At 30.8% G+C, this 142682-nt stretch overlaps 18 protein-coding genes and 1 long non-coding RNA gene across 21 annotated transcripts; 7 read left to right on the top strand and 12 right to left on the bottom strand.

The window, feature by feature from the left end:
- Positions 1 to 4304: 4304 nt before the first annotated feature.
- Positions 4305 to 6235, bottom strand: LOC101248656 (cypmaclein-like). The gene is made up of 3 exons (XM_010316347.4): positions 5967 to 6235; positions 5810 to 5864; positions 4305 to 4812 (listed from the first exon to the last, which is right to left on the bottom strand). The coding sequence occupies exons 1-3, from the start codon at positions 6066 to 6068 to the stop codon at positions 4631 to 4633; spliced, it is 339 nt and encodes a 112-aa protein (XP_010314649.1). The 5' UTR covers positions 6069 to 6235; the 3' UTR covers positions 4305 to 4630.
- A 1668-nt stretch (positions 6236 to 7903) lies between these two features.
- LOC138340726 (uncharacterized) lies at positions 7904 to 9480 on the top strand. Its single transcript, XR_011213475.1, has 3 exons — positions 7904 to 8026; positions 8905 to 8967; positions 9367 to 9480. It is a non-coding gene; the product is annotated as an uncharacterized lncRNA (long non-coding RNA).
- Positions 9481 to 10737: 1257 nt separating this feature from the next.
- On the bottom strand, positions 10738 to 13625 carry LOC101248956 (tubulin beta-3 chain-like). Its single transcript, XM_004252752.5, has 3 exons — positions 12916 to 13625; positions 11823 to 12092; positions 10738 to 11580 (listed from the first exon to the last, which is right to left on the bottom strand). Exons 1-3 carry the CDS (start codon positions 13319 to 13321, stop codon positions 10901 to 10903), a joined length of 1356 nt encoding a protein of 451 aa, XP_004252800.1. The 5' UTR covers positions 13322 to 13625; the 3' UTR covers positions 10738 to 10900.
- A 568-nt stretch (positions 13626 to 14193) lies between these two features.
- On the bottom strand, positions 14194 to 22334 carry LOC101261399 (uncharacterized). The gene is made up of 2 exons (XM_004252788.5): positions 22022 to 22334; positions 14194 to 17525 (listed from the first exon to the last, which is right to left on the bottom strand). The coding sequence occupies exon 2, from the start codon at positions 17407 to 17409 to the stop codon at positions 14398 to 14400; it is 3012 nt and encodes a 1003-aa protein (XP_004252836.1). The 5' UTR covers positions 17410 to 17525; positions 22022 to 22334; the 3' UTR covers positions 14194 to 14397.
- Positions 22335 to 28101: 5767 nt separating this feature from the next.
- Positions 28102 to 32678, bottom strand: LOC101249535 (synaptotagmin-1). The gene is made up of 13 exons (XM_004252754.5): positions 32543 to 32678; positions 32292 to 32415; positions 31743 to 31841; positions 31589 to 31639; positions 31398 to 31521; positions 30991 to 31109; positions 30769 to 30870; positions 30560 to 30634; positions 30275 to 30351; positions 29936 to 30182; positions 29494 to 29844; positions 28921 to 29052; positions 28102 to 28329 (listed from the first exon to the last, which is right to left on the bottom strand). Exons 2-13 carry the CDS (start codon positions 32400 to 32402, stop codon positions 28198 to 28200), a joined length of 1620 nt encoding a protein of 539 aa, XP_004252802.2. The 5' UTR covers positions 32403 to 32415; positions 32543 to 32678; the 3' UTR covers positions 28102 to 28197.
- Positions 32679 to 33792: 1114 nt separating this feature from the next.
- On the bottom strand, positions 33793 to 46220 carry LOC101249253 (vacuolar protein sorting-associated protein 35B). The gene is made up of 22 exons (XM_004252753.5): positions 45980 to 46220; positions 45775 to 45871; positions 44811 to 44934; positions 43635 to 43820; positions 43264 to 43351; positions 43013 to 43069; positions 42827 to 42916; positions 42599 to 42721; positions 40945 to 41019; positions 40799 to 40858; positions 40441 to 40557; positions 39880 to 40119; positions 39733 to 39798; positions 39463 to 39552; positions 38337 to 38426; positions 37672 to 37761; positions 37161 to 37229; positions 35240 to 35320; positions 35036 to 35143; positions 34849 to 34952; positions 34563 to 34676; positions 33793 to 34478 (listed from the first exon to the last, which is right to left on the bottom strand). Exons 1-22 carry the CDS (start codon positions 46073 to 46075, stop codon positions 34268 to 34270), a joined length of 2376 nt encoding a protein of 791 aa, XP_004252801.1. The 5' UTR covers positions 46076 to 46220; the 3' UTR covers positions 33793 to 34267.
- A 3123-nt stretch (positions 46221 to 49343) lies between these two features.
- On the top strand, positions 49344 to 53432 carry LOC101249804 (GDSL esterase/lipase EXL3-like). Its single transcript, XM_004252755.5, has 5 exons — positions 49344 to 49697; positions 50281 to 50411; positions 51249 to 51482; positions 52117 to 52375; positions 52942 to 53432. Exons 1-5 carry the CDS (start codon positions 49433 to 49435, stop codon positions 53133 to 53135), a joined length of 1083 nt encoding a protein of 360 aa, XP_004252803.3. The 5' UTR covers positions 49344 to 49432; the 3' UTR covers positions 53136 to 53432.
- Positions 53433 to 53599: 167 nt separating this feature from the next.
- On the bottom strand, positions 53600 to 55146 carry LOC101261698 (peroxidase 64-like). Its single transcript, XM_004252789.5, has 4 exons — positions 54685 to 55146; positions 54413 to 54601; positions 54173 to 54335; positions 53600 to 54084 (listed from the first exon to the last, which is right to left on the bottom strand). Exons 1-4 carry the CDS (start codon positions 54988 to 54990, stop codon positions 53687 to 53689), a joined length of 1056 nt encoding a protein of 351 aa, XP_004252837.4. The 5' UTR covers positions 54991 to 55146; the 3' UTR covers positions 53600 to 53686.
- Positions 55147 to 56190: 1044 nt separating this feature from the next.
- On the bottom strand, positions 56191 to 57673 carry LOC101261998 (peroxidase 64-like). The gene is made up of 4 exons (XM_004252790.5): positions 57366 to 57673; positions 57094 to 57282; positions 56846 to 57008; positions 56191 to 56757 (listed from the first exon to the last, which is right to left on the bottom strand). Exons 1-4 carry the CDS (start codon positions 57573 to 57575, stop codon positions 56360 to 56362), a joined length of 960 nt encoding a protein of 319 aa, XP_004252838.3. The 5' UTR covers positions 57576 to 57673; the 3' UTR covers positions 56191 to 56359.
- Positions 57674 to 59177: 1504 nt separating this feature from the next.
- EXPA8 (expansin) lies at positions 59178 to 61516 on the bottom strand. Its single transcript, NM_001247430.1, is given in 3 exon segments — positions 59178 to 59775; positions 60421 to 60742; positions 61334 to 61516. Coding segments are annotated over 3 exon segments (774 nt in total). The 5' UTR covers positions 61479 to 61516; the 3' UTR covers positions 59178 to 59468.
- A 5330-nt stretch (positions 61517 to 66846) lies between these two features.
- On the bottom strand, positions 66847 to 71149 carry LOC101258393 (monooxygenase 2). The gene is made up of 6 exons (XM_004245047.5): positions 70997 to 71149; positions 70521 to 70667; positions 69878 to 69946; positions 69424 to 69589; positions 68378 to 68609; positions 66847 to 67792 (listed from the first exon to the last, which is right to left on the bottom strand). Exons 1-6 carry the CDS (start codon positions 71068 to 71070, stop codon positions 67248 to 67250), a joined length of 1233 nt encoding a protein of 410 aa, XP_004245095.2. The 5' UTR covers positions 71071 to 71149; the 3' UTR covers positions 66847 to 67247.
- An 8748-nt stretch (positions 71150 to 79897) lies between these two features.
- On the bottom strand, positions 79898 to 82607 carry LOC101265345 (uncharacterized). The gene is made up of 4 exons (XM_004241909.3): positions 82170 to 82607; positions 81306 to 81408; positions 80446 to 80607; positions 79898 to 80345 (listed from the first exon to the last, which is right to left on the bottom strand). The coding sequence occupies exons 1-4, from the start codon at positions 82565 to 82567 to the stop codon at positions 80178 to 80180; spliced, it is 831 nt and encodes a 276-aa protein (XP_004241957.2). The 5' UTR covers positions 82568 to 82607; the 3' UTR covers positions 79898 to 80177.
- Positions 82608 to 83788: 1181 nt separating this feature from the next.
- LOC101254074 (uncharacterized) lies at positions 83789 to 85490 on the bottom strand. Its single transcript, XM_004253089.5, has 4 exons — positions 85020 to 85490; positions 84840 to 84942; positions 84266 to 84427; positions 83789 to 84168 (listed from the first exon to the last, which is right to left on the bottom strand). Exons 1-4 carry the CDS (start codon positions 85298 to 85300, stop codon positions 84040 to 84042), a joined length of 675 nt encoding a protein of 224 aa, XP_004253137.2. The 5' UTR covers positions 85301 to 85490; the 3' UTR covers positions 83789 to 84039.
- Positions 85491 to 102677: 17187 nt separating this feature from the next.
- On the top strand, positions 102678 to 103406 carry LOC101250676 (uncharacterized protein At1g76070-like). Its single transcript, XM_004253159.3, has one exon. The coding sequence runs from the start codon at positions 102678 to 102680 to the stop codon at positions 103404 to 103406; it is 729 nt and encodes a 242-aa protein (XP_004253207.1).
- Positions 103407 to 107038: 3632 nt separating this feature from the next.
- Positions 107039 to 114991, top strand: LOC101250386 (uncharacterized). Its single transcript, XM_004253158.5, has 14 exons — positions 107039 to 107607; positions 109615 to 109726; positions 110416 to 110528; positions 110624 to 110746; positions 111019 to 111209; positions 111411 to 111486; positions 112569 to 112655; positions 112748 to 112828; positions 113220 to 113252; positions 113512 to 113565; positions 113646 to 113687; positions 114066 to 114144; positions 114241 to 114311; positions 114676 to 114991. Exons 1-14 carry the CDS (start codon positions 107437 to 107439, stop codon positions 114763 to 114765), a joined length of 1323 nt encoding a protein of 440 aa, XP_004253206.2. The 5' UTR covers positions 107039 to 107436; the 3' UTR covers positions 114766 to 114991.
- Positions 114992 to 116460: 1469 nt separating this feature from the next.
- LOC101250101 (serine/threonine-protein kinase STY46) lies at positions 116461 to 121598 on the top strand. 3 transcript variants are annotated; one of them, XR_739079.4, is made up of 15 exons: positions 116461 to 117232; positions 117959 to 118073; positions 118325 to 118416; positions 118523 to 118639; positions 118745 to 118799; positions 119200 to 119310; positions 119401 to 119660; positions 119739 to 119846; positions 119952 to 120025; positions 120115 to 120290; positions 120368 to 120463; positions 120596 to 120676; positions 120850 to 120935; positions 121110 to 121244; positions 121327 to 121598. XR_739079.4 is itself a non-coding variant. In XM_010316543.4 (15 exons), the coding sequence occupies exons 1-15, from the start codon at positions 117039 to 117041 to the stop codon at positions 121369 to 121371; spliced, it is 1713 nt and encodes a 570-aa protein (XP_010314845.1). In that variant the 5' UTR covers positions 116468 to 117038; the 3' UTR covers positions 121372 to 121598. The 3 variants fall into 3 exon arrangements, 2 of the variants coding, with proteins under 2 accessions (XP_010314845.1, XP_025884318.1); XM_010316543.4 differs by having other exon boundaries at positions 116468 to 117232; positions 120882 to 120935; XM_026028533.2 differs by having other exon boundaries at positions 116776 to 117232; positions 117967 to 118073; positions 120882 to 120935.
- Positions 121599 to 122215: 617 nt separating this feature from the next.
- On the top strand, positions 122216 to 126017 carry LOC104645221 (mechanosensitive ion channel protein 6-like). The gene is made up of 5 exons (XM_010316542.4): positions 122216 to 123983; positions 124154 to 124277; positions 124613 to 124906; positions 124992 to 125194; positions 125513 to 126017. Exons 1-5 carry the CDS (start codon positions 122626 to 122628, stop codon positions 125796 to 125798), a joined length of 2265 nt encoding a protein of 754 aa, XP_010314844.2. The 5' UTR covers positions 122216 to 122625; the 3' UTR covers positions 125799 to 126017.
- Positions 126018 to 126918: 901 nt separating this feature from the next.
- Positions 126919 to 129392, top strand: LOC101253468 (glutathione S-transferase). Its single transcript, XM_004253087.5, has 3 exons — positions 126919 to 127160; positions 127289 to 127337; positions 128701 to 129392. Exons 1-3 carry the CDS (start codon positions 127008 to 127010, stop codon positions 129162 to 129164), a joined length of 666 nt encoding a protein of 221 aa, XP_004253135.1. The 5' UTR covers positions 126919 to 127007; the 3' UTR covers positions 129165 to 129392.
- A 4089-nt stretch (positions 129393 to 133481) lies between these two features.
- LOC101249807 (high mobility group B protein 9) lies at positions 133482 to 139323 on the bottom strand. The gene is made up of 5 exons (XM_004253156.4): positions 138883 to 139323; positions 136925 to 137003; positions 136642 to 136801; positions 134247 to 134620; positions 133482 to 133772 (listed from the first exon to the last, which is right to left on the bottom strand). Exons 1-5 carry the CDS (start codon positions 139029 to 139031, stop codon positions 133677 to 133679), a joined length of 858 nt encoding a protein of 285 aa, XP_004253204.1. The 5' UTR covers positions 139032 to 139323; the 3' UTR covers positions 133482 to 133676.
- Positions 139324 to 142682: the final 3359 nt, after the last annotated feature.

Consider the following 142682-nt stretch of genomic DNA (forward strand, 5'->3'; position numbering starts at 1 on the left):
CACGAAAATTGTCGAAATGAGGGATATGCTTTCTTCGCGGCTTGTTTGACCTTCCAAATGGGTCGGACAAGTCGTGATGGCCAACCATATGCATAGACAAGGTCTTGACGGACGTCCACGAAAAAATTGGGCATTTTTGACGTCGGAATCCGGATCACCCAAAAAATGGTGTGCTATAGCACACGAAAATCTTTGAAATGAGGGGTATGCTCGCTTCGGGGCTCGTTTGACCTTCCAAATTGGTCGTACAAGCCGTGATGGCCAACCACATGCATATACAAGGTCTTGACGGATGTCCACGGAAAAATTTGGCATTTTTGACGTCAGAATTCGGATCACCCAAAAAATGGTGTGCTATAGCACACGAAAATCGTCGAAATGAGGGGTATGCTCGCTTCGGGGATCGTTTGACCTTCCAAATGGGTCGGACAAGCCGTGATGGACAACCGTATGCATAGACAAGGTCTTGACGAACGTCCACGAAAACAATTTTCATTTTTGACGTCGGAATCCGGATCACCCAAAAAATGGTGTGCTATAGCACACGAAAATCATCGAAATGAGGGGTATGCTCGCTTCGGGGCACGTTTGACATTCCCAATGGGTCGGACAAGCCGTGATGGCCAACCGTATGCATAGACAAGGTCTTGACGGAATACCAGGAAAAAAATTTGCATTTTTGACGTCGGAATCCGGGTCACCCAAAAAATGGTGTGCTATAGCACACGAAAATCGTCAAAATGAGGGGTATGCTCGCTTCGGGGCTCGTTTGACCTTTCAAATGGGTCGGACAAGTCGTGATGGCCAACCGTATGCATAGACAAGGTCTTGACGGACGTCCACGAAAAAATTTGGTATGTTTGACATCGAAATCCGTATCATCCAAAAAATGGTGTGCTATAGCACACGAAAATCGTGGAAATGAGGGGTATGCTCGCTTCGGGGCTCGTTTGACCTTCCAAATGGGTCATACAAGCCGTGATGACCAACTGTATGTATAGACAAGGTCTTGACGGACGTCCACGAAAAATTTGGCATTTTTGACGTTGGAATCCGGATCACCCAAAAAATGGTGTGCTATAGCACACGAAAATCGTCGAAATGAGGGGTATGCTCGCTTCGGGGCTCGTTTGACCTTCTAAATGGGTCGGACAAGCCGTGATGGCAAACCGTATGCATAGACAAGGTCTTGACGGACGTCCACGAAAAAATTTGGCATTTTTGATGTCGGAATCCGGATCACCCAAAAAATGGTGTGCTATAGCACACGAAAATCATCAAAATGAGGGGTATGCTTTCTTCGGGGCTCGTTTGACCTTCCAAATGGGTAGGACAAGCCGTGATGGTCAACCGTATGCATAGAAAAGGTCTAGACGGACGTCCACGAAAAAATTGGGCATTTTTTACGTCGGAATCCGGATCACCCAAAAATGGTGTGCTATAGCACACGAAAATTATCGAAATGAGGGGTATGCTTGCTTCGGGGCTCGTTTGACCTTCCAAATGGGTCGGACAAGCCGTGATGGCCAACCGTATGCATAGACAACGTCTTGACGGACGTTCACGAAAAAATTTGGCATTTTTGACGTCGGAATCCAGATCACCCAAAAAATGGTGTGCTTATAGTATACGACAAATTGAGAAATTTGGACGATTTTGAAAAAGTAATTGCAAATTTGGAAATATGCATTAGTAATTGGTGTATATATACGTGAAGATTTTCCAACTAATTACAGAGGTCTTCATAATGTTTTTAGATTAAAAAAATTAGGATTCTCCAGGAGCCAGACTTATTGTCTAATACAGACGAAAAATGAGACATTTGGGCGATTTTTTAAAAAAGGGTTTATAATGCAGAAATGAGCGCAAAAAACTTGATACGAGTTTACGTGAAGGTTCCTCAACTCATTAAAGAGGTCCTCATAAATTTGATAGAGAAAAAAATTTAAGATGCTTAGCGGACCAGATCCATGGGCTAATACACACGAAAAATAGAAGAATTTAGGCGATTACTAAAAAATGACTTGTAAATGTGGAAATGAGCATCAAGAAATTTGTGTGAGTATACGTGAAGGTTCCCCAACTCATTATGGAGGTCCAAATAAATTTTTTGAGAATTTTTTTTAGGTTCTCCGAGCGCAAGATCTACGAACTAATATACAAGAAAAATTATAAAATGTGTATGATACTTAATAAAGGGCTTGTAAATGCGAAAAAGGGCGTGAAAAAATGGTGTAATTATACATGAAGGTTTCTATCTCATTACGAAGGTCCTTATCAGGTTCTTTAGGAATTTGTTTTGGATCCTATGGGCGCCAGATCCATGTGCATACACACGAAAAATCATAAAATTTGGTGATTCCTAAAAAGAGGCTTGTAAATATGAAAATATGAGTGAAAAGTGGTGTGAGTATATGTTAATATTCTCAAACTCATTACGCGGTTCTTCAAAATTGATTTTAAGAAAAAAATATTGGATGTTCCGTGTTAGATCCATGAGTTAATATACACGAAAAATTGAACGTTAAATATAGATACGTGAAGGTTTCCAACTCATTACGGAGATCCTCATAAAGTATTTTGAGAAAAACATTGGATGCTCTAGGCGCCAAATCCATGGGTTGTATATGAGCATTTGGACATAAAAAATGGTGCGAGTATACATGAAGGTTCCTCAACTCATTAAAGAGATACTCATAAAAAAATTTGAGAATTTTTTTTGGATTCTCCGGGCGCTAGCTCAATGAGCATTAATACACGAAAAAATCAGAAAATTTGGGTGGTTCCTAAAAATGACTTGTAAATGAGGAAACAAGCGTTAAAAATGGTGTAAGTATACATGAAAGTTTCCCAACTCATTACAAAGTTCTTCAAAAAGTTTTTCTCAAAAAACTTTTTGGAGACTATGGGCGCCAGATTCCTGACCTAATACACATAAAAAATCAGAGAATTTAGGTTATTCTTTAAAAACGACTTGAAAATGCGGAAATAGGTGTGAAAGAAAGAGTGTGAGTTAGGTGAAGGTTCATCAACTCACTACGAAGTTCCTCATAAATTTTTTTGAGAAACTTTTTTTGATGCTTCGAGCACCAGATCCATGGGCTAATACATATGAAAAATCAGAGATTTTTGGTGATTCCTAAAAAAGGGGCTTGTAAATGCGGAAATGGGAGTAAAAAAATAGTGGAATAGATGTGAAGGTTCCCAAACTCATTACGGAGGTCCTCATAGACTATTTTGAGTTAAAATTTTTGGTGTTCCAGGGGTCAGATCCACGAGCTAATACACATACAAAATCAGGAAAATTGGGTGATTGTTGAAAACGATTTGTAAATGCAAAAATTGTCATGACAAAAATAATTTCAGTATATGTGAAGGTTCCCCAACTCATTATGGAGGTTCTTATAAAGTTGTTGTTTTTTTGAGAATTTTTTATGGATTCTCCGGACACCTGATCAATGGCTAATACACACGAATAATAAAAGAATTTGGGTGATTCCTGCAAAAAAAACTTGTAAATGCGAAAATAGATGTGAAAAAAATAGTGTGAGTATATGTGAAGGTTCCTAACTCATTATGGAGGTCCTTAAGAGTTTTTTAAGAAATTTTTTTTGGGTATTCTGGGCGGTAGATTCATGGGCTAATATACAAGAAAAATCAAGAAATTTGGGCGATTCCTAAAAAAATAGCTTATAAATAGGGAAATGGACGTAGAAAAAATGGTGTGAGTATATGTGAATGTTCCCCAACTCATTACGGAGATCCTCATAAAGTTTTTTGAGAAAAAAATTGTGTGCCTTAGGCGCTAAATCCAAAGGCTAATAGATACAAAAAAATCAAAAAATTTAGGCAATTCTTAAAAAAAATAATTTGTATATGCGAAAATAAGCATTGAAAAAATGGTTTGATTATATGTGGAGTTTCCACAAATCATTAAGGAGGTCTTAATATATATTTTTTTGAGAATTTTTTTTGGATGTTTTGGGCGCCAGATCCATGGATTAATACACACGAAAAATTGAGACATTTGGGTGATTCTTAAAAAGGAATAGCAAATGCAAAAATGAGCGTGAAAAAAATGGTATGGTTATACGTTGAATGTTCGCAACACATTTCGGAGGTCCTCATAATTTTCTTTTTAATGCTTCGAGCGCTAAAATTAGTTTTTTCGTGTGTATTAGTTCATACATTTTCTCTCACAGAAAGCACGATAACACTTGACTACTTCTAAATAAAACATTTAACCTATGCATCTCTTCCTATCTGAAGTCATGAACTCAGTAAATTAAAATTAAGTCAAATCATGAAAAATATTGTGTCCTTTAACATAAAATTTATAACTTGAACTATTTATATCACAAAAAAGTTAAAAAGTAATAAGATATGTAACAACTTACAAAACTTGCCAAAGATATAGGGACTACACGAGTGACATTTATCATCTAGAACACGCGATCGCGCATATAGGTCGATACAAAAGAAATCGCAAATTTTCAAGCCGATAAAAAATTAAATAAAATATCTAAAAATCATCTAAAATTTATCGCGTTTTATTTTTGATCACTTCTTAAAAAGTTTTATGTTATACATATATTACTATGTATAAGTATATATATATATATATATATATTTAGGGACACTTGTGCTTGCCATGATGAGTGAGCATGTCACGGTAACAAGGGCAAAGATCTTGGTTCCCAGAGGTGCCTGGAGGCACACAATTACAACGAGTGCAACAAGTCCCACATGCTCTCAAACACATTTTATGTCTTGATGCTAGACTACATCTTGCCTCACATGCTGTTCCACACTCTTGAAAAAAATTACGAAGACGGATTTAGGATTTTGAGCTTCCGTTGGATCAAAAAAATTATAAAATTTTGACACGTCTAAATTACAAAAGAAGTATAAGTGATCGTTGTCAACTAAAGAATCTAACTTTCAGGCTAGGGTTCATTCCACGAGGAATATGGTTCAGACATAGACTAACTTACACTTATCTATATTTAGTCAAATAATTTCCGAGAAAAGTAACCGGAGTGGGTGGGGGGGGGGGGGGAGTTGAATAAAATAAGAGTTTGTTGGTTTGTATCACTAAGTAATTAACAAGTAAACATAATTTACAGTTTGAGATATCAATATGAGATAAAACTAGGGTATTCCTAATATTGAAATTTGAGAATGTGAGTTTTGATGTTATGATTAATTTTGAAACTTGAGGATATGTTTGGATATGTATTTTGACTTTGAATTTTGCGGATACAATGAAATTTCTACTAAAATTTGATTTGAAAAACTTGAAAATATTTGAAGATTAAATTTTTAAATAATCTGATTAAATTTAAATCAAACAAATATTTAAAAATAAATTTTCAAAATCTGATCTAAAATGTATGGTCAAATGTTAGCAATTTACGTTTGTGGAAATAGAGCAATATTTAAATTACTACTATATGTTTGTTTTTTTGGAGGAAAAATCAAGTTCAATACGTTGCACAAAAGATCTCTACTAAGAATTTCGAAAGTATCATGTATATAATCGATTCTAATACAAATATTAGTGATTCCTTTTAAGACATAAACAAAAATAACTTTATCGTTGCTCCTAAATTCCCGGACTAAAATTAATCCTAGCTTAAAGGGGGTTAAATTTAGCAATTAATTTCAAGTTCATTTGATACAAATATGAAAATTGAATAATTGACTATAGGTCATATATATCACACTTCCAAATTATAAATAAAAGTTGATGGTTTATAATATATATATATATATATATATATATATATATATATGATTAATTAATTACCTGATGTAGGGATGTAAGTAGGGTTGTTAGCACCCTCTGGTCCAGCCGTGTGCACCTAAATTAACCATTAAATCTTATTTAGTTACATATAACACTTATAGCTAATTTTTATTTTATTCCGATAATAAATTAAATATTCAAATTTAAAAAAATATACCGCTAAATTGTCACCGTCACCGTTGCCATTAGCTTCCACAGGACGAAAAACAAGTAGAGAAATCAAAACCATAGTAACAAGAAGAAATTTGGAGATGGCCATGGCTAACACACATTAAAATAAACTTTTATAATATATAGTTTTTGAAGATTATAAAATAAAGTTTATCATTCATGATTTTCATATAAATAGACTTAGAAAAGAGAGAAAATTAAAGTGAGTAACAGCTGTAAACAACTTGGAAATTAAAAATTAATATTATTTTTCTTATTATTTGACGTGCAAGTAAGTAATTAATCTAAATAAATTTCATTTATGACCAAAAATGAGCATTCTAATACAATTTTAAATTAATAAAATTACATTTAAATTTAGAATTCGGCTACATAACAAACAAAATAGGAAAAAAGACAAAAGTGGCTGTAATATATCTACAGTATATGATATGATAAAGTTTATCCAATATTTGTTTATTTCTTTTAAGAATATGGTAGAACAATTTTAAAATTTTATTTTTTTAATTCTCATAATTTTGTAATTTTAAGCTCCTCTTGAAACTTGAAATTTACATTTTTAAACTATGTCTGAGTATACATTTTATTTGAAAATATTTTAAAATTTTGTGAACGAAAGTTTTAAAATTCAAAAATTGGTGTGAGCCAATTTTTGAAAATATAAAAATATTTGAAGAATAGATTTTTTAAATCTGATCAAATTTTATGGTCAATAAATATTTAAAGATAACTTTTTTAATTTTAATTTAAAATGCATAATCAAACACTTGTTTAATTAGTTTCTCTAGTCATCTTCTCTTTTTCAATCATCTCACTATTGAGAATATTAAAAATATTTATCTGAATTTACTTGTCTTTTTATAAAATTAATTATTTTTACTCCATTTTACTTTAATATTAACTAGTCTTGAAATTAGTTTAGCTCGACTAAATCTCATTCTTAAATTAAAAAAGTAATATATTTATTAGAAGGAAATTACGTTAACTAATATGAAATGAAAAGAATATATAGAGAACAACTTCTTGTTGTGAAGTCTTATTTTAATTGAAGTTAATTAAAACTTCGTCGTCTCAACTCCTAAGTCCTAACAAATAACAAATGGATCACAATATGGGAATTTGATGTATTTCTTCGGTTTCATTTTACTTATTATATTTCGCTTTTTAAAAGTTAATTTGATTTATTTTAAAAGTTTAATTTAATTATATCAATTTGATATTTTAAATTAAAAATTTAGATATTCAGAAATTATATAAAAAAATAATAGACATAATACATAAATATATTCTTTAACTTGGCTTTGAATTACATTTATTTTCTTCAACTTTAGGTGTGCACAAATAGACACTTAAACTTGTATAAAGTTTAACAAATAGACACTCATGTCCTATGTGTCATTTTTGTGATATCCTTCGTATATTATGCTATGTAGGATTCATGTGTTTATTTATTTAAAAGCTGAATAGTTAATTGTCTGTTTGTGCATTATAAAAGTTGAAGGTCAAAGTGAAAATTTGAAGCCAAGTTTAAAGTCTAATATATATATATATATATATATGCCAAAATATAAATTGCAATTTTTTAAATATAAATATAATAAAAAATATATCAAAAATAAAGTAATATAATTTTCTATCAAATTGACACCACCTTATTTCCAAGAAAGTTTCATGACAATAAAACTTTAATATAGATTCGTCACGTTTCTATTTCAGAAAATTAAATAATATTTGGGAAAAAAACAAAATTAATATTTTCTTATCATTTTTTTAATAATAAAATATATACTCTTAAACTAAAAAGAAAAACCTCCCCGGCCTCCTAAGTTCTCCAATTCAAATTAGATAAGGAAACCTAAAAAATATTTTTTTATGTATATTTAAATATATTTGAATACTTTTTAAAAAATAAATAAAAAATCTGACTTCGAAAAAAAAATGATCCAAAATAGGATTATAGAATGTGCTTCATTCAATGAAGATGAAATCAATGTGGCCAATATTTTGTTGAATCTAAAAGACCAAATTGAAGAATCTGAAAGAAAGGTACTGAAAATTTATGAATTTTAAACTTTTCGATTCTTCGTTTATATGTTTATTATTATCGTCCTAGTTTATTTGACATCCTTTTGATTTCGATAAGCAAAATAATTTCATCCTAATTTACGTGGAATTAATATTTCAAAAGGTAATTAAACTTTGAGAGTTTATTCGATTAAAGTCATTGAATTTTATTTTGTATCAGTAAAATCAAACAATTTAAGACTTTATCTTTTAAAGTACTTGACTAAAGTTAGTATTAAAAAAAATCTTGCATGATAATAAATAAAAAGATTCAAAAGATTATTCAAATATTGAGAATTTTCCTAACAAAATCACTAAACTTTATTTTGTGACGATAAAATCACTTAACTTTTAACTCTTTATATAAAAACTTATTATTAAACTTGCGTCTGAGATGTAATAAACTTCACTAGATTGGGCTAAATTTGGACCAGTTAAAATATGTTAGATTAATAAAGTTACGATTTGTCATGTTAATTTTTTTCTTAATGATAAATAAACTTGAGTAATTTTATTAATACAAAGATTTTGAGTTAAGTAATTTAAATAATGAATATAGTTGAATGATTTTGAAAAATAAAATATTTAAATTGAGTGATTTTATTCGTATAACACAAACTATGTTTAATAACTTTACTTAGTAAATTTCTTATTGTTAAGTAATTTTTTGAGATATTAACTAAAATTATATGGCATGATTCCAATCCCTATATACTATAATTCATATATGTAAATATTTCGCGATAAAAACTTAAAATTTTCGTATTTGAGATTTTGAAATTCATACTTACGATATTAAATAAATTAGAACAAAGAATATACAACTTTTGTTTGCATTCTTGCCTCTCTTTTTTTTGCAGATAAGAGAAAAGTTGATGCGTAATATAGAGAAGTTGAGTTGATGTAGAGAATCCTTAAGACAGGTGAGTGAGTCAGTAAATTGTTTAATAAATAATATGTTTGTTTGTTTTCAAAATTATCGTATTTTTTGGAGTATAAGTTTGATTCGTGAAAATAGTCATTAATACTTGCATTAAGTATAAGATATGTCTACATCACCATCTTGGAGGTGCGGTCTTTCTTTTAAATCCTACTGACACGAAATACTTAGTTCATTGTGTTAATTTTTTTATCCTCTCTTTTATTGATTAAAAGATAGAAGACAACGATAATATTATCTATATGTGATTAATAAATCACATGTTCAAACGGTGAAAACAATCACTAATGCTTGTAATACAAACCCTATTAATACGCGATGCTTAGTTTATCGGACTAATCTTTTTTTTTTTTACTCCTTTTTCGTTTGTCTAAAACTACAGGAGGTGGAGATAGTACAAAGTTATAATAACAAGCAAAAAGCTTACAATGTTGAGTTAAAATCAATTAGAAAAGGTAAGTAATGAAATATTTCATATCATTATCGGTTAATCAGTGTTTGATCATGAAAATTATGATTTTGTATTTCAAATTCGGTAAACAATTTTATAACTTGATTTTCATCTCTCTTTTCACTTTTAAAGTTATATTTAATTACACTCAAACGTGAATATTTACTAAATTATTTTTCTTACAAAAAAATATAATCAATACAATTTTATTTTGCGTTACTAAATCAGTATACTAGCTAGTTACAGGGCCAACTTCCACAATTGGGCTTGATGAACCATATAAGCCCAATAGTAATGGGCCAACTTCCACAAGAACAGCCCATGTTTTCATCAACTAATGGATTGGGCTTTGTGAGGTATACAGGCCCAATAAGTGGTATGTCTCAAAGAAAGGCCCAATATGCAGAAGCTAGGAGAAAAAGGAGGATGAAAAGAATTGAAACTAAGAGATCATCTCGACTAATAGATAATTAGATTTGGTGTAATTCATTTTAATTTTTTTTTTAAAAAAAAATTCATGTAATATATTTTCTTATCTCATGATAAGGCGTGAGATTGACATCATTATCTCGTAAAAGGAGAAATATGATAGAATTATTTGATGAGGAATAACATATATAACCGAAATGTGGTTAGTAGAACTATAAATGAGTTTTTTTGGGGTAATGAAGTTTGGCTTATATATCCTTTGTCGTTAATACTTTGATTCAGAAATATTTTTCCAATCAATACTTTGGTCCAAAAATGTTTATTATGGATCAAAACTGCCCATTTCCAAAATAAATATATTATTCTTTTCTTTTGAAAATATATTTTTTTTCTAATTAAAATATTATTAAAAAACTCGATTCTTGTTTTTTTCTTTTAAAATTATTTTAACAAAATAAAAATGTAAGAGATAATTATTTTCTTCTTGATCTCATTTTATCAATTAAAATAAAATAACTTCATATACCGTTATAACTTCATATACCGTTTTAACAGATAGATATGTCATATATATATATAAGATTATAGTATATATAATGATAATTAAAATATTTCTTATTTTATCTTCTTTTGAATTGAGGTAGCATAAACATTTGCTAGAAAAGAATGTGTTAAAAAGATTTAAATAATATATTTATTTTGAAAATGAGCATTTTTGAATTTTGACTCATTAAATAACAATAAAGACATTTTTGGATTTGGACCAAAGTATTAACGGCAACTACATTTTTGAATCAAACTACACAGGACAATTCTATTCATTTCACGTATACAGACATTTTTTTTTAACCCTTTTCCCTTTACATATTCAAATCACTATCTAACATTTAATTTTCATTCACAAAAGAACAAATAAAACAGAGGGTTCATCCAAATAACAATAATAAATCTAAAAAAAAAAAAAACATAAGCATTTAACAAATCCACAAACAAAAAATAAACAAAGCAATATTCTGTGATACTAAAATTTGAGAAGTTATTGGCCTTCATAATGTTCTTCAACACCTTCATCAAAATCTTCCTCAACCTCAGCAGTAGCATCTTGATACTGTTGATATTCTGCAACCAAATCATTCATATTACTCTCAGCTTCAGTAAATTCCATTTCATCCATTCCTTCCCCAGTATACCAATGCAAAAACGCCTTTCGTCTATACATGGCCGTGAACTGCTCACTCACTCTCCTAAACATTTCTTGAATGGACGTCGAGTTCCCAATAAATGTAGATGCCATTTTTAGCCCAGTTGGTGGAATGTCACACACACTAGACTTCACATTGTTAGGGATCCACTCAACAAAGTACGACGAGTTCTTGTTTTGGACGTTGATCATCTGTTCATCGACTTCTTTAGTACTCATTTTTCCCCTAAACATAGCAGATGCTGTTAAGTAACGTCCATGACGAGGGTCAGCTGCACACATCATATTCTTAGCATCCCACATTTGTTGTGTAAGCTCTGGAACTGTGAGGGAACTGTATTGCTGTGATCCACGAGATGTCAGTGGTGCGAATCCCACCATGAAGAAATGAAGACGTGGGAACGGGATTAGATTCACAGCCAATTTTCTCAAGTCTGAGTTCAGCTGACCGGGAAATCGCAGACAACATGTAACACCACTCATTGTTGCAGATATCAAATGATTTAGGTCACCAACTGCAAACAAAAAGGATACTCCATTCGTATCAAACTATCAATTTATACAACGTTGCTTGACTAAACTCAATGTTTTTACATCAGGATTTAGAATTAGTAATTGCCCTTTTTATAATAAAGTTCGAGGTAGAAGGTTAAATGTAATAACACTCCGTTATTTTAGGAATGATGCGACACATTTGGAACGTTCTAAAATGAAAAGAGTATGATCGTATGAGTTAATATCAAAGAGAGAAACTTACAAGTTGGATTAGTGAGCTTTAGAGTCCTAAAACAGATGTCGTAGAGGGCTTCATTGTCGAGGACCATACATTCATCAGCGTTCTCTACTAATTGGTGCACAGAAAGTGTAGCATTGTATGGTTCGACAACAGTGTCTGAAACCTTTGGAGATGGAAAAACAGAGAAGGTGAGCATCATTCGATCTGGATACTCTTCCCTTATCTTTGAAATTAAGAGAGTTCCCATGCCGGAACCAGTCCCTCCTCCAAGTGAGTGACAAACCTGAAATCCTGGCTCATAAAACAAAAAACAAAGATTGTAAATAAATAAAATAAACTAAAACAGAGGTCCAATTTAAAATATAGATAAAATTCATTTATGTTCAAAAATTCAGAAAAGACTAAAGCATTTGTGAGAAATTCTCGTTCTACAAAGCTTAGGCGTTCGTATCTCCAAAAAATCATGGATCATTGTACGATTTTTTTTTTATATAACATTCTGATTTGTACTATAAGTTTTGAGAAAAGACACTAGGCAGTAAGATCCTTGATTAATTTCAACAGAACAAAAAACAAGGTGATCGAATCCAACTTTTCAATGTTAATTCAAATCATTTACTGAAAAAAGATGAAAGTACATCATATATCATAATCCCAGCTCTTCTTTTATACGTGTCTCACCACGAAGGTGCATTATAGATCAAATTATATATGAACTTGTCTATCCACAATTTCTCCATATGTTTTGTCCAAAATGCTTCTTATATTTCCATAAACTACATATCTTATCAAATACTATACATCTACAAATGTACATTAACAGAGACAAATACTACTTTATACGTTTGCATGCGTTCATTCAGGCATCATACGAACAAACTCCATCCATTAATCACAACACCAGAGCATATAGCTATCATTGTCGATTGAGGTGATTAACATCAAACAGTTCACACACACTTCAATTATTTCATTATTTATTTATCCATCAAAACTTTTACTTGAACACATGATTTCATCAAATACGAGAAGAATTGCAACTTATAACATTTTTCGCATAGTTTTAGAATATCTAAATTTTAGAAGCAAAATTGAATTATTTTTTTTTTCATACCTTGCATGCAGTCACAGTACTCAGCCTCTTTACGAACAACATCGAGAACAGAATCAATCAATTCAGCGCCTTCTGTATAATGTCCTTTTGCCCAATTATTTCCAGCACCAGATTGTCCAAAAACAAAATTATCAGGGCGAAAAATTTGTCCATAAGGACCAGATCTAATACTATCCATAGTACCAGGTTCGAGATCCATAAGAACAGCTCTAGGTACAAAACGACCAGCAGTAGCTTCATTGAAATACACATTAATCCGTTCAAGTTGTAGATCAGATGCACCTGCATTATCAGAATTGTAACGTCCCGTTGGATCTATGCCGTGTTCATCACAAATTACTTCCCAGAATTTTGAACCGATTTGGTTCCCGCATTGGCCTCCTTGAATGTGTAAGATTTCTCTCATTTTTTTTTCGTTTCCTTAGAATGGAAATGGGAAGAAAAAAAAATGTGAAGAAATAAAGAAGAAGAAGAGTGGTTATGAGGCGACGGAACAAAAATGCGGACGAATTGAAACCGCTTGCCTGATCGATAGGGGACAGAGCTCCACGTGGCCACCGTCAAAAACCTCGTTTGATTGAAAAATAAGTTATTCTAAATTATCGTAATTGGTAAGTAAATATCATTCGTCATATTTTTTTGGACATTGGTGTTTCTGCCGTTCAAAAACTAAAATATATATATGAAATCGACGGATAAGATCAGACGTGTGTCCCTATTTTGTCATTAGTTAGAGATCAATGCCCCAAAAATATGACGGAGAATATTTACATACCGTTTATGATAATATGAGGGTATATTTATCCTCTTTTTTCCATTCTATGAATGACAGAAGAATTAGACAATAATTATTGCATGGCTCGAACTCGTGGTCTATAGTTCTCACACTATGTCTCATTCAACATTTGAAGCAAAAGTAATTTTAGCTTATAATTTTGTTTATTCATCTTAGTAAGCATTATTATTATGCTTATGTGGTGGTGGTGTTTTTTTCAAATAGTTTTAAATTTTATGATGGTTATAAATTTTGTTTAAAAATTGATATCTGTTTTCCAAAAAAAATGTACGTCTAAACAAACATCTATGAGGCTGTTTCTCTCTTGACCACATGTCTGGATTCCGAGCCCTGGATATCTTTGAAAATGAAAATAGATGAAAGAGAGACATTCTTCTAAATTTCTTTGGGTGTAAATGAGAATTACAGTTACATGTAAGCTTGCTGAGTAAAGCAAAATACCTAAAAATGTGACCAGAAGGAACAAGTTAGAAGAAACATAGTGAACAAGTAAACTTTTGCACCTATTCTTAAAGTAATGTCAAGAATCATATTACATTCAGAAATTATGTCTTTATTCAACTATATTATGCTTCATCCCAGTTTAAATCAATATAAGACCCCCCCTCCTCCTACCTTTAATTTACCTACTGCTACAAGACACTGGCCGATAAATGATTTAACGACTGGGATAACAAATCGAAAGTTTACTTCCATGGTGGTGGATGATGTTTGAAAGGGGAAGATTCCCAGCCACCATCTGGTTCTTTGCGTTTCCCACCGATACTCAAACTGGTTGAGGGTTGCATGCCGATCCTGAACTGTTCATCCATCGTTCTAGCTTGTCCTTGATCAAAAAGCTGCCTCAGACCTCCGGTGTCTTTATTCCCACGATCAAGTACTAAGCCAGTGTCGAGATCCAGACCACTTCGTGATGGCCAAACTCCGTTGGGAACAGGTGCACTTCCCATGTTTAAAATGAATGATTGTTGGGAGAAAGAGGGTGGTATTGCTGAAGTAGATCCGCCAATTTGAGGTACAACAGGAGCCCCCCTGGAATCAACCAGGTAAGGAATATGACCACTGGGTCCATACATCGATGAGGAGAAAGCGGGAGGAACTGGAGCAATGCCACTGTAACCGAAAGCAGGAAGAGGGGTATATTGAAATGGAGATCCCATTCCTAAAACTCCTCCACCTCTTGCAACGTTATGCTCAACAGCGTTTTCTGCTACCCTACCATTTGGGAAAGGAGAAGACTGAGCAGCATAATCTTTACGGTTGACCTCAACCTTCACGCCCATGATGGACACAACAGTATCACCTGATTTTATTCCACCAGATGCATTAGAATTCTGAGGTGGTTTCTTGAAGTTGTTCAGATTTGAGAAATCATTGAGAAAAGAGGACTGGTCATTTAGATCAAAGTTCCTTAACGAAGGCTGCTTTGATGATGATGATGATGAAGGTGACTGGCTTGGATGACCATTCCTCAGAGACAAGAGTGATCCCTCCATTCGCCAATCAGATGGTGCTTCACCCTCTTCACTTGCACAGTTAAGATCCCACTCTAACATTTCCGATTTTCTTGGACTGGCTTCACGAGAAGATTTACCTAGAGGAAGAGCAGATGATAATGAAACTTTCTTTTCAGGGAAAAGGTCTGCAACCCTATCATCTCCACCTTCAGATACATTCAGATCAATATCATGGAAACATTGCATTTGCTTTGAGCTGCTGGCATTCCCGCCAGAGGAAACAGCCTTCTCACCTCCAGGGATCCGGCGAGGTGATGCAGGCCGAAAAGCACTTGTTGCAGCGGATCCTTTCCATCCAAGAGTTCCTTCAAACTGTAAGGGAGTAGCAGGTACTCCAGAGGCAGCTGCAGCCCTTGAAGCAGAAACAACAGATACAGAACTGGAGATCGGATTTCCTGGACTATCCATATCATCTGAACAAACCTCTAGATTCAGATCAAAAGTGCAGAGACCTTTGTCGACGTTGGTTTCAAGATCCAAAGTGGCATCAACAACCTGAGAAGATTCCACCTTCACAGTTCCATTGATTGGTCTAACTTCTGAGTTTGCAAGTGAAGCTTCAGTTGAAGGAGCCATCCCTCTTGATACTTCCTTGTTAGAGCACTCAATTCTTTTTTGGCTTTGTTTTGCACTAACAGAAACTGGGCTACCAGGCTCATGAATTTTACTCTCCTCTATTTTCTCAGAAGAACTGCAACTCTGAACTTCCCTCTCCACTTCTATTGCAACTTGTCTAGCTAATTCTAAAGGATCCATGATGCCATAGTCAAAATCAATATCACTTTTCTTGCCAAACACACCATTATCTCTACCTCCTTTTCCTGCTTCTTGAAATTCACTTTCATTTTCCATATCATCCTCACTGTTGTCACTAGTGTGTTTGTCCTCACTGTTGTCGCTAGTGTGTTTGTCAGCCTGACCAACAACAGAATCTATGGGATGTTCCAGATTATGCTTGTCGGAGTCCTGCAATACATCATTGTTGCACTTACTGTTTTCTTTAGCTTCAAGCACTATCTTACTGCTGCCATGATTATCAGGTTTACTATCATCCACCGGTGTCTTTCCCTTGGGAACAGCCACTGAGACATCACCAAAAGTAGAATTTCCGCTACAAATCTTTTCGTTGTAGACATCAGTTTGTTTTTGTAAATCTGATCCAGCAATAGCATCCAAAGCTTCTCTGATATCAGTAACTAAAGAAATAGTTCTGTCTTCCAATGATTTAGACACTGCGGAGTTGAATTTCTCAAAACCTCCAACTTCTTTAATGTGACTTGAGTGATTAATTGAATCTGAAACAGGAACATCTGCCTGTTCATCAACAGGACCAGGTCTCAATTCTATAGAAGTGGACGCATTTGACGTATCAATAGCATTGGTGGCACACTCTGCATGATGTGCCGGGTGTTCACCCTTGACACCTTCAGTAACCGAATTTGACAAAGAAGAGCCTGGAAACGCATCCTTCATGTGTGTATGCTCCAAATTTTGGTTGGATGTTGCGGTATCGCCAATCCTAGATTGATGGATATCAGACCTTGAAGACAGTGTCCTACTATTGCCAACATGTTCCTTGGTCTTTTCTTCTCCAGAACCTCCTTCCACAGACGACTGTTCAGACGGCCCATTTTCTCCAACAAGATTCGCAGTATCTCTTGTTTTATCATTAATAGATGCTTGTACTTTTTCAATACCCGCTGAAACCATACAGTCGTCTTTCCCGTTATTCCAACTATCAAGTAATGTTTTAGCTCTCTCTTGCACCTTAGAATTATTGTGGCCAAGGAGGCTCTTCACAGTCAGCCAGATTCCAGAAGATACAGACTTCTTATCATCTACATGCAGCCTCTCAACAGCTCGCAGTAAAAGATCTATCAAATGACTGATTGACTCATCTACAAAGTACTCACCTGTCTCATTTCCAAATCTTAGAGCATCCCGTAACCAACTCTGAATAAAGCTGAGTCCATCTAGCTGGATAAAGAGTTCAAGACACTCTTTATTCTCAGTTGCAGCTATTGTGCTTGCAACAGCAGACCACTGCTTTGTTATTTCACCAGCATTCTTGACATCACACTCTCTTTCCTTCTGCATTATGGAGAGTAGCTCCTGGACTCGAGAAGGAGTAGTGAGCCCATTACTCATCTCAGTCAAGGTAAAGAAGTCCTCGAGTTTCATAATGTAATAGTAACTCACAAATCAGGACTTCCGAGATGTAAAGTGATTCTTGTAATATCTACCCTTTCCATCATATCTGAAATAGATAAAGAAAAGGAATATCCAGCAACCTCCAGCTGCAAAAAAACATTGAAAATTGATCCAAAATATTAGTTCAATAGATCTAATAGACACGAAAATTTGTTAACTTGACCTTGTACTCGAGAACTGACTAGTTGTTTTAAACATAATTGGGAGATACCAAGGGAAGTTAATTCTAAACGCTACATCAATTTTGTCTTTATGAAACAAAAAAACATTCAAATAAAGCAAACAGAAGGCATGAATGGTCGAATGTTCACAAAGGCGCGCTTAAGCCCTAAAGCGATACACAAAACATGTTAACACTTCGCCTTGCTTTATGGGCACTTCAACGTTGTCATTAAGGCTCTAAGACATACTTTTCCTTGCCAATGAGAAAAATCCTAAAGATGTGATACTAAACAATTGGTAATTCTGTTTATCATTATTCTTTTTCAATTTCTTTGTCCATATACTTGTTATTCAAGCTTATGCTTATTAATGACTACACATACATAGTTTGTATTTGTTTCCTCGCACCTTTTTCCATTAAAGTCAATGTTTTATTTGCGTTTTGCGCTTAAAACCCCAAAGCAGCTTAGAGTTATTTTTACATTCTTCGCTTTTGATAACACTGCAATAGTCCTACAAGGCGGCAACACTAATTTATGCCTCAAGAGCTCCTAAGACACTGTTGTAAATAGTAAGTCCGACTATTTTATTTTATTCCCAACAATTACCATCGTATCAATTACATGAACCTTGGGCCTAACTACCAAAAAAAGAAAAACTATATCACGAAGTGATAGTTACCCAAGACAATATAAAGTGACAACAACTCATTCCCTCAATGCCAGGCCTCGCTATACAAAACAGGGAGAGGTGAGGATCCTCTTTATATGGTTTGAAGCAACCCTCACCTCATGAGCTTTCTTTTGGAATTAAGTAAGGACCAACGTCCATTCTTTTCTCATGTTATAAGAGCAGGTAAGATGTCCGGGGTTCAAATTTCACCACCACGCGAAAAAGCAAAAATTTATTTCCACATATTTGACCCATGAAAAAAGAATAAGGCTCACGTGTAAATAAGCATGCTAAGACATAGCATAATCCAATAATGTGTGACCTCTCTGATAATTTACACTTTCCAGATGAGGTGGCCACACACTCCGACAGATTGAAAAAAATATTTTTTCAGAAACTATACACCAATGATATGTGATCACCAACTAAAAAACATTATTACCTTGGTCCCTACTAAAAGTTTTTTTTTTTTTTGACACTGTTGATAAGAATTGGCTTCTCTATATATATATATTTATATACACAAGACGCACCGAAATTAGACCCAGTGAAATACCAAATAGGACCCCAGGAGGGCGAGGTTTACGCCAAATCTTATCCAACCTTGTGGAGGTAGATGTTGCTTCTGAAAGACCCTCGGCTTAAATATTGCATCCGCCCACTTGATACTATTATTATATTGTAAGCAACCAGCATGACAATATTTCTTTTAATGATTCGTTACTAATCCCCACATATTTAAGAAGTTAATTTTGGCATATGCTACACAAGTCTATACGAAACGCGAACTAACACAATAAAATTAAGAGGAAAACGACAGATTCATTAATATATGCCAAAAAGAACTTTAGTGTTAGTACGTGACATACATTGTGCTACTCCAACTCCCAATACAATATTCTTTCCCTTTACATTTATTACGATCTCTCCTCGTAAAAGTAGAACGAAAATTGAATCTAGTCAGTTTAAATTATTTAAAGTTAATGTTATTACTATCAGAGATGGATTCAAAATTTAAATTTTATTGTATCTGTAATAACCTCAAGATAATATTCAATGATAACGGGATTCACAATCCATTATTTATAGATACTTACTCAAGGTTCTAAACAAAAGTTACTGTGTTCACCTGAACCAGTAAATGAAATTCTAGATCTGTCCCTCGTTATTACCTTTTTATATAATATATATAATAGAATTGCTCTATATATGGAGATAGTTTTACTTTTCATATTATTTGATTTTACTCAAAGAAATGGTCTATGCATACTTCGCAACAATAAATATCAGAAAGTATTTATAAAAAAAGGTAGAATATTTAACAGCATTGAAGAGATTATGTGAATAGCTAAATTTTTGTATTGGCTCATGCCTTTTTAGGAAAATTGATTGGTTCATGCTCTAATAACCAGTGTTGTCAAAGGCGCACTTAAGCCCTGAAGCGAGACTAAAAACGTGTTGAGCGCTTCGCCTTGCTTTATGTATGCTTCAGTGAATCATCAAGGTTCTAAGACATACTTTCCCTTGCCAATGAGCCTCTGCTGAAGAGGTGACACTAAGCCATCGATATTTCGATTTATCATAAAAAAAATTCAATTTCATTGCACATATATTTGTTATTCATGTTTATAATTATTAGTCTTGGACTAAATATATATTTGTATTTTTCTCCCTTTTGTACCCTTTTTCATTACAGCTCATGCTTTATTTACATTGCGCTTAAAGCCCTAGTGAACTTTAGAGCTTTTCGCCTTTGATACACTGCTAATAACTCCAGTCCCAGATAATTGAAGAAACCAATTTTTTGTATGGTTAATGCTCTAATAACTTTTGTCCTGACTTAGCTTACCAAAACATAGTTTAGAGCATGAGCATGACAAGTAGAGTCACTTTTTCCTTTTCTTTTGGGTTGAACCTAGCATGAAAAAATGGATCTTTTCCTATAATATCCAACCAAGCTTATGTATTCCAAGTTCTGAATTGGGATGTATTTTTATTACTTGCTGGATCGGAGCACCTTCAAACTTACCACCACTACCTCAGACATCTTTCTATGACACCCTACCTGACATCACCATGAGTAAGACTCCCGATATAATAGTAAAAGAAATATGTGTACATAGATCGACTCATCAAGTTCCATTGAAATAGGATTTAAGCTATCAATTGATAAGACTGAATCGGATCGACTCAGCTGATATGATAGATGGGATGGTAGTTAGTGTTACATTTATCTAGGCCTTGTCTCCATTTCATTATCCTCCGCTTTCCTTGCATAGTTTGGAAGGCAAGAACAGAAGACAATGACATGAAAAAAAATATTTTGAGTTTATTTTTTTGGAAAATATATAATTATATTGACATTTGGGGAAACCCCATGTACAAAACGTATATACCAAAATAAAAGGACCTACACGAAATTGTGGTTGTCACAAAAGAGATTCAGTCTAGAAATAAAGTTTATTATTATATGTTTATGCGGGATGGAACACCCTTAATACTTTTGGCACTTATTATCAATAGTTGACATTTTTATCTTTGTGATTGTAACAATCAATTCAAGCAATAGAAAGAAACACAGTAGAGCACCCTAAGTGCAAAAGTATCCCCATGCTGCCCAACATTTGAATACATTTTCTCCACTGTCAATAGGTTCAGAAATTCGGTCTTCGCTAGAGAAATGTCTGTAGGAGTTAACACCTAAATTCAGGACTAACATGTAGGTATCCGTCAAGGCAGCCAGATCTTCAGCTTCTTCACAAACTTAATATTGCTAAAAATGCATAGAAGCAAATTTGAACCTCCTGCTGCTAAATTCAAAATGCTACTATTCGCCCCGCTACTTTTTGGCTAGTTAAGTCTGCAAAGAAGAACAGGCAAATATAGGATAGGTAATGGTATTCCTTCTTCCTTTTCTCTCTCACATCCTTCCGCTTTTTGTGCCTTGTCGAGAAGTTCAGAAGATTCAATAGCCATGTCCATAGAACTTTCACTTAACTATTTTTTTGTTTATAGCCGAGAAATTTTCACAGGCCAGTGCACACACTTCAAAGGTAATGGGTCCATTCCTCTACTTTTTTCCATTTAAACACTAGGCTTTTGTTTGTGGAAAGAATAGAACCCGTGATGTGCGTCTAACATGTGTCGTGTTCCTACCACTAGACAGTTATGCAAATTAAAGAAATACCAATTTACAATTTTGAATAGCTCGGCAATTGTAAAAGAATCTTGTGCATCCAACCCAAAACCTTAAGCAAAGGAGCGGAATAGCTCAAGACCTTTATAAGCCCATTGGAAACCTTACACAGTCCACGTGGGACGGACAACTATATAACTCAACAGCAATCACAACATTAGTATTATTACCAAAAACAGAGAAAAAACTAACACAAACAATAACAACACTTCAATCAAAACCACTCAGCTAAACAATATAAATCTTCACTATCCATTTCCCTCTATTTAAACCACTTCAATTCTGGAAAACAAACCTAAACCCTAAAACAGTCCAAGCTGAGCCAAACAAGATACAAAAACAAATCCCTCAAACCTCAAAAACAAACCAACCAACAAACAAAAACCACATAAACATTCATTCACCATAAGCCTAAAAATGCCTAAAAATTATATCTTTACACAAAAAAAAATCAAAATTACACAATAGATGCAATCAAGATAAACCCAATCAACCCAATACTCCAAAACAATTGTAGTAATCAAAAAAACTTCAAAAAGCAATAAACTTTACCTGAATACAGAAAAAAACCCTAACTTTGTCTCCAATTTGAAACTTCAAAAGCTCAATTTTTTTGCTTCGTTTTCGCTGTAGATTTCGAATTCCACAAATTGGGTATCAGTAATTTTAGCTTCTGGTTCACTATTTCTCTGAATTTTTTTTCAAAAATCCCTGGTTTGTCTCCCGTAAGAACACAGAAAACAAGAAAGGACTAAACTTTCTTCTTCAGCTGTCCTTTTCTTTTATTTTTTTGTTTCTATTTTTTAAGTGTACCCTCTTTTTCTCTCTCTTTATTTATCTTTCTTCTTTTAAAAAATAAAATAACATATTACTCCTTTGACGGATCGAGATTAAAATAAATTTATCTTTGATCATAAAATAAAATTTTCATATATCATCTAGATGTTTTGGATGATTAATTATTGTGAATTGTAACTTTTTCACGTAGTTTATAAATATATAAATTTTATTTTAAAAAATTAAAAATATGATGGGTGAATTTTCGATTAAACTTAAATTGGTTGACTTTGAAAAAATAATATTATTCGCATAAATTGGGACACATGGAGTAACATATTGTTATAGAAGTTAGAAAAGTCGTCATGTGCGGTGGATGATATTGCTACTTTCTTAATAAGATATTTCGTGTTCAAGCTTTAGATATAGAAAAATTCTTAACATGAAGCGCTACCTCCTAAATGAGGCTCAGATCCGCACGAATCCGAATTATAATGGCTTAATATAGTGAAAGCTTTTTTTTTGTTCGTAAATTTAATTTAGATATACAAGTTGTGATTTATCTATGATTATATCTGAATATACAATAAAGTGTTTTGTGAGAAACAAACTAAATATGCAATATTATAATGTACTATGCTACCAGCTTTATATACTGATAGCATTTTAAACTCGTGAGCAAATTTATTTAGACACTTGAATAGTGGTTTATCTCCAATTGAGTATCCGATGATAAAATAATTCTATAGATTGTAAATTGTTGACTCAATTTGGATCTCCTTGTTCAAATGACAGATTATATGTAGATAGTTAAATCTCTTAAATTATACGAATTAGTTTCGATTAGTCATCAAACCTCATACAAGTTTCAGTTGGGGATAATATATATAATTAAACAAGGTGACATATTTAAACGATTAATTTATTTATGTCATAGACAAGTGAAATTACATGTGCGTGGTTTCTCCAGAATTTGAATTGAAAGAGTTAAATAAAAATATTTATCATATGTTCATTTGCTCGGTTAGAACAAATCAGAATTAAAACATCTAAATGATATTTATTAAAAATTTAAGGAGCTGGATCGTTATATTAACACCTATATTATTTATTGAAAAAAGTTCTAAAGTTTCATTTAGTTTGTTTCATTATAGGTTTTTTGTATGCTTAATTTTTATTTACAACTATTAAAATTTTGGAATTTATATATTTATTATTTTTGGTAGTTAAACTAAGTGAACCTTGTCTATGAGTCTATAATATGTATACCTTGAGCATTTAGATGGAAGAAAATATTGTTAATGATGGTACTTTCATGTGGTTTACCTAAATTTAATGAAAAAGAAAGTCAATTTAGCATAATTTGTCAATAATTAGTCAAATTAATGATACTTGTAGAGAAAAAGATACCAAATAATCAAAACAATAATTGAATAATCTTTAATATAATCTCTAACACCAATAATATATTCAAATAAAATTATAAGTAAAATCTAAAAAAAAATATATGAATATCATTTTATTCTTATTTTATAAAAATAAAAATTATTTTTGATATATTTCTAAATATATACATAGTCAAAACTCAAAATAATGATGACACCTTTTGTCTACATTTCTAATTAGTGGACAAAACAAAAGTCATACTTTGCTATCCTTTGTGGACTAGTGCTTAATATATTAATATATAAAAATCATGTAAAAAGAATACATTATATTATAATTTTAATACGAATCAACAATGTGTAAATTACATTTATTTTATCAAATTTAATATACCATATTGCTATAATATAACAATTTATAGGTAATTATTACCTTATAAATAATTTGAGTATGTAACTATTTTTGTACATATATTTAATATATAAAACTTAATTTTTTCATTATAATATATGTACTTTGATACGCCCACAATAATAGTGCTACTGTTAATGGCACAAAAAATACAAGTTGTGTGCACGTATAATTAATGGATCAATTAATAATCTAAAAAAAGTACTATACTATTATTATTTTTTAATGGTGGCTAGTACTTATGTCTTAGCAAAATCTAGTATTTTAAATGTGGGAAATGAAATCATTATACTATATTATATAATTAACAAAACACATAATTAACCGACTATTGTTCTATCCATAAAAGATATATTTATTCTTTGATTTAAGAATATAAGATTTTAATTTTTATTATATTTTTTAAAATTTGTATCATGTCAAAAAATATAAATAAATTAAAATAGAGAAAATAATAAAATCTTGATCACTCGAACGGATAATTTTAGGATTGTTATTATACAAACCACACAATTAACCAACTAATGTTGTATCCATAAAAATAATTTGTCTATCTTTAGTTTAAGATTATAAGATTTAATTCTTATTTTTTAAAATTTGTATCAAGTCAAAATAATATAAATAAATTAAAACAGAGAAATTAATAGAACCTTGATTATTCAAATCAATGACTTTAGAGTCGTACAAAAAGAACTTCCAAGTGTAGAGGATTTTAATATTATGTCTCCGCATAAACTTGATGTGATCAAACCCTAAATAATTAAAAGAATTTGAATTATGATAAGGTTAAATTAATCATATGTGGTCCAAGTTTAAATATTGAAATGCCCATTTGCCTATCAAAGACTTGCATAAAAAATTCGATTGATGAAAAATATAATAACTTACTTAATTGAATAGAAAAACAAGTTTTATAAGTAATGTTTCAAGGTTATTGTGTAGATAATAAAATTCGTATGGAGAAAATAATAATCAAGAATGGAAAATTATGCAATAATCGTTTTAGTAAAGTGCGAGTGGTACAATCTCTATGGTTCCTCCGAATTCGCCTTTTTGAATATAATTCAAGGGCTCTTAAGCTTGTTCTTGAATTTTGTTCTTGTTCTTGGACTTTAGTTTTGGATTCAAAGGCCATTCAAAGACGCTTTTTCTGCCCAATTTTTTCTTGGACGTCCGTTAAGATGTTATCTATGGAACCATTTGGCTCTGACGATCAAAACGATCAATTTTCAAGTTCAAACGAGCCCCGAAGTAGGGTATATTCCATTTTATCAATTTTAGTGTACTATAATCATGTATTTTTGGTGATATGAAATTTCGACGTCCTTTAAGATGTTATCTATGGAGTTGGTTGGCCCTTACGGCAAAAGAACCATTTTGAAGGTCAAACGAGGCCCAGAGCTGGTGAATCACTCATTTTGTTGATTTTCGTGTGCTATAGTCTATGATCTTTTTTGGTGATTCAAAATTCCAATGTCTTTTTTTCGTAACATTTTTTGTTGGTGTCCTTTACGTCATTTACTATGGAGGCAGTTGTCCCTGACGACCCAAACGACTCATTTTGAACTTCAAAGGAGTCCCATAGTAGGTAAACCCCCCATTTTATCGATTTTCATGTGTTATTAGTCCATAAATTTTCAATGATCCAGAACTCTGACGTCTCTTTTGCCTAAATTTTTAGTGGACATCCTTTAAGACGTTACGTATGGAGCCAGTTGACTTTGACAGCCAAAACAATCCATTATCAAAGTCATGCTTCATACCCCTATTTTGCCGATTTTCATGTACTATAGTCCAAGTATTTTTGGTGATCCGAAATTTTGATGTCTTCTTTGCTCAAATATTTAGTGGACGTCCATTATGATGTTATCTTTAGAGTTAGTTTTGATGGCCAAAACAAACAATTTTGAAGGTCAAGGAGCATGTAAGCCCCTCATTTGTTAATTTTTGTATGCTATAGTCCACAATCTTGTTTGGTGATATAGAAATACAATTTTTTTGCCCAAGTTTTATATGGACGTCCGCTTAGACATTAGCTATGGAGCTAGTTGTCCCTGACGGTCAAAAAGACCCATTTTGAAGGTCAAACAGCCCCGAAGAAGGTAAACCCCCCATTTTATCGATTTTCATGTGCTAAAGTCCATGGATTTGGTGATCTGGAATACTATATTTTCCAAATTTTTCGCGGACGCCTGTTATGACGTTTGCTATGGAGCTAGATGGCTCTGACGGTCAAAATGACTCATTTTCAAGGTCAAACGAGCCCCGAAGCAGGTATACCCATTTTGCTGATTTTGGTGTGATATAGTGTATTGATTTTTGGTGAACCGTATTTCCAATGTATTATTTTTCCAAATATTTTATGGACGTCGTTTAGACGTTTTCTATAGAGTCAGTTGGCCCTTACGACCAAACCTGATGTTTATTAAGGTCAAATGAGTCACGAAGCAAGTGAACCCCTATTTTGCCAATTTTCACGTTTATAATCTATGAATTTTTCGTGATGTAGAGTTCTGATGTCCTTTTTGCCTAAATTTTTCGTGGACGTCCGTTAAGACTTTAGTTATGGAGCTAGTTGGCCTTGACGGTCAAAACGACCTATTTTCAAGGTCACATGAACCACAAAGAAGGTATACCCCATTTTACTAATTTTTGTATACTATAGTTCATGGATTTTTGGTAATTCAAAATTTTGACATCTTTTTTTGCCCAAAGTTTTTGTGGACGTTCCTTAAGACGTTATCTATAGAGCGAGTTGACTTTGATGGTCAAAACGGACCATTTTGAAGATCACCATGGCCAAAAAGGCTCATATTAAAGGTCAAACGAGCCCTAGAGCACGTATACCCCATTTTGCCGATTTTTATGTACTATAGTCCATGGATTTTTGGTGATCCTAAACTCTGACGTCGTTTTTGCCCAAAATTTTTGTGGAAGTGTGCTAGGACATTATCTATGAAATCAATTGGCGTTGATAGCCAAAACAGACCATTTTGAATGTCAAACGACTCCTGGAGCAGGTAAACCCCGTTTTTTGCCGATTTTCGTGTGCTATAGTCAATGATCTTTTTTGGTGAACTAGAATTTCGATGTCCTATATGCCTAATTTTTTTGTGGACGCCTGTTAAGATGTTATCTATGGAGACAATATGCCCTGACAGCCAAAACGATCCATTTTAAGGGTCAAACGAGCGCTGAAGCATGTGAACCCTCTTTTTTATCGATTTTCGTGTACTATAGTCCATGAATTTTTTGGTGATCCAGAATTATGACGTCTTTTTTACTCGAATTTTTCATGAACATCCATTAAGATGTAGCTATAGAGTCAGTTGGCCTTGATGGACAAACGACCCATTTTCAAGGTCAAACGAGCTCTAAAGAAGGTATACCCCACTTTTGCTGATTTTCATGTATTATTATCCATGTATTTTTTGTGATCCAAAATTTTGATGTGTTTTTTTGTCCAATTTTTTTTGGACATCTGTTAAGACGTTATCTATGAAGTCAGTTGTCCCTAGTGACCAAAACACACATTTTTGAAGGTCAAAACGAGCCCCAAAGAAGGTAAATCTCTCATTTTGCTGATTTTCGTGTGCTATAATCTACAATCTTTTTTGGTGATCCGGAATTTCGACATATGTTTTGCCAAAATTTTTTGTGGACGTCCGTTTACACATTAGCTATGAAGCCAGTTGGCCCTGAAGGCCAAAATGATCAATTTTCAAGGTCAAACGAGCCTCAAAATATGTATACCCTATTTTATCGATTTTTATGTACTATAGTCTATGAAATTTTTGGTGATCTAGAATTTCGACGTCTTTAATGCCTAAATATTTTATGGACGGCCTTTAAAATATTATCTATGGAGCCAAATAATATAAGTGTGTCTTTGAGATTTCAGATATAGATTGAGGGGGTACTTGTACATTTTCCTTACATGTTTGCCACAAGAATTTAACCAAAGTAAATTTCATGAATGAATAATGCAAGTAATATTTTGCTTTTCTGAAGAATTAAGCTAGAACACTTAAAATCTATGATTGTATACAAGAAAAATCTACAAATTAAACAAAAATTTTATTAGTGAATTTTCTTCTTAAAATCATCATTTACAAAAAAAACTAAGGATGTATTGTTTGGCAATATATATATCCTCAAGAAGCAGTTCTCCATTGTAACTCAATCTGAAGTCTACCATTTTTTGAGTCAATGAGATGATATCTCTCATTAATTCTCTTGTTATTAATAACATCAGCAAGGTATACATCCACATAACCCAAAGTTTCCTATAAAATAAAAAAGATAGATAAACATATGTTATAACATGTAAATAAAATAAATAGTTTAACTTTTTTGCACTGACAGTATAAAAATTAGCCGACTTGTTGCACTAAGTCAGAGGCGGTCGAATTTTTAGTTTATAGGTTTTGTATCACAATTCTTTTTACTTATTGGGTTTTGAATAAATTATTTAGACATATTCAATTAAAAAAAAAATTAACACATACAATATTTAAGTCAAAATTATTGGATTCTGTCAAATTCATAGCACGATGAAGCCACTAGCTTTTGCTAAGACCCTATATTTCTATTATGAAAGCTATTAGATATGTATAAATGTTTAATTGTGAACACATTAACTAAAACAAGCTATGAATTCGATAACAAATTCAAAACTCATAAATTTCAAATTCTGATTCCGTCTTTAATAGTGTTAGTTACGATTGCTATAAATTTGATGCATATGTTGCTTGGACTCTTCAAACATGTCACCGCACTGGATCTAATCATTAAAAATGCACTACTTTTAGAAGATCCAACATATACCGATAACATATTTGAAGAGTTTGAGTAACATAGTTGAGAGTTAAATGTACCTTGGGATGTCTTAGACCCATTCTTTTAGAAGTACTAACAACTTCTACATGAATCCTATCATTCACTGGTGGCTCCTCAAGCACAAACTGAAACTCTTCTTCCCACCTTGGATCTCTATTTTTCTTTACTACCTGTGGAAGGTTTAGGGGAAAATAAAAAATGGATTAAGGATTAATCAAAGAAAAAATCACATAAAACCAAGAATTATTAAAGAAATTATTCACTTTACGACATGAATAGTTAATTGAGAGACACAAAGTTGGTTAATTGCAATGCAATTAAGTGCTTATAAAAAACATTAAAGTTAGTAGAGCATTGGACACCCCGTGTATATAGCAGGAGCTTAGTGCATCTGACTGTCCTTTTTTATTTTTTTTTATTTTTTTTAGGTTACTTATAACTATGTTTCCTATTGTGCAGCAACAACGACATATTCAGTATAGTCTCACAAGTGGAGTCTGGGATGGGAGGGTTGTGTACGTAGACCTTACCTCTATCTTGGTAGGTAGAGAGACTGTTTCCGATAGACCCTCGACTCAAGAAATGTTTCCTATGTACATGGTAAAAAGTACCTTAGTTCTTTTCTCTTCTCCTCTGAAGAGCATACGAACGGATGGATTCGTGTGGTGCTTCCCTTCGAGATCTTGACCTTCATGTACAATAACTACAAGCAATCCTCCCCCATCGGGTGTTCCATCAGGAGCCTTCTCTACCGTGTTTGATTCATCAGCGCCATTTGCAAGCTCCTCGTCGTTGAAAGCTTTGTACATCACTTCAAGAACAAGCTGTCCTCTTGCCTTTTCGTTTTGAACATCGTCTGGTTTTAAGTTTTTTAGAAGTTCTAGTGTCAATTCTTTTGGTTCATCTGGAATAAGATCTTTCAATGGGACAATGTTCACTCCCATTTTTTCATGTGATCCCACCTAATACAAAAACAACACACACAAACTCTTCGTATTAAAGATATGATCAACAATACAGGATAACTTTGATCGATCAGGAGCAGTGTTGTACCTGGTCCCAGTCGTAAACAGAGAACTTCAAAACTTGAGTTTCTGGATCCTTAACCATGAAACTGAACTCCTCGTTCCATTCGGGGTTCAAGTTTTTGTGTTTTACTGTTGTTTTCTTTGTCGAAGGTTTTTCATTGACAATTTTTAGTTTAACATAAGGGTCTGAGAGCCCCAAAAGATCTGTCTTTTTAAGCTTCATAGCCTTCACAACCGTCACGTTAAGAATTCCAACTGGCCTCTTCATTGCTCTGTACTCGAGAGAACGAGATATAGTTTAGTTATTAAGAAATGATACAGAATTGATCGAACTTCCAAACAAGTTTATCGTAAAAGAACTTACTTTGTAGGATCTAATATTTGGACTTCAAGTGTTTTTGGCCATAGATACATACTCGCAACCTGATCTTTGATAATTTCCTGAAAATTTTAGAAAAGTTTAAGTGATTGAGGGTAAATCCCGCTCCTGTACAATAGCTCTCAAATCACGCAGGAGAGATAAACTGCATTTGGTAAGCCCTGTGTGACGAGCTAGACCTGGAAGGCCAATCCCATGTTGTTGCGGATTAGGGGTTTTTTGAACTTGAGACCTCGATTGTGGAAGATATAGAAGAATAAGGGAACATACTTGAACAAATCTGTATAGGCCGGGAATGGACATTGCATCTGCTCCGAGAAGTTTTAGTCCAAAATCAACATGAGGCTGCAAGTAGATTAGACCAGAGACGGATTCAAGATTTGAACTTGATAGGTTCAACTTTGTGCAAAAGTTCGAGGAACGAGAGTTGACTAGCCCTTTTAGTGATATTGAGTAAGTTTTGGTGAATGAACACTCACCTTCTCCATAAGAGAAATATATATCTTCGCGAAACATGGAAAGGTCGGAACCAGTGGCTTCAAGGTGATTCGAGGTGAAGCAAATATTTGCAAGTCAATCATCTGAAGACAATCTCGAATGTCAGCAGTGAAATGACAGAAAGTTTACTTCTAGAGAATCGGAGACTTTAACATCTCACCTTCTCTGTTGCTTCGCGTATTAGTTATGTTGGGAATAATTACCTGAACAGTGGCTTTCAACCCGAATGCCTTCACTGCAAGAGTGATGTTCGGATTAGCTGCCCACTTAATGACTGGTTCCATTATCAGCTCTTTCTCCTCGGTGATGTACACCTTCATTCCTGGCATAGTTCAACAGATTATTCATACGAAACATGTTATCTTTATGCACGGAAGAATAAGAAGTGTATAAAGTAAGACTCGAGATGATTGACACTAGATCTTAGTCTTAGATAGTCACATTCTTGATTTGATTCTAAGTTACATTGCTCGGATCCTCCAAAAAAAGGTATACAACAGAGTCGTAAAAACAAAGGGGCTGCAATATTTTTGAAGGATCCGAGCAATATAGAATCTAAAAGACCTTTTGACTGCACGCACAAATTAAGTTAAAGATCAAGAAAACGAACCTGGAAATGTAGGTGGCAGGGTGCCTAAGGTAAATGACAGAAAATCTACAGACTCAATTTTGTACTGCGGAATCTGCTCAGCTATGATGGGATCTACGATACCTTTTGCTGTTTTACAAATGGCCTGAAAAATCTCGAGTATCAGTAATTGAAAACGCGTAAACTGAATATCCAAGTAAATTAAATATTACCTTGTCTAAATAAGGCCACATAAGTTCAATCATTTTATTAAACCAATCAAGCTGCACACAAATACAGTTAGAACAAAAAAGTTGTTATGTAACAGTAAAGATCTTCATCTGAAGTTTTTCGCGTAAGTAGATATGATATGATATGATAACATACGCGTTCATAATCTGGATTTTTAACCCAAAGTGGTATCTCGGGGAGTAATCGTTGCAGACTTTCAGTATCTTGCTCTGCCAAGGGCCGAATATCAGGATGCTGAAACAGAGTAAAAGAACCAAATAAGATGATTTTTCGTCTAAAACATAAGGAGATTCAATATTTTACGTATACATAATAACAACAATTATAGTCTGCACAGTGCAATTTTTCGACACTATACATCCATCCCATATATATATATATATATAAAAGAACCAAACAAGATGATTTTTCGTCTTAAACATAGGAGATTCAGTATTTCACATATACATAATAACAACAATTATAGTCTGCACAGTGCAATTGTTCGAAACTATACATCCATACACATATATATATATATATAAAAGAACCAAATAAGATGATTTTTCGTCTAAAACATAGGACATTCAGTATTTGTTATAGTTTGCACAGTGCAATTTTTCGACACTATACATTCATTACATATACATATACATATATATATATACAGAGCGCGGAAATCTCAAGGAGAAAGAAGAAAATGACCTTAACATCAGTTGGTAAAACGTAAATGAATATGAAATAACCGATCACAAGTCCAATAACGATCCCCATTCCAAATCCGAAAAATCCCAATATACTGCTTATGAAACCCATCCTAACAAATTTTCTGCAACAAAAACAAATGAATGAAAGCAAAGGTCACGAGTTCGATCCATAACAAACAACCTCTTTCCAGACTAGACCCTTATAGTCTGACCCTTTAACAAATTACGAGAATGAAATTAAAATCTCACCAATAAAGATCAGAGAAACTGAGGTTGCAAATTTCTAAACATGAAAAATATTACTAACATTATTAGATTCAAAGCAATAAATTAGAAGAAAAAAATAAAATGGACCCATTGAAATGTCAGTGTAGATCACAGATGTAACGGTTTTTAGGAGGGAAAGAGAATTTATTGGTATTCCAAACATGTCGGTAACGCTTTAATTTTTAATTTAATTAATTCCTTATGGACTGAAAATAAAATAAAATAAATTCCATTTGAATAGATTTATGTTTTTTTTCAATAAATGGTGTTGCTATATTTGTCTTAAAAACAATGAATTATTGTGGGATTATGAGTACATGCATATAACTACTTTTTTTAAAAAAATAGATAAATTATTAACCGTAGTATCCATTCGACTTGCACATAACAGAACTTCAACAAAAGGAGAAGAAATTATTTAGTATATCATATATCATGGTTCAGATCCACTTCATCAATTACTAGACTACACACTCTTAGCGGCTCTACTTTTTAAAATGTAAATTTAGATAATTGATTAATTTTAAACAAAATTTAAAAAATAACATATAAATAGGTGTATCGATTTGCTTTTTTTTCTTAACCAAGTTGTAATTAATCAATTGCAAATGAATGTGCAAAAACTTTCACTGATATCACTCGACTATAAGACAAAACGGGTATTTGGCTTGATCTTTCTTCATTCGGCATTTTATGTTCAAAATAAATCATTGGCAATTCCAATGAACGTTGAAATAGCAGCCATGTTTTATCGTAATCGATCGAATTTCTCGAATATTCTTATTGGAGAGACAGGCTGGAATAAATGGCTCAAAATGATATATAATATATAGACTAAAAGCTTATTTGACGATGTTAAATATTCTTACAAAGAAAACCAAAAAGAAAAGCGTAATATATGACTAACTCCTTAAATTTGTCAGAGATATTTTATTTAGAACACTCAAACGACATATTTTATGTAATTAACTTAACAAGTCACTAGAATAATGAAAACACACGACACACAAAAAAAAAAAAAAGTTAGGTATCGAGGTGTTCAATTGGAAAAGGACCTATGTGTAAAAGTTCGGTGTGATCCACCAAAATTTGTGAATAATTTGTTCTAGAGTTGCAACACAATTTGCAAAACTTATTTAAATGAGATCAAAACTTAAATAGTGATAACCATTATATTAAAAAAAAAAAAAAAATTGCCCTAGGGCCTAGTCTCCACTACCAAACAACCAAAATAAAGAAATGAATATCCACTTGAAGATGGAAACAACAGAGAACACTGTGCTTGAACATATACACCAACATGGTAGGCCTTGTTTCAGCTCGAAAATATCTTTTAATGGCCAAAGAAAGAGAAACGAAGATGTTTCATCCATTTCGAAAATTATTAAATACACATTTCTTTTTATATACACTCCACAAACAACTGGCAATTCAGCAATGAGAATTCAAGTGAAACAGGACCAGAAATCACGCATTCTCCCTCCGTTAGGGTAAAGAATAAAAAGGAGAATTTTACATCGAATCACCTTGTAATAAGACTGTAGGAAATTGTAGTATTTATTGTTGATGGAATAATTGATGGGTAGCGGGCACTGCAGAAGACTCATTTGGTAGTTTTAGATCCAGGAAATCCTTCGCTTTCAGGGCTTACGACACAATGTATTCAGCATATCGAATTTGAAAGACACCACAAGAATTATAGAAGTATCACACCTTAATTGGACCGTATTTCTCACCCATTAGTCCTCCTTTTTGTTTCTGAAATTGAATGTAACGCAATGTGCTGGAGAAGAAAGCGTCTGAAGCTTTATCTGGGGTTGTGGTGTCACTCTGCATCTCAGTTTTAATCAACTCTATAAGGCTCTGAATTGCAGAAGATGTTATTTGAGGGTTCCCCTTCTCAAAAAAGTAAAGGTACCTGAGCCCAGAAACGGATTCAATATAATGCCAGAAATCTTGAACCCAAATTTTACTTAAAAACATTGATGTTTTGAATACTAACTTGTTAAGTATTTCAACAAAAAGCGTGACAGGTCCACTGCTACCCCTTGTAACATTTGCTTGTTGTTGTGCTGCATTAGCAATCCGCAACGAACGCTTTAGGCAAAGCAAGACCCTATCATAACCCAAAGACAGCAAATCATATATTTCAGGGTAAGAGAAATACATCAAAAACAAAATGCAAGATTTCAACTCTGAATGATGAAAGCTACGGGGAAGAAAAGTTCAAGCCTTCTTAGAAGATGCATCAATTGAAAATGAGAAATTTGAGGAATACTCTTGACAACCTTTCTCCATCTTTAATACCATCTTGATCGTCAACCCAAAATAGATGTGAACAAGCATAAACTGCTCTACATTGATCAGGTTTCTTTAGGAGTTTTGCTGAATACTATACATTAAAAAAGGTGTTCCCATTGTTAGAAAGCAAATAAAAAGATAGACAGATCAGAAGAGATCAGAGGTAGAAATTACCCCTGTGGCCTTATGAGTTAAGGTATCCCTGTTCTCAACACCAAACACAGTCATCTTTTGAAGAGTTCCGATTATCAAGTGTATTGCAGTCACTTGCGCTTTAGAATCCTAATACCAAATGCAAGAAGTTTAAGTAGAATGAGCAGATGAAAAGGTAAATGAAAGAAGAATATTCAAACACATTGCTTATAGGTGAGCAATTACCGCAACTTCTTCTTCATATAGTACAAAAGCTTGTGTAAAAAATTCATAAGCAATCGGTTCAAGTTCACAATCATTGGCTGCCTGAGGAACAAACGCAAGTTACAGCAATAAAGAAAAAACTAATGGATCGAGTAAATTTCTGTTGCTCACCTACTGATAGTGAAGAGACTTTCACACGACACAAATAAAAAGGATGCACTCGCACACATGAATAGATCACAGGCACTTCTGGAAGGCATATCTTACTGCATCGGAAGACAATTTCCTAGGGCATCCAAAAGATTTCATGCTATGTTTGGAAACTTGAGCCAGTGTTGTGAAAAGCGCGCTTAAAGCGCTTCAAAGCGAGGCAACCCTTGTGCGCTTTTCTATCTTGAGGCGAGGCGATCTGAAAAAAGCTCTCGCTTCAGATGATCTGAAGAAGCGAGAAGCGACCCTAAGGCAAAAGGGCAATAAAGCGCGCTTTTTATTAAAAAAAAAGCGACATTTAGGGTTTTTTTTAAAAAAAATAATCTGAAATATAACCTTCTCTCTCCTCACGACTCTTCTTTCACGACTCTTTCCCTTCTTTCTCTCCTCGCGACTCTTCTTTCACAATACATCTTTCTCTTCTGACGATCTTGATTGAGGCTGCCTCTCTCTTCAACCTCGACCGCGACTGCAGGTAACTTTTTGTTCATCTCTTTTTTAGCTAATGTTTATTAGTTCATCTCTATGAGTTTCTTTTCTCCTGAAATATACAATCTTCGCCTGTGCTTCATCTCTTCATCTCTCTAAGTTTCGACTCTCTAGTTTTTTCTTCTTCTTCTCTTCTTTTCTTCACCTCTGCTGCCTGCTCTGTTTCTAATTACTGACTGCTGCCTCCTCTGTTTTTTTTTTCAAATCTTTTTTTTTTTTTTGTGATCAGTCTAGCAGCCTTGTTGAAGAATAGGAGTTTGAATTTTTGTGATTTAATTATGTTTTTGATTTTTTGCTTTATATGTTATGACTTATGAGTATTTTTGCCTATGTAATTTCTTTCAATCTAAGACTATATTACCTCTATTTAGTTATTTAATATTTTTTTTATTTTTATACTAAATGTCGCTTTTTTTAAAAAAAAGCGCGCGCTTCGCTTCACGCTTCTCGCTTCTGTGAAGCAAGCCCTCGTCGCTTTTTTCCGCTTCTCGCTTCCCAAAACACTGACATGAGCTGATCCCGAGGGCATAAGTGAAGTTTTAAAAAGGACATAAGAGAGATATGAAAATAGGTCTATCCATCAACAACTTTAGTTCTAAATATACTCCTGAGCTTTTGGCCAAGATTGTCTTGATCTTTCAATCACCTCCAATCCTCCCAGTGAAGGAGTGAGGTTGTTGAGCCTAAAAGCTGATAATCATCTTAGGGCATAATTTAGGATTTTGTGGAGATATGTTTTGATAAGTAAAAGAATAGAATAGCTCCTTAATATGCCTAAGGAGATATTCCATTACATAGAATTAGCTATTTGTGTGTTGGATGTCTGAAAAATCTTGTTAATGTTGGACAGATACTAAAATTGGAAGAGTCTTTCATTTGAGTCTAAGCTCAGTCATTGAAGGCGAATTGAAAGGTTTATCTTTTAGATTTTCACAAACCTTCATTTCTGTTGGGTAAACTATTCATCTAGTTTGGTATCTGTTATTCGTTACACATATTTTCGACTTACAATAGTGAAATTCAGAGCACAACCTACCCATCTTTTAAGAATATATAGAGGCTGAGAGTTTGTAAAAGTTTGTGTTTTTTAATTGCTTTCTAATTTGTACTGGACATCAACAGTAAATCGATGGAATAAAAAAATCTACATTATTAGGAAATAGTTTACTAATTGGCTTCTTAAAGGGGGTTTTAACATAATGCACAGCATCTCCACGGAAAAAAAATAAATTTAACCGTTCACCTCTGCACACTGCAAGTACAACCGCAATGCCAATTCTGGCGATGGAACTGATGAAAGAGCCTCGATAGTCTGCAACATGATTAGCTCAATCAGCAAACAGAAGCACACAAGGGCTTATCTGATACTTAATAGACAAATGACAGGAATCAAATGGAGGTAATCATATCCTAATATCATGAATGAAACTGAACACACCACAAACCAGTGTGCTCAAAAGATCAAGAAAGTTAAACCCTGAAGATCACCAATATGGAGGAGTGAGTGAAGATGATACTACAAGTCTGCACTCATGACTTAATATATCTTCTCTCAGAAGACAAAAAGAAAAGAAAAAAGCACTCCAATAGTATCTCACCAGTACAGAGATCATCAAGGAGAGGACTTTTTGTTTCACATCTCATAACCATGGTGAGAAATAAAATCAACAAATCAAAATCAAAGGGTACAAAAGAATATCACACACTGATTTTAACGACAATTACAAGACACCATATCCAAAAGCTGATATTACCTCATTCAATAACTTAAAAATTTTCTTTGGTGTAGCTGGAACCTCTTCTCCCGCCACATCTCCATCCTGACCTTGTAATCTCCTAACCAACTTCCATTTGATTGAGAAAGTATTTCAGAATTATGAATCCTGAAATTTCAGGAGAGGTGGAAAGAAGAAAATAGCATGGTACAAATTTTACTTAAGCATTTGAAATATTAAACTATATGTGAAGTCTCCAGATTCCATTACAGGTATAAGGTTTGTAGAAAAAGCCATTATCTTTCATAAGGAATAAATAGACTAAAAGAACTTCAGAACTCACGGACTGGAGGGGAACGGGCCAATGATCAGTATCCTGCTTCAGTCATACATCTTGCACATTCTATAAAGTTCTTACAGATTCAATGTCTCCATCGAACTCCAATATGTAGAGAATTTTTTTTGAAAGTATGCTGTATGACAGGATGATAGAGAGAGAGAGAGAAGAGGATACTGGCCAATGGATACTAATTGCTATAGAGTTGTGTCAGAATGTCATGGGATTCTACTCATTACCTTTTTCCTTATAGAGTTAATGTCAAAAGGTCATGGGATTCTACTAAGTGCAACTAAGTAAAGACATCAGCATGATAAATAACAACCAAAAGGGGAGAGGGAGCGCATTAGTACTGAAAATAACAAACCTTCAGTGCAGAAAAGGATAGAGGAGGAACTGTAAAAGTTAGGCGCTTTGGACCTCCAGCCATTATATGCTTCCTAACAGTGCATATTATCTGATTTGCAACAACAAAGAGTTAAAAACATTATGGGCATAACTTTGGGGTATTCAAACTATACTTTTTTATTAAATCAATTTGTTGACCATTATTGGTGTTCGGTTATTATATGAGAAGATCACTTCAAGAATCGATAACCACGTAGTATTAGTATGATGAACTGACTGTTATCTAAGGAGCTGAGTAGAAGCACAATCAATAGTGCTAAGTATGAACCAACAAACTCTACTTGTGAACCTCAAGCAAATCCATGTTCTCCAAACTGTTTGTCCTTGATCCTACTATGTCGAGTATTCTATCTAATCAAGCTGGAACAAATCGAAGTACCCCACAGCACCAATAATTTCCATTGTCATATCCTTTCCGAACTCAAAACATATACCATGATAGCATTCTCTTATCAAACACCACTAGTCCAGTACCATAATCATGCCAGTCTGGTTTTTCGAATATTAAAAGAAGAAAAGAAATGTGAAAACTGTGTATTGTTATATACAATGGAAGATAGGCTTTTTTTTTTTAAAAAAAAGAAGAGTAAGTAGATTTTTAAAATGAAAGTTCATGGTGGAACTATCTTAATTACACCGATTCTTTTACCATTTGATGAAAGGTATAGCCCTTCTAACATTTCCTCTCAACTCAAGCTTCCATCAACCTTCAGCATGTTCCCATCCATCTAGAGTAAAAGGAATATTTTGTAGACAAATGAATAACATCAAGTGGCATATCGCAAAACACACTCTTCTTTCAATACTGACTGTTCAATTTCTTTATTGAAATCAAACAACATACAATTTTATTAGTGTTACTCTAATGGCGATAAAGGCAGCATTCAGATAGTATACCACAAGCAAATAACTCGGTTTATTAGATCATTTATAAAATTAAAAAAGAACTAAATGAAGCAATGATCGTAGTGTTGACTCCAAAAATAAATAAATGAAGCACCAATCTTTAAGAGGTCTGCAAGTGCAAATACCTAAAGGTGATCAATAATAATTTCTTATACAAACATCTCCAATAAATCAATTACCTTTAACATTTCCTCAGGCTCATCGTTGTACAGCACGTGTATAAGCCGAGCAACAGAATTCTGTTCCTCCTTGAAATCCTCCTCATCAAGCTTTTGGCCAAAACCACAACAAAAAGGAAAAGAAGTCATTCAACTGGTAGAAACTATCCGGAATCACATATTTGAGTACTGAATAAAAGTCAAAGAAAAAGGAAGTCATCAATAGTGCCAGAACATAATATAACAAATTCAGGAATTGAAGTAATCAAAATTAATAATTTATCTGTAAACCTCATCCGTAGCAGTTCCATCCAATTCCTTGATCAGCCCTTTTATCAATTCAAACAAAACCTCAACCTGGAAAATAATGTAAATCAATTGAAGGAAGAATTAAATTATTCGAACTAGTGATCAATCACAACAGATCACGGATTATACCTTGTCAGCAGTTGATACACAGGTATCATTCTTCATGATGCTCTCAATGATTATTGTTGCCATGATCTTGTTTGTTCCAGCATCAAGGTGATCCATGACACGTGGATAATTTGAAAGAGTTAGAACTGTTACAATGTCAGTGTATTTCTCCAAGGGTGCACTCAGGAGAGCGACAACTTGTTTTGTCGCTTTACTATCCTCAAGCTTGGATTTACCAGAAAGTTTCTTGACACATGCTCCCTACCAACAATCAGCAAAGCAAATCAAGAGAAATGTCATCGGATACATCTTCCCTCTTTAGCTAACGACTCTGCTGGGATTTGCTAGCCTGTTTAACACTCCTACCAACCACTAAGAATCCATGCTAATACAGAAATTGATCAAAGAAACAACCTGTCTTAGAATCCATGCCCACACAGAAATTGATCAAAGAGACAACTATCCTCTTACCAAAAACAGTGAACACAGTTTACGCATCAACTGGCTACATAGAGCTTATAGAATAAAGACAGCAATTTCTGTGTTACAACCTATTTCGTTACCAAATTGACAAGTACATACCAGTATCTGATCCACGTAGTCTAGTCGATCAGGATGAACACGGAGAGTGAAGGTCAGAAGAGATACATACAAAGAAATGGCTCCAACAACTGGCATATCAACTTGTGCTTCAATGACCTGCATATAAAGGAACCAATTGAATATTTAGAAGGCTAACATCAGGTGCTCTAAATCATAAATCCTGCTAAAAACTGAAGTTTGTTCATAAATAAGAGTCCAATTACAAGTTACAAACTAGATAATCCAAATATATGCCTGGAACAGTGTATTGCACTTTAAAAGTACATCCCCTAGAAACTCTAAGTACGCCACCTAGTAAATTTTGTTCTGGAATCAGACATAAAACATCAGGATTTACCTTCCCGATGGCACTGCTTAGCTTGGCAAATGCTTCAACTTGAAGAAAGTCAGGTAACACCTAAATAATCAAAACAATTACAGCTATATAGGATAAGAAATCAAGAAAATCTCAAGTCAGAAGCCATTAAACAGTTATTTACTTACTTCAGGACTTGAATCAGCATAGTTCGACAATCTCTCCATCAACCGTGACAGCACAGTCTTAACGTCAACAGCAGGCTAAATAAAGAAAATGAAAAAAAAGAGTATATTTTCAATTTTCTCATGGAACTTAATATAGTAACATAATGCCTCTATTCTGGATAGCTCTTCTCTTGTTTGGCAGATGGGATAACATGTTGAGCAAGGAGCAGATAGCATATAAGTATCCACATGCTTCTACAACATCAATCACCATAAGATTTGAACAAATTTTTTAAACTACAAGTTTAAGCTCCATACTTAAAGAACACTCCAAACGTAGTAGATCACAGAAACACTAATTGTACATCCACACATTCTCATCCAAGAAGAAAAAGTTAGGCGGGAAACTACAGCAATATGCCAACATAATACAGTTATTCCAGTTAATCTAGTGAATGGGAAACTTATCAAGTTCACTTAACACAGAGGAAAAGAAGCGGGAAAAAACCCTACTCTCTCCCTCCCCTTCCCCTGCCCTCTCAAGACAAATGAGAGCACCTGGAAAACATTAAATAAAAAAACAAGTTTGAGCCACTAGCATTCACCAGGTATATGATCTTATTCTTCTTCACAACAGGAAAAGATCTGGAAGGCAGTCGAATAGGCTGTCTATTTCTGTGTTTCTTTTTTCATTTCCTCTTTGTTTGGAAAAGGTAATACTTGTATCTATAAACAGCACAACGTTAGTGCTGGAATTTCCTTTAGTTAGATATGTTTTAGAAGGCAAAAGTATGGAAGAGGTCAGAGTTCCTGCTCAAGCTTGTTGGATGGTTAGAAAGGTTCTGGGGGCAAAAGAGATGTTGCATATATTCCATAATGAAGCTGCATGGAATAAAAGTATGAATAAAAGTATGATCAGACAAGCTTATAAACAAATACTTGGCAGTTACCCGAAGGTAGAATGGAGAAATCCTATTTGTTCTAACTCAGCAAGGCCAAAAGCAATCTTTACACTATGGCTGCAGGCTCAAAATAGGCTCCTCACAAAAGATAGAATACTGAAATGGAAAATGCAAGTGGAACCTGTAAGTGTTATGTGTAAGCAAGAAGAAGAAAAAAGAGATCATTTGTTTTATGATTGTATATTTGCTCGCACGCTGTGGAGGAGGCTACTGCAATGGATAAATCAAAATTCTACTAGTTGTGCTATTGTTAGTCAACAATGGATTATAGTAAAGTATAAAGGTAAAAAGCCCCAAGCACAAGCATTGATTTGTGCAGAGTATATATATGCACTATGGAGGGAGAGGATTTGAGAAGCAAGAACCACAATGGAGAATATAGCCAGAAGAATAGCATGTGTATGTTGTGTTGGAGCTAATATAGCAGTCAGACTTTTCTTAGATAAATGTAGTTTTTAGAATGTGTTACTGTTTTGTCATCTGTTTAGTGAGATAGCTAGTAGAGTGTTGCTGGCTTAGCTTTGTAATTACTATTTTGGTAATTAATAAAATTTCTAATTACCCAAAAAAAAAAAAGATATGTTTAAGATATACAGTTTACATTTGAGAAAAGGAGGATATGAAGATGGAAGGAAGAGGAGTAGACAAAGGACACGACAAACAAACTTATCCTGCCAAAGAAGTTGGGTACTCGTATGTTTTTTATTACTTACTTGGAGTTGCGGACAAGCACCCAATAAAGTCTCAAGTGTCTGCAAGTGGTACTCATCTGGAAAGACCTGAATTATGCAGTCCATCAAATAATATTGGGCAATCTCATCCTTACAATTGACAACCTGTGGAAACATTTAGCTGCATCTTCAGAGATGGGATAATTGCTACAAACAAATGAGAGTCTTATATTCCATATCCAGAAAAGGGTTTATCATGTTGATATTTACCTGCTCCAATACTCTGGGCAGAACCACATCCTTGTACATTTCAAGATCAACACCCTCTATCTGACTAAGAACGTGCAAATTCTTCCCGACCTAAAATATGACAGGTACAGCTGAATAACGTATTTCCGAACCAAGCCATAAGGCTCTTGCAAGAAGAATATAAATTATTTGAGCAATTGATATTACAAGATCGCGAAGCTCGCTCCTTTCTTTATCCAGCTTCTCTTTCAACCTGACAGGTTCCTGCAGACCATAAAGCGCGAAGAATGCCTCAACTCAGGATCACCAAAGCAAATGAATGTATCACAAGCACTATAACACCTGCATGGCCAAAACATGCCTTCATGACTCATTTTACCTTCCTGGCATGCAAATGCACAGATGCCATGCAAGTCCAAACTAAAAGCAAAGTAAAAGTTAAGAAGATCCTAACTTACATTATGCTGCATTCTAACCCAAAGCTTATTCATCTCTGTGAAGTTCTGCAGCACAAAATCTACAGCATCCATGACAGTATCACCTTCTCTGCATAAAGAACAGGGTGAAGCATCTCAGAAGATCATCACCCTAGTTCAAACTAGAAAACAAAAAGAAAATACTTAATTGGACAAAAGACGGGGATCTACAGATGGATACAACACATTGAGTCTCCCTGTATACTTAAACAGGAACATAAAAACATATAATGACTAATGTGCGTGCAGCTCTTTGTGTGTGTGTTTCAAGTAAGTGAATAAAAATGTTCTTATGCAGAACTATAAGTGCAACTTAATCATCATGTAATTCAAGTAGTAATCAATAGCTATACCCTTCATACTCAGAACCAAGGTCGGGCAATTTATCTCTGCTAATTTGAGCAAGATAACTCCTTAAGAAGAGCCCACGTGTAGGATGCTGAATACCACGACACATTTCAACAAGATCCTTGAGAATATCCTTAGCAGGAGCCTCTTTTGATTTTATGTAAACAGATCCTACTGTACATAGGAGATACCTGAAATATTACATGATAAACATCCATCAGACATCTGATTCTTCAGGAAAAGCAAGGGCTTACAAGAAAGAGAGATGACAATAATACACAGGAAACAAAGATCAAGGTCAAGATAAATCGTTCGACTCAAAAGACAGAAGTTTTGATAGAAGTTTACGATGCCCTAGACTGACCATGCAGAGTGCTTTCGAGAAAATTAAGACCTATCTTTTTTATTCGCCGGTTTTGGTACTTTTTTTTAATTAAGGTTCCTCTCGAGAGCATACTTTTCTGTCATCTATGCATGCAATAGACTCAGTTTTTGCTACTTACATGAAGGACACCCTCTTTCATGGGAACTAAAGGTACTTAAGAAAGTAGCCTCACAACTTCTCTTGGGAAAAATCTCTGGCTTCTCTGGTAAGCATTTCTCCTTTTTCTTTGTTTTTGAAGGTGAGTATAAAATATTTTTTATCTTAAAAAAAAAATCTATTGGAGCCTATCTCCTTTTTATTGAAGTTGACCATAGTGAGTAAAGCACCCATGGAGGCGGACGTGAACCCAACAACTTTACATAATTAAGTATTAAGAAATCCACTAAATGTCTATGAATATTTGATTAATGATTATTAACTTAAGGTCATTGAAGGAACCCATATAAACTTCCAATTCTGGATCCATCTCTGTGCACACAATATTCCTATCTGGCACTACCGTCATGCATAGTTGGAGGCTATCAACTCTATGAGAAACTGAAGATTCTCAATAATACTAAGTACACCAGCAAAAAGAAAAACACATGAAAGAAGACCAAATTTGAAGCTATCACATTAAATTTCAAGTGGAGCATAAAAATCATATTTGGATAACCAAATTTACTTCTTAACTACATTAACTAATTTGCTTGATTCTAAGATACTAGTAATTACTAAACAATATAAGTAGCCAATTAACACACAACGAAGCCTGACAACTGAGAATTTTAACACATGAACTTAATGTGAGACTTACAATCGAGGCAATATATTTCCAGCATGTTGAACAAGCTCATATAAGTCAATAACTGAACAACCATGTCTATCTTCTTCTCTGAAGAACATCTCCAGCTTCCTCAATTCATCAAATGCTCGCATATCTACCACAAAGAGCACAAAAACCTGAGAACAAACATGACATAACAAACAAAGACACTTCCTTTATTCCAAGATGTTTGGCCATCTTGCTTTCCGACATTTAAACTACGTAAAGTCGTAAACTAACCGACATTTTAGTTTTCTCGCCATCTTGATACAGCGAGAATTGCAACTTAGAGCGATTTTTCTTATAGTACCAAATATCAAAGTTTTTATTTATTTTCAACATAAATGAACTAATCCAAACCAATCTACCTCCGTAAGTTAGTCAAACTAACTTTCGTAAGTGAAAAGTGCTACTTATCGTACTTCTCAAGTAGTTTCTAGATATTTAAATTAAAACATTTTTTAAGAAAATCAATTAGCTTTGATCAATTTGGCTTCAAAAATCTATAATTTAATTTTTAAAAACTCAATTACTATAGTCCTATTTAGCTAAAAAGTTAGTAGATTTAACTCTCAATGAGCAAAACTCCAAAAAAAATAGAATGAAAGAGTACAAATCAATAAAATCAGCAACCAAAAAGAAGAATTAATATGATCTGATTTAGCTCGAAAGTTAGTCGAATTAACTTTCATATGTGAAAAGTGCAACTTATCGTACTTCTCGAGTAATTAGTCCTATTTAGCTAGAAAGTTAGTAAATTCGACTCTCCATAAGCAAAATTGTCACACAAATTACAGTGATAGAGTACAAATCAACAAATTAGTACAATACGAGTTAATATGATCTGATTTAGCTCAAAAGTTAGCCAAATTTATTTTTTCTCCAGCAAAAACTTTCTAACAAACTGGAAATAGAAAAATTTAATCAAAAAACATATGTTGACTAGAAAATTTACAAAGCTCGTAGTATTTGTGCGGCGAAAGTTTTGAAGTCCGAAGCTCAGACAGCAACAAAGCAGAATACTTCAACGCTTCTCTGAGATTATCCGAATCCTGAAAAATCAAATCAAAATCGATAATTATCAAATTTTATTGAGAAGTTTAGGGTTTTTGGATTCAAATTCAATGAAATTTGATTTTGAACAAGAACAAAATTGTTACCAATGCACGAGACATGTAAAATGCGTTGTGTTGAATAGCTGCGATTCCTTCTGCTAGCCATTTCTCTTCGTCTTCCATGCCTTCTGTTGCTAACATTTTTTTGCTTTTTTTTTCTCTGTTCTTCGTCTTCTTCTTCTTTGTTGTTGTTCGTCTTCAGTTTGGGTTACAAACGTGATTTTGATTACCTGACAACTCAGCGACCCGAATGGGTTTTACCCAAAACCCGTATCACTCCCCAAAAAAAATTGTCTTTTCGAATTATATAATTGTCAAAAATATATATGAACTAAGCTAGCGTTTGGTTATAGGTTTCTAAATATTCTTGACAAATATTATCTGAGTGAAATTTCACCATGTGTTTGGCTATAGTATTTGTGATATATATTTTCACTATTTTAGAAAAATATGATTTATACCCTAAATTTTAAAAATATTAAAACTAACGATAAGTTTGTATTACAAGTCAACTGAATATTTTGTTACAACAATAACAAATAGTATCATGACACTAGAGCAATGTGATAATTTGGAGTGAGTGCAACAAGCACCATTCCATACATCGTGAAGTATGACAAAGCACATGACTTTGTTATTCAGAGCCGATTGTTCATCATTTTCATCAATAATCATATCATTATTTAACATTCAGCGAATATTTCATCACTACTTTGGTGTTAACGTAAAATATTATGTAATACAACGCAAGCAACAATTGTAGATGGTGTTTTTGTAAAAAATAAAAGTTTGAAGTAAAATTTCAATTTTTAAAAGATCTCAAAAAATGAGATTTGACCCAAATACTAGAAAAACTAGTATTTGGGAAATTGGGATATTTGCTAAATAATAACAAAGTGTATAAAAAAAGACTATTTGTCAAATTTTTTCCCAAATATTATTCGAAAAATCTATGATCAAACGGGCCCTAAATATTGCGAACATCTCTTTCTTCATCTTCTTACCTATCATTTGTCTCAATCATGACATCTATATCTCCGACTCAAAAGAAGAGAGTTTAGAATTTGAAGGATATCAATGTATCAGTTAATAAAGTCGGTAAATAAAAAATTTAATGATCAAATAAGTCAAGAAGCATTTGTAGACAAGCGTTTGGTCTAGTTAGCATGTATGTGTGCTTCGCTAACCATTGAGTGACAGTTTAAGTAAAAAAGTGATACTCAAATAACTCAAATACGAAACTAAAAAATAAATAAATAATTTAGGCATATTTTCAACCCTTTTAATTTTGTTATTTTCCTATACAAGGCTCTCTTGATTTTTATGGGGACATGATAAAGGGGGGCTATTTATGTCCTTTTAGTAATTATTGAGATACTTTGGCCGTATATTAAAAAGTTTCTGAATAGTGCTAAAACTTAAATAGTGTTATTAAAATTGGCTATCCTTGCACTTTGTCCTTAAAGGTAAAGTCTCAAGTTCAATATTTTCAATTGAGCCCAACTTAAATTTGGACTGAAATAATCTCTATCATATTCGTGTCGAGATGATGTGAGTGTGAGATTTGTATCGGATATGGTCAATTGACTTTAGTTACTTCGATCAAGAATAACAGAGAAATTCGGAACAAATACAAAGATTTATATTATAAAAAGAAAAACTTAGGTGAAATGAAATACACTCGATAAAAATTTCTATACCAATTTTTTTTGCTTTTATCTACTTAATGAATTTTCCTCTTGTTCATTTTTTTCCTCCTCGATATTCAAATGTGTCATCTTTACGCATGGGTAATGATATCATTTCAATTTTAGCAGATGTTCTCGAAGGAACAAAATAAAACGCAAACGCCAAAAACTAAATCTATGCGCAGTGTAGTATTATGACTGCACAAAAATAAACATATAATTTTTAGATGATAGAATTATTTTTAGCTGAATCCTTGCGTCCATACCCCTACCACAAAATCTTAAAATTTAAATCACATCGGCCTCTAAATTTACATATGTATGAGACACTCGTATCCCAATCCGAGCAACTTAAATGAGCTAATAGATGATAGCTATTTAACAAATATTATTCTATATGTATGTACCATATTGGGTTGGATTATTTCAAATTAGTCCAAGCTTCTATAATGTTCAATTTTTCCAAAGAAATCAACCAAATGTCACACATTACTGGTGTGAATTAAACTCAAAGGTCTAAACTCTAAAAACAAACTCATCTAAGAATACCTTACAAGTTGTTCACCAAACCACTTCCATTTCAAGCTTTACATTTATGTATTAGGGTTTTCAGTCATGTTGGAGTCAGAATTTCACATTAAGTAAATTCAAAATATATATATATAAAAAAAAGTAAATACGTGAAAAAGTTACGTTAAGGTGATTCAATATCTATTACTCCTAAGTCTTATCTGTTAAAAAATAATTATGATATTATACATATAGTATAATAATAATTCAGATAAACCTCTCGCGCCCTCGATGCGATCTTGATTTTAAAATGAATCATTTATTTTTTAAGTGAAAAGATAAAATGGAGTATGATATGGTAGCCCACCAACCTAGAGCAATGTGCTGGTTCATTTGAAGCACAAGTCAAGACCATACCAACCTTACCAATTTCATGTACATTTTCCATGTTTACTCTATAGTCTCTAGATTATAATTAAGTAAACTCATCTCTTTAAATATTTTATCTATTCCTTTTTTCGGATTTAATTTATAATATATCGAGTAAATTCTAAACGCATATGAAAGTCATAATTTAAAAAAGAACGTAAACTAAAATGTAATTAATTTAGAAGGGGTATAGCACATGAAAGTTATAATTCATGGGACTAAAACATAAATTAAACATAGTTTAAATATAAAACTAATAGAAACGCGATGGTTTACGAAATTTTGATCTATATTATCTCAAAATTATATAAGAGGAAATTTATATTTATAGTAAACGTTTCTAAACTATAGTCACTAGAAAAATTTCATAAAATGTCCACCTACGACGCCATAGACAAAATGACATGACTTTGTTCGTAAATAAAAGTGTATTCTCCGTATAATTTAAATTTTTAAATGAAATGGATCATATAACTCAACATGATATATAAAGTAGACGTGAATTCAAATATCGTCACTTGTTATGTTTATAAATATGAATTGATTAATCATAATTTAAAAGTCTATATACAAACACATGTCATGTATCTACTGATTTGACGTAAACACCCTATACAAACATGTAACAAACCCTAAGAGTCAATCAACTTTTATATATAGTCATGAAACTGATAAACTTCAAATTCTAAATTCACAGGTACGATAATAAACTCAATTATTGATAATGCACTATTCTTTTTCATATCTATAAATATCATAAGCCCCCCTTACAAAGTACTCAAGTCAAATCTACCATTTGAAAGCTCAATTTGGACTTATAAAATATCAAATTTTCTCTTCTTCTTTATTTGAACACAAATTAAAAAAAAATATGTTGTATTTTTGTTCATCATTGCTATTTTCTTTACATTATATGATGTTTTTGTTTCTACTATGTGAAGGAAAGACGCAGTTGCTATCCAAAAACTCGACTATAAAAGCCGTTTTTGCGTTCGGAGATTCCATTGTTGATCAAGGAAATAATAACAATATTACAACCATAGTCAAGTGTAATTTCCCACCTTATGGGAAAGATTTTGTTGATGGAAAGGCAACAGGAAGATTTACCAATGCCAAAACGCCCGCGGACTTGATAGGTTCGTCTTTTCATGTCTACACTATAATTATTGAGTCGATTTTATCGTCTATTCAACTTTTACATTATTACACTAAAGTTATTAGAATTATTAGTCTTATAACATAATCACTCAAATTTGTAAAAGTATGGAGATTCAAAAGTCACTAAACTATTTTCTTTTATCATAGCGAGTTATTGAACTTTTTTTTTTTAATAAAAGGTTAGTCAACATTAACTTTACCTAATTAGTAAGATTCTTTAAAAAAAAAAAAATCGAGGAAGGAATTATAAGGTGGAAAATCAAAGGCTCGTTAATAAAATAAAAGTTCAGATAGTCAATCATCTGAGATTCAGATGTCTTTTTTTCTTAAACACAGATTTCATGTGATATCCAGCAAAAAATGAATGAGCAAAAAAAATAATTTAGTTAGTAATTTTGTTAAACCTTAATAAAATCAAACTTTTTCATTAAAAAGAAATTTGTGACATTATATTTTTAATAAAAATGGAAGTTTAAGTATACCTATGGTACTTTTTTTTTATTATATTTTAGTTTGGTTTATATTTTTGACTTGATTTTAATATTAAAAATTATATATTAGTGGAAGAATTGGAAATTAAAGAGTTAATGCCAGCTTATCGTGACCCTAATTTGCAAACTGAAGATCTCAAAACTGGAGTAAGTTTTGCCTCAGGAGCTTGTGGATATGATCCTCAAACGGCTTCGATCGTGGTACGTATTTCTTCATTTTTATATTTATGTTTTATTCATATATATATACGATTCAAAAAAATATTGAGACACAATAAAATCATTTAAAAACTAAAAGTTTAAGTGGTGTATACTTAAGAAAATATCAAAATAGTCCCTTATCTTTGGTGATAGGTTCAATAATAGTCCCTTAATTATTACCAAAACAGTTTTGGTCCTTTAAATTTATTTTTAAAAAAATGATCACTTTTTGTCTGGAAACACCAATTTATTTTATTTTATTTTGTTAAATACCCAGAAACTCACAAATAAAAATAAAAATATATTGCACTAGACTCTTGAAAGAGATTAAAGATATCATCTATTGTCACAATTCTGATTAAAATTCAATAATTAAAATTTGACAAATATTTTAAAAATACAACAAAAATTCATCTTTGATAAATTTAAAGGACCAAAACTAATTAATACTCCCTCCGTCCACTTTTATTTGTCATGTTACGCTTTTCGAAGTCAATCTGATTCTTTTAAAAAAATAAATATTCAAAAAACTATACGAAAAGTACTATAAATTACAATTTTTGGCATATCAATATGATGAAAATATACATCATAAAATATTAGTCAAAAGTTCTTATAATTTGACTCTAAAAGAGGAAACTACGACAATTAATTATAGACTCCGTTTAAAACTTATACTTTTTAGTATAATAATTTAGGTGATTACCTTTTCAACATATAAATCACTTTAATACAATCATATAAACTCATATAGTATAGTCAATCTAGTAAAGTTAAAATTTCATCATTAGTTTTTCTAATTATATTTTTTTTTATGATGAATTTATTTTTTTTCAGTCAGTAATACCACTATCTACACAATTAAATTATTTTGAAGAATATATTGGAAAGCTAAAGGGATTAGTTGGAGAAAAAGAAGCCAACAAGATACTAAACAACAGCCTATACTTAGTGGTAGCAGGCAGCAATGACCTTGCCAACACTTATTACACAATTGGATTTAGACAAAAACAATATGATATTGACTCATATACTGATTTTATGGTGGACAAAGCTGAACATTTTATCCAAGTATGTATATGAATATATCATTAATGTTTTACTTTATTATAATTTATAATACGCAGTTTTTAACGAGCTCTAAATTAACTGTTAATAAAGTATAGTGTACCTTTGAGCTATCTCAAGGCTTTTGGGGCTCTATGGTTTTGTCTCTTGGGCTTTAACTCAAAAATGACACCTATGAGCTATTGAATGACACGTTCTGTCCTTCAGATTGATTGGTCTTTAATTTTTATCCTTCAAATGAATGGGTTTTTAATGAGTTTTTTTCTTTTTAAGTAGGCATAACTTGAAGTCTATCTTTGAACATTACTACTCGTGGATATTATATACGAAAATATAAACTAATGTCCTGAAAATAAAAAATAAAAAATAGTGTTATGAGTTACAAGGAGAATAAATTAAAGATGGACATGGAATAGGGGCAAAAGAGTAAATAACCCTTAACTTTGGACACCCTTGATCGAAAAAAAAATAGCATATATACAAGTAAAATAATATAGAAAATGATTAAATAACATATTTTGGACACTCTTAACATAACAAACTGCTATTTCTGGATACCCTTTAAACAAATTTCTGGCTCCGGCTACTGATCAACATATTTTTATTTATTTATGCATCTTTTTTTAAAATTTTGAAGGAATTGTACAAGTTGGGAGCAAGAAAAATAGGTGTTTTTGGGATTCCACCAATTGGATGTTTGCCATTCCAAAGAACATTAAGTGGAGGTTTAAGTAGAGTATGTGTGGAGGAACATAATCAAGCTGCACAATTGGCCAACACTAAGATTTCACTTGCCATTAATGGTTCATTATCCAACAAGTTACCTCAATCCAAGTTGGTTTTCATTGACATCTATGATCCTATGCTTGATCTCATTCTCAACCCTAAAAAACATGGTAAACTTTAATATTTTGAGAAAAATGACAAATATTCCCAAACTATCGTAAATGGTATGCAGATACCCTCCATCACATTTTTGGGATATTGGTGACCTTGTCGTCCATAAACTAGAGCATATATGCCCTTCACTCTAACTAAACAGGGATATGTGGCGCAATCTCATCTGTCGATAAATGTCAGCTCGGTGGATAAGATTATAACACGTGTACATTCATTAGTATAAAGGGTATATATGCTCTAGTTTTTTGGACGGCAGGGGCACCAATGTCCCAACAGTATGACGGAGGGTATTCACATACCATTTACGATAGTTCAGGGGTATATCTGTCCTTTTTCCCTTTTTCAAATTCATAGTTTTAAGTTTTGAATCTACTAACATTCAAATTCTGGATCTACCTCTTACTGTGGAATGTGGATGTACTTTAGTATATAAAAGAGAAAACCTTACTTGTCTTCTAATTTTAAGTGTTGAAAGAAAAATGTTACTCATGTGTATTGTATCAAAGGTGCAAAATGTGATTCATTTTGTTTATATAATTTTCGGGTACGTTTGTGTTATCAGGATTTGAAGTGGTAGATAAAGGATGTTGTGGTACAGGAAACATAGAAGTGGTCATATTATGCAACAGATACATGAGTAGTACATGTGAAGACGATACGAAATATTTGTTCTTTGATAGTTATCATCCTACTGAAAGAGGCTACAGGATCCTTGTTGATCAAATGATCAAAAAGTATATCAATAGTTTCATATGAAACCTCCAAACAAGTGTGTGCATTTTCATCTATCCTTCATGATCACTGTCCTAATATCTGTTTACTTAATGTTCTGTTATACATAATGTGTTTGTATTCTACTCTGGAGATTTTATCTTTTCGTTTTTCATTTAGATACCTTAAAGGATTTTGTATTAGTGTGATTGAATCAAGTCGTAGTGTAAAGACTCTTTTTTTTTTTATACTTGTACAACATTCTCAAGTATCTTATCAGTAGCTAACGAGAAGCTAATGTGTACTAGTTGACACATGTTATTTGGTATCTATTTTTTGTCACTACGTTTTCTCAAGGAGGTTTCGTAGATAACTTTTGTTCACATTTTGTTTGTTATTGGTGTGCGACTAGTCCAAAGAACAGAACGGAGGTGGAGTCTGGAGATGACGAGAGTATCTGGTGCTATTTCTTTACCTATTAGTGTTTCTTAGTGTGAACTAAAGAAGAATTAGGAAACAAGATTAATATGTCTTTTGCTCAGAATAAAAAACAGACTTTAAACAATCAAGAAAATCAAACAAACTAAAGTTCTTCATCACCTAACAAATCTGCAGTCTAGTCTAACTTCTTGACCGTTACCGTTGATACTACTCATCTTGATCATAGAATTGGCAAACGCTTTAAAGAACTCGTCTTGAGAGTTAGCATACTTTGAAACTAGTCTTTTGGTTCTTGAATTTGTGAGTAGAGATTCATCTGAAGTGAAAAGGCTCTTGCCATTCATTAGTAGCTTGTAGTAGGCGTTGTCGAATAAAGTTGTTGTAGAATCCATTGTGGCGCCTGCATTTCTGACCTTGTTATGCGCGGGACAAACATTCTGTAGACTGGCTGCAAATGATGCTTGTAATGTTGGATCAACATTGTGACGTTTGTCGAATTTGTGGATTCTGTTTTGGAAGGAAGAACAATGAGAGAATCCAAGAGTATGTCCTCCTGTTATCAGAAACAAAACAAATAACAATTTTGAGTCGTTATATATAGAGGGTTGTGAATACGAGTAAAGAAGAATGGAGTTGCTTACCTGAAAGTGCAACCAAATCATCCAAAGAAAGGCCTCTTTGGGCAAAAGTTTGTTGCAGTTGAGACATGTTGAACGTTGGAGAAGGTAATTGTCGCGTTTCAGTGGCTTTGGAGATTCTTCCATCTTTTCGACCTTTTGGTACTTCCCAACTAGGACCTCCAGACTGAAACAAATATGTCCCAAAATATTAATTTCATGTTATGGTAACTAACATCATGTAATTCATTTTACAGAACTTACAAGAGCAACAGCATCACGAGCAGCGAGAGCAACAATATCAGCACAAGAGACAACTCCAGGGCACAAATCCTCGATTTGTTTCTTAACAACATCGATGACATAAAATGCGTGCAATGAGATGTTAGGAGGTCCATCTTTCTCTGCTTTGTTGTTTCTTGTTGAGTTCAGCAGCACAGAAGCATCACAACCCTTTCATTATACATAAAAACTCAGTTACTAAATAACTAGCTCGAGTCAAAAAAAAGTTTAGAAATCAAAGAATGGAAACTTACTCTAACGAAACAATCATGGAAATGCATCCTTAAAAGCGCGGCTGGAACTGTTTTATCATTCAACATAGCATTCTTGACAACTTTGGTGATCGTTGACTCTGCGTTAGGGCATGTTTGGTCGTAGTAATCGGAGCTTAGTGCCTTAACTTCAGTACAAAACAGTGCTAAAGCAAAGAGTAAAGCTATAAAACATGTTGGTAATGCCATCATAACTAATTCTGTTTGAAAAATTAGTCTATGTTTGTGTATGCTTAGTTTGAATTTAGAACTTTGTTGTGAGTCATTAGGATCACATACAATGTCCATTTAAAGGGAGCGGGCACAAAACTACACGAAGAGTTGTTACTGAAATTATTGGTTATGTTTGTTAGTAAGTTTGGTCAGCTAAAACCAATATATGCAATAACGAGTTATCGTTATCAGGTCAATGGAAGTGGAGGAAGAAGATTCACTTTTAGGTTTGAGTAGCAGATACAAAGTGCAGTTCTCTTTAAAAGGGGAATATTATTGTTGCCTTAGTGGATATGGTTGAATGAATAAAGTATAGTTTTGGTGTTTTAATATTACAGAAAACACTAATAACACCATGACCATGTTATGAGCCTATTTTGCAGGGCCATAAAACAGTGGATTCTGGCCAACAACCCTTGTCTCTCTGTTATCGGAAAAAATTACTCACCATCTCGTGTTTATACTAACTCAATGAACACACAACATGTTAGTTAGTACACTTTATCACTTTAGTCATTGAAAATTTATATGGTTTGATGAAAACAACGGATTCACATGAATTTGTACCCCGTGTTTAGTCATCTGGATCTATCATGAACGACAACCACTAGGCGAAATTACAAAAAGGATTGTTATTCAACATTAAGGTTCGGCCTTAATCATGTCACATCATTTCATAGGTATAATAAACATATCGGTAGTATTATTACTGGACTATGATAGTAGTTGTTAGAAAATCGTATTATTTTGTGCAGCATTGCATCATGTGTAGCAAAAACTAGAGGAATTTATTGTTTTCTTGGATAGACAGATTGCTACTTGTTCTTGCAAAGCTCGTAGACAACATACAGATAGTCGTTTCTTTGGCATCCGAGGTCATTTTAACTACTTTTTCTTGAGTAAAACTAACACCTATAATAGAAACTTCAACTCCAACTTTGATGTTCTTTTTGTACTGTAGTTCCAATTGAAATTTTAAGTTCTTGCATTTTCACCTCTCACTATGCTTTTCAGGAAGGCATCATCGATGATTGTGTTAATGGTCAGTTAAAACTGATTCTCATTTCTATAGATTTTCCACTGTTGTTCGACTAGAGGCCGTTATAAACCAACTTAATGAATACATAACATACGTCTTCATATATACTGTCATCACAAATCGTAGTTAATAATACATACTCTACCCTAAATTTATCTTCGAGTCATAGCATATTAGTATAGTTTGATGTAAACACCAGATGCCTTATATACGTCTGTGGTTTTGCCATACAAAAGTTTTTACACCACAAAATTCTTCTTCATTTAAGCCCAAACTTTTACTCACACTACATTCGAATTAATATAGTACATCAGCAATCAAGAAAATGAAACAAATTAAGGTTCACCAGTACAACAATTAAATGGCCTGAGCCTGAGAAATATGTCGTTTTAATAAGGTCATCGATCACCTAACGAATCTGCAGTCCAGTCTAACTTCTTGTCCATTACCACTGATACTACTCATCTTTATCATCGAATTAGCAAATGCTTTAAAGAATGCATCCTGAGAGCTAGCATACTTTGAAACTAGTCTTTTAGTCCTTGAATCTGTGAGTAGAGATTCATCTGAAGTGAAAAGGCTCTTGCCATTCATTAATAGCTTGTAGTAGGCGTTGTCGAATAAAGTTGTTGTAGAATCCATTGTGGCGCCTGCATTTCTGACCTTGTTGTGCGCTGGGCAAACGTTCTGTAGACTGGCTGCAAATGATGATTGTAATGTTGGATCAACATTGTGACGTTTGTCGAAATTATGGATTCTGTTTTGGAAGGAAGAACAATGAGAGAATCCAAGAGTATGTCCTCCTGTTATCAGAAACAAAACAAATAACAATTTTGAGTCGTTATATATCGAGGGTTGTGAATACGAGTAAAGAAGAAGCGTGTTGCTTACCTGAAAGTGCAACCAAATCATCCAAAGAAAGGCCTCTTTGGCCAAAGTTTTGTTGGAGCTGAGAAAAGTTGAACGTAGGAGAAGGTAGTTGTCGCGTTTCAATGGCTTTAGAGATTCTTCCATCTTTTCGACCTTTTGGAACATCCCAAGTAGGACCTCCAGACTAACACAACATGCACAAAAAAAGTATAACAATTTCACATTTGGTAATATCATGCTTGTGTTGTTCAATAGTGAGTAGAACTTACAAGAGCAACAGCATCACGAGCAGCGAGAGCAACAATATCAGCACAAGAGACAACTCCAGGACACAAATCCTCGATTTGTTTCTTAACAACATCGATGACATAAAATGCGTGCAATGAGATGTTAGGAGGTCCATCTTTCTCTGCTTTGTTGTTTCTTGTTGAGTTCAGCAGCACAGAAGCATCACAACCCTTTCATTATACATAAAAACTCAGTTACTAAATAACTAGCTCGAGTCAAAAAAAAGTTTAGAAATCAAAGAATGGAAACTTACTCTAACGAAACAATCATGGAAATGCATCCTTAAAAGCGCGGCTGGAACTGTTTTATCATTCAACATAGCATTCTTGACAACTTTGGTGATCGTTGACTCTGCGTTAGGGCATGTTTGGTCGTAGTAATCGGAGCTTAGTGCCTTAACTTCAGTACAAAACAGTGCTAAAACAAAGAGTAAAGCTATAAAACATGTTGGTAATGCCATCATAACTAATTCTGTTTGCCAAATTAGGCTATGTTTGTTTATGCTTAATTTGGATTTATGACTTTGTTATGAGTCATTAGGATCACATAGAATGTGTATTTAAAGGGAAGTTGTTACTAAAATTATTGATTATATTTGTTAGCAAGTTTGGTTAGCTAAAACCATATGGATTAGCTAATGTTTGCTGATTTTGGTTGCCATTTAGATACTATGGGGATGTTAACATGAGTGGAGTAGAAAGACGGTCATTTCATCATCCTTTATCGAAAAATTATATAATACATATATGACATAATAATAATGTGTATAGAGGTAAAACGACATTTTAGAGATATATACTAGAGTTTTGAACACCCTTAAGAAAATTCCTAATTTCGCCACTGAATGTTTGATTCGTAGATAAGTAATGTAAGGACTAGTATTCATTATAATGGAGAGATTACATTATAATGTAAGTAACAACAATGCATTAATTTATAATACAAGGATTAAACAATTTGTTCTGTTTACTTTAAGATTTACTTTGGCTATGTTAGTTGGATTTAATCCATATGTACTATTAATTACCATATGTTTTTCTTTTTTCGACTTTAAAATAAGAAAATCGTATATGTAAGCACCCTCCACCTCCATCCCTAATGTTGTGGATGCGAGTGACCAAGAGAGCAAAAAACTGACAGCTCCTAAAGAGGGGTAAAAACAAAAGGTCATTATATCGGAGTTAGTATATATCCTAATTAATCCGTTAAACCAAACGACCCCTTAGAGTTGACCCTCAAGTTTGTAACAACCCTAGGATAGAGGATGTGGTTGATCACCCTAAACAACAATATAATTGCCTAATTATTATTATTATACTAAAGAGAGTATATTATAAAAAATAATTGAGAATTTTAAGTTGTTAGTAGGTAGGAAAATTATGTATACATGTAGTAGTGGCTTTTGATTTAAGCTTCACTTTTAGTTTGACTAGCTAGTTGCTAAAAGTGCAGTTTATGAGGCAAAAAAAAATGACCAACTTTTTCACTAACTTTATATATAAAAAGGAATTTTATTGTTGCATTGGTGGTTATTGGGTTAGGTTTGAACTAATAAAGTATAGTTTGATTGATAAATTGACCATCTTATATAATACTAAAAGAAAAATCTAATATCACATAACCATGTATATATTTAGATCATATCGAAAGGCATAATATATAAATACTCAAACTTGGCATCAACTGATAAGTAAGAACGTTAACTTTGAGAGTACACATCATCTAGACATCTCAACTTTATTTGAATTGATAACTACAAACTCCAATTCGTCTCTGCTATATTTCATGGACACTGACGTTGACGTGATACATAAATTTTAAAAGTATCGCGATCGATAATCATTTTGTAAGTTGGATTGCTCAACTAACACAATAGAAACAAATTAAGGCGTTTAGATGTGCATATACTCAAATTAAAATCGAAATACTTATTAATTTACCAATTGAATTCAAGTTTGAGTGTGTGTTGGGGGGGGGGGGGGGGGTTTATACATACAAGATGTATAACAAGAAAATAGTCATATTACAAGGGTACAATATATAGAGCAAATTGAAATATATAATTGATGTAGCTTAAACAAACTTATCTTATTCATCCTTTCATATAGTAAAAAAATACAATTTTTTGAACTACCCCTACTTACACCAATAATTGATTATTTCTAATTTTTTCACTATCTTTATTTGGACTATAGTTCATTCATGTGCTTACTTAACCAACAACTCCTCAAAAATATACCTCAATAAGAATGATTCTTTTTTTGGGGAGGGCTACTTGATGTAAAAAGTAAGCATGCCGCTGCCCTATAAACTCAAGACCTCTGATTAAAAACGTATTCACCGAACATTTAACAAATCAGAATTGAGTTTTGCTTGAAAATGTTTGGCCAAATTTCCAACTAGATGGAACAATATTTAAGAATGTTTTTGTGACACCATCACTAGTAGTAACTTTGAATGATATTGATTGTCCATCAAGATATGCATTTGATTGCCAACTTGCTCCCCAATTTCTTGACATTGTTAGCCAATTTGTGTTTGAGCCTTTGATTTGAACTGATTCAACAGATCCTGCCCCTCCTACATTGCTTACCAACACTAGTTCAAAATAGTCTCTTCCATTTATTGTGAATCTAACTCCACCATGTTTCTTGCAAGGTACCCTAATCAACAAAAAAGGTATATAAAACATCAATTGCTCGAGATCGTATAAGGAGAAAACAACTTATTTCATAGATGGACGTGAGACCATTCTAACATACCCTTGGAGAATGTATCTGACTCTGACACCATGTAATGAAAATAGACTTCAAGCTTAATTTAATCTCAAAGTATAGCTACGAAGTATTGTCTAAGACCATATGAGAAAGATAACAATACTTCACTTAATCAATGTGTAATATTCTAACATAGCCTTAGTATATATTAGTTGTCCAAAATCATGATAAACAAGTTTGACAACAATTCAATTAATCAATATTGCTACATCCAATATAACATGGATGCCAATATCGTCAGAGGTGGAGCAAAAATTTTAAATTTTTGAGTTCTGAATTCTAGCACATGACAATCGACATCAATCAATCAACAAGAATCTCGATAAAAACAATTCACTCTATCAATATAGGAGAATTATGTAACACCCCTTAGAGGAAGGACAATATAACACAGAGGTTGATTCTAACTCTGATACCACCTTAGACACACTTAGTCTCGAAATTTAGTTTTTTAAGTGAAGAAATTGTCTAAGACCATACGAGGAGACAACAACTCATTCCCTACTCGAACAATGAAGAATGATGACTTACCTTTTGTATAAAACAGGAACAATGCCACCTTTGTAAATGCCAATTTTTTCCCAAGCTGGTTGAGCCATATCAAAATGTGGACGTGGAGGGTTGCACCATCCTCCATTGTTACTAGGAAGATTATAATTTGGTGGACAAAAATTTGTAGATGTAATTGTAACTGATACTCCCTTTTTGCACCATTGAGGATCTAATTTGTAATCACAAATTATTTTGTAACATTGACCACATGATCCTCCATCATTGAACAATGCTGTACTCAATGCTGCTGTTCTAGTACCATATCCTGTTGAATACAAATTACCATATCCACAAGCACCTCCTGTTTATTCCATGCCAAAAAAGAAAAAAACTCGGATCATTTGTCGTCTGTTTGGTCAAGCTTTTGAATAGTCAAAAGTGTCTACTTTTTAAAGTCGATAGGGTTGACCAAATTTGTAAGTGTTTATGTTTGTAAGTTGCGATGTTTGATCAAGCTTTAGAGAAGTTAAAAATGCGCCTTTTGTTTAAAAGCTGCGATGTTTGGTCAAAGTTTTTTAGAAGTCAAAAGTGCTTGCTTTTGAAAGTTTGTGACGTTTGATCAACCTTTTGAGAAGTAAAAAATACTTATGTTATGTTTGAAAGTAATTGCGAAGTTTGATCTGATAAGTCAAAAGTGCATATATTTGAAAGTTGCGATGTTTGGTCAAGCTTCTGACAAAAGTAAAAAAATGCTTATGTTTGAAAGTAATTGCGAAGTTTGATCAAGTTTTTGATAAGTCAAAAATGCTTATGTTTGAAAGAGTACTTTTTCGATAAACACTTTTATCAAAACGAATCATTAGTATGAAGTTCATAAATTTTGTCCCTTACATGATTAAATAATTAATTAGTACGTAATATTTAAATTTTAAATCTGTTTCTCGATACGTACCCATCGTGCCAGAAGCATCAGCTCCACCATAAAATGTGGCATGAGCACTTGTCCATCCAGAATCTGCTGAGAAACCATTTGCACTGGAGAAAAATGTACACAAACCAATTATAAATCCCAATGCTAAATTGACATTATTTGCCATTTTAATTTCTTAGTGGAAAATTAAGAAATTACTTTTTGAAACTTTGATGAATTCTACAATATTGACATAGCCAAGAAAAAGTAATGGATAGTTACTTAAATAGATGTACTATTTATTAAATACAACAACCACCCTACATGTGATCATTGCAACTAGGTGTGAAAATAATAATAATTAAAACTATATATTATAAAATTGAATTTATCGAAAACTCATTCAATTATTCTCACGTTCTATCACCTCATATACTTGTTAGGCCACATGGGAATGCATCAATTACCCATTTCAATTTGGACATTTGTCATATTTTTCTAATGTTTTTTCTTTCTTGGTTCTTTTGTGAAATTATGGTAACACGTTCTGAAGTCGTTTTGTGTGATCTATAAGGTATAAAGTATAATAAAATCTCCTAAATAAAATATATGACTATTTTATTCTGCATTTGGTTAGAGGTATTAGACCGTCGTACGGACCAACTCATGCCATCAATAAGAACTTAACGGACGCCCATAAAAGAAGTTGACCAAAAACGCACCAAAATACCACACATAAAATGATAAATTTGGTCATTCTCACAATGAGCCTCGTTACATGATATAACGATTATACTAATATCTTTAAGGGGTTCATCCAAACACCCTTCAATGGAAAACTATCAGTATTATTTTTATATGGTAAAAATAATTTTGTAAGTATAGTAAATGTCAAGTTCACTTCAGTTACTTCGTATGTCTATTTCTTCAGATTTTAAATCATCTTATCGAAAATTCTCGCTCCGCCATCTCCATCCTAAATGTTGTATTAACAAAGTAGGGAATATTTTTTTCTGTCAATATTGTGATGCTACCTCACATGGCTTTTGTTTGTGTCCATCATTGTGATCATCTGTAAATGCACATGTTGACACTTGTGAGAACTCTGTCATTTATATTTTTTTTTTTAATTTTAAAGTCTTATTTAAATAGAGTAACGTCAAATCTCTTTATAATAATCATATAATAATAATACGTTATGTAATAAAATATTATATACTTTTTATAACAGTATTCACTATAGTAATAATAAATATCAAAACAAATAACGTCGTTATTATATAAGTAGCATTCTCTCTAGTTAACAATCATTAATAACTCGAATAAGATTTGTTGCATAAGATCCATTTAATATTCTCTCTATTTTAATGAGAATGTTAGTATGTGTTAGTGTTATTTAGAGGGTCAAACAGTTTTTCAATTCAATTAAAAAAAAATTTAGTAGTTTTATATAATTTCTAAAATACAAGGTTTGTTAAATAATGATAAAAGAAATGAAATTTATCTCTAACTGAATTTTTTTAAAAATAAAATGGTTCAAAAAGTGAGTACTATTAGCTATATAAGGAGATAATTTGTCATCCTACTCATCAATGTGAAATTACTAATGATATAAGAAATAATGTAATTTTTTAGAGTTTATATTTATGTACCAATAATATAAAACGTCAAATACATAAACATATTTCTAAAGGTGTTAGGTTTTTTCTCAGGTACCTTAACTACGTCATTTTTACATTGATCATTGAACCACACATAATTTGTTTCTTTAAAACACTGTTGGTTGATTTTGATCTGCTTTTCTATTGTAAGTGCCTTCAATTGTGTTCGAATTGTAATAATTTTGATTAAATGAATGAAGACAAACCGTGTAAGTCTCATTTGTTTTCTAATGTGTTCAAATGACTTAAGTAAAATATAATTATTCTCGAATATTTTTACTATCAATTGGACTAATGAGTTGTGGAACAACATATGTATCCTCTATCAATATCCCTACGAATCTGGTTCCACATCAGATATCGATGTTTGTTTAAACGGAATAAATTATGGGGGTTGAATGATTCAATAGGAAAATGACGTAGTTGAGATACCTGAGAGAAAACCCCCCAACAAATTTAGGAATCTGCTTATGTATTTGACCAATATAAATATTATAGGGCTAAATCAAATCATTGAAGTTATATTTATTTACAAATACATATATAATTTAAATCTTATTTTTCATTATACGATATTTAAGAAACCACCTCTCGAGATACACAGAAAAATAGGTCAATTATTGAATCTTGCCAACCATTTTTTGTATTAATGTGACAAAGAGGAGTAATATTAAAAAAAAAAATTAAATAAAAAAAAATAATACTCGAGTCATGTATAAATACAAGAACATAGTTATCTGTACGAAAAAATATTAAAGAGTTACTCATCTCTTATAAATTATATAAGATTTTTAAAAATTATAAAGTCGAGGTCATTTTATTTTCCTAAAATTTTATAAAAAATTTACAAAAATTGTTATTTAATTTGAATATGCTAATTAATTTGGCTTCAATGTAATACTTCCTCCGTCCGATATTGTTTGTCGTGGTTTCTATTTTTATAGTCAAACTATAAAAATTTTGACTAACATTTGATTTTTATTTTTAGAGTCAAACTATAAAAACTTTCACTAACATTTTAAGATGTAATTTTTTCATCATATTAATATGCAAAAAATTGTGATTTATTGTAATTTTCATATAGTTTTAAAATATCTAATTTTTTTGTTTAAAATATCGAATTGATGTGATCTAATTTACCTTTAAAAATTAGTTAAATTAACTTTCGATATGCGCAACATGACAAACAATTTTGAACAGATAAAATATTTATGATGAAGTAATATACTTACACATAGTTTGAAGTTCAAATATTTGTGTTCAAAGTTCAAGTAAAAATGATTGAAGTATAGTTAAATTGATTTTCGATAAGCGCAACATGACAAATAATTTCGAAGAGAGAAAATATTTATGACCAAGTTATATACTTACGCATAGTTTGAAGTTAAAATATTTGTGTTTAAATTTCAAGTAAAAATGGTTGAAGTATGTACATAAATATTACAAGATGAGAAAGTACCATTAACTAATTGATGTCTCAATTTTTATTTTTTTTTAAGAATATTATAAAAACTTCAGTAATGAGCTTAGGAAATTAACTCTTACTTCCTCCCATGTGAGTTATGATAATATATATAATTATTGCTATATTATATTCTGTTACAATAATATATATGAATATTTCTAACTAGTATTTTATATAAATATTTCTAAAAGCTTTAGATACTTTGAATATGAAAAATGTATTTTTTGTTGTGGTGTTATATGTACGGTTCATAGTTGTTAAAAGATTGAAATAAATTATAATTTTTCCATATAATTATTTAACTTATTAAGTGTAGAGGGATCATCAAATATAATTAGAAGTTAATTTGATTATCTTCTTAATTTGGCTATCATTCTAAATAAATATATGTTAACTAAAACCTCAAGACACTAGAATTGAAACGAAAAAGAGTAATAATTGAGAAATTAACTTCTTACATATATCATATTATATTATAAGTGGGAAGCCTCCAAGTCAAAAGTTAAATTACCAAAATATCCTTATAATGTCATTATATTGATGAACAAAAATGTACACATTAATTATAAATAAATACTATTATTTTTTATTAAACAATATTCTTATATATTTATAGAAAAAATATAAATACACACTCTTAAAAGCTAGGTTTTTAATTTATTTAGTTTCTCGTCTTTTTTTCATTCTTCTTCCTATTATTTTGCTTTATATCTTATTTGTATAAATTTCAAAAAAGACCTATAACTTAAGAACTGCATGGTTAAAAATATATTTTAATAGCACCTTATTGAAGAATACTAAAAGTTTCTATCAAAACAAAACTGAACCGACAATTGATGGTTACAAACTTTATGGAAGAAGTGTGAAAGTTTCATGTAACTGCTACTATTTCTCATTTGGTTTATAAATGAATTTTTCCTCTACAAACTCATATTAAATGTGTGTTGGGTTTATAATTTTCATTACTTTTTCCATATTTCATCATTATTCATGTTTTCTTCTTATTACAATTGTAAAACCTATTTGATTGCAGAACAAGATTCACAAGAGCTTTCGCAATAATCTGGTAGGAAGAATAGAAGAATGTTACAATATCAAATACTAAATTGTTCAGATAATTCACAGAAACTTGAAAAGGTATAGTTTCCCCGCCTCAATTAGTCTGATATTTTTCATTTCTTGAATATTAAATCATATGAACTTTAATTAATATGTTAAAATTACAACTTATAATACTTCTTGTATAATTTTTCAAATATTTATATTTTAATTTTATAATATTGAGTTAAATTGATCCAATTTAGCTTTAATTGACTCTCAATTAGCCAAGACTGTCACAGAATATGGGATGTAAGTCAGTAAATCTCTCCATCTATCTATATATTAAAGACTATTATTTAGAACTGAAAAATATAGAATTTAAACAGACATTTTTACTACTATTTAAGAACTAGGTGATAACTATTGAAAAATGAAAGAAATTGTCATTCAACTGATTATCAAAAAACTATTTCATCTATGATAGGCAAAAAAGACATGAAAAAATAGAATACATGAGGTGGGGAGAAGAACTTGAAGACTTCTTTTTAAACATGCCTAAGTCCTCATATCTCTTTCGATATATATTCTCCATCACCAAGATTATTGTTGTTTCTAATTTCTTTTGCATTTCTATAAACTCATTGTGGTGTTGTAATATTTTAGCTATTATTATGAGCTTTTGAAATAGATGAATATATGAAGTTCAGTGTTTAAATTATATATCTGTCAATTTATATTTTAAATGTTATTACTTTTAATCTTGTATAATTTTGATAGTACTGTCTTTTAATTTTAGAACTTTACTTAAATAATATAAATATTTCACTCTATCGTTTCTCATTAAAATAAAATAGGCAATTTTATCAATAAGTGTGCGTGTATTTTTAATATCCATTTATGGCTATAAAAGGTTATCACTGATATTTAGATCACAAAAAAAACTTATACAAAGTTAAAGGAGACTATATTATATTAATTAATTTCACATACTTTTTGCTTGATGTCAAATGCGCAATCCCTTTTTATTTATTTTTGTTGATACATGAAATATAATTGGTAAAATTAATATTGTTAATTTAAACATTTTCTATTTGATAGCATAATCTTAAATTATATAACAATAGTAAAAAATAAACGTGCAACGCACGTTGTCAGAAACTAGTATGATAAAAAATACAAATGACAACAATTACAACCTTAAATCTAATAATACTTGCTAACCAAATAACAGGACTTAATTCATAATACAATCTTGATAAATTTTTACGATAGTCATTTTGATATTTAAAATGACAACAAATGTTTCTGACGCTATTTCTGTAACAAAATCAATCGAGTTCTTACAATAGTCTCTTTGATACTAAAAACAAAAACAAATATAACGTCTGTAACAGAATCACCGAATTGTTATTTTTCATTGATCATAAAATCAACAAGCAAATCATCATAAGTACTCCACATCTTCACTTCAACAAAATACAAATGACAACAATCACAACCTTAATTCTAATAATACTTGCTAACAAAAATAATAGGACTTAATTCATAATACAATCTTGATAAGTTCTTACGATAGTCTTTTTGATACTTAAAATGACAACAGATGTCTCTGACGCTATTTCTATAACTGAATCAATTTGAGTTCTTACAATAGTCTTTTTGATACTAAAAACAACAACAGATACAACATCTGTAACAGAATCGCCGAATTATTATTTCTCATTGATCATAAAATCAACAAGCAAATCATCACAAGTACTCCACATCTTCACTTCAACAAAATACAAGATTATGACAATAATTTCCCACAATCAAAATCACCCATTTTCAACATAGTCTCAATAGTGAATTGAGCCAAGAATTTCTCCCTTAAGTAACTAATCACTTTCCCATTACTTTCTTGTGCTAAACCAACCAAATATGAAGTAGTAATAAGATTAAAAATCCTCCATTTTCTCTCTTTTGCATATTTCTCTAAACCAACTTCAATTCTTTTGCATAATTGAACATCATCATCATTTTCTAAATTTTTTGCAAAAATAGCCATTGAAATGCATCTTGCAAGAACAACACTATCTTCTAATGTTGAACATCCACCTTGACCAATATCAGGTGTCATTGGATGAAGAGCATCACCAACTAAACAAGTGTTGTTTTTCACAATATTTTCTTTTATTAAAATGTTCCATGGGGTTCTTAATTTTAATTTTGCACAATATAGGCTATCTAGTGAAGTTCTTTCAAGGATATTGTAGGCTTCTTTTGAAACATTGTTAGCCAAACTCAACACAAATTGCTTCATTTTTGTTGGACTTCCTTCAATTTTTTCATCATCTTTGAGATGTACATGCAATTCAAAGGCAAATTATTAATTAGTAAAACTCATATAAAAGAAAAAAAAGAAGAGGTATACTCTACATATTCATGTTTAATTGAGAATGGAATATTTGAAGAAAAAAAAGGATTTTTGGCTTATACCAAAAGTACCCTTGGCACTTGCGGTATTAAATATTTTTTAATCTGTCTCAGTTTATCTAACACGATCCAACATGAAGTTTAAGAGGAAAAAAGGACTTGTGATCGCCATAATATATGGTTTTATTAAAGGTAAATAGAAAATTAAAACAAACTAAAAAAATAAAATATGAGTGTGTGACACGTAAAACGAGACAGAAAGAACATGTCATAACATTTCTATGATTATAACGTGCTAATGATTAACTCTTCAAATTTCATTTGTATCAGATAAATTAGATAGAAAGATTGACATATATTGGACTCGTGATGATACGTATGTTTTAACGCTCCAAATTTCATCTGTATCACATAAATCAGACAGATAGATGAACATATATTGAATTCGTGATGATACATACTCCGATATAGTAGAGATATATATATAGGAAAAAGAAGACTTACAATCTACATCAGATGGAGTAAAAGTGCAAAACCAGTACAAACTTTTGTGATCACAAGGAAGAAAACCAATACGAACTCCACCACCAAAATAAGCACAAAATTTGGGCTCAAATCCATGGGCTTTTGGATACTCAACATATCCTCTAATTGCTGAACGATTTGCATCAATTGGTTTTGGAAGGCCCATCCACTTGGCCACCATTGAATTCACACCATCACATCCTATCAACACCTAACAATTCAATGATCGATCAGAATTTCGAGTTTATGAATTCTGAATACTGAAAAGTATAACCTAACTAGTGAGTCCTCGATAACGTGGATTTTAAGACAAAAACAAAGTTTTGGCTATTAGCTATTGAATCATGTCAAATCTGTAACAAAACTTCTGACTCTGTCTCTGATTTTCTACCTATGTACATTGAGTTTCTTTAGGTTAAGGTTTCATGCATGAGACATTCACATAAGTAATTTTAAAAATTTTAAAAAGTTGAGCTTGTTTACATTGATTGTGTGGAAAAATATAATTAGTTATCATCAAATCAACTAAAAAAAATGACTAATCTAGAAAATATGTTACTAAACCTATTAGAACATGGTAGCAAGGAAAAAAATTCTAAAATATATTCGAACTTTGACCGAAATTATTGTAACAATACTAAACTTTGGAAATGACCTTTTACTCTCGTGCATTGGACACATATATACCTTTAAAATACACTATTAAATAGCGCGGGATAAAAGGTCATCCATACAGTTTGGTATCGTAACTGCAATTTCGATCACATGTTAAATCACGGTAATCACAATTCTTTTATATCGATCATCACAACGTGAGATTTAATCACTCAGGAATCTACCGAAAACAACCTCATTACCTCACTTCTAAGGTTGAGACAATACTCTATTCTTTTCCAAACCCTACTACGTAGAACTAGATTGTATATGCTATTATTGCTGTACTACATGAGATTTGATATGAAAATCATAATACTATAGTATAAAAATTATTTACGTTATCGATATAAAAAACAATATATATTTACCTTGGTTCGAATAATAGTTTTGTTGGCAAGATGCACCAATTTGTATAGTCCAGATTGTTGAATGGAAATAACACGACATGAATATTTAATAGTTCCTTGAGGTAATTCTTTTTCTAAAGTTTCCACTATCTCTTGTCTTTTTATACAACGGCTGTCATAATCAATTCTGTAACATTATAAAAATGTATAACCAAAAAAAAAATTATATTAGTTACTATATTATAGTTCGAGATTTTACGTGACATAATTTGAATCAATATATAATTCTTGAAATTCATAGTTGAAAACATGTTATAGTATTTAAGTGATTTTAAATTATTCGAAATTTAAGAATTTTAGCGTATATATATATATATAAAATATTTATGTAATTATAATGTATAAAATTAAAATATTTTTATACCGATTAAAAAGAAAAATGTATCGAAACGTAGATGGATAGAAGGTAGCTTACGGTTTGTTATCTGCCTCAAGGGAAATTTCAGCAGTAGGCAAGCCTGAATTAGCTGAAAATGCTTGAAATCTATACGAGAAAAAAGTTCGTTAATTTTCAGCAAGATAAAATACGAATTTCATAATAGTAAAAATATATTTTGTTAAAGTATATGATCATATCATTTAAATGTCTGAATTCTACGAGATAGATTATTTCTATTAGTTAAAATATTTTGTATTTAATTTGTCCCCTTATGTGGGGGCAGACTTGCTTCTTGTTTTTTTTTTCTTGAGTTAAATACGTGAAAAATCATTCTACGAAATAATTTTTGAGTCCATATTTTATAACTACTATCTGCTTTAACGTATTAAAGTTTATGATAATCTCATCTAAAAGTTTACATTCATAGTTAAGGTACACCTTTATTTACCAAATTCCCAATTTATCGGTCATCACTAAAAATTGTTTTAGAGTGATAAACGCATCAGAACATTATGGAATCGCCTTTGATAGAAAATCTTCACCCTTAAAGTGGGATTTTTCTCGACACAAATTTAAATTTATCGAATTCCAAAACGAATATCAAATATTAAAAGTAAATAAATTTTTTTGACAGAAATTTAAATTAATCGAATCTCAAAACAGATATCGATAAACTTACCTAGTAAAGTGGAGAGACCTTTGTCTAAGGGAGTCTCCAACACCAAGAGCATCCAATGCCCTCCAAGCATTGGTCCATAAAGCAAGTGCAAATCCTGATGTTCTCAAAGAATCAGATGATTCCAACACTATGCTCCTTACTCCCAACCTAAATTATCGATTCACACGATCAGATCACTTAAAAGATAATTATACTCAACAGGCATCATCGATTGATAATCTCTACTGATAATAAATCAATCTGTTATAACATGTTAAATCATTATACATATATCTTAAATTTTTATTTAGAAAACGTTCAAGCAATGCCCTAACGCACAAAAATAGTTGCTCCCTTTTATTTAATGTCGTATAATTCAAGAAAGATTTTATACTATAGTTTCTGCACCCTTGTTATACCATTAGAATTTTGCGATCTTAAATATTATACGATATTTCGATATGAGAAGTTTAGTATGATTCTTTTTTTTTATATACCTGTGAAGTCCCAAAGAAGTGGCAAGTCCACCAATTCCAGCACCAACTATGACAATATCCTCATTTATCTCCATGCTAAATTTGGCTAAAGTATAATATTATTCTTTGCTCTATTTTAATATATAGTTCTTAAATGAATTATTTGAATACTTAACTTTGAGGGACATTCCCTATATATAGAGTTGCAAAAAAAATACTATACTATAGTATTTAATTTATTTGTTAAATATTCAAGTCAAGTGGTCAAGCCAAAATGACAAGATTCAAAGTATAATTTTATTTTTTTTCTCACTTTTAGAGTGTTATGTAGAGAGGGGTCCAACAAACCGAGTAAATGATACATACATATCAATTGCATATATATTTTAAGTCTCAATTTCCGTGATATTTTTTATTAGGCGTCTTCTACGTTAAATAGATATGGAATTGAACTAATAATATATAGTATTTTAAAATTGAATAAAATTCCATTCTAAATATTTTGTTATTTGAACTATATTAAAAAGTCTAGTAATATTTTAGATTTTGAAATCAATATTTTACCTTTGAAATCATAGTTAGATTATGGTAGATAAAATAAATTAAGAAATTAAAAATGTTAAAGAACGAGGTTTGAGATTTTCTTGAATAGTTTTTTAGTCTTTTTATATGATGACGACTCTTTCGGAAAAAAACAAACTTATTTTAATTATTTTTTTCTAATGAAATTTTGATTGACCATTCACGTTTTCTCAAAAAAGTCTTGCTTTCGAATCGATTCATAACATGCTTCTATCTCTCCTGAATAAGGGAATAAAGACGGAAATTAAGATAATAAGGATCGTTCAGTAACCCTACCTCATATATTTACAAATTGAGATTCTTGTATTATTAATTCATTAGTGTTAAAATTGGATTTAGATAACTCAAAAGGAATAATATTTTTTATCATTCAAATATATAATTTTTTTATGGGAAAAGGGTCTGATATACCCCTCAACTTTCTCATTTAGAGCTGATATACCCCTCGTTATAAAAGTGGCTCATATATGCCCTTACCGTTATACAAATGACTCACATATCCCCTTCATTTAACGAAAGTTAAAAAATTAGTTTTAAATTTATATTTATTACTTGTAATTTTTTTTAAAAATTATTTAGGGGTATATATGATTCTTCTATCAAAGTTCAAGGTATATTTATTTTTTTTCATACATAAATTATTTTTCGACTTCTTTTATTATAATTATTTGAGTTACTTATTCTTATTTTATTTTTTTTCTTTCATTCCTTAGTTTAAAGAAAAAAATTTAAACTATTTTTTTTGTGTGTATTGTAATTTAATTTCGTATTCGAAGAAAAAATTTGGCTATCTGCAATAAGTTTTACAAGAATATTAGTGAAATATAAATAAATTTGATTATCAAAATAATAATTATAAATTAGTCATTGAAACAAAAAAGGATCAAAAAAAATATGTTTGACGAGGTCTAAATTAACTCATATGATATTATATTTTTTAGAAAAAAATAATAAAAATTTAGATTAAAATTATTTTTTTTCATTCCGTTAGAGGAAAAGGGTATATGTGAGCTATTTGTATAACGGTAAGGACATATATGAGCCACTTTTATAACGAGAAATATATAAGCTCTAAATGAGAAAGTTAAGGGTATATCAGACCCTTTTTCTTTTTTTTTTATTTATAATTTTATTAATTGTTAAGGGCCATGTAACCCATATAGGAACCTCATGGGGGTGACGTTACGTCCACTAATATTGTTACAAAAAAGTAGCTTTTGAAAAGACTTTATAATATAATTTTTTAATGGGTCAATCATTTTACATTGGTACTTCCAATGACTTGCCATGAATTCATTATGAAAGTTAACAAATCATAAACACAAATAATTGAGTTAAATCAGAGTACGGAACCTAAAGGTATAAAATATTAATAAAAATTTTAAAATAGTATATAAAATTTTATATTAATCAAAATAGCAAAATCACTACATCAACAGCAATTTACTTCCGGAGAAAAAGCAAAATCGCTGCAGATGCAGCGATTTTGCAAAATGTGAATTTTTTTTAAAAAAAATGAAATTGCTATTTAGACAGTGATTTTTTTTTAAAAAAAAAAGTAGCTGCTAGGCAGCGATTTTTTAAAAATATATATGTATTTTTTGTTTGAATTTGGAAGTCGTTGCCAAGGCAGCGACTTTTATAAAAAAAAAAAATTGAAATGTGCAAGTCGCTGCCCAGGCAACGACTTTTATAAAAAAAAATTAAAATTTTTAAATATTTTTCTTTAAAAAATATAGAAACAATATGGAATTTTTTTAAAAAAAATAAATAAATTTAAAGCAGCAATTTTATAAAATAAAAAAATTTAATAATATTTTTTTATAAAATCGCTGTTTTAAATTTTATTTTTTTTAAAAAATTATTTTTGGAAAATCGCAGCGATTTCCATATTTTAAAAAAATTATATATTCGCTGAGCGATTTACATATTTAAAAAATAATAATTTATAAATCGCTGCGTAGGCAGCGATTTAAAAAAATTATAATTTTTTTAAAAAAAACCCGCTGCCTAGGCAGCGATTTATAAATTTTATTAATTTTTTTAAAAAAAATCTTAAAAATTTAAAATAAAAATAAAAATTATAAAAGTCGCTGCCTGGGCAGCGACTTCCACATTTCAATTTTTTTTTTAAAAAAAGAAAATCGCTGCCTAGGCAGCTTTTTTTTTAAAAAAATTAAAAATTATAAATCACTGCCTAGGTAGCGATTTCATTTTTTTAAAAAAAAAATTCACATTATGCAGCGATTTTGCTTTTTCCGATGGTGTAAATCGTTGTTGATGCAGCGATTTTGTCGTTTTTGTTAATATAAAATTTTATATAACATTTTGAAATTTTTGTTAAATATTTTGTACCCTTTAGGCTCCGAACTCAGTTAAATCATATTCATAGTCTCAATCATGAAAACTTATGTTTAGAAGTAATTAAGGTTGTTAAAGAGTTGCTTTCATCTTCAATCTAGAATCTAGATGCATGCAAAGAATAATATGCATTGCTCTTTACGTACGGATCTGATTCGTTTTTTAAAAAAAAAAATTGAATTACGTGACTTATTCATTTTTATAATGAATGGTATGTGTATATTAATGTGTACTTTCTTTATTTAGGCGGTATTCTTTTTGAGTTATATATACTTTCACTTTAGAAAATATTTATCGATTTTTTGTTAAATAATTAAGTGAAATTTAATTAACATGATAAAATATAGATAACATTATTAAATAATTGTTAGAAAAGCATACGTATCATCATATAAATGGTATTATTTCTTGAATATATTATGTTGAATCTTGATTAGGACTTAAGTTTGATCTTTACCTTCACATTAATTAATTATAAATAGAGATAGATTATGTTAATTGTGTTCCATTTTCTTGTGTTCAAATTCATTTAATCTCTCTTTTTGTTTGTTAAGTGTTAATTAATAATAAGTATTACTTTTTAGCTTTTGTCTTTCTAGTAGCTTTGCGGCCACTTTTAATTATATAGTTCTTTACATTATCCCTACATTTTCAATAGAGTGAAAAAAAATTGTAAATAGTCGAATTGAACTGAATTTGAATAGGTCGAAAAGGATTGAGTTGAATATACGGATTAATAACCCGTTCAAAAATTATTCAGGCTTGAAAATGAATTAAAAGTCAAAATCTAACTCGTCCAATTTTTACTTAATTTATAATTTTTTTACTTAATATTGTTGTTGTTGTTAAATATATAACATATTAAATAAAATAAAAAGGACTAGTAGAACTAATTATCAATTCAATTTTTGATGGACTGAAATAGAATAATAGATTGAACTCGTAATGAATGTGTTGATAATTATTCTAATTATAATTTTTATGGGCTAATTTTACCACTTTTAATAATATGCTGATGGATTAACCATGTTCGTGATGCAAATAATTACTCGTACCCTCACTACATTAAAAATGATCACCAGTGGCAATTAATTCTAAATATCTATTTTTAACGATAATTAAATATTTTTTTTATATATGTTCCTAAAATCTTTAGTGATATTTGTTCTAATAACACTTAACTAATGTCTTTAAAGACTTCAACACTCTTTATTAATATCAATATTTATTACCGCTAAAAGTTATTTTTGTTGCAGTGAATTGTAGTATACAACGAGCTTAAATCAAAAAAGATTTATCTTTTTTTAAAAAAAAAACAATCCAAAAAAAAACGTCTGTATATTAGCCTTTTGTTTATTCTCATTACAAATTAATTACATTTTTTAAGAAAAGTTAGTTTAAAATATTTTAAAATTATTTTATATTCTTAAAAAAGTCCATCATTATACATAATTATCTGCATTAATCTATCAATCTAAAATTTCGTATGGAAGCAAAGTGTCAATTACCATGTATTTGCCACTATTTATTTTTTAAAAAAAAAAAATTAGTGGCTAATTAGCTTGCTTTTGTTTTCTATCTTTAACTTTTCTTTTTTTTTTTTTTAGTATTTTATTTTTTTTTTCCTTTTTAGTCTTCTCTTGGTCGTTCAATTTCTTTTTAAGTCTTCTCTTCATCGTTTACTATGTTAAACTTTTATTCCTTTTGGAAGAAATTTGGAAATTGAAGTAAGAACTCAATCCTCCAATTTCTTGGTTTTTCATTTTTGATAGTGATTTTTTAAAAAAAAATAATTAGTATACATAACATAGTGGCTTGACTAGTTAGGGACCTATGTAGAGAAAACACTTTTTTATTTTAAAAAATAAAAAATCTTTTCAGAATTCGGATTTAAAATTTCTAGTTAAGGATGATATTTAGGTTATCCTGCCTAAGAATTCAGCAACGATTCGAAAAGTTGTCCTATAAAGAAATCTCTGGATCTATTCTTATTTTTAACTATCCGAAGTATTTCATCGATTACTATGCCCTTCCTTTGTTGGATGCCTAGGATCCATCTTTCCTCATTTGAACCTCGCTCTTCATTTTTAAGGTTATGCCTTTTTAAGGTACTGCTAAATGAATGAGTACTATCAATGTTCATGAATGATAAATTAAATCATAGATCGAATCATCGAATAAAAAAGAATTTAAATGCTATCATAGCTTCTACGTAAATAAGTAGTTGTGCAACAACTACAAAATAGGAGTTAGATAGAATATATTAATATTTAGATAAGTGAGCCTTGTTGAATATCTTTATTCATTCGTTGATAAGTTTGATAATTAAATTAAAAGCAAGAATAAATAGAAAATGAAAAATCAAAATCCAAATGTTGAACTTCAGTACATGTAAATCCTGGTTAAACAGACAATATTGATAATAAAATTATCTTTATTTACTTGCAACATTTTAACTTTTATGAGACATTTTTCATGTACAAACGTAATTTCAACGTTTGATTATTATATTTTTAACTTTAACTTCAAACACTATATAATATCTTTAAGCTTCAATCACCAAATATCAAAAAAAAAATTAAAAAAAATATAGTAAAGCGTGAAAGACCAATTTTTTAAAAAGCAACATTAATATATAGTAAACATAAAAATCAATTTGTATGTTATAATTATAGTTTGCATAATTGAGCTCTATAACGAACTTTATGTCTGTTATGGCAATTAATATGTATATTTTGTTGTACATATACGAAGAAGCAATTATATAATGGGTTCGATATACATATACGATTGTATAATCTGTATTTGTAGAAAGTGAGAAAAGAGAGAAAGACAAAAGAAAACTAGTCAGGAGAAGATCTGTATTTGTATAATCATAAGTGTGTAAGATATTTGTATTTGTATACTCAATTTTCTCTCGCTTTATACAAACACAATGCATACATTTGTGTTTGTATAAACTGAGAGTGGCGATCGAGATCTGGGAGAGTGGCGAACGAGATATGATATATATACACACACACACACACACACACAATTTCCTCTCGCTTTATATAAACACAAATTCATTTTATACATTTGTGTTTGTATAAAAGCGAGAGAGGTGAGGGAGAGACTGACGAGAGTGGCGAGCGAGAATCCTAGTAAGAGAGACAAATAACGACAGTTTGCTACGGGTTATAATTAAATCAAACTGTGATTCTGACATTTAATTTGAATTTATAATTTGCTATTATATATACAATTTTTCCTTAAAAAAATACACCAATATAATTTAAAGTTAAACATACAAAATTGAAATAATCAAATGATATATACATAAATGTGTCCTTTAATTTGACTCTTCAACTTTGTATGTACACAAGCAGACACTAAATATGTATAAAATTGATTAAGTATACATCATATGCTACATAAGATGTGAAATTGTTATGTAGGACACTCACGTGTCTATTAATTCATCTTCATATAAGTTTAATTATCTACTCGTGAACGTTAAAAACTAATTACATAACACATATATCAATTGAACTCAAATAAAATGATATATTTATATATTACGTCTGATAAAAAACAAAGCTAGGAAAGTGATTATTGAACCACCACTAGTGGTGGGGGTTAGGCATAGACCCCAAATACCACTTCTTGATTTGTTCTTTCAAGTCTTGTGATATGGCTGACCCCTTCACCTTTTTGTGTCTATAGCATGTCAAGGATGCTTCTCAAAATTAGGGGGAAAAAATAATTCAAACAGAGCAAAAATTTATTTGGGTAAAAACCAAAAAAGTAAAGAAGAAAGTAAAAGCATTAGCTAATTCAATTAATTTACTTTTTAACAAAAAGGTTGTGACATTATATTGCTAAATGACAAAGCATCAAATAAAGTGGTGAGATAATCATTAAAGAATACAGTGCAGTCGATGAAATTGCTTTTTTTTAAAAAAAATTAGAGGATTTTTAAATTTAAATTTGAATATGAAAAATCATTGGTAGAGAACGTTTTCCTTTAAATATAGTCTTACGTGATAAAATATTTAAAAAATCTTTTTTATATTTTCTTAAATTTTATATCAAATCGAATTAGGAAAAATAAATTAAAACGAAGAGAGTACTATTATTTCCAAATATGGTATTTATAAATCTTCCAAAATGAGTAATGCCACCACATTTCTAAAATACCCAATAATGTTCCTCTTTAGTTAGCCACAATTCACAAATATCTTTTGGCACCTTTAAAGCGGCACCATAAAATGCAGAGGAGGAATGTTTCATTATAAAAAGATGTTACTTAACATTATAAATTTGCTCGATCTGATATTTAGGTTTTTATCACTAAATATGTTAAAAATTTAAAAATTATAAATTCAAAATTATAATTTATATATATTTTGTATCAAAAGTGTTGAAATTTATTGTATTCATTGATGGTATTTTGTATAATGGACAATTGACAATATTCCCAGTGGATACTTTCTATCTAAATTTAATTATTAATCTATCTATATAATGCACAATTGAGAATACGCACAAGAAGAATTTCAAATTTGAATCAAAATATGAACCTCAACATATGATAAATTATTCATATTTTGATTCAAATTTGAAACAACTTAGATAGTTATATTTTGATAGGACTAAAGGAATATTTGAAGTACAGGCAAAATTGTATGTTTGTGTGAATACTTTATCCAAAAAATTTGAAAATTTAAAGACCCCCCCAAAAAAAAAAATCCAAAAAAAAATGACGTTGAAAAACCTGAGTTTTATTGGTTTGATTTGATTTATAAATTTAATATTTTGACATAAATAATTTGATTTGATATTTAAAAAACCTGAACCAACCCAATCATGTACACTCAAAACCATTGATTCTGTCAAAACTTTCTACATCTCAATATTGTTTGGCCTCGAAGTGGTGCTTGTATTTGACCCATAATAACCTCTTTTTGCTCAACTTTTGAAAGTGAGGATAATAACTAGACACTAAAATGTGAAGTTTAACCACCCTATGGTTCACATACATGAAGGCATTTATTGGTCATAGAAGTCCTTTGGCATTATATATCCTTTGCTTGACCTTCTTGCTCCTATTTTTAAAAAATTATTGAGAATGCTGAACTTGACGTAAATTATTAATTTTGTCTCTCAACTGTTGACAATCTTTAAAAATATTTATTTACTTGATTAACTAAACTTAGATACACTCCAGATTTGATACATGACGTAGCGAGTGGTCTCAAACCCTGGTAGGAGCATAGACTTCTTAATGAAAATCCTAAAAAAGTATTGAGAACACTCCTAAACTTGGCTAGAATTTTGGGGTGTATTTCACTCAAGTTGCAAGATCGAGGTGTATTTCACTCAAGTTGCAAGATCGAGATGTATTTCACTCAAGTTGCAAGATCGGAGTGTATTTAAATTTAGTTAGTCAAGTAAAGATTGTCAATAGTTCGGTCAGAAACTAATAATTCATCCAGAGTTTAGAAATATTCTCAATACTTCTCTTAAAAAAACAAAAAAGTGAAGGCCAATGCACTAAGTTCTATATATGTGCAGGCTTTCATGAGGATCTATTATATGCATAGTTTTACCTTGTATTTCTATAAGAATTCTTTTTCACTACTCAAACCCGCGAACTTCTGATTACATTTTCTCCGATGTTCTTGAAAATTTACCTTTTCTACCTTTTTTATTATTTTGGAAAAATCCCATACGAGCTTCTGGTCCGACTCCAATTGGCACCACATGTTGGTAACTCTATCGAGTATATATAAGCCTGATTCGATCTCGTAACTCGGGCATAAGCCCGTAAGGATTGTTACTGTGTCAGTGTATATAATTTAAATCTTTCTTATATTATTATACTGAGGTCCATACCTTATCTACTGCATAAACGAAGTCGTAGATTAAATATTCATTCTCCACAATCACTTGGTGTTCAATAACATTTATACTTTGATTAATTAGACAGAAAATAACTTTCACCATCAAATTAGTATTTTCATTTCCATAACCATAAGATATATAAGAACAACAATAACATACCTAATGTAGTTACACAAAGTCATGTCTCGAGAGGGTAGATTGTAATATAGACCCTTACCCCTATTCCCAACGATAGACAGGCTGTTTTTGATAGATGCTAAAGGAAAACCATAAGATATAGAAGTAATAAACTTCATTATATAACTACACATAAGAACTATTGGGTTTAATTTGTCTCTCTAGCTCAGAACCTTAGGTGATAATGAGTGCAGATTCACAAGAAGAAATTCAAATTTTCAGTCCTTGATTGTTCTTCAGGTGGAATCAATGGATCAAGGACATCTCTCCATGTTTTGTAGTCCAATGGTGAGCCACCATCAGGTAGAAGAAACCCGTTTACGAAGAAAAAAGGTGCCCCATATACGCCTTTCTTACAACCATACTATGAAAAAATATACATATACACAAATGTAAGTTTCGGTATTGATGAACGATATGTACGCACGATGTATATATAGGGTAATTGAGCTTAATTAACATACCTTGAAGGAAATTCTTGTTGCTTGATCAGTTTTGGGGTCAGAAAATCCAGCCTTTATAGCAGCGTAATTCGAATTCCCAATTTCATTTGATGTAAATTTTGCGACTTCATCTACAACAGATGCTTTGGACAAGTTGAACGTCGCATGGTTATAAAACTTGTCCTGTTCAATCAGGCACAATTATAACGAAATGTATACAAATATGCCTATTACCATAATTTGTAACAGAGGAATGTTTTCAAAGGCTACGTGTAGTAAACTGTATCATGGTTCAGTTCTTGCCCAACTGAAGTGATTCACAAGGCACACTAACCCCTGGGGAAGGCTCCGTAGGCAGATTTTGGAAAACAGTTTAACAGTTGAAGGTTACTAAACGAAACAGAGAACAATTATCTCACGCCATTATATGAGATGCCTATGAATAAAACAGATTGTTGCAATTGCTTTAAAAGAAATAAAGATCCACCGAACCATAATTTGAAGGTTACCTAGTAGTAAGGTTTTCAAAGTTTTTTCAATCATATATGCCATTTGCAGATGGCATAATACGTAAACTGACACTCAAACTTGACCTTAGGTGGCAAGTAAACACTCCAACTTTAAGTTTGCTCATCTAGACACCTTAACTCGTCTCCAATGTGTCAGTTGAACACTCCTACTTATAAAATAATCATTACGACTCCTCCCAAAAGACACAATAGAGATGAGTTGGGAGTGTTAAGTTACCAGTTGAGAACAAGTTGAGTTATCTAGATGTGCACTCTCAAAGTTGGAGTGCTCGGATTGTCAGCTAAGGCCAAATTTGAGTGTTTGTTTATGTATCATGCTTTTGTAGATTGTACACCAGAAAAACTTGTTACCTGCTGATCAAAGAAAGCCTCTAGTAATCTGTATGTGGCAGAAGAATTCAACTTATTGACAATGTGCAACGCGCGCGAGGTAGTATATGCATTGTCATGGTAACTGCATATATTACGACAAACAAGCCAAAAAAAAAAAGAAAAACATGTCAATTATAACTCAAATTCCATATGCTGAACGTGAAAACCAGCTGAAATTTTCATAGTCCTACACATACCAACCATCCAACCCTAAAAGCTATAGAAGAACAAACAACACTGAATACACAGTGATCAAGCAAATGCAATAGCGTAATCATAACGCTTGATGCAATCTCCTTACACGGCTATCAAAAAATTGCACGAAAGTTTAGCTATTAATTTGTCTGCTTCACCTATGAATACTCGAATAGGTTCGAAAAAAACCTCTAAACTATCATCATTCTGTAAACGAGCTAACGATCAAAAACACACCTCACGTATCATCTCTTTGCTAGTTTCCTACCTGAACTACGAAACGTACACTTCTCCCACCTAAACTATCACGAACTATTCATCAAAACACACCTCAACTATCAATTATCCCTTTTCTCATCTCAACTATCATTCAAATAGAAAAAAAAAACGAACAACTAATAGTTAAAAATGTATTTTGATAAATAGTTAGCTATATAGAAAAAAAAAATAAAAACCTACTAGTTCATATACTTCAATATATTTTTTTTATCATTTTTTATACTAATAAATCCAGCTCCGAATAGATTCATCTACCAAGCGTTAACCCAAACATATTCTATTGGGGATTTCTACTCTAAACAGCATTATAATCATCCAAAAAAAAAAACCCTAATTCTAGTAACGAAAATCACAAAATCGAATACTTACGGCAAAGGAAAAGTATGAACAACAAGAGAAACACGAGAACCGTAGTGATGCAGAGCTTTTTTCAGAGGCGGCCATGAATCTCTACTGTCTGGGCAAACTGGATCTAAAAAAGCTTCGATTACTATTGATTTTGTTAAATCGATTTCGCCATCGCCGCTGTACCAGAATCCATATGGAATTTGAGAATTTACAGAAATGATAAAAATCAAAATCAAATTCACAAATAGAATCAATTTCACCATTTTTTGTTGAGTAATTCTATCTGATTTTTTTTTCCAGATTTTTGGGCTATTTTTTATTGTAGAAATATGTGGATTAAAAAAATAATAATTAAAAGGTGATAATGATGTTGATGCAAAAAAAAAAGATAATTGGGAAGTAAATGTTTTTTTTTCCATATAGACCCATAAATTTAAATGGTTTAAGTAAATTAAAAATCCATATACTATAACTTAGATAGACTTTTTTGTATTTTAAATTCAAATATTTGATAGATATATTTTAAGTGTTTTTAAGTTAAATAATTTTATCGTGTTTTTAATAAATTAAAAAAATATTTATAAGTACTTATTTTTAAATGTTTATATTAAGTGTTTGATTTTAAATTATAGGGTGTATATCTAAAATTGAGTCATTACATAATGTTTAGTGTAATTAATTTTAATTTAAATTAGTGTCAAGAGCGACTTAAGCATTTTAGTAGCCTAAGTAATAATTAAACGGGGCCTTAAATTTGAATTGTTAATAATTTTTATATAACTAGTTTCTTCTAGTTTTCAATTGATAATATAACCATTTTTATTTTAAATTAGTTTTCGTGAGATATAGTACTCCAAATATGTCAAATTTCTTCTAATAATTCCTTAATTTTTCATGAAAAGATTACTTTTTTCTACAAACAATATTCAATATTTGTTAAAAAGTAATAATTTATAACCTATTATTTTTAAAAATGAGGCCCCTTAAATTTAGGGGCCTAAGGTACATGTCATTTTTAATACTGTCGAACCACCCTTGATTAGTGTTGAATTATCCTACATCATATAAGATATAAAAACTTGATTTTATATATATATATATATAAAATCAATGTTAGAAAATCTATTTAGCTACGAATTTGGTCGAATTCAATAAATATAAATTAAATTATGTTTTATGTTAAAAAATCTATTTACCTTATATTGAATATTCGTGAATAACTCAATGTATATAATTTAAATCTTTCTTATATCATTAGTAATTAAAGTACCTACCTTAAATATTTCATAGACAACCTTGTGGATTATTAATATATACTCTTATCAGCCCAAGAAAACTAATAGAGTCCATCAATGTTTTATATTTTTCTAGAAATTTAAAATTCAATAAGTGTCTTGAGCCATTTAGTTAGAGTAATTCCGATATTTTCAGAGCCTTGAGATCTTTTTTTTGTTATTTTACGGGTATATTTAGATGTGAATTAGGAGTTTGTTATCGTGGAGAGTAAATGGATAGACCTCTAATTTCGTACAACGAGAAAGAATACTATATGGTCAATATAATGAACTTTATGAAATAAATCATGTCTTTATGCCTATCATCGTAACATTTTGTGTTCGATAGAATTAATACTAATCAAGTGGAGAGAAAAAATAACATTTTAGATATATAAATACCATAAGATATATAATATAACTATAGAAGCAATAAATCACTTTCATTATATTTGTAAACACCAGAGATAAAATTAAAGTTTGTCTCTCTAGCTCAATCATCAGGTGACTGAGAGTACAAATACAACTACTGGACTTCTCCGTATACTAAGCTCCCGCTATATGCAGGTCCAATCGAACCACAAGGGTTTATTGTACGCAGTCTTATAACAAAATCGTTAGTTCTTCAACAATGGATGAATGATTTTTCTCCATTTATTGTAGTCCAATGTTGAGCCATCATCAGCCAGAGGAAAACCATTTACGAAGAAAAAAGGCGTTCCATATACGCCTTTTATACAACCATACTGTAAAAATACGTATACACGAAATGTAAGTAATCGACATATGTGGAAGATATACACTACAATGTGTAAGGTAAAATTGAGCTTAATAAGCATATACCTTGAAGGAAATTCTTGTTGCATGATCAGTTTTTGGGTCAGTAAATGCAGATTTTACAGCAGCGTAATGTGAATTTCCAATTGATTTTGCTGTAAATCTTGCAATTTTATCTACGACAAATGATCGTGACAAGTTGATAGTTGCGTTGCCATAAAACTTGCCCTGTTCAACCAGACACAATTAAAATCAAAACTCTGTATAAATATTGTAACAGAGGAAATGATTTTCGCGTAAAAATCTGATAAGTTTACTACTCATAGTAAAATGTAGATTCAACTATTTCATGTTTGTTTCATAGTTCTAGTTTTGTTATGTATGATGGAACAATCAATGGTCTTAGTGTTCTATTAGATTCTTATATAGATTTTCAAAAAAATGGCATCTCGATGAATGAAGAAGCATCTCACGTTCACACAGGGTATAAAGAAGGTCTACCCTGAACCAAGCATTAGTGACTGATTCCACGTCTACTAGAAGAGTTTGTAAGTAAGATCTAAAGTTCCTGTGGAAGGTCACGTGTTCAAAGTGTGAAAACAGAAATGCAGGGTAAGACAGCGTACGGTAGATTTTATACCTGGTGATCAAAGAACGATTCGAGTAATCTATATGTTGCAGAAGAATTCAACTGATTGCTAATATGCAACGCTCGCGATGAGATAAATGCATTGTCATGATACCTGCAGATTTGAACAATCACTAAGCAACACAGACTAAGTTTTGTCAAGTAAATCTGATAAATTTGAGCAACACGTACGGTAAAGGAAACGGATGAACAACGAGAGAGACACGAGATCCATAGTGTTCGATAGCTAGCTTGAGAGGGGGCCATGAATCGCGGCTATCAGGGCAAAGGGGATCGAAGAAAGCCTCGATTAATATGGTTTCTGTATCAGCGATTCTGTTCTTGTACCAAAATCCGTCTTGTCTAGATGGAAGTGTAACCTGAGCGTTCACACGTACAACGCATAATAGTAGCAACACAATCGATTTCATGGTCATGAGAGTGTTATAGTTCTGAATTTTCAAGAATTCCATTTTTTCTTGAAATGTAATTCTAATGTCTAAAGATGTGTGAAACGAAAAGAGTTAAATAGGTGATCATAAAGTTTGAAATTCGTCGCTAGGAAACTAAATCTAGATATAATTGTAGTTTCCATGTTTAAGTAAATCGCGTAATGAACCTGGTTCGTTAGTGTGTTGTATAACACAATGAACCTGGTTCATTACTTAGTTATTGTTCATTTTCGATAGTTATGATCAAACGCTTAACTGGCGATGAGCTGTCATAGTTTGTTAGAGTTCGGAGGATATTTTTGTAAATCATATCATATTAAAAATAGGAAAATCTTTAACCTCAAAGTTGTCATGTTGTGATCAATATCAGTATTACAAATTTCAAATACTAGCTTCGCCTCTATCATAGATGCCCTCTGTCACAATTTATATGACACGTTTCATTATTTCTAGAGAGTCAAACAATTTAAGTTTTGATTAAAAATTTGCTCATAAAATCTTTAATTTTTAAAAAATAAAATTTATATATTTTATAAATTACAGAAAAAAATATATTATAAATTATAATTAATAATGGAACAATTCAAAAATATACTATTATGGAAAAGCTAAAGGGAGTGGAGATGTTGATGGTGAAAAGTAGGATAAACGTAACGAAAACGTTAAAACTTGATGACAAAAAGTTTGACGTAAAGTGTAACCAACTTTTGGAAAAATTTATATTTTATTGAAAACTTTGTTAGAATTGTTTTATTATTTGAAAAGATTATCTTAAAATATTATAGAGTCCCTTGTTGGTGGTTTAACGAATGAGTGGTCACTTTAATATACCTCTTGATAAGTTAATTTTTGAGGTTAAGTTAGATTTATTTCAATTTTTATTTTTTGATATTGATCGGTGTTAAAATTGTCAACGCACTCGATGTCTGGGTGTGGGAAGAGGGGCGGAGGGTGTAAAGAGTGCTACATCTATGGTTTAAGGAATAAGTGATCTCCTTAATATAACTCGGGCAAATAAATACTCACTTTTTGAACTAGGGTTTGGTGTTAAGTTAAACCTGAAATTCATTTCTTTACAAAAAGTCGTTTAAACAAATATAATTTTTTTTCTCTTTTGGAAAGCTTCTATATCAATATAATATATTTGCCATCTTAGCAACATGTCATCAAGAATACATAACCATCTTTTGGTAAATTTTTATTAAAGGAATTGATTGAAAATTGTTGGAGGAGGCTATATTTAAATTTTTAGATTAGAGATGATTTGGATTAGTTTGGAGAGAATAATCAAACCTAGAAAACATATCACATATAAATAATAAACGAATATCATATTGTATATTTGTATATCACATTATACATCATGTATATCAATGTTTAAATAATAAACTAATATCATATTGTATATTTGTATACCACATTATATATCAAGCATATCAATATTTAAATAAGAAACGAATATCATATTGTGTATTTGTATATCACATTATAAATCATGTATATCAATATTGTGAATATAACGAAAAATCGATTTTCATAAATATACACAGATATACATGATATAATATACTGTACGATACAAAATCTTTAGAAAATAAAGTCATTTTCTTGAAAATATAACTTGTATGATATTATGATGCAAAAATATAAATTCGTTCCTCGTACAAAAATTATTTCTAAGACCTATGCAATATAGAGGCAAAAGTAGAAATAACCCACAATAAGCTATCTTTGTACACATTAGTCATTATAAGCCATTTCTAGGAGTGGCCCATCTCTTAGCCAATTTTCATGGCCCAATATAATAATTTCATTAAGGGTCTATTATTGAATAATAATAATTGCTTGTGTGTATAAAATTTTGTATTATTGCTTTCAAATTGATAAGTAACTATCAATACATTATTATGAATCACTTTGATTGAATTGTTGTTCTTTGTTACCTTTTTGTATACTCAAGCTTAATTCTTTATTTGCAGTTTTAATTTTATCGAAACAATGAAAGTGCTAGGACGAAGGGTTTAAAAAACGATGAGAGTCCAATCTTCAATAAGTGTATGTGTTTATACATATACTATGTTTTTAACTTATTTTCTTTATTAAGTAATAAGCTAAATGGTATACAATACAGACAAATAAGACTTGCTCAAGTGGTTGATTACTTTCACCATCGATCGATAGGTTAGCAATGAATTCGTAACCGATTCCTATTAAGAATATCTTTAAGTTAATGTATTTCATCTATTTGTTATTGTAAATTGTTTTTATTTGTTGTTATAAAAGGAGTATATTATTTTTTGTGTTGTATATTATTGAAGTTGAACTTTGGTAATGATAGAATTTGAACAAAGATTGCCTACTTGTATGCCCACCACGTCATCACCCAATCCCTTCTTGTATTATTCAATCCAATTATAGACACTTTAATCAAATCATTGTTCAAGGTCACTACTTTTATTTCCTTTTTTCTTTGTCGATTTTCGATATTTATTTTAGAATTCGATTAATTAAAATTTGAATAGAGAAATTTAATTTTTAGGAGTAAAGTACTTCCTATTAAAGCTAATTTCATATTCAGAGTTCAAATATGAAATTTTTAATTAAAAATAATCAAGTATTTATCATTCAACTGTTATTTTTTATAATAATACTTTTACTTTTCAATCCATCAATAGGAGACGACTTTTAATCTTTTTTCCCAAAGGAAAAAGGGGCAATCACACTCATTGCAAAGATAATTCCTTCTTTTTATCTCCTCCACCTCTCCCTTTCTTCCCAATCCAAAACTTAGATATTTAATTATTACGTGTATGAATAAAATCTTATAGATATTGATATCGAAAAGATCGATAAGCTCTAAGTATAGGGAGATGGTATATATATATATAGTGATGGTGTAGTGCTAGGTTTATTACCTTCATCATGCCAAACATAACTTTATATAGCTTTGGGCTTCGATAACTATAATTCTCAATCAATCATATATACTGATGTCATACAATGAGTTCAAGCTTTGTTATGCTAAAACTTAAATGTTTATAAGTCAGTAACATATTCATCAAATGTCATTAATTTATTCCCATCACATCCCTCTTCAGGGCGATATAGCTATAACGATTTCCTCATAAAGGCGATATGGACTTAGTTTGAGCACTTATGAGGGGAGATCATTGATCGTGTAGAGATTGGATTTGAAAAGATTAGAAAATATTACGTATTGTACAGGACAGTATCGCATTATGTTAAAAGTATTTTCGAGTCTGATTATTTCGATGTAGTAACCTATTCAAGGGGACCAACGCACTAAACCAATTCCATCTAATCCTTCTTTCTTCATGCAGATAAGGATGATATAATATATAGTGCGTCCAATCCATTAAATTAAAGATGATATATTTACCTATACCATTCAATTATAAACAATTACAATACAAAATGGATTATTCTTTTCTAAGGAGATAAGCTTTTTCCCTTTTTGGCTTTTTTTTTATCACTTTCATGATCAATAAATTAAAGTGCATATATACTTTATATTATAATTTTATTTGATATTCTATAGCAAAAAAAAATGACATGATTATTGTGGCTCATGACATATATATGGACACCATTGGATGCTCTAGCACTCATATTCCAACATTAACCTTTTCTTTCGATTCATTCGGTATTTGATATTCGTATTAAAGTCTGATTAAATTTAAATTCACACGCAAAAAAATTTAAAAAGTAAAGCACTCCTTAACAACAACGAGTCCATACATAAAACTTGAACCTGAAACCTATAGTTAAACTCTAAGTATTCACAGATGTACAAAATATCTCAGCTCTTAGAAGTGACTAGAGTCGGAATTTTCATTTAAAAAAATAGTTAGTTCATTTCAGGCTTTTGTTTCAAGCATGGTGATATAGATACATGTAAATTGTAATATAGATACATGTATCAAATTTTTTTGACGAAAGGATATCGTATATATTAACCCTTGCTTCTATCTTGCTCTGCCCCTATTTTCTTTTGTAAAATCAATTCATTTTTCCGAAATTGTTTTAACGGTTATATTTTCAATTTTTTTTTACTTTTTTTCTTCATTATTTGTGATTCAATTATTCCTTAAAAGAATAATAATCTGATTGAAGATAAGGTGATTGAAACGCAACATGCGATATTATGATCATGAGTAAATGCAAGTACATGAAAAATATTAATAATATATGGTCATGAAGTGAAAATATATATATATATATATATATATATATATTATAATTTTGGATATATATAATTATAATTTATGAATGAAAGAATCAAATCAAACAGTTGAAGACGAGGAAATAACAACATTAATAACATTATCAGTAGTACATGTGGTATTGTTTAATTAAATATATCAATAAATTAATGATTGAAAAGAGAAAAGACAAATAACAAAAGGAAATCGATAGAGACTTGACATATTGTTGTCATTACAACTAAGCAAAAAGCACTACATAGAGTTAATTATACTTAACTACTTATTATATATCTCAAATAAATAATAGTATATAGTTTAATTATCTTAAAATTGATCTAATTTAGAGGTGAAAATATGATTTTGAGTTTTTCGATTCTGAATTATATATAGAAAATTTGACTTAAATTATTTTTGCTTATTAATAGAGGTCGACAAGATTTTGAAATTTATGATTTTTATGATAAAAGTAATTTTTAATGTATATATGTATACACGAGATATGAACAAAAGTTAAAAGCGCTTCCATATCAAATAGCTTGGAGTTTCACCCTCTATTAGAAATAAAAGTTTTTTTCAATCAAATAGTTGTGTTTCACCCTCTATTAGAAATAAAAGTTTTTTTTTTCAGAAAGAAATTTATATTTTAGAATATGATTTTCTCTAATCACGTGTCATCTAAGTAGCTCACTAACATCGATTAATCAAAATACATGTAGAAAATTCATACGTAAAAATATTACTCCATAAATTATAATTAATATTATTTTTATTTTTTTTAAAAGGAAAATTATATATAAATGCTTAAAACTTGATGTTAGCCCTAGAAGTGTAGTAAGTGTCAATACATTGGAGTTTTGTACTGTTCCTTAACCTTCAAGAGAAGCTATTCTTATTATATATACACACTAATTTACACCAACTTTATCTTTTTCTTGTCTAATCTATTCTTTCATTTTCTTTTTTTGGTTTTTCTCACTGGCTTCATATTTTGTATATATTCCATTATATTGTACTATACCTCAGTATTTTTATATATTTGTCTTAGTATATGAACTCGAATAGTCAAATTAGTTATCTGAATTCTCATCTTATTGGTGATTGAAAGTTTGATGAACAGAGCTTACTTTGGTGGGAGGGAGGGGGGTAGGGGGGAGAGGGTCATTTGAATCTCCTTTCGGTAAAAAATTATATTATTTATATATAGATAAAATTATTTTTAGTGTGTATATAGTATATATTGTATCTCAATCGATTAATTCATGTGTTTAATACTTCTTCGTATTTTTAAACTTCTTAATGAAAATTCTGACGATTTATATATTACTATTACTAGTGATTTATTTTTATTATAATTTAAGGGATCTCTCTTGTCTAGCTCTACCCCTTGCCCCAGGGTGCTAATTAATGAGATTTATAGTATGGCTATGATTTAATTTGGAATATTATTGGTAGTTGAAATTGTTGAGTTGTTATAATTAAATTATTGAATTAGTTATTGTACTATAGTTAGTCCTCTTGAGTAGTGCAAGTGGTTGTGAAATTTTATAGCGTTCAATCGTGAAATAAATTAATAGCGTTTAAATGATTTTAGTAGGGTTTAAATCAATCGATTTTTAACATATTCTTTTATTTGAAATGGATTTGATTTGTATGTAATAATCAGATTATCACAATATAATTTTTTTTTTAATTCCTTTAATAGTTAAAGCCTAAAGGGAAGGATTTGATTTGTTTTTTGATATTTTATCTATATAGTTCTAGAATATTGGCATTTGATTAATTAGGAGTTAGTTCAATAGGCTAATAATTAATTTTCACTTGTACATTTGTGATTCTTAACATGTCTACGTAGCTAAAAAAAAAAAATTCTATAGCATAATTAATAACTTATTTAATTTCTTCAATTCATACTATATAGTATACATTTGACCCTATTGATTTACTAGTACAGTTAGGTGTTGTGATTTAATGCAATGAAAATCTAATGAGTTGTGTGACTTGTGACATGTAGAGGGACATCATTATCAGAAATAGTTACGAGTTCGATAATATTTAATAATTTTGATTCGAATTATAAGTTGTTTGAAATTAAATAAACGAAAAGAATTATGGTTCAAATCAAATCTATAAATTAAATATTATGAATCCACGTATGTTCATCAATTATCATGATCATCATTTCCCCACATACCCTATGCAAGTATTAATTTTTCAAACAGTTGGTGTAATGAGTATTATTTTTTCCCTTTCATAATTTTGTTTTCAATAAAGTAAACTATATAAAGCCAAAATAGATATTAGAAGAATCACACTTAATTGTCTATCCTAAAAAGGGGAAAAAAAAGAATTTTAGCCATAGTTACATCGGTTTAAGATATATATCGAGTTTTTGTATATGCAAAAAAAAAAATCTTTGATAGAGAGCGGTTCTTTGAATGAGTCATATGCAACACGATTTTTTGTTTATTAGGTTCTAATATGAGTATTGAACATCAAATGAAAAATTAAATAATGATTCGTATATTGATATATCACTTGACTGGATCATATATAGCATGAATTTAAATTAATCAAGTTTTATTAATAATACGGATATTAAACCCCAGATAAACAACATAATTATGACTCATATATTGATGTATCACTTGAATAGGTCTTATATGACATGTAACTATATTAGTTGGACTACGTTATGTATATCGAACACAAATGAAAAACTAAATGATGGCTTATATGTTGATATATCACTTGAATGGTTCTTGTAGGACATAGATCTAGATTAGTTAAACTTCAATCTGTATACCGGTCACCAGATGAAAAACTAAATGATGACTCATATGTTGATATATCACTTTGAATGAGTCTTATATGACATGAACCTAGATTAGTTAGACTTTAATATACATATTGAACATTGATATATCACTTAAATGAGTATTATCTGACATAATCCTAGATTAGTTAGACCTTAATATATATACTGAATATTGACATATACTTGAATAAATCTTATATGACATGAACCTAGATTAGTTACTTCAATATATATATATATATATATATATATATATGGAACACTAGATGAAAAACTAAATAATGAGTCATATATTAATATAATATCACTTGAATAGGTCTTATATGATATGAATCTAGATTAGTTAGTCCTAAATATGTATATCAAACACTCGAAAAGTTCATATTCCTTAGATTCTACAATAAACCAAATAGACCAAATAGTGAGGATGATGAAAAACTAAATGAGGTGATATGTTGATATGTCACTTGATTGCAATCAACTCATCAATTAAAGGATATTTCCACTATGATATCATGTCATATCATTGATTGAGCACATTCATCTTTAATTTGATAGTGTTATTTTATTATAAAAATAAACGTTAAATTCTATCCAAAAATATATTTACCTAGGTGTAAAGTTGTTTAAATTTTATTTTTTCTCATTTGAAGTTTTATCATTTGATTGTACTAGACGAATCTCAAAGCTTCACTAAATTCCCCACATATATAGTACCGTAGGGCCTGTCTCAAACCCCACCCCCCAAAAAATAATAATTTATATATGCATACGGTCAGATATTTATGATTTGTTCATAGGGAAAATGATATTTTTAGTTTCTATATTAAGGTATATTTTTATTTTAGTTTCTGTGTATTTTAGTGTTATTAATATTCAATTATATTAAGTGAGTGATATTGATCCTTTAACTAACAGATTCAAAAAAGATTAACAGAGAGTTCGCTGCTAAAAGGGATGGTTCGAATATTTATTTTATTTCTCTCTTTTTGAAAAATAAGTTAAATCTTTTATATCTCTATCTTGAAGAACAAGCTCATCAATTTGAGCTACAAATTCAACAAAACCAACTTGATAGACATTAACTATTCCTCTTACACCGACGAACGATAAATTTGCAGCCAATAATTTTCTTTTAAAAGTTTTTTGTTTTATCAAGTAATAACTTTAAAATGCTTGAATAACTCCTTTTAGCCGTGAACTCGCTGTTAACTTTTTCGTCTGTTAGTTGAAGAATTAAAATCACTCACTTGATATAATTAAGGTCAATAGTGCTAAGTTAAATAACACAAGGACTAAAATTAGAAGTTAATATAGAGACTAAAAATATCATTTTTCCTTGTTTATATATGTAATTTAAGTTGAGAATTTTTTTAAAATATTATACTATTATTATTATTATTGTTGTTATTATTATGAATTAGAGATTAAATTTTTACATATATTGTATTTTTTTGAAATTTCATTTATGAAATTATATTGAATATATAAACTGAAATTTTATATTTTATATATAGTTTATTTATATTGATGAAAATTATGCTTTTAACAACTTACAAGCCATATGTTTTATTTTCAACTAGTGAGACGTTTTTAAAAACAAATCTTGCATCAACTAATTATTGATGAAAATAAACTATATCTTATCATAAAAGGATACGATGAAATGATTGGCTTTTTTTTTTTTTATAATTCTCACTAAGATTCGTAAAGCAAGGGCTAATTTATTTATTTTAAATACTTTTTAAAGGTTTTTTTTTTATAATTAATAAAAATCCACGAGGCAATCTAGGTGGTATTTGAAAAGAAGTTTCAAAAATGAAGAATTCCTTTATAAGGAGCTTGATTAGTCCTTTTCAATTGAGTCTATTCGTGAATTTAAATTAATCGATTTAGTATTTAAATATGGAATGCCTTAAGTTATATGTGAGAATTTTTTTGAGAAAAACTATATAGACGTGATTCAAAATGGACATTAGCACATTATATTAAGAGTATTTTTAAACTAATTTACTCTGAAATGGAATATTATAACTAAAATTGCATTGTACATTCGGAACAGTCCCAAAAAGACATAACCTCATGTCTATACTCGATATGCACCCCCTCGTCGAGGTCCATCACAAGAAAAACGAAAATCAAGATTTGCTTTATCTGATATCGAACATGAACCGCGAGCAAATAGAACACCTTTACAAAAAAAGAGAAAGGAAGCAGAAACACAAGAAAAATGTTCTATCTTAATTGAATCTCGTATCATCTCACACCATCTTAATTAATTAGGTATTCAACCTTACAAAAAATCATAAGATGAGAGAAATCTCAGTAGTTCTGTTGATTGATTATCTGAACGTTTACCTTGTTGACGAGGGTTCGATTCCCCGTATCGAACCCCATTAGCAAGGATTGTTTTCATTGGTAGTATCAAACAACTCTGTCTCAAGTTTACTTCTACAAACAGGACAAACAGGATGTTTGGCCAACCAAGTATCAGCACATTCAATATGAAAACCATGATTACAACCTGGTACAATTCTTGCCACTTGTTCTTTTTCAATTTCATCCAAACAGACAGCACAATCATTTCCCATAACCAATTCTTGTCCACTAACTTTAGGCAATTTATCCAATTGTGTTAAAGAAAGTCCTTTTTCTTTAACACCCTTTGTAGTTTCTTGATTAATATTATGTTGTACTTGTTGTTGCCTTGTTGTTGTAGCATAACAAAGAAAACACATGTACACCACAAAAACAACACTCATCCCAACACATGGAAGAAATAATGCTAGAAACACACTAAAAAGCATTGTTTTTTTATAGGATTTTCGATTTCAAGACCTTTCGTAAAGAGTATCTTTCTGGTTAATACCAAAACGATTCGAGTATATTTACTTAAGGAGGGTGTTTATAATAGTAGCAATGATAGGAAAGTAAAGAAGAGAAGAGGGTTTTTGATTTCAAAACCTTTCGAGGAGAGTATCGTTTTGGTTAATATCAGCACGATTAGAGTATATTTATTTAAGGGGGGTGTTGATAATAGTTGTGGCAATGATAGGAAAGAAAAGAAGAGGAGGGTTTTTGATTTCAAAATCTTTCAAAAAGAGTATCGTTTTGGTTAATATCAGCACGATTCAAGTATATTTATTTAAGGGGGGTGTTGATAATAGTGGCAATGAAGGGAGAAAAAAGAAGAGAGGGATGAAAAGTGAAAAAACAAAATTGATGAGAAAAGTTAGAAGGGAAGATGAGTGGTTTAAATACTTGGTTGTGAGTTAGGTGCATAGAAAATATTTTAGATCAATGAATTTTATATATATATAATATATATATATATATATATATATATATATATATATATATATATATATATATATATATCACAATCAATCTTTTTCTATATGTGTATAATATAATTTAAATTGTGTTGTATTTATATGTGTTACATGATTGGAATTACAATGGAGTTTAGTACACATGTCATTTCGGTTTACACTAGTATATAATTTTTTATTCACGGAATTTATTTAAGAAATAAAAAGTGAATTTAATTTGTGGTTTTAAAAATAGAGTATAGTATTATCCATATAAGATCGTGTTAGTAGAGTAGGTGATTTTTCAAATGAGTATGATAATCACATATATGACGGTCACAATGTTTCTTCACCTATTTGGTTTCAGACTTTTATATATATATATATTAATCTACTTTTTCCCTTAGGGTTAATTTGTTTGTCTTACTTCTTTTATATATATGAGAAAATCATGTAAAAAATTATTATAAATTATGATAATTGACAACTTAAAATTTACAAAAACATACAAAAAAATTTGAATGATTCATAAAATCAATCGTAATATGTATTATTTTATTTGAAAACTACGTAAAAAATATTATCAATCTCAATAATTAACAACATATTGACTATTGAAATTCTATTTGTATTACATATATTGAAACAAGAAAAGTAAAATAAATTATTTAAAAATTATATAAATACTATAAATTACATTATTAACAACTTAATATCTGAAAAATTATATTAAAATTTAAATAATTTTCTAGATTTTTAAATTTTATTTATGTCAAATAAAGTAAAAAAAATAACACATATTAAATTTATAATAGTACGGACACTTATATCTAGTATGTATATTTATGAACATCCCCTAATCATAAACTTACACTAACAACGTATAAAATATATTATCTTGTCAAAAATATAAAAGTTATAAGTTCTATGTTGTACGTTTAAACGTACGTGTGTATTATTCTTTTTTTCTCTAATGATTTGATATTTATTTTAAAATTTAATTTATTTATTTTTATATTAACAATTACACTTAAAAAAAACTCTCTTTAAAGTAAATTTTATTTTCTAAATTTAAATTCAAAATTTTTAATTAAAATAATAATTTAAAATTTTTTAAATTTAAATTTAAAATCTTTAATTAAAATAATAATTTTCGATAGTATATCGATTGTCTTTTCAAAATGGATGTGACGTTGTAATAAAAATAAGGCAAAACCAGTTGCCATGAAAAAAAAATGAAATGCTTCTACTTTGGGAAAACAAAACTATTATTTTTTTTTTGTTTTGTTTTGATTGCTGTAAACATTAAACGTGCCTAAATATAATTCTATCAAATTAAATTAAATCTAAATCACTCAAAAAACTAAAACAAAATATTTAAGCAGTGAATTGATTAAAGAATTTATGTTTTATTTCTCAACAGGTGTCCTGAGTCTATATTAAAACTTCGATTTAATCCAAATCACGCATTACTAAGTCCACTTAACTTTTGATGACGATGCTTCTAACAAGATTTTCTCTATACTCCGAGCTTGAATTGACAACGTACTCAAAATGAAACAATCTTTAATATTAGCTGAAATGTAACTTTCACTAAAAAAAAACTATAATAATAACATTGATTTGTTTTTATCAGGAGAATAATTAAATCGTTACGTTTGGCTTTTACATTAAAATAGAGCTAATCCACTTTCAATAACTTACTGCTTTTTTGTTAATATTTTCAGATTCGTTAATGATAATCTAACAAATATGAATTCTACTTTAATTATGTCATAAGTTTAATATAGGTTAGGCCTGTTGGATCGACCTAGCTTAACTCGGATTTAATAGAGTTGAGTTAAGATTTTTGAAGCTCATTTAAAGAAAGAGAATTACTTATTTTTTGATTTGCTTGACCAAACTATATGTAATTCTTTCCATTCCATAGTGCTCCAAATAATTATTTTGACACAACTCAATAAAGGTATGATCGATAAAAAAAAATTCTCATGTTCGATTAGTTAAAATTGAAAAAATCAAATTCAGTAGTTAAATGAATTGGATTACATATTCTCATTGTTGATATGACTTTTCCACCTTTGTTCAATCCGTTAAAATAATTATATTTGTTAGTCAAATATATAAAAATAATATACTACTCTATCTGTTATATATTATTACTCGTCTTATTTTTCAAATTACTAATTCAAACAATACAATTACTTGTATATATCTTTTACTTGTTATGATAGAAGGCCATATCAACAACGATATATATTATTGGAACTACGACACGATCTCAAACAAGTTAAAAGATTAATCATATGAATTTAAAGGTCAATTCATTTCATTTCATTTTGGCCTTTAAATTTAATGAAATATCATGGCTTTAGGTGATTTGACTACGTAGAATTAAATAAAATAGAAGTTAAAAAGCCAAAACCATTGTCCAATCATAGTCACCTAATATAAAGAGCATCCATAATTCCATCCACTAAAAAGGCTTACACGTGTATGTCAAAAAAATGTTATTTTTTGTAATTTATCCATTTGAATGTTCTAGAAATGTAATGAAATTTCACAAATATTACACAACCCTATACCCGTAAAATGTGGTGCGGGAGATGCAGCTGCTCTTTCTTATCTAGAGATGTCGGTTTCGAGCTTTAGATATAAAAAAAAATTCTTAATTTGAGCCACAGTATCCGAATAAGCCCTATCTAGCGCGAATTCGAACTAGTCCAACTTTAATATAAGTATTAAACACGAGAAAGAAAAACAATAATGCCCTAAAATGACATTGCAATATTAGTTGTGGACTTGGTTTATTTGGCTGGTTTTGGGCTTAAAAACTAGACCAGGCTGTTAACATGGGCCCAAGTTAATTGTTCCAAAATTTAGAAGAATCTAGGTATATGATTAAATGAAATACAAAATTAAGTTTTTTCTACATACTCTCTATATTTCGAAATGGTCTTTATGGTAAAAGTTTAGAGAATTTTTACCTTATCTAACATAAATTTTATACATAAATTTGTGTAATATTCTAAATTTTACTATATATTTGAATGTTGCATGTATGGAAGGATAATTACATATTCCAAACTCACAACTATATTCCAAAAAACATAGGGTCAAGACTTTAAAGTTTTTTTTATTTGTTTTTGTAGAAAAAGAAAGGACAATATTAAAAATGATTGGTGAGAAATGAGTGGGAATTCAACATCATTTTAGTAAAATTGAGTATGGTTATTTTCCTAATCAAGAAAGTTGATGCAACGTGTCACCATATAAATGGAAAGACAATAGAGAGAGAAAATATATGAAAGTGTAGACAGTAAGATTTATGTATCTCGTTAAGCGTGAAGAAGCATCAGTGTAAATTATTATGAGCAACTTCACATATAGCATAAACAAAAATCATATTTATATGTTATAGTTATAGTTTGCATAATCGCGCTACATAACAAATATAAATATGTATATTTCACTATACGTATAAAAAAACAGGTGTATAATCTGTTTTTGTTTCTGTATACATATACAAAAGATCAATTGTATAATATGTGTTGGTATAAAGCGAGAAAGGGAGAAAGACAGAAGAAAATTGGACAGGGGAAGATCGTATTTGTATAATCATATATATATATATATATATATATATATATATAGGACGAAAATATATGCATTTGTATTTGTATATACAATTTTCTCTCGTTTTATACAAACACAAACACAATGTATACACTTGTGTTTGTATAAAGTGAGAGTGTCGAACGAGATCTGAGAGAGGGAAACGAAAATATGTGTAAATGTACAATTTTCTCTTGTATTATACAACACAAACACATTTTATACATTTGAGTTTGTATAAAAGTTAGAAAAGCAAACTGCCACGAGAATGAGAGTGGCGAGCGAGATTCATAGGAGATGGGCGAAATAGCTACAGTTATTGTGGTATATAACTAAATCAAACTATGTTTATAACATTCAATTTAAATTAATAATTTGTTATTATATACAATTTTTTTTTATTAATGGACTTCCTTGGCAAATTAGGTAGATCATATTGGGCCACAAGTACTAAGCCCATATTTTTTCTTAAAATAGGCCCAAAAGTTACAACTTTAATCGAGTTCAATTCAAGGTACACTTTGCTTCTAGGACATAGATTGTAGAGTATGTATTATGTTAAATTTATATTATTTCTCTATATTTGACTGTATTATACTATTTTTAAAAAAAAATTAATACAAATGTCCTACAAAAAAGCCATCTAAATTACTTGAAAATTGAATATAAAGGTGCAATAATTTCAAAAACTAAAAATTTAAACTTTGACCTTTGGTAAACACATCCCTTACAAAGTCAAAAACACAATGTGTGACCAAATTCTTTTGGCTTCTAGCTAAAAAATAAAATAAAATATTGATCCCTATCCTAATTATATCATTTACATTATAAAATATTTAAAATATACTTATCATTTTATTATATTAAACGATAATAATAAATATCTGTATATATAACAAATTAATTCAATTACCACCTAAAAATTTTTTTATGACGATAAATATTATCCTAAAAAGAAAATATGTTACTTATATAATGCGAATTTAAATAAGTCGGACTAGTAAACTGTAAACATCCAATGATTAAAAAGAGATGAAGACTTTTTTTTAATTAAATTAATAAAATATTACCACTTGTAAAATATAGGGGTTTGTAATCATTAGACAAAATATATCTACTAGTATTATGTATGTTAATTGTGTTTCTTCTTCCACTAATAATATTACTCAACTTTGTTTGTAATTTCAAATAATTTTTGAAATATCTTCCAATATAAACTTTATTAGGAGTATAACTTCTAATATAAAGTCAACAATATTGAGTGACTATATCTTGTGTATAATAGAGTAGTTAGCAATAATTACTCCATTAGTACCGTAATTTTAATGAATATTTTATTACTTAAAAAAAAGTTTTATTCCCTCCGTCCTAATTAATAATACTCTTTCATTTTTAGCCATTTTTTTTGAAAAAGTATTTTCTTTCATATTTTGTAATAATAACAATTTAGCTTTCATCGCTTATTTCAGACCATACATTTGAATGTCTTTCTTAAGATATTATGTAAATTTTATTTTCGATTTAAATATCTTCGTATAAATTGTGATGAATCGATAACTATAGTAAAATTCAAAGGGAAAGTTGGTCAATTCACTTTAATCGCTTATTTCAGATCATACATTTGAATGTCTTTCTTAAGATATTATTCAAATTTTATTTTCGATTTAAATATCTTCGTATAAATGTGATGAATCGATAACTAATATAAAATTCAATGGAAAAGTTGGTCAATTCACTTTCATACGTAGTTTCCTACTAATCTTACGTAGTGAGAAGTATGCAATTTTGGACTTTTAGTTAAAGCTTGACATAAATGTGCATTAATTAATTATTAAATAACCAAGGTCCCATTTCTTTGGTCAAATTGATTTTGCTTGGTCCTCTAAATATATTTTGACTTTTTTGATTATATGTTTTTTTTTTTATAATGTAGTAAATATTTTGTCCATTAATTTGCCCTTTTTTTTTTAATCGAATTCTCACCAATTTAATAGGATGGTAATTACAGTGTGTGTAAGTTGGTTAACGGATTATAATATGGGCAATCAAACTCTTATCGATAAGATGAAATTCAGATAACCAATCAATTAAAGTACTAAGATTTTCAAAGTTATAACGTGACAGTACATTATTTAATCTTCAATTAGTATAAAGAGTATTTTGATCTCTTTACTTGTGTAGAAAAATATGTCAAAATTAGAATATTTTTGAAGTATATCACCTCAAATATAGAGTAGTATTATATGTTTAATATAAAACATGGATAGCTAGTCCGACTATTTCAAGTAGAAGAAACTTAATATTTTGCGATAAAACTTTCGATAGGATATTCGAAACCTACTAATATCAAATAATGAAACGATTAATAATTTTTGAAAATTATGAATATTTCACAAATACACATTTCAAATAGTTAAAAAGTTAAATAAGCTAAATAAATCCAAAAGTTTCAATTTTTAATCAATTATTGCAGAAACAAAAAATACCATTAACCAATCAAAATAAGATTGGGTAGGTAAATTTAGAAAAGGGGTACTATCAATATTGACTAGAATATTTATATATGTTAGTTAAAAACAAAATGACATGCATGGTGCAAATAGTCAAAATAATTATAAACAAATTAGTAATGAAAGTCATGTTCTACCATTTGATTTGAAAATATATATATATATATATATATACATTATATCAACATCATAAATTCAAGTTTTAATTTAAGATGATAAAATATATATCATTAAAATTTTGTCATATCATTACCAAATATGACAATTATTTTCTTTAATTTATTTTCCATTATAGCCTCTTCTTCTTACTCTTTTCCTTAGTCTTAATGACAAGGTCAATAATGATAACCCCACCCTTTTTAACAACCTTAATTTATTAATATTAATATAAATAATATTATTTTTCTAGCCAGCTATATCCAACCCCACTTCACATATATATATTTATGTCATTTGTGTATCACATACACAAACTTAGAGATAAAAGAAACTATCTAGCTGAACAATTTAAATAAAGAGTAGCTCCTTCTACAAAGTCAGAATCGAATCTTCAGTTCAGAAAATCTAAGAGAATTAGCTAGCTGAATTTGGATTTGCACCGGCTCGATCTGCGAAGTCAGAATCGAATCGTTCGTTCAGAAAAATCAACGAGAATTAACTAGTTGAATTTGGATCTACACTGACTCGATCTAAAAAGTCAGGATCAAATTTTTCATTCACAAAATTAAAAGAGAATTGAAAATCTCAGTTTGGATCAGCGCCGACTCGATCTACGAAGTCAGAGTCGAATCAAATCTTTCGTTCATCAAAAGCAGAATTTGAATCAACATCAGCTCGATCTAAAGTAAGAATCGAATCTTTCTATTATTTTTTCCCAAATTCGTTCGTGAATAATAATTCAAGATCGTGACACGAGTACTCATGGAGAAACCATGCAAGTCATCAAAGAAGAAAATTACAATCTTGAAATTACTACCAAAAGCAGCTGCTGCAGCTGCTTTTATACTACAAAATGCACATGCACCTTTTAGTCCAAGTAGAGAAAAAAGATTAGAACATCATCACAAAAATCACCACCATAAAGGATTTACAGGCCCAATAATACCAGTAATTCCGGCCCATCAAGTTTCGGGTCGAAAATCCGAGCCCGGTTCGCCTAAAATATCATGCATGGGGCAAATCAAGCAAAATAAAGAGAAGACGTTGAATCTTATGAGAAGTAGCGAAAATACTAGCCCTGGTAAAAATCAACGAAAAAACATTACAAGGAAATCGATGTCTAATTTTGGTAGTATGTTTGGTGGCAAATCAAAATTGATATCAGGGCGAAAATCAGATGTTACAACTGAGAATATTGTTTGTAAACTTCCTGATAGAGCACCTTGTTTGAGTCAAATGCAACGATTCGCTAGTGGTAGGGAACCGTTGACCAATTTTGACTGGAGGTCGATACAAATTACACCTCAAGATGAACGTAAGTATTATACAGACGATGATGATGACGATGATGACGACGAAATTAGTCCTTTTTCTGGTCCAATATTATTAGGTAGAAGTAGAACAACTATATGTTTGGAGCCAAGGAAGGAAATTAATTTATGGAAAAGGAGAACTATGGTCCAACCTAAGCCTCTTCAATTGCAATATTAGATAAGTTCAAATTGTTTATTTTCTTTTCCTTTTAGTTTCTTGTTTTTGTTTAATTTCTTCTTAATAATATATTAATACGACTTAAATTAAATCGCATATACTGATAGTGTAATTTGTTATGAAAATTTTTGAAATTCAATTTATTCATGTCAGTCGTAGCTTTTTATTACTCGTCTTTCTTTTCAATTAAATGGAATTTTTCGAGGGATTGTTCTCTTTCTTCAATCGAGCTTGCATATGTTCAATGATCTTATAATTCTAGTGTTCTTAAATCTCGAGGGAGTTCTTGATATAAAAAGGAATAAGAACCAACTCATCGACTATTACGATATTTAATTTTGTATTTCAGCACAAATATTATTTGAGTTGTATTATATAATTATACTTTTTAAAAAAATTATATAAACATAAATATAAATTAATCAGACACGCGAAAATGTATCTTGTTCACATTCACCTAATAAAATTTAATTTTATTTGGTGGTAGCTTCACATATTAATTACACACATGTAGTTGTTGACAAACTAATAGCAGCCATGGCTGAGTTGTTTACCAATAAGATTCCAAATTTTTCGTATTTAGTTGTGTATATCTCACTAATTTCAATGCTAAAAAAAGATTTGTATATCATAAAAATCCATAAATTGTCATAATACATGATTTTTGTCTTATCAGTTTATAATTAATTAATCCACCGGCGTAATTATTGAGTTTGGAAACAAAAAGTCCTATTCATGAATAACAATTATAATGTAATGTTATGGTAATAAAAAAATTTGAAATGTATTTATCACGATAACAGAGTACAGCGATGTAATTTATAGACAAGAATTTAACCACAAATGAATAGTAGTACAATTGTAGTGTCATGGATTTTTCTTGGAAAATTAAAGAAATGAGTTCGCTCTTCGTGTTTTCGAGAAAAAAATATTCTATTGATATATCGATATAATTATTTCTTGATTAATCAAAAAGGATATGCAATTACAAATTACAAGTGCAACTGAAACTAGAATTAGCATGTAAAATATACGAATAAATGAACCATACAATGCTTTAAATAGAAGTTAACATAAATAAACGTTCATCAAAAAACTAATCGTTAATGTATGATATACATGAAATATACATTTTTTACATAATAATATATATTTTTATATATTTAATAGCGAATATAATTATTTAAATTGATTGGCTAAATATGTAACTTTCATTTTGTTTCACAATTTTCCCTTATTATGGGCCACTAGCTCATGTATGTTACTGGTAAATGACAATTGGGCTTGCTTATAGTTTGGGCCAACAAATCAACCCAACAAGGTCAAGAATTAATCAATATAGCCGTTTATCCAACCGTTTAAATTAAAAAAGATAAATTTTAGGAATCACATAGTTTTATCTCTTAATAAGTAACACAAATTGGATGCATTAAAGAGTATCTCGGATACATTATAACATAAATAGGATACGTAACATGTAGCTCGGATACATGATATGTAGCTCGGATACATTATAAAATAAAACAGATACATAATATGTGGCTCGAATACATTAATATTTGGCTCGGATACATTAAAGAAATAAGGGGTTTTAGAAATAGAAAAGGAAATTAAAAATAAGAGAAATACAAGACGTGTATTTCAATAATTTTTCAATTAAAAAAAACATAATTTTGTGTGTATAGACGATGAACGATTATGTATATCGATTAAAAAAAATAAACGGCAAATTCAAATATATTCAATCAATTATCTAATTTGGGTAAAGATTTTCTGCATTCAATTTTACTAATGGACCAATATGTGAATGGTTCTTTCTTTCAAATATCTTACATGGGGTGTTTTAGATGGACCAATAGAGTAATATCTTTTTTTAAAAAATAAACTAGGGAGGAGATTACAATGTGAGAAATCAGATCGTTTCAACAAGATAGGAGTTTAGGTAGTCAACTAACTAAACTATTAAGATTTTTTATAAATCGATGAAGTAATTTTTTAATTCGAGCATCTTACATGACATGCTTAACATGACGAGATTCATAAAATATTTTGAATATATATCTTTAATTTAAAGATTTAGAAGTCTTTTTTAATATTTTAAATTCCATGCACAATTAAACTAAAACACATCAAACAAGACAATGGGAAAATATTATAAATTCAGTAGTGATACTACGAAATTATTCCTGTAGCGAATGAAATTATTCCTTCTTTACTTAGAGATTTTGAGGTTCAAACTTTGAATATAAAAAAAATCCTTGATAGAAAATATTCTCCCTTCAAATTAGGCTCTATGCATCACGAGTCCAAATTAATCAGACTTTAATACGATACATAAAAAATATTAATGAAAATAAAAACAATATATCAAGATTTTAGCATAAAACCCTTTTGAAGATGGTTGAAAAGAAAGAGTAAAGAGTTTACTATAATAAAGATTTCTTCACTGATAATTCATGAATAAAAACTTAATTTAACGATTACATGGCAAATTTCGAGAGTCAATTAAATTTATTATGTCTTTCAAATATTTTAAATTGCATATCCGAATTCACGATGAAAGTATAGAAATTTGAATCTCAAAATTTCAAATACGCCACATAAATTGAGACAGAAAAAATATAAAATTTATTTTGTTAATTAATAGTATGAAAAGTGAGGGTCCCAAGTAGTTGGAGAGTAAAGTGTGTGGAGTGGGTTGTAAATTGTTAAAACTTGTACGCTTCAAAGCGTAAGTTCTTATTTTTTTTAATGATTGCTTATTGCATCAATTCAAAGCTATGCAATCTTTCGTTGTCTCGTATTATTTGTTCATATTGTTATTATATAGCGAATATAAATATTTTAAAATTTTTTGAAAAATCCTTTCATTGTTAATGTTGATATTAATGGATAAGATATATAAATAGTGTGTTAAAAAAAAATTCAAAGGGTAAATTAGTAAAAATATAATTCTTACTAGGTCTTAGCTCTATCATATTTGTCCTTAATTGCTCGCGTAAGCCACCGGAACCTATCGAAATCTTGTTATAAGTTTTTCCTAAGTTGATGAATACGATGTGAATATGATCATTTTTCTTTCTCAATACTAATTTACCAGTCTCTTAATCAAAGAAATGTCTTGTAGTACTTGAACGATCTGATATGAATCTGAATTGGTTCTTTAAACTAGAAATGTCCCTCCTCGGCCTTAATTATTAGCTCCACCACTCTCTCCCACACTTTCACAGTGTGACTTAGCAGTTTGATATCCCTATAATTTTTACAATTCTGAATATCATCCTTATTTATTATACAAAAGGATCATCATACTGTACCTTTATCTGTCCGCACATTAACAACTTAGTCCATTATTATTTGCGCTCTTACAAATTCCGTTCAAATATCATATGATCGCTCTCAACCCTTAACCTCCTTACCATACATAAATCTACAATACTCAAAATCGTAATACCTCTTAAAGTATCCTAAATCTCATGACCACCAACACTTTACCACCCTTGTCCGTGATGTACTTCACTTGATCAAAATCTCGAAACTTCCTTTCTGTCACCTTGACTAGCCTATATAACTTTTTATTTTCACTTTATCCTCAAACTTTACATATAAACATTCAAAAACTATTTATTTTTGCCATCATAACTTCTAACCATGTTAAAAATACCTCTAAACACCCTCAACCCCCAACCCCCTCATGTCTCATTATCAAATATAGCAAATATATACCTTATTTTTCTTTTTTTCCCCCTCATTTTACTCTCTTGTCATCACACATATTTCATTTTCTTCTCCCTCTTATTTCCTTATTTTAACTTATATAATAAAGCTAGAGCCAGCAAACAACACTTTTCCCTATAGTCATGCTAACTTTGCATGAAGACAAAGAAAAAGATAATCCAAAAGTAATCACAAAAAAAATACAAAACTAATTTTCTTTATACATATATATTTAAACTTCTTTTTAATACTCAAAGGGTTTTTTTCTCTATTTTTGTTCTTTATTTCAAAATAATAAAATAATTTTGGAGATATGGAAAATTTGTCTAATAATGGTCTAAGCCATCTCTTCATGACAGTATTTCTCCATTGTTTCTCTATATTCATGGTGATTCCATCCATTACTGATATTACTATGTCAGCCATTTGTCCTGGAAAAGATGAATGCTCCATTGCTATATATCTCACCGGAATTCAACATACGGTATTTGTTCATTTCCTGAATAAATAAGTTCTGTGAGTTCAACTGAATTTATTATTTTTTTATTTATGAATCTCAATGAATCGTAACAAGAAAGAGGTTTTTCAATTGGAATTTTGTATGCATGTACAAACAATTTAGAATGTCACTAATACTTGTAAGTTTCCTTATGTCATAAGTTTTTGTATTTTTTTTTTCATTTTTTGCTAGAATTCATAGAAGGCCACTTGTTATTATTTTTCTTTATTAGCACCATATAATAAAGTGGCATTTTCATTTTTTTTTAAAAGTTAGGAACTTTAATTTCCTTATTGTTATAAGTGACATGTTTTCCTTTTTTCTACTCCCCGTTTAAAAAGAATGATCCTTTTTTTAATCTGTTTAAAAAAGAATGACTTTTTTCTTTTTTTGATAACAACTCACGTGACATGTTTAAGTCTACAAGATTAAAGGACAATTTTGTACATTTGACATAATTTTAATTTAGGACCACATGATCAAAAGTCTTCTTTATTTTCTTAAACTCCGTGTCAAGTCAAACTAGATCATTCTTTGTGAAACGAAAGGAGTAATACTGTTTCCACTTAATAGAGCCATATACACTTAACATCAATAGCTCACTAGCTTACTTAATTTCCTCTAGCCTCTTACAATTTGCTCAAATCTTAATAATATATGCAAAAGGAACTCGAAAACATGTGTATAGTGAGTCACAATTATATCACTAACTCTAAATTCTGAATCTGTCAATATCTTTCTTACATCAAGTTATTTTAGTTTAGTTGGTTTGTAATTAGGTTTAATTTGTGAATTTTAATACACTTCAAAGGGAGAGTACTTGTTGAACTTTGTTTAGAAGGGAATCCAAAAAAGGTGGAAAAGAAGAATAAATAAAAATAGAATAATATATACTTAAAGTTACAACTATAGAAATGTTTATAATAAACCATTTAAAAAAATTACCCATGTGCCTTATCTAGTCATTAACCATTTAAAAATTTTATTTCTATACGTATGTTCCCAAATTGAAGGATATTTAAACAAAAAATAAATAACTGTAAACACGTGGACACTATAAATAGATAGCCAGATAGAAAAAAAAATCATCACTCCTATGGTATGATGATGTATATAAGACATTACTCAACCGCTTTATTGTCTTTACGAGATTTTGTATTTAAATTCTGAAAAATATATATATATTTTTTTAACAAATAAAGGTGAGAGAATTATAATATTGAATTTCTTATTTTGTACTTTTTTTCAAAATTGATATACTAAGTTATTGAATATCGAATACAAAATGATAGTATTACAATAAAAGACTATGTTACCTTGTTTTTAAGTGAGAAGTTTCCCCTAGTTCCTATGAAATTCCCTTTAAAAAGGGAAACTTCCTCTATGTTTAACTTTAAATTTTTGATGGTTATTTTTTCAATAAATATAAATGTCTCATCTTATATACCTACCCCACTTTAACTACCATTTCCCCCTCTTATTTTGTTTTTATTTTGATTATTATACGGAGGAGTACGTATCTGACAGAAGATTTTCACTAAATAGGTTTTATATATAAAGAAGTAAGTATATAAAAATGTAGAAGGAAGTTTAATATTTACTATATACATAAAAAAAGTATTATTCACTATATATAAATAATGTAATTTTTTGCCAAAGAGAGTTTGAAAGAACCTCTTGACCCTACTTGAATTTGACCTTTCATAGAGCGATATTGATTTTAACTCAATTCCAAAATCGTGTAAGGGTGCAAGTCAACCCCCCCAGGCACGATCAACACTGGACATGTGAAGGGGTGAACAATCTATTTAGGAGCTCAACATCATAGGACTGACTTTGATATCATAATAAATGAATCGTCCATTCAAATAATACTAAAAATCTTCACATTATCAGTTACAATTTAGACTTTTTATTGAATATCATGAATACAATATTTTTGGTAAAATTGATGAATTAATAATATTTTAATTTTATTTGATGGTAATGCAGCTAATAGGTTTGGGATCACTAATTATAATGCCCTTGTTGGGAAATCTATCAGACACTCATGGAAGAAAAGTAATGCTCATGCTCCCTTTGACCCTTTCTATCTTCCCTCTAGGTACCTACTACTATTCCTTCTATCTTCACTCTCGTTTGATTATAGATTTTAAAATTAAGATTCGTAAATTTAATTTTCAAAGTTATGATATTTTACTGTTACAAAAACTAGTTTTATGAATTTAGTATAGTGATTTTACCAATAAAAAAAATAGAGGAAAAATATATAAGTATCTCCCAATCTATGCTCGAAATCTCACAGACACACTACTATTATACTAAGGTTTTATTACTCCTGAACTTATTTTATAAATAATTTTCTATCCCTTTTCGGCCTACATGGCACTATTTTCTGAGCCCAACGCGTGTTGACAATTTTTTCAAACTATATGGTTGATAGTGCTACGTAGGCCGAAAAGAGATAGAAAATTATTTATAAAATAAGTTCAGGGGTAATAAGATCTTAATATAGTATAAGTGTGTATCTGAGATTTCGAGCATAAATTAGAGGTACTTATGCATTTTTCCAGAAATAAATTTTATAACTTTACTTTTACAACAACCATACATATTCAGTTTAGTTTCACCAGTGCGATTAAGAGGCAGTGGGGCTTACGCAAGCCAAACATCCTTATCTTTTATGGAATGAAAGATTGTTTCCGATAGGTCTTCGACTCAAAAGTGAAAAGAAGTCTCAAATTGTGTAACAACATATTGATCATATCTTGACTAATTTTGTCATGTGTACAGTGATATTGGCATACAGCAGGACAAAATACTACTTCTATGCATACTATGTCCTAAAAACTCTGGTTGCTATAGTTTGTGAAGGAAATGTTCATTGCCTTGCTCTTGCCTACGTGGTAAAAATTATTTATACTAACGATATATATAAATATTATCCAATAAGCTTTTTTTTTTTTTTATATATACTGACGATATATATAACTTAATTTAGGCTGATGTTGTTCCAGAGAATCGTCGCGCCTCTGTCTTTGGAGTCCTATCAGGCATTGCCTCCTCTGCTTTTGTCTGTGGAAATCTCTCTACTCGCTTTCTCTCCGTGGCTTCCACTTTCCAAGTACGTGAACGTGACACTCGTTTTATTCTGATATGTCTTAAAAACGTCTAACGTTATTTTAGTACTGATAATACTACGATTTAACTTATATTCACTAACCCTATAATGAAACGCGATTGGAGTTTGGACATGTTACAAAAAGTCAGTTAGTTATAACCTCTTATACAAAATATATATACTATCTGTATATAGAAGTTAAACTCATAATATTTATTGTATACGACTTTCGCGATTTCAATTTTTTTGCTAAATTAAACTATTGTTACTAACAGGTTGCTGCAATAGTGGCAATAATAGCTCTTGTATACACAAGAATGTTTCTTCCTGAGCCTTTGATAAAAGATCAAATGTCTACTAAAGGAATTGAAACAATTTGTCTATTGGAAAAAGCTCCAAAGAATAAAGTCCAATTATTCAAGACATTGCCTTCTTTCAATGATGTGTTATGTTTGATAAGGAATAGGTAAGATTGTGAATTCACTCGATATGTTGCTCGGACTTTTTAAAAATATTGTACCTGTGTCAGATCGTTCAAAAATGAGTTACTTTTGGTTTTTGGTTGATCTGACACAGATATGACGATATTTTTGAAGAGTACAAACAACATAAATATTATTTTTTTTTGGCTTTTCTTATTAATCATAATTTTTGTAAAAATTTGCAGCTCCACATTATTACATGCAGCTATTGTTTCTTTCTTTGCCCATGTTGCACATGTTGGACTTGATTCTTCTCTTCTTGTAAGTTTCACTACTTCCTATTAATGCGCGGTATTTTACTGAGACGGATTCAAGATTTGAATTTTATGAGTTTCTATTGAAACCTTAAGTTAATATATATAATAACAATAAAATATTTTTAGATATTTAGTAGATTTCTTTATATGTATCTGGATAAAAGCTATTTGATTCACGTGAACTTGTAGGTTCTAGTCTAAATGTTGAATGCCTTGAATCGGACCCGCTACAAACAGAAAGGACGGGGGTCTCGCTGACCGGTCAGCGAGTCGGGGGGTCCAGGGGGGCGACGCGCCCCCTGGCCTGGGGGTCCGGGGGGCGGAGACGCCCCCGGGCCGACGGTATACAATGTTGTTGTATTGGGCCCTTAATTTTCTGTTGATTCTGTATGTTGGGCCCAAGCCTTTTAGGGCGTAGCTTAGCACTATATATAGACGCTATGGCAAACCCTATTCTGTAATTCTGTTTTTGCCTCTCCATAATAAAACTGCTCCCTCTCTTCCCGTGGACGTAGACAATTTATTGGTGAACCACGTAAATCTGTTGTTTTGTTTTTCGCGTTTTATATTTTCTCGTATTATCTCAAATTCCGCACAACACTAAATACGCCTCTAGTTGTCTAGTATAATATTGGGATCTCAACACAACTAGCTGGTAAAATACGACATTATAATACAAATAACTTTTAGTGACAATAAATATATTTATTAACAAAGAGTGCTTAGTTAATTGACATTGGATTCAATACCGCTATAGATTTCAGTAACATTAATGAAGAGTGCTAATTGACACTAAAAATACATAATTAGTGCAATTAAGCTATTGTCGTTAATTAATTGTCATTTGCTGCTAAAGATCATTTTTGGTGCAATGAAATTCGGATAAAAGCTTCTTTGTTCACGTGAACTTGTAGTTCTGGTCTAAATATGAATTGTCTAGTATCATATCGGGATCTTTACACAACTAGCCGGTAGGATTCGCTCTGTACTTCTCTTAGCCAGTATACATAAATTATACATATAATATACATAGATTATACATATAGTATACATATATTATACATCAGAAAGTGCATTTTTTTTCAGTATTTCTTGAAGGCTCAGTTTCACTTCAACAAAAATCAATTTGCTGATTTGTTGATAATATCTGGTATTGCAGGATCCATATCACAGGTGGTTATTTTTTAATTTTGTATGTTCATATTATTTTTCATTTTGCTTCTCAATGAACTTATAATATCTTCAATGTTTTAATATTTTTGCAGCTTCTTCTAATGCCCATATTAGTTTCTGCTCTTGGAGAGGAGAAATTGCTATCTGTTGGACTCCTTTTTAGTTGTTTTCATGTACAGTATTAACTCTATCCTTGACTATATTTTCACGGTATCTTCACACAAATAGTCAGACAGACTTACTGTTTATTTTTTCTAGCTGATATACATAGACTATACCTACATTGCTCCGACTCTTCAAAAATATCAATGGGTGCCTGTCGAATTCTCCAAAAGTTATGTATTTTGGGAGATTCGGACGAGGGTGCGACATTGAAAGTGAAGAGTCTGTGCAAGTTAGGGTTATACATGATGATATACATGTTATACATGGATTATATACTTATTATACATGCACGCGATGACTATCTTTAGTTTAATCAGTTGATGGACATCTAAAATAGATTCAATTCAAAGCATGAAAAGATTTTATTTAACTAATGTTGACTCAAATTCAATTATGCAGATATTACTTTATAGCATTGCTTGGTCTTCATGGGTAATTTCTTCTATCCTTACTAGTTTATTTCATATGTTTTTAGCCCCTTTTGTGATCTATGACTCCCTCCGTTTCATTTTACATGAACGTTTTTGACTACTCAAGAAAGACTTTTGAAACTTGTAGTTAATGAACATGTCACGATGTTTTAAGTAACTGTAAAATCATGTCATTAAGGGTAAAACGAGAAGTGATCGGAGGGACTAGCTTTTATATATGTTCTTCGTGATATGGCTAATTATCTACTTTACCATTGTAGGTTCCTTATGCTAGCGCTTTGATCTCCGTTATGTCTATTTTCGTGATGCCTTGTGTAAGTCTCGTATATATAATCGTTTGTTTTTTCCGATAGTTTTACAGTTAGAAATCACTAAATGTTGTACCTGATTGCAGTTGAAGAGCATTGCATCCAAACAAGTTGGTCCAAATGAACAGGTTGTTATCAAAATTTGTTAAAAACTCTGTTTTCTCCCCTGTTATATTCTGTCTTGTAAATGATTTTGCTAATGTATTTCTCGTGTAGTTTCTTGTCGGTCGATTTCTATTAGTATCTACTGTCTCTTGTACATCGATTATCATACTTATTTTGTTGTAGTTACTATCAAAATGATAATAGTATTTTGCCATGTTATTTGTTTTTCGATATGATTTGATATGCTTGTATTTGAGCTGAGAGTCTATCAGAAACAGTATCTCTATCTCCCAAGTAGGAATAACGTCTCTGTATACTCTACCTCTACCTAGACTCAACCTGTGAAATCACACTGGATATGTTGTCGTTGTCTCAAAATTTGTTTCATTTCCTGTTTTTAGGGAAAGGTTCAAGGATGCATCACGGGAATATGTTCCTTCGCGAGTGTAGTTTCTCCGTTAATTTTCAGTCCTTTAACAGGTATCTAAACTGTGATTTTGTTTTTCTCCCCTCGTGTTCGCGATTTACAATTCCATTTAAATCTGACTGTTAATAAGGTTATCATATTTTTTCCAGCTTTATTTCTATCAGATCATGCACCTTTCCATTTCCCAGGATTCGGATTAGCCTGTGCTGCCTTTGCTTTCGTAAGTGCTTTTTGCTTCTGAAATTGCATCTTCAATTTCCTTTCCTGATCCCTCCTCGAGTCTTCGTATTGGAGAGAACGGGAAAAACACGTATTGTTAGAGTGGGTAAAAGTCTCACATTGGTTGGGGAATGGACTGGTAGTCTCCTTATATGGACTTGGGCAATCCTTCCCTAATGAACTAGCTTTTGAGTTTGAATTAGGCTCATGTGTCATATCTTTACATGGTATCAGAGTCAAACGTCCATTCCTGGTCCACGCTCCAGTTAGGTCTGGGCATGAAGGGGGTGTTAGAGTGGGTAAAAGTCCCACGTTTTCGTTTCAATTTAGTGTCTCCATTCCTCACGTTATTGATGCTTATGCAGATGATAGCCTTCATTGAGAGCTTCATGATAAGTTCAGCTTGTCCTGTAATCAGTTGCAGACTAAGCAATTCAGATTTCGAAGAGCCTTAAATTCGACATGGAGTAGGTTTATGTTGTCAATATCGTTGAGCTTGGCTCGCGTTGTACAGCAGGAAAAAACTCGAATTGCTGCAGTCTCAAAGAAAATTTGTTTGTAATGCATCTATATAGGACTGTAGTTTGTCAATAGGAATTCAAAATATGTACATATCTATGACAATGAAAATGTACTAGTTTGTTTCTACTTATTACATTCTAACATGACTTGAACCGTCAACCTACTGATCGATGATAAATGTGTTCGATCAATCACTGGAGCAAACCTCACTTGTCTGTTTAAAAATAGATTTATTTTGAAACATAGGGAATATTATATTTGTTTGTGACATAAGAACAAGAGGGGAAAAGGGCTAATGGGGAACAAGTATTAAAAGTGTAGTACCACTAACTTTGGAGAAAAAGCAATGTGACGAAAGCAAAAAAAAAAAAAGAATAATTTTTTTCAACCATCTAGATTGATGGATGGAGGGATATCCACATGGTCCCCTACCCACCCACATCCAACCCCCGATTATATACGCGGATTCAGAATTTAAACGTTTAATTTTACTCTTCATAATTTAGATAGATCTGTTGACATTCGAGATCGAATATATTGAGTTGGGATGATCGTGGAACCACAGACGTAAGAGGTTCATGTTAGATGTTGGAGTGCGTTAGACTCACACATTGATCGGGAAACAGACTAATGATTATTTATATCTATTTGGATAATCCTTCTCTCTTGAGCTTCTTGATCTGCCTTTGAGTTACTTAACTGTTGTATAATGTACTTTATCCCTGTTTGGACTCCCGATTCTTGCTCTAGTCTGGGCTTAGACATGAAAGGGCGTTAAAATAAGTTAGAGTCCCCTTTTACTAAAAGAAAACGATTTTCAAATATGTCACCGAACTTTGAGAAAATGTTCAAATCTATGCCATCCGTTAAAAGTTATGCTCATTTCTGTCATTATCGTTTGAGAAAAGAAGTCTCATACATGTCATTATTTGTTAAGTTACGATCTCGCAAAATTATTTTTTATTCGAAGTCGATTCTGCCACATCATTGATTAATCATTTTTTTTAAACGGAAAATATTTAAATATGCCATTGAACTTTGAGAAAAGGCTCATCTATGTCATCCCTAAAAGCTTAACTCATTTATACAATTTTCTTTAATATACATGGATAAACCTTTTCTCAAACGAAATAACATAAAGATAAACCAATCTTTTAACAGATAACATATACGAGTCTTTTCTCAAAATTTGATAACATATTAAACTTTTTTCTTTTATTAAAAAATGGATTAATGATCTGTTTATATATACTATATTGGTTCTAACAATTTAAAACAGGTCATTTAAATGTTGCTGACTATTTATAACTTCCATTAACATCAGTATTTTTCCAACCAATAGGATACTATACAAGTGATTCAAGCAATGAGGTAAGCAATCCAATTAATTATTAAATGAATCTAATTGCACCAACATATAAATTCTTAATTTTAATCCAATATGAAAAAAAAAATACATAATCTTTTTTTTTAAAAAAAAAGAAATTTTTTTGATGGTGTCATCATATATAGAATCTCTTGAGTGGAAAATGAGACAAATTTGTAATCTTATTGGACAAGAAGAAACAAGTTGTGGTTGTGAGTAACTATCAAACTCTATATAATCCAATTTTATAATCCAATAAAATATGCATGAAATGGATATAATTCTTAAACAAAGTTTAATTAAGAATTAAATAAGACAATTTGGTGATATAAACAAAGCTTACTAACCTTGTTTGCATCCACATCCTTCTATAACGGTATTTCTGAACCAAAATATTAATTAATAAAAAACATTTTTGTTTAATTTCGCACAGTTTAAGGGTATTTTTGACAATTTTCTCGTTTGATTTGTAGCGTTCGAACAAAAGTTAGTTACCTAATGTAAATTTCAAAGTAGCGAGATACAATGCAAATGAAACAACAAATAGTAATACACATTGAATAATAAGAAACTACGTGATTACTGAATAAACTGTGCTATTACTTGCTTTTTTGTTTGTTTTGTTTTATATTTTTCTGTTTCATGATGTAAGCATATGATATAAAGAATATATGATACATTGTAGTAGTTCTTCAACTACTCTATTTTTTATTTTTATTTTTAACTAGTTTTCTCTGTACCTTCCTTTTTTTCTTGTGATAATTAATTAGAATTTGAATTTGAGGAGTATATTCACATTCATTTTTTGTAATATTTGCTTAAGCATTCTGTTTTTTTGGGATGATGGAAGATTCAGTGAGTTGTAGTAGTGGAGGATTATTGGAGTTGCCTCAAAATCGTACTCGAAAGAGAAGAGAGAAAGTTGAAGTGTTTCAAGAAGTGATTCGAAGATTAAGGGAGTCGAATGATGAAGAATCGAATCAACCTGGTTTTGAGGATGAGTTGTGGGCTCATTTCACTAAACTTCCTCTAAGGTAATCTTTGTTTTTCAAGTTTTAAGCTAGCGTTTGACTATAGATTTTGTAAATTTATCTTCAAACGAGATGATCGGACCATGTATGATGTCTAGTAGTCTTGTTGTCCGTTCATATTAGTAGTTGTAATATTGCTTTTCTAGTTTCTTGTCCTTTGTTTTCTGTTACTATCTGTTATTTCTTGTAACTTGATTCTCGTATTGTTTTGCTGTAGTTTCTGTCCTGTTACTATTTGTTGTTTTTGTTATTATCTGTTGTTTGTTGTACTTCCGTTCTGTTTGTGTTTGAGCCGAGGGTCTTTTTCGTGTAGTTTCTTGTCCTTTGATTTCTGTTACTATCTGTTATTTCGTGTAACTTGATTCTCGTATTGTTTTGCTGTAGTTTCTGTTCTGTTACTATTTGCTGTTTTTGTTATTATCCGTTGTTTCTTGTACTTCCGTTATTTCTTTTACTTTTTGGGACTATTTGTGTTTGAGACGAGGGTCTATCTGAAACAACCTATCTACCTCTAAGGTAAGAGTGAGATCTGTGTACACTTTACCCTCCCCAAACCCCTCAAAGTTTCATGTTTCATGTTTCATGTTTCAACTTCAAAATCTATGGCTAAAATGGGAGCTAAGTTATAAGTCTATTTTACCGGTGCCAAGAGTTTGTTTGTGGTGACTAGTTTAACTGGTCGTTACTCTATTTTCCGAGTTATCATATGTTCAAAGATGGCTAATATAGGTATGCAGTTGATGTGAATATTGAGAGAGCACAAGATGTTGTTATGCATAAGAACTTGCTGCAAATGGCGCACTACCAGAATCCCGCGCCAGCAGTTGAAGTCCGCCTAGTGCAGGTAGTACTATTGTCCAACTTTCGCGCTTCATTCTTTCTATGATGACCAAATTATGTCACCTCAATCATGAACGTAGTAATATTTGATTAATTTGTAACTTCAACGAATATTATCTAATACGTGTCATGGACTTGAACCGTGACATTTACAATTTCTCTTGATTTTCTTTTAAGTTCTTCATTTTTTCGATTAGCATATATGATTGAAGCAAATTGAATAAAAACTTATTCATTTGATTTTCTTCTATCCAGATTCATCGAATATCTGATGGGAATCCCGGGGATTCAGTTCATTCTACTTTCTCGAGAAGGGGAGGTGTACAAAGTATTGATCACCACGGCAGGTAGAGACATGACGATACAAATTGAAGTATATCTGAACTCTCTTTACTATGTTCAGTATAGTGATGACATATTCAACTTTTTTACTTTTCATTTTCAAATTTACAGCATGCATCCTCCACCTGCCTTTGGTTTGTCGCCAAGCACAGAGCTCGCGTTAGGAACCAATAAATTATATGTACAAGATGGAAATAGTGCTGTGAGTGGAAATTCACTGTCATTTCGGTAACATTTCTCTTGATTTATTCTTTTCTTTCATCGTCGTGTGTTTAGGTGTTTTTTATTCCTTCAACATTTTGCAATTCTATCTTCTTTACTTGTGTTTCGCAGGCCTTTGTATGAAATAACGATTTCAACAGTTGACAAGCCCAAGCTACTCTTTCGGGTAAGCCTTTTCTATGTCAACGTTATATCTCTTTCAAGAATCTCTCTGTACTCTCATAGAATGATGTTATATATCCTGGTTCTCCGGAATTTTACTATTTTCAAGTAAAGAAGAAAATTTGCTTTTACGTTTCGTGCAGTGACCAGCTCCAGTTTGTCAATACATAAAAACATCCCCTTCTGATGTTGCTGTCAGGATTACAAATTTTTTGTCATGTTTTTGAGTTCTCCTTGCAGCATTTCTTAGTAGTTCTGTGTCTTTGTAAGTAGTATACCACCGTGTTGCCAAACTAATGTGTTCTGAATGTAGACGTCATGTTCAGACATTTTCCCTCTCCTAACATTGTCTATTAAGTTCTTTACATGACATATCGATTAAGGTGAATGCACGTTTATTTCAGTTGACTTCTTTACTTTCGGAGATTGGATTGAACATTCAAGAAGCTCATGCTTTCTCAACGAAAGACGGTTACTCCTTGGATGTCTTTGTGGTCGATGGTTGGGAAAATGAGGTACTTAATTAGCTGAACATATAAATTGAGGTACTTCATCTCGATATATCTTCATATAAGCCTCAACATTCTCTCTTTTGTCATTTTTAGGAAACTGATCAGCTAAGAAGTGTCCTGGTGAAGGAAATTTCAAATATGGAGGTAAAAGTAATTGACAGACTCAACGCAACGCTGAAACAGCCGGGGTTAAATCAAGACCTTTTGTTCCCGAAAATGAAGTTTGTACAAACTGGTATCAACATTATCGCTAACCATGTAGATACACCTAGCAACGGGAGTGAAGCATGGGAAATCGACAATGCACTGCTGAATTATGAATATAAAATCGCAACTGGCTCAACTGGTGATTTGTCAGTAAAAATGTCAACTTCGAATCAAGAATACAATATAGTCACTCACTATGGCCTAACGAGTTTTCGTATTTACAGGTATAAAGGTTCATTCCATAATCAGGAAGTGGCTATTAAGGTTCTCAAGTCTGAGTGCCTAAATGAAGATATGCGAAGAGATTTTGCTCAAGAAATTTATATATTAAGGTTCGAACGATAGCTTTATGTCCTGTTTCGTTGCTGCAATTTTCCTATTATCAACTTCTATCTGTGTGCACACACTACCTGATCGCTTCTTTCTGGTACGTACAGGAAAGTCCGCCACAAGAATGTTGTGCAGTTTATTGGTGCATGCACGAAACCTCCACGATTATGTATAATCACAGGTAATCACTAGAAAAGACTAGTTGAGTTTTACTTTTCAGTAGCGGAATAGACTTCTCTTATCTGTCTTCGAATGTTACTTTCTATGCAGAATTTATGTCCGGTGGAAGTCTCTACGATTTTCTGCATAAAACGAAAGGTTTTTTCAGGCTTCCAGTGTTACTCAAAGTTGCTATTGATGTTTCAAAGGGGATGAGCTATCTGCACCAAAATAATATAATCCATAGAGACTTAAAGACCGCTAATCTCTTAATGGATGAAAATCACGTAAGAAATGAAGTCGATTTCCTGGTGATCATCGATCCTTATATCTATACAGACTGCTTACGTATTGTGCTTTATAGGTTGTGAAGGTTGCTGACTTTGGTGTTGCTCGTGTGCAAGTTCAGTCTGGTGTCATGACAGCAGAAACAGGAACATATCGATGGATGGCTCCTGAGGTTAACCCTCCGTCCCTCTTTACTTTCTTTAACTTCGTGATAACTGTTATCGTGCTTCCATAACATAACATTAGTCTCAAGTCCTTCACGTCAACCTCCTGAGTTTTATTTCGTTTGTTTGATATTACAAAGGTTATTGGACACAGACCTTATGATCGAAAAGCTGATGTTTTCAGCTTCGGGATTGTACTGTGGGAGCTGTTAACAGGAAAGGTAACACTGTTACGTTCGTTGATTCATCCATTTTCACTCATTTTCTGCTTCTACATGTCTGTTTTATTAACATTTTGCTTAAAAACTTTCATATTGACAAGTTTATTATAAGGCAAGTAATTGTATCATTTCTGTTTCCTCATGAGCATTATCTTGGCTTTACAAATTTTCAGTGTCAATAATCGTTTTTATCGATGTTAATCAGCTTCCTTACGAGTTCTTGACCCCATTACAAGCTGCAGTGGCTGTGGTTCAGAAGGTATTGCATATCTCATACGCGCTCTTGAATTTTGAACGATTTCTACTTGATAACTCATACGTGTACTATACATGGTTCGATCACAGAAAACTTAGCAGTAAAAACAGATTTTGTGCTTAAATATCAGTTTGTGCTCTCTACATTAGTTGAATTTCCCTAACATACAAACTATAGGGTCTAAGGCCAACAATTCCCGCGAACACTCATCCAATGTTGGTAGACTTGCTCGAGAAATGCTGGCAGCAAGAACCGCTCTTAAGACCTGAATTCTCCGAGATACTTGACATCTTACAAGACATGACCAAAAAGGTACTCGTCGTGGTAGCAGAATTAGATTCAATGTGATTTCTGCATTTTGTTTTGTGTTTGTGAAAACTCTGCTTAAACACAGATGGTTGAAGAAGAGAAAAGTAGCAAAAGAAGAAGCCTTGGATAACCATTAAGGAAGCAGAATGCATAATACGTATTTTACTTTTAAGTTAAAGTTATATATACTGACAGTGTTGTATGACTATGATCTGTGGTAGTAGATTTAGCTACAACTTCTCTTAGGTTATGATTTAATGTTTTTATCATTTGGGATTTACATGTAAGTCCTTTGTAACTGACATGAATCATATTGTATAAATATTTAGTATGGATTGCAGATTTGTTAGCTGTTAATAGAAGTCTATACTCATCCTGTTTGTTTGATATATACGCTCGACTAATAGTTATTGACTCAGAATTTTTTTTCATCGAAAAAAACTAGAATCAAGAACAAATATTTAGTTAAGTGATCAAAATTAATATGCATATTTAAGAATAAAACTATAAGAATATGTGCTTTAATTAAGGATAAGATTATGACTGAAGTTCCAAAATAGTTATTAACTCATAAATTATTATTTTTTCCATCGAAGTAAACTAGAATCAAGAACAAATATTTAGTTAAGTGAGATCAAAATCAATATCTATATTTAACAATAAAACTATAAGAATATTTGCTTTAATTAGGGATAACAGAAGTTCCAAAGACATGTCTTAACTAAACTAAAATCATATTATTCATCGATTTATTTTTTTTGTAATTTAATATATCTTTTATTTTACGTGGTACACTCCGTGACATTACACAATCGAGACGTGTGAGAGATACTGTAATGCCACGTAAGCTAAAAAGGTCTACAAAATTACAAAACAAATTAGTTGAGAGGTAATATGACTTTAGTTTAGTTAAAGTGCATTTTTTATGATTTTGATCATAGTTTAAGAGTACGTATACCTTATCCCTTTGAATTATTCGGTTAATCTTTCAATTTTTTTTTTTATATTTCATATTCTCACGATTTATTTGTTCACTTTAAACTTCACATGTTTCTTAATTGATGTTTAGTCTTACGTCTTGAAAAATAATTTGAAAAACGCATTTTTAATACGTAAGCAAGTAAAAGTGAACGAATAGAGGAACCGACTTTAAGAAAGAAAATACATGAATCTTCCATCATCATCTCTTCTTTCTTTCATTTTTCTCCAGATTCTTCCTCCATCTTCAAAAAAAAACCCAGAAAAAGATGAGGAATAATAGTAGTAAAACATCTTTTTCAGACACTAAAAATCCCACTTTATTCACTGTTACTTTGTTCTTTCTTGATAATAGTGATTCATTCAAGAACAAGCCAAGAATCAGCAACTTTTTCACTTCTGAAAAATGGAAAAACTTAAAAAATCTTTCAAATCTGAAGAAGAAGAACATCAAAATCTCTTAAACCAAGCTGAAAAATCCAATCTTTCTGTGTTTAGAGAAACCCCAGAACCCCTAAAAGAAACTGAAATGTCCATTTCTGCAGAACCCCATTTCACCAAGAATGATAGTAATGATAAAGATTTAAACTTTATCACAGAATCACAACAAGAAGTTTTGGTTTGCAGTTCCACCTCTTCTTTTAGAAAAAAATCAAATCTTTTGGTAAACAGGACAAAATCAAGGCTAATGGAACCATCTGAGCAAGATCAGAGGTCTGGGGTTTTGTTAAAAGATAGTGAAATTGAAGAAGATGACCCCTTTTCAGATGAGGATTTACCTGAGGAATTCAAGAAAGTGAAGTTTAGTTTATTAACTGTTCTTCAGCTGGTCAGTTTGGTTTTAATTATTGCTGTTTTAAGTTGTAGTTTTGTGTTTCGTGTATTGAGAGAAAAGAGGGCTCTTGGGCTTAAATTGTGGAAATGGGAAGTAATGGTTTTGGTGTTGATTTGTGGAAGATTGTTTTCTGGTTGGGTTATAAGGTTGGTTGTGTACTTCATTGAGAGTAATTTTTTGTTGCGAAAACGCGTTTTATATTTCGTGTATGGATTGAGGAATTCAGTGCAGAATTGTATTTGGTTGAGTTTAGTTTTGATTGCTTGGCTGTGTATTTTTGATGAAAAAGTTGATAAAATGACTGGTGGGAAGGTTTTGCCTCATGTGTCAAGTATTTGGATTTGTCTTTTGGTTGGTGCATACATTTGGTTGTTGAAAACGCTTCTTGTGAAGGTACTAGCTATGTCATTTCATGTTAGTACATTCTTTGATCGAATTCAAGAATCTTTGTTTAATCAGTATGTGATCGAGACGTTGTCTGGGCCTGCATTGGTTGAGATTGATCAATCGGAGCAAGAGGAGGAAGGAGAGAAAGTTATGGTTGAAGTGGAGAAGCTTCAGAGTGCTGGGGCTACATTGCCTGCTGATCTAAAGACAAGCATATTTGCAAAGAGACCGATTGGAACACCGCGCAAGACTCCTACGGGTTCTACTCCGAGGAGTTCTGCATTTTCGAGGGTTATTTCCGAGAAGGAAAAGGAGGGTGGGATTACTATAGATCATCTGCATAAACTGAATCAGAAGAACATTTCTGCTTGGAATATGAAAAGGCTGATGAATATGGTTAGAAATGGTGTACTGTCAACTTTGGATGAGAAGTTACCACAATCGACTTTCGAGGATGATACTGCTGTGCAGATCACTAGTGAAAAAAAGGCGAAAGCTGCAGCCAAGCAGATTTTTAACAATGTAGCTAAGCCAGGATCCAAGTAAGTTGTTCCCTTAAAAAGAAAAGTTCAGTTTTCTTATTGTAACTCAGTATCTCTTTGTATTGTCGGTGTTAACGACAATTAGTTGTTGCCTTTAAATTCTTATGTTTATAATACTGAAGTTGAAATCTTTATATATCTATGCTCATACTATATGTGACTACCATTAGATTCATCTATTTGGAGGACTTGATGCGTTTTATGAAAGAAGACGAGGCTTCGAAAACAATGTGCCTTATTCAAAGTGGAACTGAAACCAAAGGCATAAGTAAGCGTGCTCTGAAAAATTGGGCGGTGAGTATGAAACTTTGCCAATTTTCTGTAAGAAAGGAAGTCCACTTCTTTTCTCGGTTAGATCAGTCGGAACTCATCTCAAAATGATGATTTTGGTATTCATTTCAAGTCATCGCCACAAAATGAAGATTGTGTTTTTAAAGAAAAGTATTGTTTTTTAGCCTAAGTTGAACAGACTCTTCACTTTTGATGCCACATCCGTGTCGGATTCTTCAAAGATACATTACTTTTGGAGAATCTGACACGCATCTGTCGACAATATTTGGAGAGTCTGAGCATAATTTTAGCACTAATATGACGGAATTTGAACGTTCTACTTTGTATTTTTCTTCCAGGTTAACGCATTTAGAGAGCGAAGGGCGCTTGCTCTGTCGTTAAATGACACTAAGACTGCTGTAAACAAGCTTCATCAAATGTTAAATGTCCTTGTGGCGATAATCATATTGGTCATCTGGCTCCTTATACTCAGAGTCGCTACTATGCATTTCTTAGTCTTTTTGAGTTCCCAGATTCTTCTAGTAGTATTCATCTTCGGAAACTCAGCCAAGACGACATTTGAGGCAATCATCTTTTTATTTGTAATGCACCCGTTTGATGTAGGCGATCGTGTTGAAGTCGATGGAGTTCAGGCAAGAAATTCTTCCGTTTCAAAGCGTATGTTTCATTGTGTTTGAACTCGTATACTAAAGCATTTATTTGATCATTGTGTTTCAGATGGTAGTTGAAGAGATGAATATACTGACTACAGTTTTCCTAAGATATGATAACCAAAAGATCATATATCCAAATAGTGTCCTATCGACGAAACCTATCAGTAATTACTACCGCAGTCCAGACATGGGAGATTCAGTCGATTTCTCCATTCATATCTCAACTCCTATGGAAAAGATTGCTATGATGAAAGAAAAAATAACAAGGTATATCTACGATATGTATGTTCATTTTCCAGAAAAAGTGCTCATATTCATTCTTATTACTGGATATATGGGAAAAGTGATCCGTTCTATAACAGTCATTCTCTATAACAAACATTTTCTATAACGTCCAAATTTTCTTTTGGAACTGATTTTCATATCGGAACAAACAACGTAGTTATAGAGTGGTTCGTCTTTAATGTCAAAATGCGCGAAGGAAGAGTACTTTTGACTTGCCTCTTAGCTTAAATCATGATAAGTTCTTGATATTCTTCCATACTTTTTTCGATTAGTTATGGTCATCTCTTTTGTACTGGGCAGGTATATCGAAAACAGGAGTGATCATTGGTATCCGGCTCCAATGATTGTAATGAGAGACGTGGAAAACATGAACGGGATAAAATGGTCCGTGTGGCTCTCACACACGATGAATCACCAAGACATGGGAGAGAGATGGGCGAGAAGAGCTCTTCTTATCGAAGAAATGGTGAAAACATTCAGGGAACTCGATATCCAGTATCGTATGCTACCTCTCGATATCAACATTCATAACCTCCCACCATTATCGTTAACAAGAGCTCCTTCTAACTGGACGACGTGTGCTTAAAATTGATTGAAAAGACGATCACTAAAGATCATACAAGATGGTTGAGGTGGTTTTTTGTTCATTGTTATTAGATGTCACAAGGTCCATACATAGATTGTGATTACTAATTACTAATTAGATGTTACAAAACTATTGTAATAAGATGTTTTAGGCCAAATGTTCATTGTAACAATGTTTAACCTTCTTAATGGATCTTCAACTTAACTAATTACACACAAATTTTGTCATATGAAAAAAATTGTGTAAGCCCAATATAAAGAAAGGACTCAATACTATAGTGAAACTCTTAACAAATGTCACATAAGTTCTTTTCTAATGATATTTCAAGCTTATTGTCTCGATCCTCGATTCAAATCAACACGTTAAGTTTACTTATTGTCTCGATCCTCGATTCAAATTCACACATTAAGTTCATTTAAAAGTAAATTCTCTTTCTTTACCAAAATACGTCACTACTAGAAACAGAGTTTTTCTCTCATCAGAACTTTTTGTTATAAAATATGATTTTTTTTCCATCAGAACAATATTGATGAAAACAGATTATCATTGAAATATTGAGAGTTTTTCTTTTCTTTTTTACTAAAATCAATATATGTCACAATAAACTTAGTTGAATAATCTCTCTTCAGAGACATCGATAAAATTGAAATGATACAGAGATAATTAAGGGATAAGGGTCTGAAAAATACCTCAACTTTGATCGAATTTGTTGTTGCGATATTGAAATTTTATGAGGATCTATTACCTCTATGAATTATTTAACAGTGGATTTTAAAGGTATATATATGGTCACGTGGACACATTACTATTTATAATTTTACATTATTTTTTATGTTTACGTGAGCAAATATCTATGTTTAAAATACGGTATTAAATAGCCTAGGAAAGTAATACTTCTTCATGAAAATTTCGAATCACAACAACAAAATTCGATCAAAATAGAGATATTTTTCAGACTCTTATCCCAAAAATTAAACATTAAAAAAAGTTAGTTGAATATTTAAATCATTTTAATGATTTTGTCTACCAAACCTATCCACTAATAAAACTTTTTTTAAAAAAATAAAATAAATTAGAATAATTAAAATTAGTGGACCCACCTTTAACCAATTGATGAAGAAAAGGATAATGTGTAATATGCTCAACAAAAGATTATAAAAAAACAAATATAAATTCGAAATAACACTAGTTTAGTTTCTTGATTTTCCGATGGCTACTCCGGTGAAAGTGTACGGACCAACTTTATCAACAGCAGTGTCAAGAGTTTTAGCTTGTCTTCTTGAAAAAAATGTTCAATTTCACCTCATCCCTGTTAATATGGCAAAAGGGGAACACAAAAAACCTGCCTATCTCAAAATTCAGGCAAGTTTTTTTTTCTTTTCGGAATCTTCGTAGCTCAGTTGATTGACTCTTACCCCAAATTTAGAAAAAAGGGGCTTGTTTCTTTTTACTGATTTCTCTGTTCTTACTGTTTCTCTTTTTTTTTTCAGCCTTTTGGTCAAGTTCCAGCTTATCAAGATGAGGATATCACTTTGTTTGGTAATTAAACTTTTAATCTTCTTAATCTTGTAGTAGATAGCCCTAGAAGTATTGGGTCAGTGTAAAGATTTGATTTTTATACTGCATTTGCCAAGAGTAGCTGGTTTTTATAGTAGTGTTATACTGCATTTGCCAAGAATAACTGATGTTTATAGGAGTGCACAATTTGGGATCTTGTTGTTTAATGTAATTTTAGTTTAGCTTACTGATGACATGACACTAGATAGGAAGGTTTGAAGGTGGTGGAGTGTTGTCGTATTTTTCGGTGGGAGAGGCAGAGCCCTCCCCCTGTTAATCTTGCAGCAGATAGCTCTGGAAGTAATGGGCCAGTGTAAAGATTGGACTTTTAAACTGCATTTGCCTAAAATAGCTGACGTTTATAGTAGTGCACAATTTGGGATCTTGTTGTTTAATGTAATTTTGAAGGTAGTTGAGTGTTGTCGTATTTTTCGTTGGGAGAGGCAGAGGCCTAGTCTCATCTTGCCCATTATCTGAAATCCCCCCCCCCCCCTCCCTGAATCTTGCAGGAGATAGCTCTGGAAGTAATGGGCCAGTGTAAAGGTTGGATCTTTAAACTGCATTTGCTAAGAATAGATGATGTTTATACTTTATAGTAGTGTATGATTTGGGATCTTGTTTTTTCTTAACGCAATATGGCTTATTGAAGGCATGGCCAAGGAAGGTTTGGAGGATTAAGGTAGTAGGTAAGCCGAGTGTTGTCGTACTTTTATGTGGGAGAGGTAGGGGTCTAGTCTCCTCTTCTTTGTATCTGGTAGTAATTTTCAGTATTTGCATAGTATCTCCTTCTTCAACTCTTGGTAATACTTGTTGCTACGTTTGCTTTGTTTCTCTTGTCATTTTGCTCTTGTTATTTTCCTTTCAATTCTGTTTTGATTACATTTCCTCTGAAAACAACTTCACGAAGGTAAGGTAAGGTAAGGTCTGCGTAAATCCTATCCTTCCAGATAACTAGTATGTAAATTGGGTCTTAAGGTATTGTTCATGATGCTTATACTAGTATGCAATTTGGGTTGTACATTGTTGTTAATGATGGTCATATTAGTATGGAATTTGAGGCTCACACTGTAACTTATGATATGACGTTGTTGATGATGCCTAAACTAATCAGTGACACCTAGAAAATAAGGGGAGTCGTTAACATATAGTTTATATACATGATACTAGTGTGGAATTTGGACCCTATGCTGTTATTTATTATGCGGTGTTCTTGTTGATGATGCTTATACGTTTAGTATGTGTTCATGATGCTCATACTAATATGGAATTTGCGTCTTACACTGTTTCGTAATGCTTATACTAACTAAAATTTGGGTTTACATTGTTGTACTTTTGGTAAATCCAGAATCCAGATCTATAAATAGGTACATATGTGACAAATATGGAAGTCAAGGTAACAAGGGATTATATGGAACGAATCCGTTAGAGAAAGCGTCTATAGATCAATGGATAGAGGCAGAAGGACAAAGCTTCAATCCACCAAGTTCAGTTCTTGTATTCCAGCTGGCTTTTGCACCGCGAATGAAGCTCAAACAAGACGAGAACTTGATCAGACAGAACGAAGAGAAGCTCAAAAAAGTACTTGATGTGTATGAAAAGAGGCTCGGAGATAGTCAGTACTTGGCTGGAGATGAATTCACATTGGCCGATCTCTCTCACCTTCCAAACATCCAATACTTGGTGAACGGGACAGACAGAGCAGAGCTCATCACTTCTCGAGAGAACGTGGGGAGGTGGTGGGGTGAGATATCCAACCGAGAGTCATGGAAGAAGGTAGTTGAAATGCAGACCTCACCCCCTCCTTCCTAGAACTTGTTGAAATCGTTGTGTTGTTTGTGGCATTGGAGTTCTATTTTTCCCCCAGATCCCACTCGTGGGATTACACTGGGTAATGTTGTTGTCATAGACTAGCTACACCCTCACCTACGAGTTGAATAAAGATAGGTTCCCAACAATACATCGAGGTGATTATCCAGGAAACTGTGTAATGAACATCCACAATACGATGTATTTATAACACAGACCATCTTATAAGGATGAGAATCGATCTACGAAAACAATAGTTTGAGAAACAACACTTCTAGAAATAGTTTTCGACTATCTTACATAAGCTATAACAATGTTTGGAACTGCATTACAATGCAAAATGAACTATATCTCTGCTCCTTCCATTCCTTCTAGTGCCTTTCCTTGTCTTTCTTTGCATACTTTTTGTAGACCTGTATGTATACACTAAAACAATCAATATCGAACTCGTTCAATACTACAACAACATAAACACAGTGTAATCTCATAAGTAGGGTTTGTGTAACGCAAACCTTTACCCCTACCTTAGGAGGTAGAGGTTGTTTTCCTATCGCGTTGCGAGACGGGGCTTGTTCTTTTGGTCGGTAGATTACTCCATTGCATACATCAGATCCCACTTTGAAATACACCAAATATCCAAAGTCAGTTTTGCCATAAATTTTCCCTTCTACTCGGAGACCCTTCGATTCTAAGCAACCTTTGAATAACGTAAAAAGGAACAGTCAGGTACACGAAACATTAAGATGTGATGCATGCAACTTATTCTAAAGTAAATATCATGAAGTGTCAAATGGCAATGTACAAACTTTTAAATTATATTTGAGCTCTAAATGTAAAATTTTGTAATTATAAATTATATAAAATTATTGGTCATTTTCAAAATAAAAATCTTTATAAAGTCAAAATCAATGAACTAGTTATAATCATAAATACTTATAAAGTGTAATAAATTTTCAGACACATATATTGCACATGTGTCCATCAAATAATATAAATTATATAAATTGATTGGCTGGTTAATGAGTTACATTTTGATATTATTAGATGTAAACATGTCCCAAAAAATAAAAATAATTTTAAAACTTTGATTACTGAATAAGATCATTTTTCGTTGACAAAATATGTTTTGATATATATATATATATATATATATATATATATATATATATGTTAAAATAGATTTAAGAACCTCATAATTCTTTTGCAAAATGCATTCTACATTAATATTATTATGCAATATATTTTAGCCAGAATAATTCATGTATTATAATTTCAAAAGAAAAATGAGAATTTGACCTACCATTTTCCTCATTATTGTTGCTGGAAGAGTGAAAAGCTTCAAAAAAAAAAAATCAATCAGAAAAATAGAAATTAAAAAAATAAATAAATGAAAGTGCACCTTATAGAACAAAATAATTAACATATTTGATTATTTTGCAAACCATAAAAAATAAGTTATGTAATATGTTAAAGGTCATATTTAAATTAAAAAGATTTATGAACATCATAATTCTTTTGAATTGCATATACAAATTTAAAATCTATAAACATTCATAATTTAGTGAGAATAATTCATATAATAAAAATTTGAAAAGAAAAAAGGTGAAAAAGAAAATTGGCTTACTATTTTCCTCATCATTGCTGCCAGAAGAGAGAAGAGCTTCAAAAAAAAAAACAATCAAAAAGGTAATTAATTTTTTTTGTCAATATATAAAAGGAAGAAAATTATATTATTAAATAGTATTAGTATTTAATAGATGTGCCAAATAAGTAATGAGTGAAAATTGAAGTGCGGGTTTGATTCTTTTTCATAGGCCAATCACATTAATTTTATTTTTTTTGTTATGGGTAGCAATGAGATTCGATTTCAGAATCTATGTCTGCTCTGATACCATAAAGTGTGTGATCATTTCATCAAAAAGTTTAATCTGTTAAAGTGTGCACACATTTATTTGTTAATTATATTCTCAGCACGCTCCCTCACGTACATGTCTGATTCTTTTTTATAAACCAAGCATTAACACAAGTATTTAAAAAGAAATATCTCGAAGCCGTGAAAGATTACGAAAATAACTTTTTTAGTTAATTATATACGAGAATTGATTAGAAAAGGCGAGATGAAAAATTAAATATAACTCTAATATAGTAATAACACATAAATTGTTATGATATATTGGAATAAATAGAAAAAAATCAAGTCTAATAGTAAATATCATAATTCATTTTGATGGACATGAAATAATTAGATTAAAATTTGGCATCAAATGTCCCTTCTACTTGGAAACACAATGATCCTAAATATAAAAAGAATATTTATATTTTCAACAGTAATTAAGATCTACTTAAGACCAGTTTCAACACAATGTTCGCACGATCTAAGCACAAAAGTATATTTTTTTGGAGTGTTCATAAACAAATATTAACCTTTTCATTTTTTTTCTAAAAGAATTGACACAACGATTTAAAGTAAAATATCTCGAAGTCATGATAAATGATACATGGAAAACAATAGTTCTCTAGTTGCTCCTCGATGTGAATAGAGGCGAGACTCAATAAGATCGAGGTTAAAATTAAATATTTCTCTAGCCTAGTAATAAAATACAAATGTTATCGCATATTAAAATAAATAGAAATAAATCAAGCCTAGTAGGAAATATCAAAATCTACAAAAACATACTTGATTGAGAAGACATTATTGTTGAGAAGAGCGACCGCCGTCAGCGATGAAATTGTACAGAGAAAATCAAGTAACCCTAATGAGCGAAGAAAGAATCAATATATAGAGGTTTAAATTGATCTGGTACGTTCATCATATAATCATTGTACGGACACGATCTATTATATATAGATACTAGTTATGAAATTTATATTAATTGAGCTACAAATAAAATAAGAAAATAATGTCATGACATGATCATCAAAATTAAAAAACAAATGGTTCAATTTTGAACTATATGCCCATAATACACTTTACGCCCCAAATGATGACAAGTTATCTGCTCTTTTTCCTTTTCATTTCAGATTTCGAGTTCAAATTTTAAAATTTTTAAGTAAAGAATGATGTTTGGATTTGTATATATTGTATAAAAATGTATATATAATGTATAATATGAGTATAAAGTGTATATGAAATGCCTACAAATCAATAGTGTGTTTATAAAATCTAAAATAGATGTATATATAATGTAGAACATACATACCCAGCTTCTGCATTTCACAAAATAAAAATAAAAATAATAATAACCAAAAAAAAATATTACATGTTGGCTATCATCAATTGAAATTTTTAGGGCTAGCTTCATGTCAAATGTTTTGGCCTAGAGATCATTTGTGTACTTGGTCCAAATACAAAAATAAGTTTTAAATTCTCCCACTTGGCTCAATGACCACATAATATTAGTATAACAGCATAAATATTAGTTGTGTATATAATAAATTTCGTCTATAATGTACATCTTGCATATCACAATATACATACTCCCTTTCAGATACCATTATATTAGCAACTTTATTGTATCGGATTTATAAGCTATAAAATATTTAACATTTCATTGAGACGTACTCTGTAATATCTCAAAATTAAAGTGTGTACACTATTATGAGAAACAAATAATTCGTTGGTGTATATCTAAAACACATAATTGAGCTCAGAGAATCAAAATATCATAAATGTATCAATCATGAGTACAATCAAAACCTATTCTTTAAACTTTTTTTTTAATTGTCTTTGGTTGTTAATCCCCCTAAGTGAAGCTCTTTCTTTTTGAGCTGCTTCGTTGATGGTAAATTATTACTTTAATTTCATATATTTGACACATTTGGTAAAAACATATCATTCTTGAAAATCAGAATACTATTGTAGCATCGTCACAATAAATTTTTAAGTTCACATACAAATTTTTTTAGCTTATGTACCATTTAACTTTTTTCAATAATTTCAAAACCCTCTAGTTGGTCTATATAAGCTTCCTCCTCAAGGTCTTCGTTAAAATTAATACATGAATAATTGAACTCTGCATAATTTATTTATACATTACTAATACCTACATAGCTCTTAACCAACAATAAAGTGTCAGATTGTCAACTAGGTTACATCAACTCCGCCAGTGCTCGACCCTCCAATTACATCCTAATCCCATAAATAGATTAATTTGGAGTTACCCCAAGAATTTCTCACCTCTAACCCTGAGATTGTGGTTCAAGTCATCAAAGAAGCAGAAAAGGTCGAAAACTCCTAAGAGGTGTAAAAATTATAATTATTTTAGCTATGATTTGTAGAAGTCCTATGGTAGAGTTTATCAAGTAATCACCAATCTAAAGTATGATTAGCAAGCAAGATCATCTTATAAGCATGAGAATTAGTTTAGGTAAACATATGTTTAGAGAAACTACAGTTAGGAAATAGTTTAAGACTATATTATTACATATTAAGTTATAATAAGGTTTTGATCCACACAAACATTTACATGTTTATCTCATGCTCTTCTTCTTCTTCTACCATTCATCAGTTACCTTTTAGTAGCAAGATGATGTGTTCATCATGCTTTCTTTGTACTCCTTCAATTCCCTCTGGTACCTTTCCTTGTCCTTCACCCCATACTCTTGATAGACCTGTATAGTATACACTAACAATTAGTATCATACTCTTTCAGGATGTGTTTCGTACGAAGAAAAATATTTTCTTGAAAAAAAATGAGCTTCTTACCTATTTTCTTGTATTCAGTATGTAAGCAAAAAACTTATTTGAAGCCATAGGTGGGGATGCGTGCAAATGTGGTGCGTTCGAGGAGGGGGGGGGGCAAACAATGGTGGATGCCACTTATAGACTTGTTTTCCTTACTTTCAGTAAAGAAAACATTTTTAATAAATTTTGACCAATTAAACATGAAAAATGAAAAAATATTTTTTTAATACCGAATGCACACTCAATGGACTATATTGCATGTGTGCTTTAATGACAAGCAAGTTTGGGTCGCCTACATGAATGTTTATCTTCCATGTCACATCTAAAGCCCATGTTCTCGATTTATGATGAATCTTCATAATACAGAATAGTACTATATGATCGAGTTTAAACAAGCTTACCATTTTTTCTTCAGGAGATAGATTGTTCCAAGACTCTCCAATCATCTTAGTGAACTCCCTCTCTCTATGTGGATGAAGAGATTTGAGCATTGCATGTTTTTCAGCAAAGAAGAAGTTGTAACCACTCCTATTAGGTTTTGGACGATTAGGGTCTCCGTTCCTCCTCCTCCTGTTCCTCCGTCCTGAAATAGGTGGTGAGTAGTAAGGCACAATCGCGTTGCAACTTTGTGCACCCGATTTGGAAGAGGATGGTTGAGCTTGTTGGTTTGGGTGGTAAAGTACACCATTGAGAACTTCACTTCCCATTTTGAGGGACACAAAGTAGCCACAATCAAATTTGGCAGAAATTCTCCCTTCAGCTTTGAAGCATGAACCTATATTACACATAAAGAGAATTTCAAATAGACAATGTGAGCAACAAAAAAGAAAAAGTCAGGTGCACAAAGCATGTTACATTCACGCACGCAAGTTCAGATGACAAATTGATAACTATAACTTACTATTGTAGGTTTAAAATTCACTAATACAATAAAAGAAAATAATGTTATAAATGTGTATAACTTAAATCCTTTAATGAAAGTATTAGACTATTTTTTGTCAACCATAAGAAATAAGTAAATTAATATTTTGATAAATTTATTAATAAATTTGAAGTCATGACAAATGGCACGTGACAACCAATGAAAAATGAACATGTCTAGCATAGTAATGAAAAACAAATGATACATCATATATTGAAATAATTAGAAATAAATCTAACCTATTAGTAAAAGATCAAAATCTTTGAACTAGTAAGTATGTAAAAAGTGTAATTTAGTATAAAACACTTTGGTAAATGCATCAAAATTTAAAGAGTTATATATTGATACCTTTTTATAAAAATATCTCAACATCATGTCATATGACAAGTGATAGAAAATAAATCTCCGTGAACAGACGCTTTGTCAGTTCATTTTTTAGATAACTCCTTGATGAGAACAAAGAAAGAGGAGACTCCAGAAGATTAAGGTGAAAATTGAATATGTCTAGCCTACTAATAGTGACACACAAATATATATTAATTAATAATAAATAGGAAAAAAAATCGAACCTAGTACTAATAGTAAAAGATCAAAATTCATGAACTAATTAGTTCTTATAACGTGTAATTTAGTCAAATAACACTTTCGTGCATCAAAGTTTAAGAAGTTATATCTAGACACGTATTTTAAAAATATCTCTATATCATGTCATATAACACATGTCAGAAAGTAGATCCTTGATGAGAATAAAGAAAGAGGAGACTCGAAATTGATCAAGGTGAAAATTAAATATGTCTAGTCTAGTTATAACACATAAACATAATCACATATTGAAATACAAAGAAAAAAAATTCTAGCGTACAATAGTAAAAGATCAAAATCCTTGAACTAGTCAGTAGAAAATTTAGTCAAATAACACTTCGTGTGGTTAGAACTTGAGCCATTATATATTGACACGTCTTTTAAAAGTATTTCGACATCATGACATATGACACGTGTCAGAAGGTTGTTCCTTGAAGGGGATAAAAAAAAGGAGACTTGAGAAGATCAAGTGAAAATTGAATATGTCTAGCCTAGTAATAACACATAAATTAAATGTTATCGCTTATTATATTAAAATAGAAATAGAAAAAATTCTAACCTAGTAGTAAAAGTTAAAGTTTTGAATTACTTAGTACATATAAAGTGAAATTTAGTCAAATTACACTTCCGTGCGTCAAAACTTAAGTTATTATATATTGAAACAAATTGAATTATTTCTTTTATCAAAATAGTAAAATATCAAAATCTTTGTACTAGTTAGTACTTATAAAGTGAACACTAGTCAAATCTCAAGTTATTATATATTGACACGTCTTTTAAAAATATGTCGATAGCATATCATAAGATCATATGTGGCATAAAGCAGCTAGTCAATGAGAACAAAGAAAGAGGAGACTTGAGAAGATCGATGTGAAAATTAAATATGTAACTAGCCTAGTAATAACACACAAATATTATCGAATATTGAAATAATAGAAGAAAAAAAAGTTAACCTAGTTACAAAAGATAGATTAAAATCGTTAAACTAGTTAGTACTTATAACGTGCAATTTAAATAGCACCTTCGTGCGTCAAACTTAACCAGTTTGTATATTGTGAATTATGACAAATCTTTTAAATATATCTCAATGTCATACAGTACGACACGTGACATAAATAGCTCATGTAGTTACCTCGATAAGAACAAAGAAAGAATAGACTCGAACAAAATCAAGGCGAAAATAGAATAAATTCTAGCACAGTAATAGCAAAGAATATAATATTATTGCATATCAAAACAATATAAAACATTGATTTAGAAAATAATATATATAATATATGAAATTTGCTAACCTTCATCAAACATAGGAACTTCATGTTTGAAAAAATAAACTTGTTCAAAGTGATGAAGCAAAGTGAAATAATGTTTCCTCAATGCATATGAAGCACTTGTTGTTGTTGGAGAAAACTTGAAAATTGAACTCACTTCTCTCCATTTCTTATCTGCCACTACCTATATATAAAACAAAATAATACATGTATATCTTAAAAAAGGTAATAATAATAATAATAATAATAATAATAACTATATAATAAAATGAAATAAATTATTATAATAAAAAAAGAAAAAATTAACCTTGTTAAAGCCACCCCTTTTAGTCACCTCAACATAGAGAACATGCAAATCAAGATCCTTCCCTCCAATCACAGGAACCCTTAATTAAACAAAATCAAACATTAATTATCTAAAATATATATACTTTTAACTTATGATTGAATCAAAAAATGAAAGAAAAATAATTCCTCATCAATATACATCGCCCCTTGTCTCGACTCGTTATGGATGGAATTCGAGAAGATGGATTTCCATCTGAATATTTTTTGAATTAAAAGAATTAAATCATTAAAAAAACAATATTATTTGTGTATGTTTTGTTTTATCCCTTTGATTTTTTGGTATATTTAATTATTTTAGTGAAAATTCGAAAAGTGACTATAAGAGGAAATATCCAAGGGAATAAAATTGAATCAAGAACAACAAAAGTAAAATTGAAGGGTTTTAATGTGATGAATTGTTCGGACGATAAGTACCACACCTCCTCTAAATTTAAGATTGTAGATTCGAGCTATATACGTGCACTTTGTTCCAATATAGAGAGAAAACTCTTGAGACACTGCTTAAGTAGAGTCGGATCATTCACAATCTTCTCAAGAGACGCTACTAGTGGATTATCTAAATATTCTTTGACAAAAATATATATAGTTTTTTTTTAAAAAAAAGTAATTCATCATGAATATTATCGCCTTTTGTCTCCACTCGTTACTGGCGGAACTCGAGAGGATGGATTCATCTAAATCTTCTTCAAACAAAATTTCATGTCATACAAAAAAAAAGTCAAATATTTATATATGTTTTTCTTAATCCTTATAATTTATTTGTATATTTATTTTTTAAATATTATTTTTTTAAAATCGACTGAAAATCCAAAAGATGTCATAAGAGAAAAAATGTAAGGAAAACAAATTGAAAAAATAATTACCCAATAAAACCACGTTTTTTATGTAACGGATTGCTCACAGGTGGTAAGCATTCCACCTTTAACTTTAAGGTGATAGATTCGAGCTACTTGCGTGCACTTTATATCTAAAATAGAGTAATAATTATTAAGACATTCTTCGAATGGAATTGAATCACGATATTAATATGAAAAATTTTATGTATTAAAAAATTCTTCATAATTTCATAAATATACTCGCCTCCTTGTCTCCGCTCATTGGTGGCGGAATTCGAGATGAAGGATTCATCCGAATTTTCTTGAAATTAAAAATCATATCACATAAAAAATCAAATTATTTGTATATGTTGTTTTTATTCCTTTCATCTTTTTGTGCGTTTATTTTGTATTTTTTTTTTAAAAAAAAAGTGAAAATTCAAAAGGTGTCTATAAAAAAGAAAATGTAAAGAATTTTTTTTAAAAAAAGAATTACAAAGTAAAATTGCGAGCTTCTTACGTGTACTTTATATCAAAAATAAAATCAAAATTCTTGAGACACCTTCTCACAAGACTACATTAGTAGATTCATCTAAATTTTTTTCAACAAAAAATCACGTATACAAAATTCAAAAAAAAAAAAAAAAGAGAATAAAACACGAGTAAAATTAAAAATTTACTTATGCGAAGGCTTATTCAAGCGGTAAGCATTACATCTCTAACTTCAAGGTTATGACTTCGAACTACTTACGTACACTTCGTGTGCACGAAAGAGTGAAAATTTTAAAAAGCCCTATCAATTTACAATCGTCTCAATGAAATGTCATTGATAAAAACATCTAAATCTTTTTCGACAAAAAAAAACCAAATGTATAAACAAAAATAAAAAAAATTATTTATATATGTTCTTTTACCCCTTGATCATTTTATCTATTTTTTTTCTATAAAAAATAGTGAAAATCCAAAAGATATTTATAAAAGGTAGAATATAATTAAAAAAAAACATATTAAACAATTGTTCGGATAGTAAATATTCAAACACCTTGATTTAGTAAAAAAGGCGAAAACTCCGAGAGACGAAAAAAAAAAAAAAGTTGCTTACGTGTCCTTTGCGCCCACAGCAGAGTGAAAATTCCTGAGACATTCCCAAAACAGAGTCGGATTATTCACAATCTTCTGGTGAGACGCCATTGGTTGAGGATTCATCTCTCTTTTTACCGCATCGGGAGAAATTAAACCTGTCTGAGACATCACGATATCGCCCGGCGATGGATAAAAAAATAACCGAAAAATCAAGAAACTAGAAAAAACAGAGCAATGGAGTTGGTGAAAAACCAAAATGGATGAAATGTAATGAATAAAAATGAGATAATTTGGGGTTATTTATGAAGAAAAAAATTGAAAAAATCAAAGTTTTTGAGACAAGTGTTGAAGCAGCGGTTATGTACAGAGAGTTTATAACTTTTGGCTTCTTCTTCATAGCAAAACTAAAACAACTTTCAAAAGTTGTTGAATATCAGTGGGTAAAGGAAAACTACATTAAATTTTCATTAATATATATATATATATATATATCGATTTTTCGAGTTTCATAATTATTTATCAAAATATATTTTAAATAACCAACATGGATTGTGGTGTAGTAGGTTATTTCCATTTATAATCGGAGTTTGCGGATTAAAAGCTCTTGAGATGGAGAGAAAATCTTGTTAAGAGTGTTACTCCCTGTACGAGCCGATTAGGATTTAGTCGATTTACGAACAAGTGAAAAAACAAAAACAAAAATATTTCGTCTGTTTAAAAAATAATTACCTGCTTTTTATTTTAGTTTGTTTTTAAATAAATGACCTATTTTTCGTTTTTGTCTATTTAAAAATAGGACAACTCTTTTCTTTTCTTTTTTTGTTGATATTTTTACTTAAGTTTTCTATGTTACCTGTTTAAGACAATAATATTAAAGAATATTTTGATATATTTGACGTAATTTAAATTTTTGATAAAAAAATCATAATTTAAATCTAGCACCACGAGATTGAGATGTCTTTTTTTGAGTATTTTCATAAATTCATATTTAATCAAAGTCATTCTGTATTAAACGGAAGAAATACATCAACTATCAATTACTCTATCTGTTTCAAAAATAATAATTTTTTTGGTAATATTTTAAAATCAATTTTTCACGTGGCATGTTTAAAGCAACAAAATTAAAGGGCAATTTTGTACATTTAATCTAATTTTAATTTAGGACCACAAGATACAATTTTTTTTTAATACTCTTAAATTTCTTGTCAAATCAAACCAGATTATTCTTTGTGAAACGAAGAGAGCATACTCTTTTCCAAAATATAACCATAGTTCAAGCAGAAAAAGGAAACAAAGTACTAGTTGAAGTTTATTTTAATCAATAACAGTTGGTGATCATTCAAATAGAAAATGTACGTATAAGCGTGATCGTCCAAATATAAAACTCGAAAATTAAGATATTTTAATTTTGATCATTAATTAAAAGTTGTGTATTGTCCAAAGTGTACTTGAAAGTATCTGTACAATTCTAAGTCCAATGTAATGCTATGCTAAAAGCATTAATAATAGGTTCTGATCAAATCTTTATGGTACAATATTGGTGAATATATCCTGCAGGTTCTTTTTGAGTTGCTTACGTACCCTATAAATAACTAGACCATGCTTCAATTAATCCAATCATCTTTAATGGGTGGATTTTTTTTTAATATAGCGTTCGATATTCGTAATAAAGTCGTATTGTATAAAATATAGATTAGCTAGCATTGTAAATTATTCATAGTGTGAGTTGAATATCGCTTGTTAATAAAGATCTTTTTAGTGTGCTTGACTCGAGTGTGAACACTGGACTTTTTATATATGAATGAACGAATATGTATTACTCTGTCATAATTATTGGTCAATAATCAGTCATTACGTTTTTAATTTTTTTTTCTTTTTATTTTGTTATAAAGAAATTTACTTTATTTGACCCTTTGCATATGAAATAATATTAATTGATAATAGACGTGTCGGAGTTAATGATAGGTTAAAGTTTGGAGATGGATCTCGAAGCCTAGAGGGTTTAGGTTAAGTAGGACTAAGAAAGAACACTTGTATTGTAAGTTTTGTGAGGTGCACAAACTTTTCTCATGCCTGCTTTCAAATATTTTACTTAAGTCGAGACTTTATTAGAAAAATTTTTACTTGTAAAATTATACTAAATATGTTATTTCTATTTCATCTGACCTAAATTTTAACTAGGCATGATATTCTTTCTAAAAATAAAAATGGAAAAAAATATAAACTTTCTACTTATGATCGTCACGAATTGACTTATAATTATTGTAACTTGAAAGTTTGACAATCATAATTACTTTGTGCCCTTAATAAAAGTTAAATATGAAATTTACAATAAATTGAATACAAATAAGAAAATACATGTTTTTAATAAAAAATTTTAAAAAGTACATTTCGTAAATAAAGACAAAAAATACTTAAATTTTTTTTTGATTATTTATACAGACAATAAAAAGAGGACGGAAAAGAAAAAAGAAAAGAAAAGGACAAGTGAATGGAATTAATATGCACTGATCATGACTAAATAATGTAAAATTTTATTTTGTTAAATTACATAATTAAATTGCATTAATTTTCGCAAGTCTTTTTCTTATATTTTTGTTATTATATTTTAGGGGGAAAATGAGATAGGAAATGACATTAATTAATTAATAAAAATCATATATATATAAAATTTGTTGAGCCTTTCAATTGTGAGCATGTTTGGGTGGTTAATATTTTTTTTATGGGATAATGTTCCTATGTCACTCATTTTTATTGTCTTATATATATGCTTTTATCAAAATATGTACATTTTTGGATTAATTTGCAGCCTTTCAACTATATGATATGAGTTATGATACACCACAACTTTAGATTAATTCTTATTATAAAAAAGATTCCATTTTAGTAAATTAATTGTACCATGAAAAACTTTGTCATTTTACTACAAGTATGCGATTTTTCATTTTATATATTCTGTCAAATTATATTGTATTTAACTTCTTTTATATATATATATATATTGATGATACAAACTAAGATTTATGTTATATTAGTGTGTTTTAATTTAGATAAACTTTATGTTTTGTTATTATTGTTGAGAATAATTTACTTATAATTATCTTTTAAGCGGATGTGGACTTGAAATCTGAAGGTAATAGGGTTATAGTAATTCTGAAAATTTCATAAAATTTTAAACTTTAAAAATGTGTTAATGAATACTTTCTTCGTTCTAATTTATGTTAGCATAGGTTAATTAGGTACAAATAAAAGGAAGATTTTAAATTTTTACTGTCCAAAATAAACCTGGGGCATTTCTGTGACAATAAATGATTTTTTATGTTAGCATAGGTTAATTAGGTACAAATAAAAGGAAGATTTTAAATTTTTACTGTCCAAAATAAACCTGGGGCATTTCTGTGACAATAAATGATTTTTTATGATAAAAAAGAAAGAATTTTAAAGTTAAATTGATTTTTAATCATAGAAAGATGATATTCTTTCTGAATAATTTTTGTTTAAAAAAAGTGTCACATAAATTTTGATAATCGATTTGAAAGAGGTAATAGAAAATGAATGTTCAAATAACACGTGATCTAACTTCAAAATAGTATATCTCCCGATGTATAAGGAATTTGGATAGAACTTGAGATTGAAATTTGTAACTCCTTCGAGTTTAGTTTGAACATTTCTAAGAATTATTATCCTTATCTCACGTACCAAACGAGTCAGTAGTAGTCAATTTGGTGAGAAGAACATGTATAACTCAAATTATGCTTTCAATTATGGACTATGAAATGTAGAGGGCCCAATATTCCCTTTGCAAATCCAGATTTTTCA

This window comes from Solanum lycopersicum, chromosome 12, assembly GCF_036512215.1.
Source record: "Solanum lycopersicum chromosome 12, SLM_r2.1".
NCBI lineage: Eukaryota > Viridiplantae > Streptophyta > Magnoliopsida > Solanales > Solanaceae > Solanum > Solanum lycopersicum.

Bases quoted from the DNA above. Each gene is read 5' to 3' on its own strand.
- LOC101248656 (XM_010316347.4), bottom strand. From the start codon at position 6,068: ATGGCCATCTCCAAATTTCTTCTTGTTACTATGGTTTTGATTTCTCTA. The intron at 5,865-5,966 runs GTATATTTTTTT...TGGTTAATTTAG, and splicing joins GTGACGGTGACAATTTAGCG to GTGCACACGGCTGGACCAGA. The intron at 4,813-5,809 runs GTAATTAATTAA...ATTTTTTTCAAG, and splicing joins TACTTACATCCCTACATCAG to AGTGTGGAACAGCATGTGAG.
- LOC101248956 (XM_004252752.5), bottom strand. From the start codon at position 13,321: ATGAGAGAAATCTTACACATTCAAGGAGGCCAATGCGGGAACCAAATC. The intron at 12,093-12,915 runs GTATGAAAAAAA...TTTATGAGCCAG, and splicing joins GTACTGTGACTGCATGCAAG to GATTTCAGGTTTGTCACTCA. The intron at 11,581-11,822 runs GTAAGTTTCTCT...TTTTGTTTGCAG, and splicing joins AAAGCTCACTAATCCAACTT to TTGGTGACCTAAATCATTTG.
- LOC101261399 (XM_004252788.5), bottom strand. From the start codon at position 17,409: ATGAAACTCGAGGACTTCTTTACCTTGACTGAGATGAGTAATGGGCTC.
- LOC101249535 (XM_004252754.5), bottom strand. From the start codon at position 32,402: ATGGGTTTCATAAGCAGTATATTGGGATTTTTCGGATTTGGAATGGGG. The intron at 30,635-30,768 runs GTGAGTGTTCAT...ATCTACTTGCAG, and splicing joins ATATTTCTCTTATGGAGAAG to CCTCATGTTGATTTTGGACT. The intron at 30,352-30,559 runs GTATGTTCCCTT...TAAAATTTTCAG, and splicing joins GCCTATACAGATTTGTTCAA to GAAATTATCAAAGATCAGGT.
- LOC101249253 (XM_004252753.5), bottom strand. From the start codon at position 46,075: ATGTTAGCAACAGAAGGCATGGAAGACGAAGAGAAATGGCTAGCAGAA. The intron at 42,722-42,826 runs GTAAATATCAAC...ATGTTTCCACAG, and splicing joins TGCCCAGAGTATTGGAGCAG to GTTGTCAATTGTAAGGATGA. The intron at 40,558-40,798 runs GTAAATCCTGAT...CTTTATATGCAG, and splicing joins TAAGCAGTGCCATCGGGAAG to GTCATTGAAGCACAAGTTGA.
- LOC101249804 (XM_004252755.5), top strand. From the start codon at position 49,433: ATGTTGTATTTTTGTTCATCATTGCTATTTTCTTTACATTATATGATG. The intron at 50,412-51,248 runs GTACGTATTTCT...ATTTTTTTTCAG, and splicing joins CTCAAACGGCTTCGATCGTG to TCAGTAATACCACTATCTAC. The intron at 51,483-52,116 runs GTATGTATATGA...AAAATTTTGAAG, and splicing joins AAGCTGAACATTTTATCCAA to GAATTGTACAAGTTGGGAGC.
- LOC101261698 (XM_004252789.5), bottom strand. From the start codon at position 54,990: ATGGACATTGTATGTGATCCTAATGACTCACAACAAAGTTCTAAATTC. The intron at 54,602-54,684 runs GTAAGTTTCCAT...GTATAATGAAAG, and splicing joins TCCATGATTGTTTCGTTAGA to GGTTGTGATGCTTCTGTGCT. The intron at 54,336-54,412 runs GTAAGTTCTGTA...TATTTGTTTCAG, and splicing joins CTCGTGATGCTGTTGCTCTT to TCTGGAGGTCCTAGTTGGGA.
- LOC101261998 (XM_004252790.5), bottom strand. From the start codon at position 57,575: ATGATGGCATTACCAACATGTTTTATAGCTTTACTCTTTGTTTTAGCA. The intron at 57,283-57,365 runs GTAAGTTTCCAT...GTATAATGAAAG, and splicing joins TCCATGATTGTTTCGTTAGA to GGTTGTGATGCTTCTGTGCT. The intron at 56,758-56,845 runs GTAAGCAACACG...TTCTGATAACAG, and splicing joins TGATTTGGTTGCACTTTCAG to GAGGACATACTCTTGGATTC.
- LOC101258393 (XM_004245047.5), bottom strand. From the start codon at position 71,070: ATGGAGATAAATGAGGATATTGTCATAGTTGGTGCTGGAATTGGTGGA. The intron at 70,668-70,996 runs GTATATAAAAAA...TCGATAATTTAG, and splicing joins ACTTCTTTGGGACTTCACAG to GTTGGGAGTAAGGAGCATAG. The intron at 68,610-69,423 runs GTAAATATATAT...TTGAATTGTTAG, and splicing joins AAACTATTATTCGAACCAAG to GTGTTGATAGGATGTGATGG.
- LOC101265345 (XM_004241909.3), bottom strand. From the start codon at position 82,567: ATGGAAAAAAAAACATTTACTTCCCAATTATCTTTTTTTTTTGCATCA. The intron at 80,608-81,305 runs GTAACAAGTTTT...CTGATTGAACAG, and splicing joins AGGCTTTCTTTGATCAGCAG to GACAAGTTTTATAACCATGC. The intron at 80,346-80,445 runs GTATGTTAATTA...ATTTTTTCATAG, and splicing joins CAACAAGAATTTCCTTCAAG to TATGGTTGTAAGAAAGGCGT.
- LOC101254074 (XM_004253089.5), bottom strand. From the start codon at position 85,300: ATGGAATTCTTGAAAATTCAGAACTATAACACTCTCATGACCATGAAA. The intron at 84,943-85,019 runs GTACGTGTTGCT...TCAAATCTGCAG, and splicing joins GTTCATCCGTTTCCTTTACC to GTATCATGACAATGCATTTA. The intron at 84,428-84,839 runs GTATAAAATCTA...CTGGTTGAACAG, and splicing joins AATCGTTCTTTGATCACCAG to GGCAAGTTTTATGGCAACGC.
- LOC101250676 (XM_004253159.3), top strand. From the start codon at position 102,678: ATGGAGAAACCATGCAAGTCATCAAAGAAGAAAATTACAATCTTGAAA.
- LOC101250386 (XM_004253158.5), top strand. From the start codon at position 107,437: ATGGAAAATTTGTCTAATAATGGTCTAAGCCATCTCTTCATGACAGTA. The intron at 107,608-109,614 runs GTATTTGTTCAT...ATGGTAATGCAG, and splicing joins TCACCGGAATTCAACATACG to CTAATAGGTTTGGGATCACT. The intron at 112,829-113,219 runs GTACAGTATTAA...TCAATTATGCAG, and splicing joins TCCTTTTTAGTTGTTTTCAT to ATATTACTTTATAGCATTGC.
- LOC101250101 (XM_010316543.4), top strand. From the start codon at position 117,039: ATGATGGAAGATTCAGTGAGTTGTAGTAGTGGAGGATTATTGGAGTTG. The intron at 119,661-119,738 runs GTCAGTAAAAAT...TCGTATTTACAG, and splicing joins ACTGGCTCAACTGGTGATTT to GTATAAAGGTTCATTCCATA. The intron at 120,291-120,367 runs GTAAGAAATGAA...TGTGCTTTATAG, and splicing joins TCTTAATGGATGAAAATCAC to GTTGTGAAGGTTGCTGACTT.
- LOC104645221 (XM_010316542.4), top strand. From the start codon at position 122,626: ATGGAAAAACTTAAAAAATCTTTCAAATCTGAAGAAGAAGAACATCAA. The intron at 123,984-124,153 runs GTAAGTTGTTCC...GACTACCATTAG, and splicing joins GTAGCTAAGCCAGGATCCAA to ATTCATCTATTTGGAGGACT. The intron at 125,195-125,512 runs GTATATCTACGA...TGTACTGGGCAG, and splicing joins ATGAAAGAAAAAATAACAAG to GTATATCGAAAACAGGAGTG.
- LOC101253468 (XM_004253087.5), top strand. From the start codon at position 127,008: ATGGCTACTCCGGTGAAAGTGTACGGACCAACTTTATCAACAGCAGTG. The intron at 127,161-127,288 runs GCAAGTTTTTTT...TTTTTTTTTCAG, and splicing joins CTGCCTATCTCAAAATTCAG to CCTTTTGGTCAAGTTCCAGC. The intron at 127,338-128,700 runs GTAATTAAACTT...TGGTAAATCCAG, and splicing joins TGAGGATATCACTTTGTTTG to AATCCAGATCTATAAATAGG.
- LOC101249807 (XM_004253156.4), bottom strand. From the start codon at position 139,031: ATGTCTCAGACAGGTTTAATTTCTCCCGATGCGGTAAAAAGAGAGATG. The intron at 137,004-138,882 runs GTAAGCAACTTT...TGTTTAATTAAG, and splicing joins GCTGTGGGCGCAAAGGACAC to GGTTCCTGTGATTGGAGGGA. The intron at 136,802-136,924 runs GTTAATTTTTTC...TTTTATATATAG, and splicing joins AAAGGGGTGGCTTTAACAAG to GTAGTGGCAGATAAGAAATG.